The 144,179-nt window shown below is 38.4% G+C and overlaps 3 protein-coding genes across 5 annotated transcripts in view; 1 reads left to right on the top strand and 2 right to left on the bottom strand.

Moving 5' to 3' along the window:
• Window positions 1–51,049: 51,049 nt before the first annotated feature.
• LOC306868115 (large ribosomal subunit protein uL23m-like) lies at window positions 51,050–73,752 on the bottom strand. Of its 2 annotated transcripts, XM_079414147.1 has the most exons (5): window positions 73,625–73,752; window positions 70,725–70,847; window positions 67,158–67,240; window positions 60,141–60,214; window positions 51,050–52,000 (listed from the first exon to the last, which is right to left on the bottom strand). In XM_079414147.1, the coding sequence occupies exons 1-5, from the start codon at window positions 73,639–73,641 to the stop codon at window positions 51,836–51,838; spliced, it is 462 nt and encodes a 153-aa protein (XP_079270273.1). In that variant the 5' UTR covers window positions 73,642–73,752; the 3' UTR covers window positions 51,050–51,835. The 2 variants fall into 2 exon arrangements, with proteins under 2 accessions (XP_079270273.1, XP_079270274.1); XM_079414148.1 differs by lacking the exon at window positions 70,725–70,847 and having other exon boundaries at window positions 51,271–52,000; window positions 73,625–73,709.
• Window positions 73,753–88,003: 14,251 nt separating this feature from the next.
• On the top strand, window positions 88,004–124,061 carry LOC306868204 (SITS-binding protein-like). Its single transcript, XM_079414285.1, has 10 exons — window positions 88,004–88,987; window positions 89,712–89,883; window positions 101,965–102,172; window positions 104,960–105,110; window positions 111,981–112,175; window positions 112,971–113,239; window positions 114,451–114,587; window positions 115,616–115,737; window positions 118,510–118,689; window positions 119,930–124,061. The coding sequence occupies exons 1-10, from the start codon at window positions 88,517–88,519 to the stop codon at window positions 120,104–120,106; spliced, it is 2,082 nt and encodes a 693-aa protein (XP_079270411.1). The 5' UTR covers window positions 88,004–88,516; the 3' UTR covers window positions 120,107–124,061.
• A 9,579-nt stretch (window positions 124,062–133,640) lies between these two features.
• Window positions 133,641–144,179, bottom strand: part of LOC306868511 (carnitine O-palmitoyltransferase 1, liver isoform-like) — a 34,480-nt gene continuing 23,941 nt past the window's right edge. The window contains exons 13-20 of one of the 2 annotated variants that reach the window (XM_079414714.1): window positions 141,073–141,189; window positions 140,821–140,985; window positions 140,610–140,744; window positions 140,387–140,539; window positions 140,196–140,309; window positions 134,958–135,050; window positions 134,722–134,740; window positions 133,641–134,342 (exon numbers count right to left, since the gene is read on the bottom strand). In XM_079414714.1, coding sequence (XP_079270840.1) covers window positions 134,293–134,342; window positions 134,722–134,740; window positions 134,958–135,050; window positions 140,196–140,309; window positions 140,387–140,539; window positions 140,610–140,744; window positions 140,821–140,985; window positions 141,073–141,189 — 846 coding nt within the window. In that variant the 3' untranslated portion in view covers window positions 133,641–134,292. Of the gene's footprint in view, window positions 134,741–134,957; window positions 135,051–140,195; window positions 140,310–140,386; window positions 140,540–140,609; window positions 140,745–140,820; window positions 140,986–141,072; window positions 141,190–144,179 lie in introns of both variants that reach the window. The other variant, XM_079414713.1, reaches the window with a different exon arrangement.

The following is a 144,179-nucleotide window of genomic DNA, read 5'->3' as shown; positions in this document are numbered from 1 at the left end:
AGCGTGCGGGAAAATTCCAACGGTGCTCCCAGAAGTAAACAAAGACAGGAGTAAAATGCAGCAGACAGCACACTGCTATTTTGAGGCTCCGCACCTCCTCACAAACCCAAGTTTGTCCGCGACCTGCCATGCTAAACTGCAAACTGTCAACAAACACTTCCTCATCCTATAATGCACACCGCAGCTGACTACGGCAGCTGGTTTAGTCCAAAAATGTGCAGTTCTTTTTGCGGTTGGGTCTGTTTAAGGTCGGATCGCGTTCTCACCACAAACGAACTGCTCCAGGGTTCGTTTGAAAGCGTACCGAGACCACCTCTTCAAGGAGGTCTCGGTACGCTTGTTTGGTCCGCTTTTGGTGCGCACCCGAGTGCAATTGCTGCTTTCTCACCTGCCCAATCGAACCGCACCAAGAGGGAAAACGAACTCTAGTGCGATTCAACCGAACTAAATGAGGCAGGTGAGAAAGCACCCTAAGACTCCTAGTTAGAAATTTTTAAGCTAAATTAGGAGCTCTCTAAAAGGATTCTTAGAATCTTTAGGAATACGGGCCCAGACCCTTCCACCAATCAGCGATCCCAATCACCGGAGTTCTGATCACACGCACCTGACTGTCATTCACTAATCACCAGCACCACAGTATAAGAGCACACAGTTCACACCAACACATTGTCTGGTCTCCATTGTGGAAAAGGACTCAACTCTTATGTCAAGCTACTTACCTGAATTCCTGCTTCAAGTTTCCTGATCTCATTTGTCTGCTCCTTATGTTCCTGTGTCTTTGCTACAATTACCTACCTGCATCCGATTCCCGATACCAGCTCCTGGAAACACACGCCGTCATTCCACGATCTCTCAAACCTGGTAACCAAGAATATCTCCATCATTATCATCTCCATTCAAGTAAAATAATCTATATCTGCCATTACTCACCTGCTTCCGCTTTTCATCTACATCATTACAATAAACCTGTCTGTTTGATTCTAACCTGTCTGTGTCCTGAGTCTGACTACACGTTACATCATGAATCAGACAGACTTGGACCCATTTCAGGAGCTGGTGGATTCACTTCGCCGTGTACTCACTCCTGTCACACCACCACACCAGCACCTGAACCTGTTTCTTCACCAGTCACCCCCTCCTCCTGGACTGCTCTATTCTGCCAGTCCCATGGTCAATCCAGCGCCCTACTCTGGTTTGGTGGACGATTGCAACGGATTTCTCCTGCAGTGCTCGCTCATCCTAATGAGACGCAAATGCATCGGTTCCCCACTGAGAGAGCTAAAATTTAACTTATTCTGTCCTTGCTAACAGGTTGAGCGCTCCATTGGGCAGAGTCAGTGGCAGCAGAATGGACCAGTCAGGCAATCCTTGAATGCCTTCACTACTTCCTTCCATGAAGTCTTCGTTTGGCCAGTAGGAGATGCTTCAGTCGGTGAGCAATTATATCATCTCAAACAAGGCAAAACCACCATGCAAGATTATGCTCTCCGTTTCCACACTCTAGCAGCCTCAAGTGGTTGGAATGAGGGCTCCCTGTTAACCACCTGCTGTCAAGGACTTGAACCCTCTCAGCGGTTGCATCTCTTTGACTATAATGACACCATGGGGCTCGAGCGCTTTAACCAGCTCTCCCTCCCGGTGGCAAATCAGATTCAAGGCTGTATGGAGGAAATCGATGCCAAAATCCACCCAATTCCATCTGCCAATCAGAGTTTCCCAGCCCTCCAGAACCACAGTGCGAACCTATGCAAGTCGACAACAGCCGGCTGTCCTCAGCTGAACGCCTACGTCAGCTGACCCAGTGATTGTTTATACTGTGGCCAAATTGGACATGTAATACAGACATGTCCCGTCCGTCCCCAACAACCTGTGGTGAGTGTGGTTTTCTCCTCCGTTAATGTACATCCACTGACTACAATAGTGCTACTCCTCTCCACTGTATTTCAGTCCATGCCCTCCTCGACTCTGGGTCAGCCGGCAATTTCATCTCCGCAGACTTATGCCATCAACTCCAGCTCAAGAAAAGACTCCACGACATCCGTATAAGATCCAATAACTGGAACTCCCCTAGGCCGAGGACAGGTCCGACAACGTGTGGGTCCCATTCAGCTGCAGGTCGGTCGGTTACACATGGAAAACATTTGTCTGTTGGTTCTGGAGGAATCCACTGCTGGGATCGTCCTAGGGTGCCCCTGGCTCGTTTCCTGCAATCCCTCCATCATGTTCAACTGGAAGAGTCCTGAAGTGAGGCAATTAATGTTTCCCAACCTTCCATGACCCATCTCATTGGTTCTAACGATTCCAGTCAACTCCACGTCCATAGAGGGTCCCCTTGAGAACCGTTCAATCGACATTCCGAAGGAATATGCCCCCTTCAGTGACCGTTTTCTGCCCGAAACAGGCCTCCAAGTTACCACCTCACAGACCCTGGGACTGTGCCATTGATCTCCTACCCAGTGAACCAGTGACCAGAGGTAAAATATACTCCCTTTCCATCCCCGAACAGAAGGCCATGGGAGGAGTACATCGAGGCGTTCCAGCAAGGCTACATCTGTCCATCTACTTCCCCTGCTGCTTCTAGCTGCTTCTTCGCGGCCAAGAAGGAAGGAGGCTTGCGGCTTTGCATAGATTACCGGGCTTTAAACCAGATCACCGTCAAATACAGGTATCCCCTTCCCCTCGTCCGATAGGCACTAGAACAGCTACGCAAGAGCCAGGATCTTCACGAAGCTGGACCTCAGGAGTGCATATACCCTCATCCGGATACGTGAGGGGGACGAGTGGAAGACTTTGACTCCTATTGGCCATTATGAATATCTTGTCATGCCGTACGGATTAGTAAATGGCCCCTTCGTATTCCAGGGTTATATTAATGATGTTTTCCGGGAGTACCTACATCACTTCGTGCTGGTCTACATTGATGACATCCTGGTGTACTCCAGGAATGAGGCCGAACATCACCTGCACATCTCTGAGGTCCTCCAACGGCTCAGAGAATACCAGCTGTATCTAAAAGCTGAAAAGTGCATATTTCACCAGGCTTCAATCCAGTTCCTCGGGTATCAGATCAGCTCCCAAGGCATCAAGATGGATGAGGGGAAGATTAAAGCCATGAAGATGTGGCCCAAACCCACGACTATCAAAGAACTCCAGCCTTCTCCCGGAAATTATCCTCGGCGGAGCAGAACTATGATATTGGGAAGAGAACTTCTTGTCATCAAGCTTACCCTTGAGGAATGGAGACACTGGCTGGAGGGGGCCCGTCAACCATTTGTGGTATACACTGACCAACAAAATCTTGAGTATCTTTACGATTCCCTCTTCTTTACGATTCCATTTCACCATATCCTATCGTCCAGGGATCAAAAATGCCAAAGCGTGTACTCCCCAAGACTCCATGCTCCAGATGACCTATCAGAAAGCCCTGAGCCTATCCTCCCATCCAATCTGACTAGGAGTCAATTTTGTCTCTGACTTGCCAGCATCAGATGGTAATACCTGCAGCCTAGTCACCGTGGATGGATTTTTCAATGCTTGTCATTTGGTACCCTTGAAAGGAATTCCAACTGCCATGGAAACTGCAGAGGGACTGTTTAATCACGTCTTTAGAAACATTGGAATCCCGAAGACATGGTATCCGGTAAAGGTCCTCAGTTTATTTCATGGGTTTGGTGGTTTGTTGTGTGTTTTTTTTTTTTTTTCCTTCCTAGGTGTGACCATTAACCTATCTTCTGGATACCACCCACAGAGTAACGGTCAAATGGAGAGGAAGATCCAGGAGATCTACCTCCGTACCTTCTGCCATAGCCACCAGAACTCTACAGATCTCACCCCCTTCCAGTGCATACTCTGCTACCAGCCACCTCTGTTCCCCTAGTCTGGAGAACCTTCGGACATACCATTAGTCACTCACTGGTTCCAGAAGAGTGAGAGGGTCTGGGCACATCAACCTCTCCAGCTTGCAGTACGACGTCACGAGCATCATGTGGATGTCCGGAGAGCCACCACTCCAACCTTCCACCCAGGACAGAAGGTATGGCTCTCCACAAGGGACATCCGACTAAGACTTCCCTGCAAAAAGTCCCAGATTCATTCGTCCCTTGCCCATTATCCATCAAGTCAATCCGGTCACATATGAACTCAAGTTCCCTTCACAATATAGAATACACCCTACCTTCCCAGTCTCTCTGCTCAAGCCCTATCACCCATCAGTTTCTCCTGTTTCCACAGAGCCTGGTCTCATAGACAAACCCCCTCTCCCGATAGTGCTGGAGGACAGAAAGGTCTACTCTGTAAAGGAGATCCTGAGTTCCCGACGTCGTGGGGTAAATTGGAATATCTGGTGGACTGGGAAGGGTATGGCCCTGAGATAAGATCATGGGTCCCAAGAGATGACATACTCTATCCCAATCTCCTGGCAGAGTTCCACGCTTCTCATCCTCAAGATCCAGCGCCACGTGGTTGAGGTCTTCCCCCACGACATCGGGGTTTTCGGCCCTCAGGAGCGGGCCGTGGAGTGGGGGGTTCTGTCACAGAAACACCAGGCTCTTCCACCAATCGGCGATCCCCAAACACTGGCGTTCTGATCACACGCACCTGACCATCATTCACTAATCACCAGTACCACAGTATAAGAGCATACAAGCATAATGTTCACACAAGCACACTGTCTGGTCTCCATTGTGGAAAAGGACTCAACTCTTATGTCAAGCTACTTACCTGAATTCCTGCTTCAAGTTTCCTGATCTCCTTCGTCTGCTCCTTGTGTTCCTGTGTGTTTGCTACAATTACCTATCTGCATGCGATACCCGCTGCTGCAAACACACTCTGTCATTCCACGATCTCTCAAACCTGGTAACCAAGAATATCTCCATCCGTATCATCTCCATTCAAGTAAACGAATCTATATCTGCCATTACTCACCTGCTTCCGCTGTTCATCTACATCATTACAATAAACCCATCTGTTTGAATCTAACCTGTCTGTGTCCTGAGTCTGACTACACGTTACGCAATTATTGTAACAACCATTATTAATAAAACTCAAAAACAAATATCAAAAGTTGTTCAAGGTATTAATTTTCATCAGATCATGTGAAACATTTGCCATACTTATTGCAAAACTTCCTTTGTGAAAGAATAATTTCAGACATGCCACTTCAATGAAATGGTAAAACCGGTCTAAATTGTATATTCAAAAATGGGACTGAATCATTCTTGACTTGACTGAATCATTCGGAGTAGGTTTTGAGTCAATTTACTGACTCATTCAAACAAGAATCAGATATTTTGAATCGTTTTTCTTTAAGATGTTACTAATAGCTATGAATAAAAAATCAATTATATTTATGAATTAGCTGAATAAAAAAATGAAACATTTGAATTTAATACGTTTTTTTTTATAATAATTACCATAAACACCTACATTATTGTAAATATTTTTTTAATTTCTAAATTACTTTGTTTTAAAATTATGGCTGCACATGAAATTATAACAAGCACTATTATCAATAAAACTTCCAAATAATATAATTGGATATATAATATAAACAGTTTATAATTGGCAAGCACATTGCACTTAATGTATTCATTTTTATCAGTTTATGCATTTTCTGGGAATCAAACCTGTGACCTTGAGGTTACTGGTGCGACAATCTACTATTTTAACAGCAAAAATACTAATAATTGCCTTTGCAGCTTTAAGTTAATGTATCAGAGCATGTAATATCCCACAATGTCAGTGACCACATGGTGAATGAAAGAACCACTGAACTTTTCTGAAGAACTGATTTGTGGCAATGAGTTGGATTTCCCATCACAACCTCATCCTTCATTTTATCTCTAATATATTTAGCTACAATACATGCACCTATAGAATAGTATGTCTCGTCTATTTCCTCCGCTTCATTTTACTTTCCCTTCGGGTCACACAGGGGTAACCGCCACAACTGCCGGCACGCCTCACACTGCGTAAACATCACAACGTAACTCACAATCATACGAGACATTTATATGTTTTCTTTTTCCGCCTCTTCTTTGCATTTTGGAGCTGATATCAACGGTCTATCTAAAAGCCACATGGCTCATCAATGGGCCCCTGCGTTTGGCTGAGGACACAGATGAACAAACCCTTTATCCCCCTTTGCTCTGTTTATGGAGTTTCTTCCAATCTTTGATACGGTTGAGACTATGAGATAAAAGCGATGGAGAGGATGCCAAGTCCATGTGTCTGTGATGTGCGCTTAAGCTCAGTCTCCTGCAGATTGGTTATTCTTTGAAAAGAGTTTTTAATTTCCCTGATAAGACAATGAATCACTGGAATTTGTCAGAGATAATTAAGTGCTGTTCTGGTATGCTCCTTGCTGGAGTTAATCTCTCCCTCAAATCTTTAGCAGGTGTTGAATCGCTATTATAAAAGCTGTCTAAGTGTGTCTTCTCGAATGCTTCATGGTTTGGTGGAATAACTCAATTGCTTTAAATGTGTGCAACATTTTAGTGTGGATTCAGATGAGGTTTATGGTTGATCTGGAATTTGAACTCTGGCATTTGACACGATCGCAAAACATGATATGCGGGCCTCCTTAGAATTGCTTGTTTAATTAAAAATGAGGTCTGTCATGCAACAGTGAGGTTATTAATTTCATTAAGCGGGTGCATATCATACATTTTTATCATTATTATTAATACTTAAAGTTTTTTAAGTATTAATAACATTAGGTAAACCAATGGCGACCAATAACAGGAAACAGATTTAGAAAAATGTATCTATTAAGATGTTTCATTGTTCATGTATTTTATTTTCAAAACCATTTAATGTGAAACATTTCCGTTGTTGCGGATAATATATATATATATATATATATATACTGTATATATATATATATACTGTATATATATATATATATATATATATATATATATATATATATATATATATATATATATATATATAGAGATATATATTGATACGATGATGTCTCAAATTTAGCCAATGAGGACACTCTCCCTGTTTGAGAGACAGACTGTGATACATACATACAGTACATACATACAGAGAACTGAAATTGCGTTACTCTCAGACCCTTGGTGCATACAGTTAACATTTAAGACACTGACAGTAGACGTTCAAATACAGATAAATACAGTTTAAACATATGTACATACAACTATACAGATATACAAATGAGGACATTTGTAGAAAAATAAAAAAAAGAGATAAAGTGGCATAAGGCACATGGCAGAATAGATAGAGTACAAACCAGTTTAATAAAACAAAACTGTGCAGATATATGTGTAGTGCAAGAAGACGTTAAACAACTCGTTATTATCTTTTTTTACCACATGGTGTTATGGAAAAGAACCATGTGACAGAAATTAAAAGCAATAATTTGAGACCAGAAAAGCATCACATAACTGTAAGAGTAAATAATACTAATAATTGTAATAATAATAATAATGACAATGCACCCGTTTGTAAGGAAGGTTGTAAATTTAACTAATTTCTCTGTTCAAAACTGTCACGTCACGTGACAAAAGAACGAACGACTCAAACCCGAGACTCGATAGACGAACTAATCAATTCTCTTTCCGGCTCAGGCTGCATTGGATAAGCGTATGGGGCTGTCACGTGATGAATGAACGACTCAAACCCGAGAATGCTGTGCAATGCGCATGCGCGACTGAACGAAGACGAGACGACTCGTTCTTCCCGAGTTGAACAAAATGAACGAATCGTTCAAGAACGACCCATCACTAGAATGCGCAGCAAAGGAAAGAAAAGGAGAGCGAGGAGAATCGTGACGCAGCTGTGTTTGCACGCAAGATGGACGATATCTGGAAATATTCTGATAAGTTCAGTTAGCAAGTGCAGAACAAGTATAACTGTTAAATAGTAAATGCTTGTAGTTGCGTCTGGCGTTTTAGTCGTTTTGGTTTAAATTCAGATGGCTGAAGTGACCGTTGTGGAACCGCAGGCCTGGAAAGTTCGGGACATGGCTGCCACGTGAAACCAGACAGTCAACAGCAGAGATCCCTTTCTCATTCTCTCCGTCGGTAATCTGCGACCTTCGACAACTCTTAATGCCTTCACGGATGACATCGCGGCAAGGAAGGATTCTGCCGGGGAAATCAGTGTTGCTGAGTGAGATTAACACGGATTCATGAGTAATGCAGTTGAATCGGAATACACCTTATTGTTGCTGAACTGATGCTATATCAAACATGCACCAACAAGAAAGGGCCCCAACGACTAAAAATACCCGGGTATTACCATATTTGTGACTTTTCTGTTTGACTTGACTATACCGTGGTTGATTTGAGACTCATTGACTACTGATTCAGTTCATTTCCACGTCTACACTGACTCGTTTTAAGGAATCAAACAGAGTGATTAATTTAATAGTATTCAATTGCTGTGATACAGAAAATCCTACCCTTGTCTGAGACTGATTGTTGAAATTTGATTTATCCCATTGTTTGTTTATACCTTTAAACACCGTTAATTTGGGTTTAAAAGAGACTCAAGACCACAAACTAATTTGAGAATTGTTTTATTTCTTAATGTGAGGTACAGTTAAAAGGTCTTCTTTATTTCATTGTGATTATCGTATCTTTCTTTACATTGGTTACATGTAATAAATAATTTATGTTAATCTAAGTTAAACGTTCTGGGATTTATGGAGGATTTTCTGGCTAACTGTACATTTTTGCAGGCACTGCCATATATATTTTACCTCTCTTGAGGTATACGTTAGTAATAGAAACCATAGGTGATTTCCCAGCCTAATTCTCAATCTATCAGCTGGGAAATCAGGCTCCTGTGCACCAACTGAATACACATACCAATAGGAGGGTTAAATTTTTGGAGGCACCACTGGGATCATTTTCCCTGTAGGGTTGTCTATTTTAAAGTTGTTTGTCTATTGCAGTGTTGGTGAGAATTTTGTGCATCATGGATCTTTCTCAGGCAGCTGAGTGGAGTCGTCAGGTCCAGGTTAGTCCTGCTAAATGTGCCATACTTAGTGGTGTTCCCTTAGATGTGAAAGACGAGACCATTACCGAGGTGTTAAACACTGTGAAAGCATTTGGATGTACCCAAATTCGGGGACGATGAGGAAATACTACAGAAATGAACTTGTTCCTGCTGATTGAAACTAGCATTGATATTGACCCTAACATTTTACCTCCTGAAGTAGGCATTTCTGGAGTAGTGGGGTGTTCATATCCTTGAAACTGTAGATCCAGTTGCTCCTGAAGCCACGTTTAAGGAGAAGTTGATGTTTCTGATGCAACAGGAAGGGAAGTCACTGAGTGATGTGACGTCACTTCTTGAACCAGAACCATCTCCTAATGTTGATGTAAACCTGAACTTAGTGAATGCCATTGACCGTCTGGTTGATAAGTGTACACAGGGGCCAGGTGATACCGTTACTTACAGGAAACTGAGAGTGTTTTCAGGTGTGAAACCTGTTCCGCCTGGTGAAGAGGATTATGAACCCTGGATGGAACAAGCAGCTCAGATGATTGGTGAGTGGCAATGTGCTGAGACTGTCAAGAGAGCGCATTGTGGAAAGTTCGAGAGGGCCTGCCGCTGACATATGTAACAGACGTAGGCAAGTAAGTGCTGGCGCGTGTAAACCTCACTCCCCTGATCTCAAAAAGAGGCGCTCTGGCGACTGACGCTAGAGGCCGTGGCCTTTAGCCTCCTCGTTAGAGCGCCCACCTCCCGCGCCGGAGACCGCGGTTCGAATCCCGCTCGGAGCGAGGCGAAGTAGAACCGGTTACACATAGTCAGATTTTTGAAGGTGAGCAGTCCAACTTCAACTGCTGCTGAGGGGCTCTTAGGGCTCTTGACACAGCATATGGCAGTACAGAGAGTGAGTCAGACCTGATGGTGAAGTTTGGTAGCACTTACCAAGAGCCAGGCGAGAAACTTTCTGCTTTTCTGTACAGACTTGAAAAGATTCTTCACCATATCTTTCTGAAAGGTTGTGTTAAATTGGAAGACTTGAACAGAAGACGGATGGAGCAGATTATTAAAGGAGCTCTTATGACTGACATGGTAGCGATGAGGCTAAGAGTGACTTACAGCTTACGTGATCCTCCAAATTTTTCAGACCTGCTTAGAGAGGTAGGGGAGGAAGAAAACTGTATTAATGCCAGAGATGGGGCCAAAGTCATGGTGGCTACTACCACTGCTGTGCCTCGGGTAACGGCTTCAGAGAAGGAGGTAGATAGCTTGAAACGTGATGTGAAAGAATTGTCAGCTCAAGTGAGTAAATTGATGAAACTTCAGTTCCAGAGTCCTCTTCACAGAAAAATCTTCCAGTGATGAGTGCTGATGCCAAGGCCATGGATGCTGTTCCAAACAAAGACTTTGCAGTGCCTTTTAAGCCAGGTATTACAAGTGTGGCGAAGATGGACATACTAGAAGAGACTGCAAAGGTGAGGAAAACCTGAGGAAGGTTAACCAGAAGCTTATTAAACAGAGCCGCTTGCCGGGAAAATTCAGAGGGGTTCTGTGAAGGAACGGCACCAGGCTCCTCTGGAAATGCGTTCCAACTCTTTTCTTTCTGAACATAAACATTCTTCAGATCTTCCTTCTGGATTAGTAGGTCCAACTTCTGAAGTACCTGTGCAAATAGAAGGAGTCTATGCGAAAGCACTATTAGATAGTGGTTCACAGGTTACAATCTTGTACAGAAATTTCTGCCATACTCACTTGAAGCACTTACCTTTAAAGCCAGTGGAGAATCTGGAGATCTGGGGATTGAGTTCTCATAAGTATTCTTATGATGGTTACTTGCCCATTCGCCTTGAATTTACAGAAGCGGTGGCTGGAGTACCTCAAACAGTGGATACGCTTGCTTTAGTTTGCCTTGATCCCAAGCCGGAGCAACCGATAGCTATCTTGGTTGGGACAAATACTTCTTTGGTCCAACAGTTGTTTGATGCTTGCAAGGAGAAGGCAGGATAAAACTTCATGAATGTCTTGACTGTTCATCCAGTGGTAAAAGCAGCTTATGAGACTATTCAGACTTCAATTGGGGTGACTTCTTATCCTGATAAACCTGGGGTTGTGTGGTTTATTCAGCACAAACCAATTACTTTTAAGGCTGGGGAAGTTTGTCAGATTCATGGAAAGCCGACGTTTTCTAGTGAGTTGTTTGAGAAGCATGTTCTGATTGATCAGGCGACTGACACCATTGCTCCTGAAGAATTGTTAGTGATGCCTGAATTACAGCCTGCTTCAGTGGTGTCAAACCTCATGGTTACTGTGACGGTGAAGAACATGTCCAGTAAGGAAGTACTCTTGAAGCGTGGTACTCCTATTGCTCACATCTTTCCTGTAGATGTTGTACCTCAGTTGACTCCCCAGAGTAACGTGTCAGTTCCAAATACGTCTTTGTCTCCTGATTCCTTTGACTTTGGTAACTCTCCACTTCCAGAAGAAGCGAAACAACATTTGATTGAAAAACTGTGGGATGTGGGATGTTCCAAGAGTACTGTTCATGAAATAAGATTATCGGATTCCACTCCTTTTCGGGAAAGATCACGTCGGCTAGCTCCTAAAGATTTGGAAGATATTACGAAAGCATTTACTTGAACTTCAAAAGTGTGGTATAATCACAGAATCCAAGAGTCCGTATGCATCACCGATTGTGGTGGTACGCAAGAAATATGGAAGTGTGAGGATGTGAGTAGATTATCGGACTTTGAATCAGCGAACAATACCTGATCAGTATACGGTGCCAAGGATTGAGGATGCCTTGCACTGTTTGTCTGGTAGCAAATGGTTTTCTGTGCTCGACCTGAGAAGCGGATACTACCAAATTCCCATGAACAAAGATGACCAGAAGAAAACCGCATTAATTTGTCCGTTAGGGCTCTTTGAATTTCAAAGAATGCCTCAAGGGATTTCTAGAGCGCCTGCTACGTTTCAGAGGATCTTGGAACGAACCATTGGTGACATGAATTTCCTCGAAGTACTGGTGTATCTTGATGACCTGATAATTTTTTGGCAGAACCATAGAAGAACGAAGAACGGTTGCTCAAGGTTCTGGACAGGTTAAGTGAGGAAGGTCTGAAGCTATCCCTTGACAAATTTCAGTTCTGCAGAACCTCTGTTACCTATGTTGGTCACGTAGTGTCTCAGGAGGGAATTGCAACTGATCCATCAAAGGTGGAAGCTGTGATCACCTGGCCAAGACTTAGAACTGTTACAGAGTTAAGATCTTTCTTAGGCTTCTGCGGTTATTACCTGCGTTTAGTAAAGGGTTATTCAAGATTAGGCCATCCTTTGAATTAACTGCTTAAAGGTTATCCACCACATTCAAGTCGGAAGGGGAAGACAGCAAATCCATCCGCTGTGGAGTACTTCAAGCCAACTGATCCTTTTGGGGAGAGGTGGGATGACAAATGCGAGAAAGCATTTGAGGTGTTGAAACTCTGCTTGACAAAAGCCCCCGTCTTGGCTTTTGCCGATCCACAATTGCCTTACGTACTTCATGTAGATGCTAGCCAAGATGGGCTAGGTGGTGTTTTATACCAACAACATCCAGAGGGCTTACATCCTGTTGCCTTCATTAGCCGTAGTCTTTCACCATCAGAGGAGAATTACCCAGCACATAAGCTGGAATTTCTTGCTCTCAAATGGGCTGTGGTTGATAAATTGCATGACTACCTTTATGGTGTCAATTTTGAAGTGAGAACAGACAACAATCCTTTGCCATATATCTTGACCTCTGCAAAATTGGATGCTACAGGCCACAGATGATTGTCTGCATTGTCAACATACAGCTTTAGTCTGAAATACAGGCCTGGCAAGAAAAGCGTGGATGCAGATTCTCTGTCCAAACGTCCACATTTTATTGTAGCACCTGATGATGAGTGGGAGGAGATTTCAGCTCCTGGAGTTCGTGCACTGTGTCAGTCTGTCATATCATGTGAGAAACAGGAAAGTCCTCATGATTGGGGGGTACGTACTTCTAATTCTTCTGACGACCATGTGTCAAAGGCATTAGGTAATGTTATTTCCTTTTCTCAGAATGAGCAGAGGAATTCGGACTCTGATGAGTTGAGGGAGGCTGAGGGACTTGATCCTTGTCTGAGAAAAGTGAGGCTAGCCATTAGTCAGAAGCAACTTCCCAGTAGAGTAAATATTGACCATCCAGATCTGAAGTTCTGGAAGAAAGAGTGGGGAAATTTAGTTGTGGAAAAGGGAGTGTTGTACAGAGTGCTTCCTTCGGCAGACAATAGGGTAAGACGACAACTTGTGCTACCTACTTCTTTTCGTAATTCGGTATTGACATCTCTTCATGATGAGAGTGGACATTTTGGTTTTGATAAGACCTATGCTCTCATTAGAGACAGATATTTCTGGCCAGGTATGAAAGCTGAGGTGAAAAATACTGTAAAACTTGTGAACGTTGTAGAGTAAGAAAGACCTTGCCAAAAAAGACTGCTCCCATGTTGCATTTACAAAGTTCTAGTCCTTTAGACTTGGTATGTTTTGACTTTCTGACAATCGAACCTGACAGTCGCAATGTGCGTAATGTACTTGTGGTTACTGACCATTTTACCCGCTATGCACAAGCATACACCACTAAGGACCAAAAAGCTTTGACTGTAGCAAAGACTCTGTGTGCATCCGAACAGAATCCATTCAGATCAAGTCAGAGATTTCGAAAGTAAACTGATCAAAGAGATGTTGAATGTGTTGGGTATAAAAAAATCTCGGACATCTCCGTACCATCCAGAGGGAGATCCCCAACCAGAAAGATTTAATCAAACTCTGTTGAACATGTTGGGTACCTTGAATCCCAGTCAGAAGTCTAAATGGAGTCAGTATATTCCACAGCTGGTACATGCATATAATTCTACTCAGAATGAGTCATCGGGCTATTTTCTTATTTTCTTATGTTTGGTAGGGAGCCCAAACTGCCTATGGATGTTGAAATATGTTGAAAACCTGAAAAAGGGTCTGAAAACTGCTTACGAGTTAGCAGCTGCATCTGCTGGTAAAGCGAACCAGAATAACAAAAGGAGATATGATGAAAAGGTTCATCAATGCGAATTAAGTCCTGGCGATAGGGTTTTTATCCAAACCCTTGGATTGAAAGGGAAGCAGAAACTTGCTGACCGCTGGAGTTCTATTACCTACGTAGTAGAAAAGCAGTTACAAAACTTACCAGTGTACCAGTTGGTTCCGGAAAGTGGCGAGGGTCAAAGGAAAGTTTTACACCGTAACCATATTCTGCCTTTGAGATTTCAGGTTAGAATAAATCAAGACAGTGAAGAACTTCCTAAAAGAAATGGCAGAGCTCTGAGAAAATGTTTGAGACAGAAAGAAAAGACATCAAATGGGACTGTAACTGTTCTGGAAGTACCACAGGATGATTTTTCCTCTGATTCAGAGTCTGAATATGGCTATTGGCCATGCTTAATTAGGGACTCTATACCTAGTGAGATGGGTAGGCCTAAGGTTCAGGATTCCACTGTTGTGAAGAAGATTTTTCCTGAACCAGTGGATGAGACTGACATTGTTCCCTGTGAGGTTGATAACAATGACTTTGTTGACCAGGACGGTAATGCACAAACTGGTGTCCCATCTGAGTGTGTTCCTGAGATTTGCTCAGAAACAATATCTGAGACTCGTTTAAGGAGATCAGAAAGAAACAGAAAACCTCCAAACAGGTTTACTTACCCCCAGTTGGGAACACCCAGTAAGTAAACTGTAGTAATTTCCAAACATGGTGACGTGTATTTTCCTAAGGAAAAGGGTACTTGCCAAGTGTGGTGGTGTAATCCACATGCTCTGTGTAAGAAGTGTATGAAGAACAAGACTTTGCCTTGTGTAGTTCCAAGGGTTTGAACTATCAGAGTATACTGCTCGCCCTTAAGTACTTTGCATGGGGACATGCTATTTTTCAGTGATGGGAGGATGTAACATACTCAAGATTTAGAAAAATGTATCTATTAAGATGTTTAATTGTTCATGTATTTTATTTTCAAAACCATTTAATGTGAAACATTTCTGATGTTGCGGATAATATATATATATATATATATATATATATATATATATACAGTTGGGCAAAAAAGTATTTAGTCAGCCACCAATTGTCCAAGTTCTCCCCACTTAAAAAGATGAGAGAGGCCTGTAATTTTCATCATAGGTACACTTCAACTATGAGAGACAGAATGGGGGGAAAGAATACAGGAAATCACATTGTAGGATTTCTAATGAATTAATTGGAAAATTCCTCTGTAAAATAAGTATTTGGTCACCTACAAACAAGCAATATTTCTGGCTCTCACAGACCTGTAACTTCTTCTTTAAGAGGCTCCTTTGTTCTCAACTCGTTACCTGTATTAATGGCACCTGTTTGAACTCATTATCAGTATAAAAGACACCTGTCCACAACCTCAAACAGTCACACTCCAAACTCCGCTATGGCCAAGACCAAAGAACTGTCGAAGGACACCAGAAACAAAATTGTAGACCTGCACCAGGCTGGGAAGACTGAATCTGCAATAGACAAGCAGCTTGGTGTGAAGAAATCAACTGTGGGAGCAATTATTAGAAAATGGAAGACATACAAGACCACTGATAATCTCCCTCGATCTGGGGCTCCATGCAAGATCTCACCCCGTGGGATCAAAATGATCACAAGAACGGTGAGCAAAAATCCCAGAACCACACGGGGGGACCTAGTGAATGACCTGCAGAGAGCTGGGACCAAAGTAACAAAGGCTACCATCAGTAACACACTACGCCGCCAGGGACTCAAATCCTGCAGTGCCAGACGTGTCCCCCTGCTTAAGCCAGTACACGTTCGGGCCCGTCTGAAGTTTGGGATTGGGAGAATGTCATATGGTCAGATGAAACCAAAATATAACTTTTTGGTAAAAACTCAACTCGTCGTGTTTGGAGGAAAAAGAATGCTGAGTTGCACCCAAAGAACACCATACCTACTGTGAAGCATGGGGGTGGAAACATCATGCTTTGGGGCTGTTTTTCTGCAAAGGGACCAGGACGACTGATCCGTGTAAAGGAAAGAATGAATGGGGCCATGTATCGTGAGATTTTGAGTGAAAACCTCCTTCCATCAGCAAGGGCATTGAAGATTAAACGTGCAACGAAGGAGTGGCTTCGTAAGAAGCATTTCAAGGTCCTGGAGTGGCCTAGCCAGTCTCCAGATCTCAACCCCATAGAAAATCTTTGGAGGGAGTTGAAAGTCCATGTTGCCCAGCGACAGCCCCAAAACATCACTGCTCTAGAGGAGATCTGCATGGAGGAATGGGCCAAAATACCAGCAACAGTGTGTGAAAACCTTGTGAAGACTTACAGAAAACGTTTGACCTCTGTCATTGCCAACAAAGGGTATATAACAAAGTATTGAGATGAACTTTTGTTATTGACCAAATACTTATTTTCCACCATAATTTGCAAATAAATTCTTTAAAAATCAGACAATGTGATTTCCTGGATTCTTTCCCCCCATTCTGTCTCTCATAGTTGAAGTGTACCTATGATGAAAATTACAGGCCTCTCTCATCTTTTTAAGTGGGAGAACTTGCACAATTGGTGGCTGACCAAATACTTTTTTGCCCAACTGTATATATATTAATGCGATAATGTCTCAAATTTAGCCAATGAGGACACTCTCCCTGTTTGAGAGACAGACTGTGATCGTCCAATCAGGTTTCAGACAGGTAGAAGTGGGCTGAATCCAGAACGCGCAGCAAAGGAAAAAAAAAAGGAGAGCAAGGAGAATCGTGACGCAACTGTGTTTGCACACAAGATGGACGATATCTGGAAATATTCCGATAAGTTCAGTTAGCAAGTGCAGAACAGTTAAATGGTAAATGCTTGTAGTTGCATCTGGCATTTTAGTCGTTTTGGTTTAAATTCAGATGGCTGAAGTGACCGTTGTGCAATCGCAGGCCTGGATAGTTTGGGACATGGCTGCCACGTGAAACCAGACAGTCAACAGCAGAGATCCCTTTCTCATTCTCTCCGTCAGTAAGCTGCGACCTTCGACAACTCTTAATGCCTTCATCGGGGATGACATCGTGGCAAGGAAGGATTCTGCCGGGGGAAATCAGTGTTGCTGAGTGAGATTAACAGGGATTCATGAGTAATGCAGTTGAATCGGAATACACCTTATTGTTGCTGAACTGATGCTATATCAAATGTGTACCAACAAGAAAGGGCCCCAACGACTAAACATACCTGGGTATTTCCATATTTGTGACTTTTCTATTTGACTTGACTATACCGTCGTTGATTTGAGACTCATTGACTACTGATTCAGTTCATTTCCACGTCTACACTGACTCGTTCAAAGAAATCAAACAGAGTGATTAATTTAATAGTATTCAATTGCTGTGATACAGAAAATCCTACCCTTTGAAAACCATAGTTTTTTCAGGCTTTTTTGATAAATTGTAAATCTGTTCAAAAAACAGCATTTATTTCAAACAAATCTTTTGTAACATTATAAATGTCTTTACTGTCATTTTTTGATGTGTGTAATGTATAAATATATATGTGTATATAATTCCATTGCATGATTCTTGATTAGTCACACAATAGCCGTTAATTGATGTGTAAACGTAGATGGTCATTGGTGTATTTGTATGACGTCAAGAAGCTGCAGAAGTTCAAAACAAGTGGTTTTGGGAGCCTATTAGATGCTCTTTTTGGACTTGGAAGGGAGTTTTATGTTCCGAGAGTTACCGTGTATTTTCCTACACCAGGCTTTTTTCACCGAAAAGATCAAGGAAGATTTGTTTCCTCATGAGGTGACCTCATAAGTCATTGTTTCTCTTTTGTTAATCATACAGTTGTTCATAGGGAAACCCTCCAAAGACCCAGCAATCTCTCCGGACCAACATCACAAAGACATCTTGCTCCCAGACCCCGCCAGCTGTTTCTTTTTTCTTCCGCAACACAACCTTTATTCATTCCGTCTATGTATCCAATTTGTTTGCAATATAATCTAAAAGGAAGAAAACTCCTGAGGAAGTGGTGTGAGAGCTAGCTACTTTCCCTCAAGAGGGGCTATTATTCTTTAACAGTGTTTAGAGTGTAAGGCCTCTTGTTTTTCATTACGAAAGGAATCACCTTGGCTTTGCCAAGGATCTTGATCAAAACCAGCCGCTTATGACTTTTAATTGAAGCAAGCTGGACCTCCGTGTAGAGCTCAATACACATAATATGACAAGTTAGCCCGTCTCTTTAACAGCATTTCTTGAAAACAAAGCAGAAAGAAAAACACACCGGATAGCTTTTCTATTAAGGCAATCTGTATTTGTCATAATTCAGCGTATAGATTAGAATCAAGGAAACATGAATCCAGTTTGGCATTTGCCACATCAGGGGCAGCTTTTTGCACTTTTTTTTTGTTTCGTTATTGACGTGTTGCGATTTTATTTTTATTTTTTGGGTGCTCCCTCAGGTCAGCTCTAGCTACAATGAATTTGAGCGCAGTCTAGTTATGAAGGCCGGCAAGTTATGAAATCACAATTACTCTGTTATTTCTCCCACACATTCTCCTGATTCTCAGATGTTTCTCCTTTGAAAATCACACCAGTAATCTCAAACATTTTCATGAGATTCATCAATGTACCAATTATATGAGACATTCTATTAGCTTTCATTAAAAATACTTAACTTTGTCTCAGTTTGTTCTGTTGTCATTTTTAAGAGAAATATATCAGACAGCGTTGATTGACAGATGTTTTCTTATTCATGACCTGAGAAATTACTTGAATTTCCTCATTTTATCCTAGCTGTTGTGGCCCCTTGACAGATCATTACAACTAGTGTGGTATCCAGCACCCATGACCATAACCTTTGACCCCATATATTTTTCAAGATTTAGGAGTTTGTGAATTATTCAGTCACAGCGTTCTACAGAACTGTATATATGTATAGATTATTTTTTGGCATGCAAACTGTTTGCCTTGTGCAAATTGTTGTTTGCCAAATCTGAAGATTTTTCAAACAAAACATCTACAATCACAAGCCACCTTATTAGATACACCTTACTAGTACCAGTTGGACCTCTTTTGCCTTGAACTGCCTTGATTCTTCATGGCATAAATTCAACAAGGTGCTAGAAAAATTTCTCTGAGACTTCATTCCATATTGACATGATAGCGTCACAAAGCCGCTGCAGATTTGTCATCTGCGAATCTCCCATTCCACCACATCCCAAAGGTGCTCTATTGGACTGAGATCTGGAGGTCATCTGAGTTTAGTGAACTCATTCAAGGAGTTCAAGAAACCAGTTGGAGATGATTTGAACTTTGTGACATGGCGTGTTATTTTTCTGGAAGTAGCCATCAGAAGATGGGCACATTGTGGTCATAAAACGATGGACATGGTCAGCAACAATAGACTGTGGCATTTAAACAATTCTTAGTAGGTACTAAGGGGCCCAAAGTGTGAAATATCCCCCACACCATTACTCCACCACTAGCAGCCTGAACCAATGATACAAGGATGGATGGATCCATGCTTTCATGTTATGCAGAATTCTGACCCTACCATCTGAATGTCAGAGCAGAAGTCAAGACTCATCAGACCAGGCAACCTTTTTCCAATCTTCCGCTGTCCAATTTTGATGATCTGTGCAAATTGTAGCGTCAGTTTTCTGTTCTTAGCTTACAGGAGTAGTACAGGTCTGCTGCTATAGCCTATTAGCTTCAAGGTTTGACATGTTATGTGTTCAGAGATGCTCTTCTGCATACTTCGGTTGCTAAACAAGTGGCTATTTGAGTTACTGTTGTCTTTCTGTCAGTTCAGTGACCATTTTCCTCTGACCTCTGGCATCAACAAGGCATTTTCGCCCACAGAACTGCCGCTCACTGGATATTTTCGCTTTTTCAGACCATTCTCTGTAAACCCTAGAGATGGTTGTGCATGAAAATCTCAGTAGATCAGAAGCTTCTGGAATACTGAAGGGATGTTTACACAACACCATTTTTAACTTTAAAAAAAAATCTTCTGCGTTTTGGCTGTTCGTTTACATGACAATTGTATTTTAGGGGTCTGAAAATGCAAGCTTTTGAAAATGGATTTCAAAGTGCGATTTTTAAGATGACACTGTTAACATCTCCATTTAAATAAACAAAAAAAAAAGATAATTTTGGAAAACATTGACATCATGCACATTTTTTAACAAAGTGACATGACCAACTACTGGCCTGACATGCATAGGCTAATACAGAGTTTTAAGTCATTAAGTTCTGTCATTCATGCGAATGCAAATAATTTTGACAACATTTTTGTCTGTACGTGAAAAACGTGAATATGTGGAATGAGAGCTTTGGGTTACCTAAACTTGAGCCTGGATCTTGATTTCATCCCTTATATCCAATTGTTTTTCATCTCTCTTTTGATAGTCCAATTGAAATAAAGACAGAAATGCCAAATATTTTACTTCAATGGCAGCAGTGCCATTGAAGAGCTTGAGATGAAATATGAGATGTGATGTAGAAACAAAGCAAATGAATATCACTTGATTGGGATATTTTAATCATAAGTCCTTTTCAATCAAAATGCAATATTGTCAATAAAATATGCAAAAAGTTTACAAAAAAATAGAGATAATTGTGTATTTATGTATAAATAAAACAACTGAAATTTGACATATTTTGTTCCAAACATATTGGATATATAATTTCCGCAACTGTCTGCAACAGAATGAATGAGTGAATTTGAGATGTGGTGGAGTGACATTGTTCAAGGGCAATGACGGACTGCTCCTTTGTCCATTGTTGGACATTGTTATTTGACAGATTTAATAAGCGAGAGTGTCATTTTAAGAGAGTTGAGCACGGTTTCATGAAAATGCGTATCAATAGGACAATTTTCACTTTCGATTCGACATGCTATTTATATGCAGAAATTGACTTTGCTGTGCATATGATATGCATGGGTTTGGCCTGCATATAATATGCAGTTTTCGCGTGCATATGATAAGCAACGTCTTAGCATGCATATGATACCCAGTTTTGGCATACATAAAACATGCACCTACCCCACACCCCTAATCCTAACCATTGCGTATCATATGCACGCCAAAGTCAATTTCTGTGTATAAATAGTACGCCAAATAGAAATAGAAACTCGTGGTATTTATACACACTTTCATGAGATCAGGTTGGACCATTTAAGTACTTTTAAGACCCCCAGGCTTTTACTTTGACTTGGAATTCAAGGAAGTTCAAACCAGGGTTATCACTAACTAAAGCTAAATCTATTAAACTTACTTGAAATTAAGCTGAAATAGGTAGTAATATATATATAAAAAAAAAAAATAGAAATGACAATCACATAAAAAAATTATTAAAAATTTAAATAAATTTAAAATAAAAACGTAAAATGAAAACTTAAAATATTATTATAAAATGGATAGTTCCAGTCCTTGATTCTGATTGGTTGAGCCGCGTTTTAATCTGTTGTAAATTACTCTACAAACATGCACCTTTGTTTACATCTGTGTGTTGCTCGGCAACCACTGTTGCAACCACAACAGTTTCTGAGGAACTACATTGTTTGGCGGAAGAATAATGTTTTTACTAATATCATTACATTTTATTTGCTTTGTTTTATTTTGTGAAACCTTACTACATATATGGAATAACCGTTTTATAAAAGCAATAAGCCCCGTGAAGCCGTGGTTTACAATGAATTTAATAACAGCTATGGGGTGTTTTTAGACACGAATGCAAAGATTATTGCTTTATTAACTTAGCTCTGGTTTTCACCCTTTTTGTCATTTCAGAATAAGCAGTGAAGGGACTAGAGCATCATTCACCTTCATCTGTTATTCCTGCCATCCTTTTACTTTTTTTGGTAATTCACTCCATCCCATTTTGCATTTCTGCTTTCACTACTCATCCATCAGAAAACTTGACATCTTCCAGAATGCTCTTTGAGTCGAAAACCTCTCCCAGGAAGGTCTTTTTGATGTGCGCTCACTCGCGTTGCACTCAGCTTCGAGCTGCGCCGAAGAACAGCCGAATGTGGGAGGCAGATGAGCGGCGAACGGTCTTGGCACGTGATCAGTGGAATACACAGAGGGATTCAATATGTCTGCTGGCATTCGCCGTGGATGACTGAGCTGAAGCAGGACGATCAGACACAGAGGACACACAATGCTCGGCTTCTCTCAGAGATGTTCGAGTTTCATCACCCTCTAGAAAAGGAAATGATTCATAACGGTTAAACAGGAATAATTAGCGCAAACCAAAAAAGAAAGCCACGAGGCATCTGTAACCCCTGAGCCAATATTATCTTTCATTTCAAGGTCACTCGCTCGCTATATCTCAATAGCCGATCATAAATCTTAACGTGGAAGTGGCCCCTCCGGCACCAAAAGGAAAGACGGCCCGGCTCGGGAGGTTTACTCGAAAGCACCGTCAGGGGGAACACAACTGAGAATCACATCCAGGAAGGCCTTGGCAAAGCTTCAGGCTAAAAAACAAACACAATGTCCCGACGCCCAGTGGATTCGCCAAAGGTTAAAACAATATCGCCTGTGCGATTAATTCAGCCAATCAGCTTTATCATCAGCTTGGCTTCGCGGCCATGCTTCTTGTCTCTTTTACGTGTCACCGACATAGACCATCACGTCGTTGTTTTCCGGCGACCGCTGTGTTTATTTCGGGCAAAATATTTAGCGACTCGGCCTAATGAGAATCAGTCGCGCAGTCAGCGGCGCTCAAGGGAAGAGTTTGAAGTGGGACTCCTCTGAAGAAAGGAAATGATAACACACAGCTGGAGACGCGGCCATAAAGAAACCCCCAGACACTCATCACGGACATTTACCATTCATCACAACAGAAATTTTGCTTTATACATTAGAGCAGTCATAACAACCACAAGTAGACTGAGTAATATCATCATTCATTCCCTTCTACGCTCTTTCGGTTAGTCTTTGTTCAACTTTTCCACATTCTGCTATTTGTATCTATTAGATGTAACTGTAAACTGCACAAAAGGGAAAAAGCTCAACAAAAGCTTAGCGTTCTACAAAATGGGCTATTTGTACGGTTGTTAATGTTTTGACAGGCAAACTATTGTTGTGTAGCAACGAAGCCATTTACATAATTTAGCAATAACGTAAGAACTTACATAACAACTCATTCATTTCAATTCAACTACAGCTCCCAGCTTGGCCCCATGATTCGCAGGCGCACCGCGGCCAGCTGAAACGCCTCTCTGAACTTGTTCTACCGCATTTACAAACTGCTCGGCACAGCAGGGATCCTAACAGGCCGCTTTAGACCTTTTGGCCTCCTCACCTATTGTGACTTTCTCCCAGTGTGGGCTCATTGAAAACAATAATAGTGAATGTCTGGTAGACATTAACTAGTAGATGACACTTCCATGAACAGGATACACTTTGGTGCCCCATGACATTTTTTTAAAGCATTAGAGGTACAAATCCTGTTTGGTATGTTAGAAAAACTATTATCGTGCATAAGATTAATGTAGCATGAAGAGTAACTATTTTTAAATGCATTAAATGTCCAGTAAAGTTTATTGCATAGTAACAAAATAACCATTTTAAATGATCTCACATTTCGACAGAATATATATAAAATTAAACCGCTAATAGGTTTGAACTCATTCAATTTATTATTCTGGAAGATTAAGCATCTCCTTTCACTGAAAATTTGCTGTTATTTATTTATTTATTTCTGTTTAACCAGTAGTGTTTCTCAAAGGAGGGTGAAACAATTTAGATGGATTTAATTATTTTTAATAAATAAAAATGTATTTACTCATTTATTTGAATTGTTATTTTGATCTGAATTGAAAATAAATATTACTAAAATATTTTACTAAAATAATAATGAATAAATAATTTAAAATAACGTGTTTATTTTGATTATTTTTCATCTGAATGTATATAGCAAATGAGTAAATATTACACAAAGTTTAAAAATATTAAATATGTTAAATAAATAAATAAATCCATTAATTTCCAAATCAAAACATTTATATAAACGATAACGCTGCATTTTCTGTACATATACAAGATGAAACTAAAACTGTGCAACAACATAATTATTGTGAGTTGACTTTCTTGGCTTCTGCATTCAAATGCATATCATACTCTCAGATTAGACACTGTTATCTTCTTTAAATAGTTTTAACATGCCAGTAAAGGTTGGATACGTACACAGAAACACTCATATGTGGTGTAGACACATTTGCAATGCTGAGTCACTGCTCTCCCACCCAATGGCTGCTTATGGACACTCGTATGTATCCATGCAGCCACAGTCCGATGCTTGAAATAGATCAAGAAAAGGGCAAATAACTAAAAGGTACATTAGTCAAGTCAGGTTATAATAAAAGAAAATAGCAGTGTTCTATAAAGAGTTCTATAAAGAGTAATTTATGAGCACTTCAAAATGATTATAAAAGAAAAATGCGCTGAAGGAAATGAAAATAGACCTCTCTTGTCTTCCAAATGACAACAAAAAGAAAAATATCCAGAAAATTTACTAGCTTTAGTGCACTACAATTCATTCTTTGGTACAAGCAGTTCAAACATACACGAACACTGCAATATTTCGGTGAGAATTATTACAACTAGATTTAGTTGCATAATACTGAGAGTACATAGCAAATGTATAAATTCTGAAATGTAAAAAAGCAGCACGAAGGGTCTTGGGAAAGCTCTGGAACAGACCTCCCTTTGCAGATGGGCTCTGAAAAACGCCAAGTTTTTGTAGTTTGTAGTTTTGTTTGTAGTTTTACTGGCCATTGAGATCCAGCTAATTGTAGAAAATAATATTTATTTGATGTTTAGACATCATATATACACAGCACAAGGACGTTCCTCGATTCCAAACATCACGTCATGCTTATGACGTCTGTAACCTGCGCTCTGGTAAACAGACAGATGCATGTGTAAGAAAAAACGAAATAAAAGTCAACAATGAGCTAGTCATCTGGGGGATGCATTTCATAGCAGTTTAAAAGGGAAAACGTCTCTAGCGGTTTGATGTGGGGAAGCCCTGTTGGTTAATTGAGAGAACGAAAAAGAAAAAAAAACTCCAAATGTGTAGCTGGAAAATCCATGACATCATTCCAAAGGAGAGACACCGAGCGGGGGAGAGTGAATTGAGAAGCAAAAACAGCAAAGGGTCAAAATTGGGCCTGATTAGCAATGGTTTCCAGTGAGGCACGCCGCGGGTTTCCCAAATGAAGGGAAACAGTGGTGTGTTTTTGCGTGGGTCTCATTTTCACCCTCTTGTCCCCCTGCTGTGTTCCAGAGGCGAGCAGGTTTGTGTCTGAGGTTCATTGTGGTGGCAGCGTGAGCGCTGTGTGATCTCGCCTCACTCTGAGAAGTCTGTGCATGTTTGTGTGTCTCTGACAGGAGCAGAGGTCACGCTAAGGTTCCGATGAAGTCAGAATGTAATCATGCCTCAATGAACAAAAGGGGAAAGTAATACAAAACAGCTGGATGACTCAAGACATATAGATAGGGGTATGAATAGCTCTCTCCCTCTCTCTCCGTGTCTTTAGCCGCTAGTGAAAAACAGATTGTTATGATGTTAGATGTTTCTTTTTTTATGGTGGTGTCTCCTTTATTTAATAACGTAAAGATGCTCTCAAGTTTCGCGTCGTTGCATTCCGAAATGTGGACCGCAATTCATAGCAAGAAGCAAAGAAATGTCACATTCTCAGTACTGTGACAAGCATTGGTATAAACTCCCTTCTTCTACTTTTCTATTTTAATAATGGAGCAACAGCTTGAAGAAAATCTTGTTAATCAGTTAAAGTCAGCTTTTTCCGCCATCTTTTTCCTTGTACTTTTTCCTTTACATACATCATTCGATTCAAAGTGCGAACTTAATTCAAAGTCTTTTTTAACTTATGCTGTAAAGTGATATTACAGGGATAATACAGTATATAAAAATAATACAGGAAACCCTGTTAATATAAATACATTTAAACCACTTAATGAGTCTTATTGGGATGTGAAGAGACTTGTTTTTAACCAACCCTGATATTAAACGTATATGTCAATTTGATGTGTTCATTTACATCTGGAAGACATATTTGCTCATCTGCAATACGTGGAGTATTTCCTGCCAGACTATTTAACAATAGACAATGCTATTTAACTATACACATTTCAAAAATGTCTTTAAACTGTTTATGATTTAGAATTTATGTTAAACTGACATCTCAAAGACGTTTATCAGATGTTTGTTCACAGCAGATGCTTTCCAGATCAAAGGGCTTTGCTTTCCGAAGCGCTCTTTAACAGATATCTCACAAACGTATGTGTGCTATCTAGGAAATCACAGCCCAATCTCACCGCTATTCGTGCATATTTTACGAGGTGGTTAATTTGTACGAATTCGTACGACCTCACTCGTACAAATTCATATCATTTTTGCCAAATTGTATGTATTTTACGAGTTGCACAATTCGTATGAATTTGTATGAATGACCTACACCTAACCCCGCCCCTAAACCTCCCCGTCACTGGGGTTTAGACAAATCGTACAAAATCATACGAGTGAGGTCATACGAATTTATACGAATTAGCCACCTCGTAAAATACGTACAAATTGGTCGTGAGATAGCGTTGGAAATCACCTACCCTGACTTGTTTAAATTTTTATTCAAACATATATAAAGTATTGAAGAAAATGTAAACTTAAGTAAACATAATGAATGAGTAATATATATAGGCCCGGTTTCACAGACAGGGCTTAGACTAAACCAGGATTAGGCTATAGTTCAATTAAGACATTTAAGCAATTTTTATTAACTTGCCTTATAAAAATCATTACTGGTATGCATCTTGAGACAAAACAAAGGCACTGACATGTTTTAAGATCAGTCAGTGCAAGTTTATTTAAATTGAAACAGCTCAGAATTACATTTTAGTCTGGGACTAGTCTTAAGCCTTGTCTGTGAAACCGGGGGATAGTGAAGTTAACTAGAGTTTTAGAGTTAGTTTTTATAGCTGGCTATGGTCGAGTCTATGGTCGTTATGCCCATTGCCAGGGTAAGACTTACGGTGCATTTCCACTACAGCTTCAAATCTGTGCTCAGTGCCGCTGGCAACGCTACAACCTCACTGCTTTGGGGCGTGTCAAATTTAGGGCAGAACACGCCTCTGACAACAATGTTTACACCCTGTTTGCATTTCATCTTCTTCTTTTAACGGCAGTTTACAAGCTAAACACTTTATTGGCGCCATCTAGGTGCAAACAAAAATTCTAAATGATGAAACATAGCCTATAGAGATGGCCCTAAATAAAATATATGACACTTTTAATGACAAATGATTATAGCTCACCAGTACAGCAAACACTTGGAAGCACACGTCAAAATCTTGCCTTGCCTAATTTTCACAGCGGCATTTTTAGCTCAATATTTGCATAAAGTTGAGGAATGCCAAAACTTTTTGACTTTCTCCATGCCACTTTCAGTCCCATAATGCAACTTCCATAGGAATTAATTGAAAACTCTCGCTCCGCTGCGCTCGCTACATGGCAGTGGAAATGCACCATTAAGCTTAGGGTTACTGAGGTCCGGACCTCAGTAATTTTTTCGTGTCCATAAATAGATTTTGTTCTTTGAATGACTAGTTTGCCGTTTAAAACTCCTCATGTCTGCATGTATAATTCAGTTTAGAGAGTTTACAAGAATGTTTAGCGTTCACAGTATGATAACGATCACTGGGAGATACTGAGTGAATGTGGATTCAGGGGTATATGAGTGAAGGCGCGGGCTCAGCCCCAGGTGTGTTGCCAGATCCAGCTATTTTAAGCATCTTTGGTCTTGTCTTTTCCACATAATTCGACACTTTAGAAAGTTAGTAAAAGTGAGAAGTCGTAGTTTAAGGTCAGCGATATCATTATATTATCTTATTTGCAAAAGATTTTAAATGATTTTGGTTTATTTTTTAGTTTTAATTTGTTTTTATAGCAATGTCTCACAACACTGCATCGCCGGCAAACTGACCGTAATCAACAAAGGCTATGGGCAGGTTATTGCTGACAGGATACCACATTGCACATTCGGTAAGGCAAACACAAAAAATATCATAATATTATCTGGAATGTTATCAATGTTATCAAAAACTTGTCTCAGCCTCAGACGTCACGCACACGGAACGTTGGCTAAACGTCTGATGCATATGGCACACTTTTCTGGAAAAACTTCAGGAATGTCGAAGTCGTCATCTGACTGGTTGAATTAAACCGGATTTCCGGGAGACGCGAGCGTCACATTTATTTTTGGTCCACCGGGAAACAAAGATGCTGTGGTGCCAAACCCCCTCATGAAAGAAGAAAGCCATCGTGTTTACAAATGTGACGATGAACGCTATCAGGGTCAACTAAACGCTGGATATTCAAAAGTATGTGAGATATTTAAAGTTTGCGGCATAAAATCTTTAAAATACATCCAAGATTTTTACACACCGGTGGACATTTCCACGCGCGAAACGTGACGCTAAATGAAACGAACTATGATTGGTTGTTTGACATGTCGGTCAGACGGCCTCATGGCCGGGCCTTGGCCAATGAAAGTGGACATCTATTCCAAACATTCAGCCGTCAGTCTGAAGGTCTGGCTACGCGAGACTATCAAAAACAGTAACAATTAACACTAGCACACAGATCTGTAAAACAAGTAGGTTACATAATGAAATGAAATATGCAAACATAATCACAATCATATCACACAATCATAAACATAATCAATCATATACTTCCCATGAGGAAGTATATGCTATTTCAGTTAAATTTTCAAAAAAAAAAAATGTTTACTGAATTTTTTCATAAAAAAATAAACACAGCTGATAAAATTGTCCACCGCAGTATTTTGATGCAAAATAATATATAATAATATATAATTTAACAGTATTCAGTTTTCAAATAATATAATTTAACAGTATACATCCCTCCAAACAGAGAAAACATCTTTCACAAACATCTACATCTCTGTCTCTTTTAAAGTGTTTAGTGTATATGAGTTGTGTTTGTAGGAGTTATTATAGCTTAACCCCACAAAAAAAAGCTGAGATTTTGTTTCATATTAAAAGTAACATTGCGCTTATTGTGTGTATTGAGGCACGTTAAGTTTTATTCCCATATCACTTAAAAACAGTATAGACTAAAATATTGATTATTGTGATTAAAAAATATATATTTTAAATAAGAATCAATTAAAATTGAGAGATCTATATTTTAAGCCCAGTCCCTGTTTTAGACAGAAACAACTTCTGGTTTAAAAATTCGCAGTAAAACATTTTATATTGAATGAATGTTTATGAGACTGTGCACTCACAGAGATTTACTGCAACTATCCATTTCATGTGAAAAACATATTTCAAACCTCTGCTTGTTACCACTACAGCATAGACAGTGAATAAATTTAACAGGACAGGGGCTGAATACCAGGTGGTTTTACTCAGGTGATCTTACATCTGCCTAAAAAAAAAAAGAGTTTGGGTTTTAAAATGAAGAGGGCAAAACTACATCACTTTCCAAGAAAGCCCACTCATCATCATCTCCCAATCTGTCTCTTTCAGACATGTTTTCCAGCCCCTGACATCCACAGATACCGTATCCACCAACAGTAGCAGAGCAGAAGGTTGTGGGAAACCGCACAGGGAGTGCCGGGCCGTGGAGGGATGGAGAACAGAGTGATATGGATAAGCGGTTAGTGAGAGGGGGGAAGGCACAGTGCACCATTTGTTCCAGATAAAGGGGTCCAGTTACCCACATATCAGGAAATATGGAGAATAAAAAACATATTGCACAGAGTATGATCAAACAGCACACTCGGAAGGACAACAGTCATTCCGAACCCCTACTTTGAAAATGGTTTAAAAAAAAAAGAGGATAAATCATCCAAATACTTTGGGAACATTTGTAGGCCTACTTAGGCGTGTACAAAGAAGGAAACAAATGTTTTTTTTTTTTTTTCAGTGAGTACAGGGTGTTTTTTTTTTTATTATTATTTATAAATGATCTATAATGAATGGTAGAAATCATGAATAAAATGCACTTATTAAAGGAACACTCCACTTTTTTGGAAATATGCTCATTTTACAACTCCCCTAGAGTTAAAAAGTTGACTTTTACTGTTTTTGAATCCATTCAGCCGATCTCCGGGTCTGGTGGTAGCACTTTTAGCTTAGCTTAGCATAGATCATTGAATCTGATTAGACCATTAGCATCTCGCTCAAAAATGAAGGGTTTCGATAATTTTCCTATTTAAAACTTGACTCTTCTGTAGTAAGACCGACGGAAAATTAAAAGTTGCGATTTTCTAGCCATATCAGCCTAGAAAATCACAAATTTTAATTTTCCGTCTGTCTTAGAACACGATGTAACTACAGAAGAGTCAAGCTTTAAATAGGAAAATTATCGAAACTCTTTGATCATTTTTGATGACCAAATGCTAATGGTCTAATCCGATTCAATGATCTAAGCTAAGCTAAAAGTGCTACCGCCAGACGCGGAGATCGGCTGAATGGATTCAAAAACAGTAAAAGTCAACTGTTTAACTCTTGGGGAGTTGTAACATGAACCTATTTCCAAAAAAAAGTGGAGTGTTCCTTTAAATATCAGATTCTCTCTCGCTCTCTCTCTCTCTGAAAAATAACGCATGGTTTTATTTTGATCTATCTATGAAGAAAGTGGAACATTTTGAGGACATTTGGAGTGTAGAAAACTTGCTGTGTTGGGTTGATAATTATCTCTTGATCAGTCTTTTACTGAGATTATGGGATAATGAGGTGTTTGTAATGTTTTTTTAGAGTTTTGCATTTAATAAAGGAGTTATACAATGTAATCTCTCTCTATATATATTTTTTAAGGTGTTTTTTTAATATTTTTTTTAGTATTAATTGAAACTGATAATTATTAGGTTTGCCATGTTTTTGTCAGTCCTTGTCTTGTGTTTCCCCTCCTCTCGTGTCTCTATTTGGCCATCCTCGTTCCTGTTGATTAGTTAATTAGTAGTTCATGTGTCCCCAGCCCTGCGTTTGATTAGCCCTCACCTGTTTCTGTTCTTCCTCGTTAATTTCCCTGTGTTTATAAGCCCTGTGTTTCCTAGCCCCTGTGTTCCGGTCGTAACGTCATTGATGTTTGTCTCTCCCCAAGCTCCTCGTCTCATTGTGTGTTCAATAAACGGATTATTGATACTTCCTACGTCTCCTCGCTCCTTGTATCCCGAGAGGGAACGTGACAGAAGACCGGACCCAAACAACTTAAGTAAGCGGCGCTTCTCCTCCCTCGTGTTTTTTTTTCCGTTTTTTAACGTTTTTTTGTTTGCTCCTTTTTTCCCGCTCCCTCCACGGCGATGGAGATTACCGCCCGCCTCGGCGCCCTCGTTTTGCGGGACCTCCCCTTTGTGGAGTACGCGGAAGAGTTCTGCGGGCTGGCCAGGAAGGCGGAGCTACACGACGCCGTCATCCTCCAGCTCTTCCGGCTCGGGGCCTGTCACCACCGCCCCATGAACCTCCCAGACGTCTGGGCCCGAGCCAGTGTCAGCCCGTCCTCGTCAGCGGCTCCTCCGAGCCCGCCGCCGCTCGCGCTTCCAGAGCGCCCTCCTGTGCCTGCTCCTCGCAGGTGGACTCCTGTGTCTCCGCTGGTCCCGCCCAGCTCTCCTGCGTCTCCGCTGGTCCCGTCCAGCTCGGCTCCTCCCGAGCGCCCCCAAGTGTCCGCGCTTCCCGAGCGCCCCCAAATGCCGGATCCTCGCACGTGCCCTCCCGTGCCGGCTCCTGGCACGTGCCCTCCCGTGCCGGCTCCTCGCACGTGCCCTCCCGTGCCGGCTCCACGCACGTGCCCTCCTGAGTTCCCGTTGGTTCCGTCCAGCCCTCCTGAGTTCCCGCTGGTTCCGTCCAGCTCCGCGCTGCAAGAGCGCCCGACAGAGTCCGCGCTGCAAGAGCGCCCGACAGAGTCCGCGCTGCAAGAGCGCCCGACAGAGTCCGCGCTGCAAGAGCGCCCGACAGAGTCCGCGCTGCAAGAGCGCCCGACAGAGCCCGCTCCTCTGTGGCTCCCAGGGGGGAGCTTCCCCAAGAAAATTTTTTGGGGGGGTAAGAGGGTCACAGCCTGTGTGGCCGGGCCAAGGGCCAAGGCCACAGAATTCCTCGGGCCCGAAAAAAATAGGCCCTGGCCTCCCGAGTCCCCTGACCCGCCCTGGCCTCCCGAGTCCCCTGACCCGCCATGGCCCCCGGAACGGGCACCGTAACGTCATTTGTGTTCGTCTCTCCCCATGCTCCTCGTCTCATCAATAAAAGGATTATTGGTACTGCTACGTCTCCTCGCTCCTTGTATCCCGAGAGGGAACGTGACCGTTTTAAAGCATGACTGTTGGTCACACCGAAATTTTGTGAACTTTTTTTCCCAAATATTTATCAGTGAAGTAGGTTTTTTTTCCTTAAAAAAAAAAATTTAATTCTTTTAATAGTCTTTTTTTCTTCATTATGATACCAGGACAGTTGTATCACCTTGAATCTGAATACAGATTTTTAAACCGTGCACCATATAAGACATGAATTCACTTCAATTTACGTATAAACAACATTTTTATGTATTTTTGACCCATTACTTCTCTGTTGAAGAAGACCTTAAACCGTAACCGAATGATGCAAGATCAAGGCTGCTGAAACAATAACTAAGAGTTTCATGCCAGAACATGGTGACCCAGGAACTGGATGATCCTATACTGTTATCATTATAAATGTGGAATGTGGTACAATGTCTCTCCCTGCAGTGAGTTCATTGTACTCCAGAGTTAGTACACGAATGCCTCACGAACATCTTATATGCACTTTTGTTCTTTAACACACTCTCCCAATGTCATAATGGGTACATTCAAAATTGATTGCTGGCCTGCTCCACCTGAGTTTCAAAAAGCTAGTTTTGTTTGTGTTCAAACAGAAGTCAATTATGCTTCCACTGTATAATTATGGTAAAACTCGGGACACCTACCCTCAGCCAAACAGGGCATGGAAATCTTTAGAAAACCTTTAATTCATGCCTGAGACGAAGACACATTATACACAATGCTGAAATCAAGGTTTTGGAAAGGTACTTCAAACACGCTGAAGCATTGTAATGTCAGAAAAATAATTCTGTGGTTATTTTTAATTCGGAGGATTTTTGACTGAAGTTAGCAGACGTGTCCTGTGTGCTGACGTTACTTTAATGTGGCATGAATTTGGAAAACCATGAAACTCCTCTTATCAAATATTAAGAGAGAGGGATAAAGTTTTTGATATATTTTGTCTATTAATTTATACAATCACTCAAATATTCAATATATTGATGTAATAATATTTGAAATAATAATGCTGTCAATTTAACAAGCTATTTATGTAAAATTATTTAAATGTAATTTGGCATATTTTCTCTGCAAATACTGATTTATGTGATTCATTGCAATTATTTAATTGGCATTTAATTTTATTACACATTTTTTAAACAATCGAGAGCACTGTAAAATAGAAAAAAGTCAAAATCATCCCAATCGACTCTTTTCGACTTCACAGAATGGAAGGCTCTAAATCCCACCAGCTGCTGCCTTGCTGTAAACTTCCAACAATGTATTTGTAAAGACGGATCCATATAAGGTCATCAGTGTAGTTGCTCTGTTTTGTGTCCCAATGGCAACTATCCAAACATAGAGCTCAATCCTTGACAAACATTCCACCATGAGACAATAAGTATCAGCATGTATAAACTGAATCTGGGGTATTTTATTAATATCGCTGTAAAAATAGACACCTTACATACTATTGGGTTTACGGAACACTCAATCTTGGAATTTTTATAATAGAACCAAAGGAAGAATTTCACAGACCCTGCACCGTATTCTTCCAATTTATTTTAATCTATTTTTTTTTAAAGGAAGTTCCAGTCATTCTAATTCAGTTCCAAAGTTCTTTAAATTGAATGTGTCACTTCTCTCAAGCCATTTGTAGGTTGGTTTCCCTGAAAAAGTTTAAAAACTGATGCCAGACACAGCAACAGTGGCTTTACCAATGGTTAAATTTTGGCAGTGTGGCGGTCTGGTTTTCCGATCAATCGTAGAGCAGAGAGTGTATGGGAAACAGTTGCTTTTACATTTTGAATTTTTTTTTGTCATTTCTATCTAATGTGCCTCTCAGTTATGTAGTCACATATATTTTAGAGTAGGAATTGTCTGAAGTCTGAAAGCTTGGTCACAATGCATCATTCAACCTTTTGGGTTTGGTTTGACCTATTTTTATTTCGTGATTTCAGTGCCTGGCAGTGACTCTAGAAAGCAAAAGCAACATGTTGGATATCCTCATCGTGTGACCTTAAACTTTGGCAGATTATCTCTGATCTTCAGAGCTTTTGGGATTTCTTAACATTATGTCAAACATCAGCAGGATGAAGAACTTGATAGATGACATTTCTCTGTTTTCTCATAAAGCTGCAAAGCCAGGGTGAGTTGCGTCTGTGAGGTCAACAATCTGTTTAGCTTCTGCCAAAAACAAAGATGTCTGACTGAAGCTGTGAGCGTGGGTTTGTTTGAAGAAAGACAGCCTTGAGGGTTTTTTTCTAGGAATTCCAGAGGGGATTTCTAGGAATTCTGGTTGTGGTAAATGTGCCGTCCGTTGGAGGGAGTTTGACGACTTTATGTCATTAAATGTAAAAAGACATATATTTCCGTGGTTTTTGCCAGAATACATATATCACACTAACCTCAAAAAAAAAACCAAAGGGAATGCTGGTTAAAACAGACAGTTTAGTGTAAAATAACGGGGTTTTAAAATCAATATGGAAAAAGGCCATTTAAAGGTAAAGTCTTGTAAGATTTGTACGATCAGCCCATTTGTAAGATTGCATGGAAAAATCCTTTTGTGAAATGATCCTTTTGTGTTCCACAGAAGAAAGAAAGTTAAACCGGTTTGTACTTTTAATTTTTGGGTATAACGAAATTCCCCACGTATTTTGAACATATTAATGCAGTGCCTTCTGAGTTAGAAAATGCTGTTTTATGACTGTCAACCCTTTAAAAAGTTAAATTGCTCTCTGCAGAGCTCCTTTACATCAGTTTTTCCTCAGCTTGATACAAAAAAGGCTTGTTGCCAGTAAACAGCACACATGAATCATTTACTTCTATTTGTAATGCACGATCTGGAAGCTACGGCAGGAGATGCTGGTAGAAATTTGTACAAGTGATTTTTATATTCACAGTAAAGTTATGGTCCACGTGGAGAAAAGTAAACCCATTTGCCAATTCACAATTACATGACTTCACATTTAATGGTGTGCAAAACATTGCCGTGCAGGAAGTACTATTTTACATTGTTTTTGCTCCCATTAAATGTTTTACGTTCTTGTAAAAGTAGGGGGAGAGGGGTTTAAAAGCACTTTTCAATCTGCTTACAAGGGAAAGCTGAATCATCTGAGTCCAACCTGAGTCCACATATGACACGTACATTCAGCACGAGTGTAAAATGTGACACGTGAACAGAAAAGATGACTGCAAGCCTACAAACTGACAGTCAGAGACCTAGTTAAATGCCTTGCTGTCTGCAATCTATATAGACAGCTGTCTTCTAAAGATGCATCACGTTTACACGTTTACTGTTGTTTGGCACAGAGAAATTTGCATCAACAAATTTTCTGCATTGACCAATAGAAAGCTGGTTGGTGAGGGACAAAAATTTCCCCACTTAGATTTCGCATTGCGTTCAAGTTGTTTACTCAAATTTGTCATGTTGACAAAGTTGCTTGGTTTGAAAGTCACTTCTTTTTGAGCTGTGCTTCATATATCACTGCAATATTGACAATGGAAATTTTTGCCATTTCTAACATTTTTATAATATCTCTCTCACACACACACAAACAAAACAAAACAAACAAACAAAAAAGTTTACAAATTTCTACCAGTTATCTCCAGCTGTAGATTCCAGATTATCAATTTACTGTTGTTTGTGAAATTTTGTGGACAAAATCTGGTCATTTAAATAGGAACAACCCGATCTCATGATGTGTATAAATAGTACGCCAAATAAAAATGAAAACTCATGGTATTGATATGCAAAAATGGACGTTTGGCTTGTATATGCTACACAATGGGTAGGATTAGGGTTGTGGGGTAGATGCATATGTACGCGAAAACTGCATACCATATGCACGCCAACAAATTTGGTATCATATGCACAGGAAAACTGCATTTTATACGCCAAACACATTCGTATCGTATATACGCCAAAGTCCATTTTTGGCATATCAATACCATGAGTTTTCATTTTTATTTGGCGTACTATTTATATGCATTTTCATGAGAATGGAATAGGAATCCAAGCGATCTGGAAATCTGCAGGAGGGACGAAAGATTTCTCCATGTACATTTAGCAACAGGTCAAAGTTGTTCATGCAAAGTTATATTATAACTGAAATGGCTCATAAGTGAAATGGCTCATAACTCATAAGTGACTGGCTGGGAACATTGTAGACAGTTAGAAACACACTATGCTACACAAATAGCATGTGAAGGTTGTGGCTCGCTAATAATCTTAGTAAAATTTGGGCTTGGTGTTAATGTTGCCAAGCCAATTATAAGCATAAAAATACAGAGCAGATACAAATCGAGTAGTCCTTTTAAATCTTTTTTTTTTAGATTAATTTTTTGTATGTGTGTGTGCTTTGCCTTTTACTATGACAGGACAGTAGTTAGACAGGAAGCAGGAAGTGGGAGAGAGGTGGTGGGGGGGGGGGATGGGTTGGGGTAAGGGCTACAAACTGGGACTCAAACTCGGAACGCCTGAAGCGCAACAGCGTCATATGTCGGCACTCTGCCCATGAGGCTGATGTTCATCAGCACTGATGTTCTTTTAAATCTAAATAAATAACCATTTTTTAATTACAATGAACTATTTTAATGAATATTTTAAAGTACTGAAAAATGGTTGTTGCAATGCATAATGGGAAAACCTTATCACGTTTTAGTGCAGTGTAGAGACTAAGGAGTTGTCAGAAGTTGGGAAATGGTCAGGAAATACATACTCAAAACCTAAGATGGATGGATGAAATAAAAAAGTGTTATCGTTGTAAGTGAAATATTATTTGTATGATAAAGTCATCATACATCATGTTTACATTTACATGTAGTCATTTAGCAGACACTTTTATCCAAAGGGACTTACAAATGAGGACAATGGAAGCAATCAAAATCAACAAAAGAGCAATGATACGTAAGTGCTATAACAAGTCTCAATTAGCTTAACAGTACTAGTAGCAAGGTTTTTTTTTTTAATTATATAATAAAAAAGAAAACAGATAGAATAGAAAAAGAATAGCTATTGTGTTAGAGGCCTTTTTGCTTTTGTTAACAGTATAATAATTAAAAATAAAACAACATTTTTCGAAGAAGAAAACAAGCAGTAAATGAATAGAGTGCAAGACTTTTTTTAAAGAATAGAATTAGAATAGAGAGTGCTCGAGTTAGAGGGTCAAATAAAGATGGAAGAGATGTGTTTTAGCCGTTTCTTGAAGATGGCTAAGGATTCAGCTGCTCAGATTGAGTTGGGCAGGTCATTCCACCAGGAGGGAACAGTTAATGTAAAAGTCAGTGAAAGTGATTTTGTGCCTCTTTGGGATGGCACAATAAAGCAACGTTCACTTGCAAAACGCAAGCTTCTAGAATGCACATAATTTAGGTATAAAGGGGTGCAGGGCCAGTGGTGGTTTTGTAGTCAAACATCAATGCCTTGAATTTTATGCAAGCAGCTACTGGTAGCCAGTGCAAAATGATAAACAGAAGTGTGACGTGCGTTCTTTTTGGCTCATTAAAAATTAATCTTCTGGATTAATTGGAAAGGTTTGATAGAACTGGCTGAAAGACCTGCCAAGACAGCATTGCAATAGTCCAGCCTGGGCAAAAAAAAGAGCTTGAACAAGGAGTTGTGAAGCATGTTCTGAAAGAAAGGGCCTGATCTTCTTGATGTTGAATAAAGCAAATCTGCAGGAGCGGGTAGTTTAAGCAATGTGGTCTGAGAAAGTCAGCTGATCATCAATCATAACTTCAAGGTTTCTGGCTGTTTTTGAAGGAGCTATGGTTGATGTGCCTGGATGGTGAAATTGGATGGTGAAATTGTGATGAAAATTTGAGTTTGATGGAGCGACAAGCAGTTCTGTCTGACTTCCTGTCTACTTCTTTCTTGATTACCACTGTAATGCAGATCATTCCCAACCTCCACGTATCAACTGAGGTGAAGGTAAATAGTTTCAGAGGCTAGTCAGGAAAACAACTTTCAGTCAAAACAGATGGACTTGATGTCTGAATGAAGACATCATGAGGACGAAAAAGAAAAACATTTTAATTACAAATAGATTGGCTGCTATGATGTTGTTGTGTGGTCTTTTTGTAAACACTAAAGATTTGCTTTGAGACTAGATGGAGCTGTTCCCTTTGTCTGCCCTCCAAAAAACAGAATTACACAGGGCCAGGCCAATGTTTGTACAGAACACCAAACTAAGGACACCCCCAGGGGCAGAAAATGTTTGGTCACATGCCTTGTTCTGGCCTCAGATTAGCGTAGCTAACGTTGTTTTTCCTTTTCTTGTTACTAAGCCCAAAAGTCAAGGATACACTTACAATAACATTAAATAATAGGCCGCTGTTTTTGATCTCACTGACTTCACCAAAAAAAAAATCTCATTGTCTCACAATAACAGCATGAAGCTCATTTACAGAATGGGAAGAAGGCCAGCTGAAATTTTATCTGCATAAGAACTTTGAAAGATTACAATCTTCTTTCTAAATGCATAAAATGCCATAACATTTTGATGATCTCTTGTGTACTTTTTTATCATTCGATTGTGGTGTAGCTCATCATCTTGACATTTCAACCCCTGGAAAGCCTCAAAATAAACATCCTCTCTGTTTATCCCCTGCTGTTGGTGTTTTTACATTTTCACATTTAAGCTGAAAAATAGGATATTGGTTGTTTGGAGAGTATTTACTCTTAAAAAATTAAATACAGACATCATATTGCAACCAGATTAACTGCTAAAATAAACAAACTTGCTTAATCGCATATAATTATTCTAAAATGCCAAAGAGTAATAACAAATTCACAATTGAGGTTGCACAATTGTTACATTTGTATGCATTAAAAGGATAGTTCTCCAAACATACTCAATAGATTTCAATGGACACCAACACATTTGCAAACTTATTTTGTGTTCTTTAACAAAGAAAATGATTGCATTACATGATGGCATTTTTGTGTAAACTGATCAAATCGGAGCACATTTTTTAAGATACTGTTGAGATCCTCTCAAACTTGTGATTCAGACACACATAAGATTTAGTTGGTGGTTTATTCTCAGGAAAACTTAGTGTATAAGCATGAGCTTAATAAAAATTCTTGTTATTCTTCTTTTCTATGGGTTTCTGATAAATTTGTGGATAATGAAATGGGTTGTAAATTTGTTTTTACATACATTTCTTCAATGCTATTACATTATTTCACCTTTCCGAGTTTATTATGGCTCCCATAGGCCTAGCAGACCATCTGCCTGAAGGTGCCGAGCTAGAAAGATGAGTCCTCAGTGTGTCGTCCAAGCCTGACTTCTCACTTTGCGTGTGGAGAGGACAATAAATGCGATGGTTTCCATGGAAAGTGAGACGGTTCTACAAACCAGAAGCCTATTCACTCCAATGACAACAGAACTGATGCTAAGTCCCGGGAACCGTTCATCTACAGCAGGGACTGCATGGCTTCTTACACAACAAAATGCCAGCTGAACTAACATAACCTGGATTCAATTCTTCTCCAACCATTTCCCATCCAGTATCCACCGTGCACAATTAGTACTGAGCCGTTTCGCCCTGGCCAAGAATTGTGATTTTTTTTTTTTTCCTTTATTTTTTTAACCATACCAAACCCTGCAGCTGCCAAAAAAACAGTCCAATTATAAGGAACAATTCATCAAGTTGCAAGCACAAGTCTTGGAACGGCGACAGCTACAGAAAAACAAAAAATGTGCTTCTAACAGTAAGGGAAAATCTGTCTTTACAATCCCTAGGCTTCTCACTGCCAATTTTGTGCTGGCTGTTGGGTGAGCGGAAATGAAAGCGTGCTAGATTCTACCCCCCAGAGAATAACTCTAACCCTGCAAAGCGCAAATCAAACATACAATCGACGTCACAGGAAACCATTTTGAAGCCTAAAACCTCCCAATGGAAGATCCATTTGAGTGCCGCGGGTATGTGCGAGCCACTACGCCTCCCTCTTTCAAGGCTTCAGCCGCAAAATAACCCAAACCATACCACACCGCCAGTGCTCTGAGGACAGGACGCCTTTCTCTTTCCCTTGCTCTCTCCCTATCGCAGTTGTTCTTTCTCGCAATCCCATCTCTCATTCTTGTACTCACTTCATCCAACACATGCAAAACTCTTCTTCTCCCACTCTCTTTTGTCTGCTGCTTATCAACAAACACACGATTGTTTTGAACAAAAAGGCAATTGTGGATCAAGTTTATGCATACTAGAGATTGAGGAATGGCAGCTCTTGATTAGACGCACCAATTTGAATCAAGAGGTCTTTTTTCGAGACTCCCCTGCCCACAAACCAGGAGTTCTGGAGTCAGTAATGATCTGTATTGTATTGTTTAATTATCCAGGATCTGTGTGAGGTCTGGTGCCAAACCCTTGAGCTTTCGCCTTAGAGGACCACATGACCCCCCACGCCTCCCCTTCCAGGCTGCTTGACATTTGAAAGATAGGTTGAAAGGTCAGAGCCCAAGCAATCAAAGAAGTTTGCTTTGGCATTCCTCCCCCCCCCCACCCTACTGGCTGGGGAAAGGCCTTGCCATCACCTTGCATGTCTCCTTGAGAAACAAATATGTCCTTAAAAATCATGGTGGGTTAAGGCCACACATTTGGATCGATGCAGGGTAGGCACCAATCTTCACTGCTGAGATAAAGGAAGTGGACGCAAATGAGAACCAGGACACATCACAAGGTTTCCCTCTGAGCTTGGCTGAGGTTTCCAAAAATGTATAATTCATACACCGTCCCTACAAAAACATGAAATTCTCTTGAGGAGGTTTGCATTCCAATCACCTATTGGTCTCACTTGAATGAGATCAGATGATGTGTGTGTGTGTGTGTGTGTGTGTGTGTTCTTTCAGTGATTAACAATGCAGTGCTGCCTAAACTATTCCCAGCAATCTGTTTGAGTAAGGCCAAGGGGGGCGTCACATAACCATTAAATAAAAAAACCACAGCATTCTCAGACGTTTCAGAATCCCTAAAAGAAGATAGTTGTCAGATAGTTGTCCTGCAGTTTAGGTGGGATGTTGAGGTTCCTGGTTTAAAACCCAGAAAAATCAAGCTCGCATTTGGCATAACCTTGCATTAGGAGAACCTACAGTAGTACAGCCAATCATTGGAAGAAGAATGAACATTGTCTAAATGATTGTCAACTGTATGATTATGTATTTAAAGGTGTAGATTGGGTGACCACATACTGTCAAGACTAAAACCCTAGTCTAAAACCCTTTTCTGTTACATTCAGAGCATCAAAACAGCCCCCACCTCCTGTTCTTTGGATTTTATTATGATTATTAGCTTGTTTAAAATGCAAATGTGTTTCTTGAACAGCTGCTTTGGACAAAGACCACCCAGTGGGTATAAGGCATTGTTGATTGCAGATAAGCAGTAATGGGGTGCCGGGGGAACTTATTTACCCCTCTAAGGCACACCACTATACAGGAGACTTGCAAACAAATCACTGGTAAAAGAATAAAATAGTGTCCCTATTTGGGTGTAATAACGTGTGTCAAGATGAAACCGATCTGAGGTAAGAAATGTGAGCGTGCTGGATCAGACATTTTTTTTGTGTGTTGAAATGTGCAACAAATACACAACAGTTCTGAGATTTGACTGATTAGTTGATGTTTGGGATCTGCTAGCTCTGGTTGGAAGGCTTTTTCCAAGAAATAAATCAATGCAGGATGTCTCAAATCAACTGGCCACGTACGCACTGCCACTTAATTATCACTGCATTATTATACTGTTTATTCAAGACTTCTGTTTTTTACTGAAGGGACAGCCATACTGTGCAACCAAATTTAAATTAAACTTAAATATAGAGCCAGACTGAACAAGATACTGTCACCATTTACTCACCCTAACGTCATTCAAAACCTACTGTAGAATACAAATAACAAATGTACTAGTCATTCGTTTTCATGCAGTTACAATGAATGGGCGTCAGCACAGGTAAGCTTTAAAAACACAAAAGCACCATAAAAGTACCATAATCAAGTCAAGTTAAGTCAAGTTGAGCTTTATTGTCATTCTGCTACATGTGTGGACATATAGTGGAACGAAATGTCGTGTCTCGCAGGACCACGGTGCTACACACTAGTTAAACATAAGATAAACATACAACAATGCAAGTATAAGAAAAAAAACAAACAAAAAAAACAATAGAGCATCTGACTCTAGACAAAAGTAGACCATCTGACTATACATATACTATAAACACTATACCTAGTTGCCTAGACATACGCAAATTGAGACTGTACAAGAACTTTACATATATACTGTACATGAAATTGTGCAAAAAAAAAATAAAAATGTATATATATTTCGTACATTAAATTGTGCAGATTAAAGAGAGATTTTGTGGGAAGCAGCGCATAGTGCAAAAAGATTTGTAGTGCAATGCTCAGGTAAACATTATTTTGTAGTGCAATGTTCAAGTAAACATTTTCTTATGGAGTCTTTGTAGCAGGGAGTGTTCATAGAAAGTGTCTAGTGTGTATATAGTGGGATGAGTGCGTTACTACAGGTGGTTTGTATAGCCCACTCACCTGTGTTTAGCACACTCAGAATTGCACTTAGGAAAAGTTGTCAACTCTATTAATGAGTTGGGTGGGTGGGGGGTCAGAGGGGGACAGGGAGATTGGAGTTAAGAGCTCTCAAAGCCTGGGGAAAAAAGCTGTTGAGCAATCTGACAGAGCGAGCTTTGATACTCCGGTACCTTCTACCTGATGGTAGGAGCTGGAAGAGGTTGTGGGAGGGGTGGGTGGGGTCTTTCACGATGCTGGAGGCCTTGCTGGAGCATCGTGCAAGGAAAATGTCCAGGATGGAGGGGAGAGGGGCACCGATGATCTTTGCGGCAGTGTTCACTATCCGTTGTGGGGTCTTGCGGTCAGCAGCACTGCAGTTCCCATACCAGAGAGTGATGCAGGTGGTCAGCACACTCTCAATGGTGCCCCTGTAGAAAGTGGTGAGGATGGGTGGCGGGAGACTTGTCCTTTTCAGTCGGCGGAGAAAGTGGAGGCGCTGTTGTCCCTTCTTGTTGAGTGACGTGACGTTGGTGGTCCAGGTGAGATCCTCTGAGATGTGCACCCCCAGGAATTTAGTGCTGCCGACTCTCTCCACGGTTGAGCCATCGATGGTCAGTGGGGGGTGATCAACAGAGTTTCTCCTGAAGTCCATCACATGGAGTTGTCTTACTCACATTGAGGGACAGGTTGTTAGCACCACACCATTTCGCCAGCTGTGCCACATCCTCTCTGTAGAGCGTTTCATCATTGTTGCTGATGAGGCCTACCACAGTTGTGTCATCAGCAAACTTGATGATGTGGTTGGTGCTGGAGTGCAGTCGTGAGTCAGCACCGTGAAGAGCAGCGGGCTGAGCACACAGCCTTGTGGGGCACCTGTGCTCAGTGTGGTAGTGCTGGAGGAGTTGCGGCCGACACGGACTGACTGAGGTCTTGCAGTTAAAAAGTCCAGGATCAAATTACAGAGTTGTTAAGTTGTTAAGGCCCAGCAAGTTTAGTTTGTGGATGAGCTGTTGTGGGATTATAGTGTTGAATGCTGAGCTGAAGTCGATGAACAGCATTCTTACATAAGAGTCTTTCTGTTCCAGGTGAGTAAGAGCTAGTTGGAGAGTGGTGGATATTGCATCGTCCGTGGAACGGTTTGGAGGCTATGCAAACTGGAATGGGTCCAGTGTGTTTGGGAGACTGGATTTGATGTGATGCATGACTACCCTCTCAAAGCACTTCATCATGATTGGGGTCAGTGCTATGGGACGATAGTCATTCAGACAGGACATGGGTGAGTTCTTTGGTACTGGAATTATGGAGGTGGATTTGAGACACGTGGGGACGACTGCCTGGCTCAGCGAGGTGTTGAAGATGAAAACAACAACTCTCTAGCCACCGGTGAGAGTTGTTGTTTGTATGCGTTGCCGATATCCAAAAGACTTTGGCGATCATAGATGAGTTTTGGAGTGATTTCCTTATGAATTAGCGGTAAACTGACACAATTTGGAGATGAACAGACGACATTAAAAGACATAAAAGCACCGTCTTTGGGACCCGGAGTAGCCGCTGCGTCTGACCACGCTGCCATCTGGGATCTATCTAATATAACGTATGCATTACATTTCAAGTCATTCCATAGCTTTGTGCCATTATACACTGATTATTAATTTAAGAACTACTACAAGTAGATAATTTAAAGTTGATTTGAATGAATTAATCATTTTGTGAACCTGATCAACCAATTCGTTGAAAAGAGTTGACGTTACTACGCAGGAAATTATTAAAGTATATGTGGCAAAATGGGAAGTTCACATGCTCTGACGTAGCATCTGGCTTCATGTGCTGGTGAAATTGAATCCTGATTGTTTCCTCTCCTTTGTTAATGTAAAAAACAGCATCATCTTTAGGTTTGGATAAATGGAGAGCAGGTGCTGAAAGAGCATACACATCTGGTTGTTGTCACAAATCTTAAGCTCCTTTAGTTTACGGTTAGTGTTGGGTTTGTTTCTTATTTTGATTCTTAAAAACATTGCACCCACTCTTATTCTACAGCACCAAAAACTGTTATTGCTAACTGCTAGTGATGTCTGTCTTACATGACAGTTGTTTACATTAGATACTCTTCATAAGAGGGAAGTTCCTTTAGTATTTTTATTTGTAAACTACGGAATATTACTGCACATCTCGTTTAAATACAGCTGTGCATATGGGCTTCCTGCTGGGCTAAAGACACTGCTGTTTGTGCACTAGGCCAAGACAGAAAATGTGAGGTGACAGAGTGCATTGGCTGAGCTCAAATGAACCAACAGCAACCTGGGGGTGTCAGGAATGTCTATGGCTCCTGTCCAACTCTCCCACTCACTATGGGCCTGCTCTGGTTGTCTTAGAGAACATCTTTCAGAGACACTAAAATGCACAGTGCGTAAAGTTTTTTCACACGATTTGTTTTGCAGCTATTTATAGAAAGAGTGCTTATCGGACCATACTTTGCTGGAGGTGGCACCATGTCCTGGAATTAAAGGAGCATCAATATATTTGCTGGAGTTCCTAAAGCTTGCCAAAATCGAACACTTGCCCGTTCATGATCAACACTCAATTGAATGTTGTCAGCAAGAAATTCTACTAGGTTTTAAGCTGTGGAGAGATTGTTTACTTTAAAGACCCAGATGTGCCTCTCCAAGGCCTGAGTATCACTGGAAAAACAGCCACATCCATGAGTCCAGAATGACAACATATTAAACTATCAGGGGACAGAGCCCCCATTACTGTATGAAACAGAAGACCACACAGGATGATTGCAAAAGCTCACATTTATTAAACGGACAATAACTGTGATATATTCATATTGTTGAAAAGGTTAGTTTATCTTTCTTGATAGATCTTATAAATTCTACTTTTTAGAGAAACAAGCTACAGTTTATAATAGGTCATCTGAATAGTGCGTATTTGGAGAATGCTAACAAAGATATTCCCTGCCAGTAGACGCTTTGCAGGTATGCACTTACGTGAAGCCAACAATTTGGTTTAAAATTGGCCTGTTGCACAATTTTAAGGAGGAAGGAAAACTACATTATCAAACAGATTAATTCACTGAGGGATTCTGTATGTTGGTACAACATTTTGTGGATTTAACAGTTAATCAGAATAAAGCATTGACAATATCATTTTAAGGGTTAGGGTTAAAATGGGTCATTGACATCTGGAAAAGCTGCCAACATCAGTGACAATCTGATGTAGGCAAGTGATGGAAGTCAATCTCATGTTACAGATGGGAGGGTGCAGAGTTTCAATTACGTCATCTTCTATCTTAAGCCGATGATGTCATGTCAGTTTCAAACTTGGCATAAAAATAGGGTCATGCCCACTTTTCTTACAAGAGCCTGAATGAGAGGCAAAGAGAGTCTGTGTTAAATATTCAACCCTCTTCCATTAGGACGAACTGGGAACATGGCTCACAGTCAATTTCATAAGACATTAAAGAACGAAGAAGGTTAGAAAGGAGAAAAAAAAACTATATATAAATCTCAAAGTAATCTAACAATCTATCATAATTAAAGGAAACAAAGAAATCAATTACAAAAAAGGAGAAAAATCCAATTCTCTATTTAAACCTGGAAATTGTGTTGCTTTCAAAGTGTAAATCCAAAAAGACTCTCTGTTGTAAACTTTTTATCCAATCTCTTCTTCTTATTGACCTCGGAATATGTTCTATACCCACTATTTTCAATGTACTGGGGGTTACCGTGATTTTTATCTCTATAATGTAAGGCGATGGGATATTGAGGATTACAGATTCGTATAGCATTCTTATGTTCTGCTAATCTCAGCTTTAATTTCCTTTTAGTCATCCCTATATATAAACAACCACATGGACACTCCAACCTACAAAAAATGAAGTATTGCAATTAATAAATGAATTTACCTTAAACTTACGTCCTGATGTTACATCTATAAATATATTTAACCATATTCTCACAATGATTGCAATTACCACATCTGTAATTTCCCACATTTGAACATAACCAGGTGATTGGTTTTATAGGGGACAGATGACTTCTCACCAGTTTATCTTTAATAGTTGGAGCTCTTTTAAACACAATGGAAGGAGATTCTGGTAAAACTTCTCTAAGGTGAGGATCACTCAAGATTTCCCAATTAGTTTTTAAAATGTTCTTGGTTTTATTTGTCTCTGTACTATTGTGTAACAAAATAAACTGAATTTTCTGAATGACTTGATTTTTGTCTCTGTACCAATAACTTATCTCTACTTATGTTTTTAACTTTATTGTATGCATTCTCAATCACACTATTTTTATATCCCCATTCTTTAAATCTCTGAATCATATCTTGGGCCTTGATGTCAAAATCCTCCTCCTTATCACAAATTATATTTAACCTCTGAAATTGTCCAAAAGGGATGTTATTAGTCAACCATGAGGGATGAAAACTGTCTGCTCTTAGAATAGTATTCCTGCCCGTTTCTTTTCTAAAAATAGTTGTATGCGATTTTCCATCATTATCCTTAAATATTTTTAAATCCCAAAATGTTGAGTAAATTAAAAATCCAAACTAAACTTCAAATGTATATTAGTGGTGTTCTAATATGAATGAAAAGCCAACAGATCTATCTCAGAGCCAGACCATATCAAAATGACATCATCTATAAATCTTCCCCACTACACAGTATTCTTCAAATATGGATTAGAATCTGAAAATACAAACCTGTTTTCCCAAAGTCCTAGAAATAAATTTTCATAATTAGGGGTAAAACAAGCGCCCATTGTTGTACCCCTAAGTTGTTTATATAGCTGATCTTGAAACAAAAAAAACCCACATCATTTTTCAATGCCCATTCTGCAAGTTGTAAAATAAAACTAGCCAGTGGTTTCTCTAAATGTGATCTCATTTCTAAATAATGTGATAATGCCTCAAGACCTTCTTCATGATCTATTTTTGTATATAGTGATTCCACATCCATAGTAGCCAATATAGAGGTTTCTGTATTTTTCAAATTCTTAATGATATTTAATACATGAGTGGTATCTTGGATATAGGAAGGAAGTTCACCAACCATTTGTTTTATAAAATACTCCACAAATTTTGAAGTTGGTTCTGTAATAGACCCATTCCCACTAATTATGGGTCTCCCTGGTGGAGTTTCTAAATGTTTATGTATTTTAGGCAACATATAAAAAGTAGGAATTCATTCTGTGAAATCCATCCCTCAGTCTTTGCATGTGTCAATATTTCAGTCAATTCAACTCGAATCTTCTCAGTCGGATCAGATTTCAGGGGCTGATACTCACAATTCCGTAGTTGTCGCAAGGCCTCTTCGATGTATTGATCTCTGCCCCATACCACAACAGCGCCTCCCTTGTCCGCTCTTTTTATTACTAAATCATCATTATTAGAAAGCCAATCCAAAGCTTCAGCGTCTTCTTTCGAAAGATTATATTGTTTTCTTCTTTTAGATTAAACATCTTGTCAGTTTCGTACGTTTTTATAGAACGAATTCAGCGTTGAATTTGGAAACACAAGGGACAAATGTGGACTTGGGCTTAAAAATTGTTCTCTTATCATAAGTACGTATCGTTGCTTCCGTTGTATGATACCAAACTTTTAGTTGGAGGTTCCAATGAAACTTAAATAAGTCCACTTTAGTCTGAAACTATTTAGCTGTGTTTATAGGGGCATAAGTATAAGGCCTTTTGATAAAACAGAAAAGCAGCTTGTCGGTAGAGTGATTTTAGGAATGTTTATCACTTCATATCCCTTGTTTGACACCTGGTGTATCTGCCTTGAATCTGAGGTCTTGATCGATCTATTCCTCCCCCGTCTCGTTTTTCGTTTTCTGGTCTTCTGAATCTCTGATATTTCTTGACTTGTTTTCTAAAAACTAATTGGGAAATCTTGATGACTGATCCTCACCTTAAGCCCGGCTCACACTGTGCGATTTTGGCCACGATTTGTTCGTCTGAGACAAATTTTGAAAATCCTAAAATCCTAAAAGATTCCTATAATCCTAGGCTAAAATCGGTTGTCTAGATCGCTGGTTTGACATGTTCACCGACAGCCGATTAATGGCCGTTGCGATCATTTTTTCCCTCCGATTAAATTCTGGCAGTGTCAGAAGATTTCAGACACTTTCCTGCAGTGTGACATCTCCTACGACGACCGTCAAACCAAGAACCAATAGGAGCACTGAACTTGATGATGCAATTAGCGCGACAACTTCAAACCATTCATTATTTGTAAAAACAATACATGTACAAGGTAAAGTTTACTTAAAGTTTATTTATTAAGGGGCAGGATGTTTAAACTCGAATAACAAAATTACCTCAAGTTCGCTCTGTAGAACTGGAAGTCCATAAAGTCCTCTTTTGCCCAGCCATGACTTGCTCCACACACGTCGTCTTTTTCGTTTTTTTTTAACATCAAGGCATGTAATTAATAAAACTAACGCTACACGTTGCTGTTGTTTGCTAGCTACCATTATAGCGAGAGAACGCGGGTCACGTATTGATGACGTAAAACTCCGGACAAGTCTTCTTGAGTACGTCCGTTTTTGTCGCGTCTTGACTGTCGTACAGTCTGACATTAAGACAACTGAGATCCTACAGTCTGACATGGGGATCATGTTCGTACAGTGTGACAAGCAACAATCGCAAAAGACTATTAAAAATCGCACAGTGTGAGCCCAGCTTTAGAGAAGTTTTACCAGAATCTCCTTCCATTGTGTTTAAAAGAGCTCCAACTATTAAAGATAAACTGGTGAGAAGTCATCTGTCCCCTATAAAACCAATCACCTGGTTATGTTCAAATGTGGGGAATTACAGATTTGGTAATTGCAATCATTGTTAGAATATGGTTAAGACAAATATATTTATAGATGTAACATCAGGACGTAAGTTTAAGGTAAATTCATTTATTAATTGCAATACTTCATTTTTTGTGTATAGGTTGGAGTGTCCATGTGGTTGTTTTTATACAGGGATGACTAAAAGGAAATTAAAGATGAGATTATCAGAACATAAGAGTGCGATACGAATCTGTAATCTTCAATATCCCATGGCCTTACATTATAGAGATAAAAATCATGGTAACCCCAGTACATTGAAAATAGTGGGTATAGAACATATTCCGAGGTCAATAAGAAGAGGAGATTGGATAAAAAGTTTACAACAGAGAGAGTCTTTCTCCTTTTTTATAATTGATTTCTTTGTTTCCTTTAATTATGATAGATTTTTAGATTACTTTGAGATTTATAATGTTTTTTTCCACTTCAATATTTGTTAGTGTTTTGAATTGATTTGAATTTATTGATTATGATTACGATAAGTAATTCTCTCGTTGTTGCTTCGATACCTGTTCCAGTGACTACGTCATGTGATGAACTGATTGCTTGAACTCTGTGTGTTTGTAAATTGACACCCCGATGAAGGCGAGTTAGCCGCAATGCATCGGTGCACAAATGTGTTTTTAAATTTTAAAGCCATGTGAATAAAGGCTATTTAATTTTTTCACACTACTCGAGTGCCTTGGATTTAGGAGTTTTTTTGATGATACGAAAGAATCCCGCATCCAAAGAGCACCGATTAATGGATTGTTTACACCCCAGCAGCACTTTTTTTGCATAACTGTGAATATGAGGATAGGAGAAAGGAGATTAGATGGGAGAAGAGAATGTGCGCTTCGGACGGATGGTGCATCTAGTTTTTAGTAATTCCTCAGTTCTGTATTCTTTTCCCTTACCTCCTAAAAATTCTGAGGTCACATTTTGTTTCTATCACCAGTAGGGGAGCATCCTTTTAAAACAAAGCAATAATCCTGGAAAGCAACCATATAACTCCTATTACTTCTGGTCTGAGATCAAGGATCCAAGGCTTCCCAGATCCAGAACATTATGGTCAATATCATTGTGTTGGGAACATTATGTTAACAAATCAGGAAATCTGTGCCAGCTGTGTGTGTGAAGCTCAGTTAAATGCATTGTGTTTCAAGGTTTTTATAAAGTTTGGGCAAGAGAAGGGGAGTTGATTAGGTTGTTGAGGGGAGGGATGAAGGGGGCCAACCTTGGCAACCACAACGAGACTTCCCGAATATAACGTAGATTCTCCTCATTCATTCAAACAATGAGGATACTGGACAAAAATTCAGGGTTCGTTCTTTGTTGTCCAGCTGGTCCCTTACAAGGCATTTTTTTTGTCTTAAATCAAATCGCTTTATTGCAATGTAGGGGGTACTCGAGTACAAGGACAAAACAGTGGGCAAATGTTATCGATATTGACATTCTCCCTGGCAAACACTAGGTTGGCTGGGTGAAGTAAGCCACTCTGGTATGAGAGCTGGCAAGCGGTTATCCAACACATCTGTGGGGAATAGCTAACTCTAGAGCCAACAAAGTTGAAGGAAACACAAAAACAAGTCATGCTGTACTGCTTTATTGGAATTGAAGTATGCAGTTTTTTAAAAGAGCTTTCAGGAACAATATTAAGAGTATGATTTTGCACGAAGAACTGGAGAGTCACTTCATTAGATTGACCATTTTACCACAAGTAGTTCATGAACTTGAAGATCAGCGAGGGCAAAAGGAAAACATTTTGGAGGAACTTTAAAGAAAAGGAAACATGTACGCTCAAGAACTTCGCAAGGAAGACCTTTGCTTGAGCAAGTTTCTGAGACTTGTGGGAGGAGAACATAACCTGAAAGACTTATGAAATGGCAGATGCTCAGGAGTGATCATATGCTATGTAGACATCAGTGTTCTTTGAGAGAGCACGATTCTAATGAAGTAATGGATTTCCAAGCCTTCTCTCAGGCAATCTGTCTTTCCATCAAGTCAGATCAGATCACTGCAAACGGCCCTCTATGGATACTGGTCAGATCACTGTAAATGGCTCTTCCTGCACAAATACATAATCTACAATACACAACATTCTTCATTCAGCTGTTGCCTCTCTGAAGTCATTCTTCATTCAACACTTGTCCGTCTAGAGGCCAAACCATTCAGTAACTCCTCCTCTTCTGGGATCTGATTTCTGCCTCTGACGCTCGTCCTCCATGAACTTCTCCTGCATCTCCTCAACAGAGCCCTCCTCGTGCTTCTTATCCTTCTCAGGAAAGATATCTGGGAACTGGAAGGTTTGCTGCTGAGCCTGTAAGAAAAGCAGAAATTGTTAAAGGATTGAAGATTGTGTTTGTCATCAACTTTTGCCATCCTTATGTTGTACCATTTCGTTTTTGTGGAACAGTAGTTTTGAAGAATGCTTTATGCTTCCTCCTAAAAGTAATACATATCTACACTTGTAAAATCTTTACTGCTTAATGTTACTGACAGAAATTGTTAATAAATTTCACTTCACTGGACAGAACACAGTGCCCTTTTCCGGAGCTCTGCTCTCCAACGCTGCCCCTGAAAAACTTGCAGAAATAAATAAAATCACCATATCTCAGGGGCCTGGCCCTTCTAAAGCAATGTCAATTTTTTTTGACAGACAGGAAGGGGGAATAGGCCTTGTGCATGCAGAGCAACAATGTGCTAGTGCTGCTGGTCCGTCTCCATACCAGAGACCATCAATATTGTTCCAAAGATAAAACAAGATGTGGCAACAGCAGGAGGAAACAGGGACTGCAGTGAGTTAACAGCTAATGAAAAGCAGTGCCTTTCTGAAACAAATGCTTCTACTGGGATGATCTATTATTTTGACCTGTCCTTTGTAACAAATGCAGTAAGTTTTAAGTGAGCAAAATGACCAAAGAATAGTGGAATAAAAAAGGAGGGGAAAAAAACAACTGAAACACTTAAAATCAACAGCTTGGCCTCCAAGGTTCAGCAGCGGCGTTCCAACCCTACCATCTAGGAATGCGAAACCCCACACTATAAACACAGAGTCCAGCCAAGTGAAAGTACAAGAACCAAACCTATTAAAAACAGGACCTTAGTAACGGAGTACTAAAATGGATGCCAAAAAATGCCTGTTCCTTCACCTGTAGTAAACTCTCCTTTAAAAAAAATAACCCACTATGACTAAAGACCGGCAGGGGGACCCGGTCGCATGACAATCCAAGAGTGGAGTTGAAAGGTTTGGAAGCCCTGACAGAAAAGCTGATTAACAAAAACAAGTCACCACATGACTGTCCACCAAAACATTAATGTACCTTAAACAAGTGCCTTATTGTTGGCAAGCACTAATGTTTATACATAATGTGTACAAAGTCTTGTCTCAGGCTATGGTAAACACTTCCACAGTTTGATTTAACAGAACAGTATTAATATTACTATTTCAAATGTAAATGCAGCACTGCATATTCATGTTTATTATGTAATAAAAGTAGTCGTTAGGAATAGCATGCAATACATTATCCAGAAAGTGCTGGATGCATCAATTACGCATTGACATGTCTCATTTGACAAGTCCCCCCTCACCCCTGTGCGTAAAATTATCGAAAATAAAAAAGGAAGACTAAAGCATGGAACAAAAATGTTGTTGTTGGGTTCAACCCAACATCTGTCCCTGGTAGACTAACCGACTCTCCCCCTCCTCCACCCCTCTATAATTCAGGCCCTGAACTTATACCATAAACTGTACATTCAGTGGCTTTACATCAGGGATAGACATGCATTCTGAGCCCTTGTGAGCAAGAGAAGTTTCTAAATATATTAGGAGTTAATGGCTGAAAAAAAGTAAATGTCAAAAACGCAAAAGAAACAATGCATTTATGTGTTATTGCTTTTGGTCTCAAGATATTTCATAAAGGGGTCACATACTTGTTACAGGAGAAACTTGAGTCATATCTAGCAACCAACATATATAAACTTGGGGGTGGGCTTGGGCCCGTAAGTAACCACCTAGTAATGCCCAGCAATTACTCAGAACACCATAGCAACTATTAAGCAATATCCAAACAATCATCCTGACATTAGGAACCACTCGGGACACCTATTAGGAAATGGAAGGTTGTCATAGTTTGTCAGCCAACATTGTGGTGGCAAATTTTATACGGCAAGGACCACTCAGAATTGAAAAAATAATATATATATATATTTATTAGTCACCCCAGATCAGTAACCGCCCTAACACTAGCACTCTTGGTGAACGTTAGTGACTCACATCCCACAATCACTTCCATGATCAGTCAAATGGGAACAGCTGGCATGACTTGGGCCAGTCTGAAAGGATTAGTAGTAGATGGGGTTTCCGTACATAAAGCACCACCCTCTACCCTTTAGTCGCTGCCTTATCTCCACTGTTTGCTCTATGACGATGGCTAAACTATATTAGACAGAAGCAGAAGCTCCAATTTGAATGTGTTCGATGCTCTTTATATTCCCATAGATGAGGGGAACAGAGAATTAACATGTTATCTCTTCAGAAAAAAAAACCCTGCAAGTACCAGAAGAAAACAGAATGAATTGGTTTGGGAGTATGGATTAAAAGGTTGTACTATTTAAATGTACTAGCAAGTTAACTAGCAAAACCCTCCAGTGGGAGTGGGATCAAGACCTGGGTGTTTGCCGATATCTCCTCAGAGACATTCATTTTTCTTCTCATGCTTATCTCTATTGGCCAATCACTGCTGCAAGAATGGAACTATGACAATTTTGATTTATTTTGCACCAAGTTAAAGCCAAACAAAATGTATAAATCTGAGACATTCTTTGTATGTGACAACATTTTCAGGACTTTTAATGATGAGGGCATGTTTGCGTAATGTTGGAAGTCTATTAACAAGTTCATTACCAGACAGGAGAGCAGGAAATGCAGGGAAATGCTTGTAAACAGCTCCCTCTGCCAGTCTCACTGGGTGGGCCACACTGCTACTTCCTCTGAGTCCACAGTCTTAACTGACAACCGATACTCACTCACCACAGATATTTGGCTGCCCTGAGACACCTCATATCTCTTGGTCTTGACACACTCCATACCAAAAAATTAGCCTGAATTGAGCCAAAAGTCACAACGATGGTGGGATAGTGGGGACAGGCTCCTGATGAAGAGATGATTTGTAGCTTTAATGGTTCTTGCAAATCAAAGTGGTAATTCAGAGCAGCTCTATGGCTCGACAGGAATTCCAAGGCTAGTCTCAGTAGCGAGGACCCAGGTTGGGACAAACAAATGGAAAACTCCCAGACTTGACCAGAAGGGAGGAGCCGGATGTTCTCAATGAGTGCATGAACTGTACTCCGTATCTCACTCGCAGATTTGGTGTGACCTTTAAACCACAGTGATCAACAAAATGCTATATGGATGGCTTTGTTTATATAAAAGTTGTGTTTAAGTGGAATGCAGCCCATTTACAATCCAAAATGTGTAAAAACAATATAGACAATGGGACTATTGTAGCATTTCATGTTTGATCTCAAGAAACAATAACAATCATGGGTTTGATTCCCAGGGAACCCATGAAGCGAAAAAATGTTTACTTTCCATCTGCCAAATTCGTAAATGTAACAATAAGTGCACAATAAAGGTGGCTACTACAACAGGTATGGAATGGCACGAATGAGGCAAGTTTACTACACCAAAAGCACTGGTCAGTCTTTGTGTCTGAATTTGTTGCACCCTCTGTGAAAACCAGCACAGACCAATAGTGCTAATGTAAAGCGTTTCAGAGAGAACCAAAGCTCTGGCCCAGCTGAGGCCTATCTGGGCCTGTGCCAGGCTGTCTGTCTGCTCTGCTTCACTCTGACGCCTTGACTGCCTCCCAGAAGAGGACCAGCGTTTGTGCATAAACACTTCCTTCAGGCATGGGTATAGTGGCCCAGCTGTCAAAACCTGACTGGTCACAGCAGTAGAGAACATGATTCATGCAATGCATTCCCCATGCCAAGACACAGCTGCCTTGCCAAACATGTGTGGGGGTCCAGAGCCTTTGTTCCCAAAACCACTCTAATGAATCCTCAACGCCAGGGAAAAGTGTGCAGAGGGAAAAATTAAACAAAACATATTATATTTCCTCAATGAGGACAGCCATAAGCCAGACGTTTTTGTACCCATTAGTGTAAAACAGAAGCAGGTTTCCACTGCAACTGGGGAACTGTTTCTCGTACACACGGGCGTAGACAATCGGCTGGCACACAGTCTGGCTTGTTAAATCATTACGGTCAAGCCAAGCGGTCAGTCTAAAGGAAGGGGTGGCAAAGTCTCCATTCAGAGCAGTATCAGCCCTCATGTCATTTTAAGCCACTGAGTCACTAGTTCCATGTTTGCAGTGATGACAGTTGTGACCGGTCGACTTGTTCAGACTTGCCCAAGTCCTGGCTATTTTTTGGTTCCCCAGGATATTGGACCCCGTCAACAGCAATCAAAGATAACCCTTACTTTCGCATGCAGGGTCCTCAACCTCTCCCTCAATCTTGTGTACAAAACACACACAAAAAAGAGAGGGGGCAAGGAATAGAGAAAGATAGAGACAGGAGCAGGAAAATTGAGGAGGTGGTACCATAACAGGAAAAGCATTGCTAGTTTCTGAGTAATTTATTTTGAAAATGATACCGAAATAATGCTGGGTGATGCCTAGACATCGAGAGACTGATAAAACCGTAATGGGATGGAAAAAGAATGGTGTTTCATGACAATGAGTGTCTGTAGTAATACTAAATGAGAGTGACTTGCAAGAAATACACAGCTCATAAACGACGTGGAGTGGAGGTGGAGGCAGGGCTTCAATATCATCTCCTTTGCTCGCGTCTCCTGGCACTCACAGAGGCTGTCTCATAGTGGACGTACACTGGGGAGCTGAGTGAGTGTGTGTGCTTGCTTCAAACAGGATGCCAGAGACCCCGCTGGCCTTTCCATTATTCATGCTGTGCTTCTTTCATTCGAACACAGCCTTACGAAAGTCCTTGTGGTGGATGAAATACTGTACATTTGCAATTAAAAATAGTAAAAAAAAATTCTGCCTAAAAATGCCATATCACATGCACAACCAAATCTGATAAACAGTGTCAACGTTTTATACCTAGTCCACCATAAAAAAAAAAAAATGCAGACAAACATCTTATCTTAATTCTACAATGTCAAATGTATAACTCGTACTTTTTTTTATGTACAATTTTAAGTGTACACTGTATCTTTTCTATAATAACAAACCTAGTTGCTTTTATTGAATAATGACAAATGTACCTTTTCTAGAATACAAAGACAAATTTATCTCATACATTTGCTACAATGATAAACCCACCTTGTACCTTTTCAATTTGACAAAATTACCTCATAACGTTTTGTTTCTACAGAGCAATGATACATGAGTCTCGTACTTTTTCTAATTGATGAACTTGCCTCATAACTTTTCTGTTCTACAAAATTCAATTATAAACATGCCTCACACCTTTTCTTAATTACAAACTTACCTCGTACTTTTTCTAAATGACAAATTCACAATATCATTTCTAAAAGACAAACTTACCTTTTACCTTTGCTATTCTCCAGTATGATAAACTTACCTTGTACCTTTTCTAAATTACAAACTTACCTTGTACCTTCTCTGTTCTACAGTGCAACGATAAACCTAACTTGTGCCTTTAAATTATAAACTTAGCCAGTTGTTTTTTCTAAATGACAAACTTACCACATACCTTTTCTATTTTACAATTCTAAACTTAACTCTCTCATTGCTTGTGAAAACAATATTTTGAAACGTGTTCGAAGGCATGCAACACGTGAATTTCTCAGACATGTCAGTTTTCTTTCATTACTTTGGCTTACAGTACTCTGAACTGCAAGGAATACATGACAGCAATGTTGTAGGGCCCTACATTCATTCAGCACAATTGAAGCCAAACGTTGCCATCTAGTGTTGATAAGATCACAATGTGAACTTTCATGAGCCATCAACTTAAAACAGCAAAAATTGAAAGGGTGTTAATTTGTGCATGGCAATCAGTGGGGGAGATGTGTGTAATAGGAAGGAACCCATTTGAATAGAACAATAATAGTATGCCTTAGCATGGTTGAGTTTCACTCGGTTTTGTTGAGTGGTAATTGAGCAGAGTGAGCTCACAAGTTCAGGTGGAACATTGCGATCCGATCTGAAAGGTAGCCTGGCTACCAGCTGATCCAGACCGAAACACGGCCCCAAAAAACAACGACTCAGCAACAAGCTCTAAACCAACAAGAAACATCCATTAACACCAACAACAGTTGCCTTGTCTTGCCAAATACTGATGCTTGCAACAAGACCCTTGTGGAAAAAGCAGGGGGGGTTCACAATAAACAGTTATTGTGGACAAGCGGGCAAGCTGTAGAGTTCCCGCAAAATCTTGGCTTTGTGGGGCAGTGTTTCAATGAGGTATATAGTTAAGCAAAATGCAAATTATACAACATTACAGATCAGTGAAATTCAGTGTAGTGGGTAAGTGATTCTGATAGGGAGCGTCTATAAAATAACATGTGCTATGTGCATTACGCCAGCCAGCCCAGGAAACTACAGACGCAACATCAACAAACAGAACCTTTATACCGGGACCGAACAGGTCACGGCCTTGCAAAGGGAAGCACAGGATATAATTTCATTTAACTAGAGCATTACATGCAAAGCGGTCGTACATACAGCCTTGATATTGTCTCAAGATTTTATGTTGCTTAAGATTTCCCTGACCCCCGTCTGGACCTCCATGTTCTGGCACGGCTCCATGGTGCCCTCGCTCACCTCGCTTCATGTGTCGACTCCATCCGTAACCCCCTCCTCCTCCTTGATGAACTCTCTCTCCTCCCGCACTCCTCCCCACCATGGGGAGGTCTGATGAGAGAGCGGCCGTCAAGGAACCGTACTAACACACGGCTTTTTCAACGAACCTGGAGTTTGTAAAATCTGGGGGGGGGTTGTGTTAGTTTGTGTGCGTGTGTGCGTGCGTGTTCCTCAATACGGTGAGGAACGATTGTAGAGAACGTTCCTCACCGTATTGCCTCTGGAATATTAGCTGATGTAGTGTGTTGGGGGGGGGGGAGGTCTGGCAGGGGGGGAACCGTTGAGGGTATCCAGCCACAGAACACTCCCCCACATGTGGTGTCAATTAGGAACAATCTTGTTTTTACCCACCACTGAAAAGAAAGAAGGGCTTTTCTTGGGCAGTGTTTTTTTGTAGATTTGCTGGAGGAGAAGAAAGGGGCCGGAAATTTGGTTTCATATCAGTGTTTTTCGCCGCTGTCTGAGATTTTTTAGCTTGCATGTTATTCACACATAAATAAGCATGACTTTCTGAAAGACTGGGCAACAAGGAAGTAGTTCTCTCCAGAAATGTTTAAGCAAATATGGCACTGTATTTGAAAGAAGACAAAATGTTAGAAACAGGATGCAGTAATTCTCTGGATCCAAGTCCCTAACTGGGTTTATGAGAAGGTTAAATTGACGGCCCAAAGCCACACAGGAAGTCATTCAACTCTAGTCAAGAGGAAGTTCACCTTTAAATATTAATTTGTGTTTTGCTGGTGTATCCCATTACAAGCTGTTCTGTTTTGACAAGTTGAATTATTTATCCCTGCCTTGATTGATGGCTGAAAAAAAAGAGAGCAAACAATCCAATGCTTCTCTTAAAAACTAAAAACCGTAAAGAAACAAAAGCAGCTTTCCCAAATGAATCAAAGGAGATCAGATTAAGCTATTTTCACACCGCCATACTTCAAACACGGTTGGTATCAACAGCCCAGGGCTCTGCCCAAAAGCAGGTGTGAACCCAGCAGTGCGGTTCGCCACTGGATCACAACCAATGGTAACGTTCTGATGCCCCAAGAAACAACTCTCCCATCCGCCCATGATAATAACCATAGCTCTCTGAGAACTTTGTTCTATAATTCCTGCACAAAGTCTGGCATGCAACCAAAGACGACCTCTTGCCTTCTTGGCCAAAGCCAGAACCCAAACTGCCGCCTTTCTCAGGAGGGCAGGTTCGAATATGTGGGAGAGACAGAAACTAAACAAGCAGCGATGGGACTCAGGGAGTCGAACACAATAAGGTGAGGGTTTTGCATCAAAGAGTACCTGTGCCTTGGGGTTTTTTAAGGGAACATAAGCTGTCATGGGCCCTGAAAACAAAGAAGAAACAAAAATGCAGGGCTTAAATGCCCAAGCATCCCATTTCAAGGGGGTCTTGTTTTGTTTAATAACTTCTACTAAAACAATCCATCTGACCCAAGCACCCATAATCAATAAAGTCTTAAAAAGGGACTTTAAATGGTCCTGTGCTAATGATGGGGGCACTTTCTGAAAATCAGAAGAGACCACAGTTACACACATGGACTTTAACAATGCAAGTCAGGCCCTTTCAAATCCAGGCCCCAACAGAATAACACTCACCAGTTGAACGTATGCCACTTTGTAATCTGGCCTCTTCACTCGCTGGTTTAAGTGGTTTCGTTTCTTGTTTGTACCTTAATAGAAGAAAAAAAGAAGGTGATGAATATTTAGTTAAAATATTGTTAGGTCACACTTTATATTAGGTGGCCTTAACTACTATGTACTTACAATATGACCACAATAAGTATTTTTTTTATGTATTTCAAAACACTTTTGCTTCTATTGATGTGGGATGTGGTTAAGGTTAGTGACAGGTTTGGTGGTATGGGTTCAGGGGTGGGTTATGTGTAAGGGTGTAATTATAAATGTAATTGCAGAAATTAATTACAGATGTAATTACATAGGTATTTTTTTTTTAATATACGTACAATGTAAAAAAATTTATCAAATGATTAATTTCAAAGTACATAGTAGTAGTTAAGGCCACCTAATATAAAGTGGGACCTTATTATTAATTTACAATTGCTCATTCTCATTGGTGGCACTAGAGGAGGCACAAATTGCAGATATACAGTTAATGAAAACTACTTGTTTCTACTTAAAGCATACTGCAACAAAGCAAATACTATCAATGTGTTTAACAACTAATAAATCAACCAGTAATATCTGATTCATGCTGTCTAGTAAAACATCAGGTGATATAAAAATAACCTCTCCAACTGTGTTGCAGCTGGGTATATTTACATTGACAGAATTACACCTTCAAAGAAGATTGTTATGCTTTGCAGAATAGCTTAGATACCCAATATGCATTTTAGGGTAACGGGGAATTGGGTTTATATGTTAAGAAGCAGGTCTTCAGTCATGTTAACTGTGGAATACATGTTAACCTTTTCCCAGCTGGCCATGATGTAACTGCACAAAGCCTGCTGGGTAATATTCACAAGAACCCAGAGAAAGAAGTCAAAAAGTACATCTGAACCAAATTACTTCCAAAAAACAAAACAGTACAAGCAGAGTAAAAAGATTAAATCATTAAAAAAACATATGACAGAACACACTCGGTGGATAACAGCATTGTTTTACATAAAATATATCATATCATTTGATAAAATATATCATTTGGTTCATACAGTCAGAAAGTTTAAAGGTATAGTTTGTCATACTACAAGTTCATAGTGACCATGTCTACTTAGCTCCAAAAAAGACCAATAAATACACCAAAATTCAATTTAACTGTGGTCCATATAATGTGTGCAACATTTCAGGTCTTCCAAAGCCATACAATACAGGCCACAGTATAAGAATTTATTGATTTGCTGACAGTCAGTTTTGGAGCTTAATAGCGGTACTGTCACAAGGAACTGTTGTTATACAAAGAAGACTTTTCTTCAGATTCCTGTTCCACTGAAGAAAGTTCTGCAATGATATAAAGGTTTGAAATTATATGAGAGTGATATAGTAATGTCAAGATTTTGCAGTGAAATCTCTCCTTAAAACCTGCTAAACTGAAAAGTTTAAATGATGACCTGTGTGAGGAGTTTTCTTAAAGGGGTCATATGATGCGATTTCAAGTTTTCCTTTCTCTTTGGATTGTTACAAGCTGTTTGTGCATAGATACGATCCCTGAAGTTGCAAAGACTAAAATCTCAAAACCAAAGAGATATTCTTTATAAAATTTAAGACTCGACCACGCCACCCTAAAACGGCTCATTTAAACACGCCCTACGTCACTGTGTCGGAAGATTTGCAAAACACCGCCCAAACGTATACGCAATGAAAGGCGGCAGAACTATTATTCTGGCTGTATCACATCGTGGAGACGCGCCGTTTCATTGTGAAAGCGAAAAAACTTTGTTTGGCCTTCCAAAAGAGGACACAACTAGAAATCAGTGGTTTATTTGTATTTACAACACTGTTCCAGAACAGTTCTACCCTGAACCTGGGAGTAGCTTGCCAGCTGTGCACAAAGGCTGTTTCTATAAAGGGAGGCAATTCCAACTTTGCAAGGACAGTCTGGCGCTTCTGACTCACAGCCTGCAAGTACGTTTTCTTATTTAAAGAATTTGCCACTGACGATTCAAACGCGAGTTTTGAGCAGTGTAGAGTAGTCCTTGTTGTTTGTCGTTTCTCCGATCACAAATGCAGACATGGTAATGTTTATGCGGCGCAATGCAACATGACGCATAAAAAGATAGTATAAGTCATTATAATCAGTAATTATGTCCCCACTGGATGCAACAAACGCCTAGTTTATAATGGGTTTTATTGATTTTGTGTGGTCGCGCCAGGACACGGCATCACAATACAGTAAGGGGCGTAACATTTCCATCCCACGCTTGAGGTATTCAGCCAATCACAATGCACTGGATAGCTGGCCAATCAGAGCACGCCTCGCTTATCAGAACGATGAGTTTTGTAAAAAAATCGACGCGTTTCAGAAAGGCGGAGCATATAGGAGCAACAATAATGTACAGTATGTGGAAAATAATGTGTTTTTTAACCTTAAACCGCATAAACACATTGAATTACACCAAATAATGTTTTTTTAGCAACGTCATATGGCCACTTTAAACAGGATTGGCAGTCTTCCTTTACTAGTACAAGGAAACACTAAACACACAAACACTCCCTCCATTTAGGGTCAAATGAACGGTCAACCCACAAAACAGGTGAGAAGCGCTTTTGTTCATGTATGTGAACCCTGTTTCCATTCCCGTACTCCCACCCAACATTATATAGAATAAATAAATATTAAATCAAGCTCTCTTTTGAGGTTGTGTGTTGGCTGGCTACTATTATGTTACAAATCCCAGGCCTGAGCGGTAGTTATAGAAACCCCTTCCAAAATACTCTGTAGGAAAAAGAATAGACGCCTTGAGCCCGGGGGTTCCACTCGCGCCCCCTTTTCTCCACATCCTTTAAACCATCAGTGGAGTGGAGCCCATGACACAGAGCGGGACACCTTCTCTGACGTGGTTTATTTCACCTAATGGGTGTTCCGCATTTTTTTCTGCCTTTACGTTGTGGCTGTAAAAATGTCCACTTTGCTTATTGGCCCTCTCCAGTGTTGGTGTGGAAACCACACGGAAAAATCCCAGTGGCGTAAACCCAACTGGCAGCTCGTAAAAGTGGTTCCCTCTGCATTAACCAGACGGTAAAGCCTGTAATAACCCCAACATTATTTACTTACCCTTAGGCATTGTTGTTTATGTTATATTGACATAGCCTTAAAAGGAAATAACCTTAAAGGAATAGTTCAATTTTTTTAATTATGTAATTTAGTCACCCTCATGTTGTTCCAATCCCATATGACCTTTTTTATATGGAAAACTACATAAAAAAAAATAAATAATAACTATGCAAATATTTCCATACCATGACACCTCAAAGTGGCCACAGCTGTTAAGCTCAAATAAATAAAATAAAATTCCTAAAAGCACCAATATAAGTAGATACAACTTAAGCACTAAATTTGATATTTTTTAAATATTTTTGTGAAGAACAGACCTAAATTCTATTCACTGATAATCTTCCCCACAGTAAGCTGTTAACTTGTGAACTGCGAACAGATCACTGAGTCACTGAGTTCAGAAATCAGATTTGTGAATGAATTGTTTGTCTGGTTTGCCAACCAGATCAACCAGTTCACTGAATAGAAACAGCTCAAAACTGATTGTGCCTAATAAATCTATGTGCAATGTCAAGTCGCATTGAAACTGAATTAGCGACTTGCTATCCATTGGTTGTTGGTTGGATGGATGGAGGCAGATCTTAATGCAAGCTTGCAGTCTATATAGCACAATACTAAAACGCTATTCATTTTCTCCATAGGGAAACTGATTTTTAACAGTAACTGCTGAAGCCATCAGTTTGCATTATTAGAGCCCGAGCACCTGTGGTGCGAGGACCCTATTGGAATTGCTCAGTTTCTTCTTCTTCAAAAAGAACTGCATTTTAGAGGTCCTAAACATGCTTGAAAACTCATGAAACTTTGCAAACGCACCAGAAGTGGCGAAAATTTACATCTGATATGGGTTTCAGAAGTTGGTGTGGCAAATTGGCTCAATAGCGCCACCTATAAAATTTCATTGAAGTACCCCTCGAGCTATGTTTTACATACACGTTCACCAGATACATGTAACACACCAATACCTGCCAAAAAGTACCCTGGTACGAAGTCCGAGACCCAATGGGAAGTCTGTTATTTTGAATTTTCTCAGCAAGTTGAGAGCCGTTTTTGCCATTTTCAGGAATTGCATTTAAAAGTTGTCTTTAAACTCCCCCTAAGGATTTAAACAGATCAACACCAAGCTTGGTCAGTGTAATCTAAAGCGCTTCGTGACATTAAATTAGGAAGATCTTGAGTTTTTATTGAAGGGCCTGTCTGTGGCGGCCTGACAAACTTGTTTCTCCATGAAAAAGGAAGTTGACTTCAGGCAGACAAGATCCAATCTGCTTCACATGTTTGACAAGAGTCCTGTCCTGAACACATGCCCATACTCATATTCGGTTATAGCCATAGCGCCACCTGCTGGCAACCGGAAGTGACATGTTTTACACTGTAACAAACTCCTCCTAGAGATTTAATTACATCAACATTAAATGTGGTCAGTCCGATCTAAAGGCCTTTATGATGTTAAATTGCAAACATCTTGAGTTTTCGTTAAAGGGCGTGTCTGTGGCGGCATGACAAAGTGTGATGTTTCGCCATGGGAATAGAAATTTTAATTCAGCCATACAATGTCCGATCTGCCCCAAACTTCACACATTTGATAAGTGTCTGAAGACAGCTAAACACCAATATTCAGTTATAATCATAGCACCACCTGTTGGCAACAGGATATGTCATGCTTTACACTAACTCAAACGTACAATCTTCAATCTGCATCAGATTTCATCACATGTTGATAAAAGTCCTGGCCTGAAGGCATCTGCATGCCAATATTCAGTTATAGTCGGTGCCACCAGCTGGCAGCAGGAAGTTTGGCACATACAAATGACTTTGACATATTCCTCCTATATTGACCACTTTAAAAGTATGCCCACCATTTGCTGTTTTCTTAAAGCCAATGGGCAGCGGTGAGCCCGGTTATGAGGGCCCTTTCAATGCTGCTTGCAGCTTTAATTTCAACTTATGTTTAAGGGTGTATTCACAACTGTCTTGTTTGGTTCAAATGAAACGAACTCAAGTTCGTTCGAATTTTTATTTTTTGGCACCTTACAGATGTGATTCATTAGGAACTGTCATTGTATGAAAAAGAACTGTGTGAAAATGTAAAAAGAAAAATCTCCTTTTGTGCTGAGCCTTCAGGTTTGTAATGGCATGATAGTAAATAACAATGCCAAAAGTTTATGGCTTGGGTGAATTACTCCTATAATAATGGCGATAAAAAAAACAAATAAAAAACGAAACAAAACAGTGGTAACACTTTATAATAACTGCACACCATGAATCATTATTTAAGCATAAGTAAATAGTCAATTCATCCTTTACAAAGCATTTTCCCAACATTAATAGTCATTAGTAAGCAGTTATATATAAATACAGCTATAAATGTTTTGTTCTTGAGCATATCTATAATGTTTAATAATTGTATTTTCATACATTAATAATGATCAATTTATCATTTCTAAATTACGTTATTTACAAACCAGTTATTTAGTTGTCGTCATTGGTTCATAAGATCATTTAGAAAGTGTAAGTTAATGAACTAATAAACTATTTGAATGTACATTTATAAATATTATTTAGACTCATAACAGTTGCTCAGTGTGTTAATAAATGCTTTATTAACACATATTCCTGCTGTAATTCATGATTAAGTCAGGTTTATAAAACATTTAGTAGTTGCCAGCCATCTATTTTTGTGAGCTCATCTAAAGTGAGGACTATTCATACCTTGTAAAGCATTTATAAAGGAGATTTAAAGACTCATTTATCTTCCAAACAAACACAACACAGAGGGATACAGAACACAGAAATATTTTTTCAAAATGACCTTTTGAAGTTTAATCCAGCCATATCGCCATTATTGTCTTTCCGTCCTCAACAATTGTAATTAAGACATTTAAATGTTAAATGGTATAAGAAAACTTTTTATGGCCTTAAGTTTGATGCAACTAAGTTGAAGAGTTTTTAAGGACCTGCGGGAGCCCTGTATTTTAAGGTAGCCCGTCGGGCAGGGCAGTGATACATTTTGGTAGCCCGACTGGAAAACACAATAGCCCTGGGACCTCGGGTTAGCGATTTTGCGAGCCCCGATAAGCAGCTGTGAGTGGAATAACGCAAACAACTTCTTTCACTTCCCCCTCTGGGTGTCTCCCACTTGATTCGAATTCCGCAAAACACAGTTCCCTGAATTAGCCATATGTTTATACATATAATTCAAACTCCTGCTCGGCTGTCAAGTATCTCCAAAACATCTTGTCAGTATTGATCATTCTCATTGATTAACACTCATAATCACCCCTATCTAGGTGACCGACCACCCCAGGAGTGCAAAAACAAGTGATAAACATAGAACATTGGCGAGTTGTTGTATAAGGGCTTCAAAAAGTTCAGGCCTGTTGATGGAACCATCACTGCTGCTGTCAGTTGAGTTTGGCTTGCGTTGTTAGGCGAGTCGACAACAAAACAGAGTGAGTAGAGGTGCAAAAGAGTCTCTGGCCGGAATGTACTGGAATGGACCAGAATGGAGAGGTCTTGACACTAAGTTTTATTTTTAATCAAGCATCTTAAAAATGCAACAATTATGGCACAAGACACTAAAAAGATCTGACACTTGATGCAACTGGAAGTTTAACAACGTAACGTTTCTTTTTCAAATAAAGCCGTGTTGTTTAAATTGGTATAACCAAATAGAACCGCAAATATAATTTAATACAAAAATCACAAACAACTTCCAGTTTATTAAACAAAATCAGAAATCACAGATACAGTGTCACACTTTTCAAAACATCAGCTGAGAAATGCCATACTTGTAACTGTTTGCATACAAATAAGATAAAATATATTTTTTAATTTTGGTCTTGTAATAAAATGGTTTAAAAACAAACTGCAAAAATCTTACTCACAGTATTGGATCCTTGTGCGTACAGCTGCAACAGGAACGCTGTAGATCTTCTCTAGATAATTTCTGACATCAAACTTGGTCATTCTTGAAGAAAATTGAAACGGATAGAGGTTCAGAGTTGCCATGGAGTAAGAGAACAAAATATGAGAATCTATGGCGTATTGAAGTAAGACCTTAAGATTCATGTCATATGGAAGCATTTAATACAGAGATTCCCAAACTTTTTTTGGTCCACAATCCATCTTTTGAGTTCCAAAATTCGTGTGACCCCACAACCCCACCCACTTACATTAAAATAAATTTAAGATTTTAGGATCTCACAGGTGGCAAATTACATTCATCTGCATCTCTGGAGACCCCAAGGCTGAGAGCCCCACGTTTAAATTCTGTTTTTCGAGGATTGAAATGACGTAAAAATGCCTTTTGTGACATGATTTCATGAACAAACAAAACAAAACTGTATCATTATGTTTTCAGTTACTGAAAACCCAACGAGAACCATTCAGAAAATATGACGCCGAAGCTAACGGGAAGAACATAATGAACTGCTTTGAAAAACAAGGATGTTTGTTCACAAGTCAATCCATGTAATTTTTTTTTTCGTTTGTAAAGGAGAAGGTTTCCAAGAAACCCAACAAACAGATGCTCCTTCGGAAAGAGTATTGTACGCACATCTTTCCGAGTCAGCACCAGAGTGTGATGCCCAGATTTCAATGAAGTGGAGTGGAGTTTTGGCCGCGTAATTTATGTGAGAGAGGAGATGCGTACAAGCGCGCGTTTGTCTGTGTGAAAGTGACAAAGTGAGTCGATTCCTAGAGAGCAGAGCACTCGAGCCACAGCGAGACGGATATTTAGCAGACCTAAGTGTTTTCTGAGATCTTGGAGTGGAGAAGGCGAGCTCTTTTTCAGTTCCGGCCCCCTGTGACCTCGACAGCTCTGCCAACAGGAAGGAGCTTTGCTTCCCCATCCACGTCTAGCGCTGTATAGAGCTGGAGCATCTGATGGTAATGTAGGAGTTAAATAACAAGACTGAATATTCGATCAGTCTCTTTTTAGGCTTTTTATGGAGGATTGGGAATGGAATCGACCCCAAATGAGCAGCACAGCTCATTGTGTCTGGAAAATGCATTAAAACCACTAGGCCACATTCTTGAGACTTCATCTAGTAAAGCAGAAAAACCATCACATTGAGCCTTGGTGCTCACATGGGAAATGCTGGTTTGAGTTTGACCTGCAACATATTCCAATCCTATTTTCTTTCTTTCCTTGACAATTTATTGACATTTTCCACTTCATCTGTCAAATATAAACAAAATAATGCAAAAATTAAAGGGTATTCCAAACGTGGGTTCACAAACCCCTGGGGGTATGTCAGTTGATGAATCATTAAATTGTATAATTAGATCATATTAAAAATGAAAATGATCAGGATGAAACACCTTCTAAAAAATATTTAATAATTTAATATGCATCTGGAAAATGCATTCAAATCACTGGAAAGGCAAAAAAAACAAAAGTGTTAGAGTTTTAAACTGCTATTTAATGGGAAATCGAGGTCTGAGTTTGGCCTATGACGTATTCCTCTCATATTTACTTTCTTTCGATGATAATGTTGTGTAATTTTCCACTTCATCTATCATATAGAGCAAGGTTTCCTAAACTAGGGTTCGCAAACCCTTGTGGGTTAATGAGAGAACTGCATGGGGGTTGTAATAAATGATTAAATCATAATATCGTTTTTATTTTCAAATTTAAATCAATATAGTGTTGTTGAATTATTGAAATATTAAGTTAAAATCAAAAATACTTTAGGTCAGAGAGGTTTGGCCCAAAAACAAAACAAAAACAAATGGGAATCCCATACATGAAGACATAACAGTGAAGACTGACAAGCCATTTAATTGCAATTTCAATAATCACTTAAATGTTTTTTATCAGTTTGGACGATGCTTCTCAGTTCCACTCCATAGAATCAATTAAATGAAGCACTGGGCAACACGGTCATGACCTTCAGCAGATGTAAACAGTGCCTTGTGCCTGTGTGGCTTATCTTTTGTAAGCGCTGACGTCTTATAAAGATAGAGACCTCCTTGTCGTTCAATCCTCTCTACTGCGCCCCACCCTTCACACATAAACAGTCCACGCTCATCTCTAAACATGTGCACACACACTGCCCATTTCAAAGGCTTTCCAAGTAGGTGACTCAGAAGCAAAGGGACAAAACACTCCAAATTTTGAGGAAATCCAAAAAAAGGGGGATCTTTTGTTAGCCGGTGACCTCTAGGTTACATTCACACCATTGGGACTATAAAGGCGGAAAGAGCGTGGACAAATAGCGTCAATGAACTAAAAGATCATTAAAATGAAATTATTCAAAAAAAGAAAGTAAATAAAAAGATGAAAGATCAAATGTTGACAATGGATCAAATACTTAAAAGGCCCATAGGATGGTAAATAAACGAGGTTAAACAAATCCTGCAAGTACAAACACTTTGTAAAGAGGCCCTCTTTCACAAAAACAAGTGCTTTGAAATTCTTTGGCTCTGATAATCACTATGCAAACCAGGTTGGTTTCAAGCAAAACAACTCCTTGCCAAAGTGGAGGGTATCTTTGAAAAGTAGAAAGTGAAGAGGGGGATGTCTTTAATGTTTTAATGATACCTCTGTTGCTTTGTCTACTTTCATACTGTTTGCGATGGGACTGTGTCAAACGCAGCTCCGGAGGAGACAAAACAGTTCTTGATGTCCAATGAGGCGGCAGTGGTTCCAAAACAAGAAAAAAAAAACCCTCTTCCTTTGATTACACAGGCATGAAATGTTTAGATTCAGGTGACAAGGATGCCTGGTGCAGATTAAGACACTTAAGATCACAAAACATTCTGTAAAAACAAAGGAGTAAAAGCAGGTAAAAAAAAAAAAAAGCTTCCCCTGAGCATTTGCGCAAGTGATAACATATAGCCCAATTACAAACGTGTGCGGTTTGGAGCACATACTGGCGGAATAATAACTGAGGAACAAGGCTCCACCGTCACTGCTTTAGATGTACGCCCTGAGGTTCTCCAGAAAACAAAGCAGACTTTGTCCTCTTTTCTTGTGTGGACTCCGATTAGACCCGTTATTAACAGTCTGACTGCCTGTTTCGTATTACACCGCAGCAATGCAATAATTACGGCTGTATTTTTAAGTGACGTTTAACAAACGTCATCAATAAAGGAACGAAATGTCGGATTTTAAGTAGGTGAAAGAGCTGTAAACAAATCTGAGGGAGCTGCGAGGCATCATCGGCCATGCAACCGCACACGGAAACGTCATCCTGGGTTTTGTTACGAAATGCTGTTGCATCTAACAGGCCTGCAATTATAGTTAAGCATCACTTAAGATGCTTTAATTCTTTGTGATCATCATGCTCAATAAGATTGCCACTCTGCAATTTACAATGCCAAGACGAAATAGATTTGTGGGATTTGTCTGTCACCTAGTGGAAAATAATGCAACTACATTATTGTACATTTTCAACCTAATAGTAACACAATTGATTTTACTGATGTAAATAACATTACATACTTACTCCATAGGAATGCGAAACTGTACTGTATCAGCTGGCTGTTCTTTACCGGGTCTGACCAGGGTCAGATTGAAGGCGGGCCGGAATAGTCTCAGCTGTGGGTTACCAAGCTGGTATAAAGGATATCTGCACAAATATGGAAATTACATAAAATTACATGAAAGGAAATTACCATTCATTCATATTCCAAGGTATTATCATAGAACTTGTTTAAATATATATCAGGGCTCGCAAAAATCGCTAGCCTGACGTCCTGGGGCTATTGCGTCTTCCAGTCGGGCTACCAAAATATATCACTGCCCTGCCCGACGGGCTACCTTAAATACAGGGTTCCCACACAATGTTCCCTCTAAGCTGAGCGCGCGCGCGCGCGCGACCGCGCAGAAGAAATAACACACAAAAATGAGTTGGGAAGCCATTTCATTGAATGCCGCTAGTAAAAGGAAAATAATAGCAATGCTCGGGCACACCGCTATAGAGCTGATGTCACGAGTTAGAACCGGTTTCATAGAAAGAGAACGATGTGCACCAAATGAGTCGCTGTAGAAACTCAATACTTCAATGGTTGAACTGCGCTCAACACGAGAGACAACACAAACGCAATGACAAGTGAAATAAAACGTCCTCATGTATTAAAGAAGAGTGGCTTGATTAAGTGCTGGAAATAGAGGAGGATGGGTAACAAAACTCTGAAACATGTTCAGTCACACACAAGAGTATTGTACAAACTATACTTCATAACGATGTTTAGACGGCTATAGAAGAATTCATATGTTCGTGTTTTTTAATATTTAACTTACAGATCTCAGCTTAAGTTTTGCTTCAATTTGTATTCTATTCTATTCTATCAGTTGAAATAGTTTGTTTTGATAATATATGTTAGGCCTATATTATAGACTCAAAAACAATGTCAATTATTTATCAGGTTTTTGACTTTGAGTCTCTTGCTCATCAAGGCTGTATTCATTTAAAAAATACAGAAAAAACAGTGATAGTGAAATATTATTGCAATTTCTAATATCGGTTTCCTATTTTAATACCTATACTATAAAATAGCATTTATTTCTGTGATCAAAGCTGGATTTTCAGCATCATTACGCCAGTCTTCAGTGTCCCATGATCCTTCAGAAATCATTCTAATATACTGATTTATTATCAGCGTTGAAACTGTACTGCTGCTTATTATTTATTTGGAACCTGTTTCTTTTTTCTTTGATTCAATAAAAAGTTTAAAAGAACAGCATTTATTCAAAATATAAATATTTTCTAACAACAGAAGTCTTCACTATCCATTTTATCCATTTAACACATCCTTGCTGAATAAAGTTTATTGAACGTTCTTTAAACTTTTTTAAAGTATCTTTAAAAAAGAAATTAAAACAATTCTGACCCCAAAATTTTGAATAGTTTATATTGCAACAAAAAAAAATCTATTTAACTTTATTTTTTAAAAATATCACAGGTCCCAAAAAATACAGTATAAATAAAATAAAAAAGCAGTACAACTGTTTCCAACATTGATTAAAAATCAGCATATTAGAATGATTTCTAAAGGATCACGTGACGCTGAAAATACTGCTTTGCTTCACAGGAATTAATTACATTTTAAAGTATATTAAAATAGAAAATATTTATTTTAAATTGCAATTATTATTTTGTGAAATAATATTCAGTATTTTTATCAACTAGATACAGCCGTGATGAGCATAAGAAACTTCTTTAAAAAACTTTATTGATCCAAACTTTTGAACTGCAGTGTATTGTACAGTAAACATGTTTTCTCAGGTAACCTGAAATATACATCATTTAGTTACATCAAGGGTCAAGTCAAATATAAATAGCACATTAAAGTTAAAAGTTACACACTTTTTTGTGTGCGTGCTGTACAGGTCTGGTATAAAGCATGCTTTTGCTCAAATGTCCGCCCAATAGAGAAAAGTTTTGCTCAGCAAGAAAAAAAAATAGAGGGAACATTGCTCCCACGGGTCCTTAAATTTGATACAATAAACTGACGAGTTTTTAAGGTTTTTAAATATGTTAAATGGTATAAGAAATAATTTTTCAAATTGCCTTACATAGATTTTTAAGAATTCTGCAAATACCTTGTAAATAGTAAAATAAAACGCTTTCCTTGATATTTGTGTATTAAAAATGTTTTTGATTGACATTTATGGTCTTTATTTTATTTGGGCTAGTTAAATTAATTTTCTGGCTACCAAAATCTGAAGAGTACCTGCCCAAAGGGCTACCAGGGATTTAGAAATTTTGCGAGCCCTGTATATATGAGTCATGCAATTCAAAGTTTAATACATAATAATTTAATTAAATGCTTCAATCACTTACAAAATTGTGGAAGAACCATGGTACAGTTTTGCATATTTATTTACCATAACACTAAATGATTAGCATATTCATATACCAAGATTTTTACATGATACTCATGAGCTTCAAAGAATAACCCTTTACCATCAAGTGTATTTATTATAGTATTATCTAAAAATAAGTGTAGCATAACCATCCCTGCTGGTTTTAGCTGGTCTTTCAGTCTAGTCATAGCTGGTTTTTGAGCACTTCTGTTCAGACTGGTCTAACCAGCTAAAACCAGCTGAACATCAGCTTGACCAGACTGTGAGACCAACTTGATATTACAGTGGTATCACGTCAAAACAAAAACATGCTATTACCAGGATACCACATGCAAAATATGATATTACTATGATACCAACCTCAAAACATGCTAACACCGTGGCACTTTTTGAAGGAGTAACTTACTACAGCTGTATACTGTAAATCTACACAGGTAATGTTACACCTTCTCGGAAGGACAAACTAACAATAATGTAATCTTCACTATTTATATACAATACATCGGCTCATATCTACATAATCACAAAAAAACTCACATTATCCGGTTCGCCATGTCCTGTAAACGTTCTGAACTTCTACAATCACATGTGCTGTTTTTATTTTATTTCATGTGCTCAAGGTCCTAGAAACCTGACTGCTGTGAAAACTGAGCTTCCGGAAATATTCAAAATAAAAGTCTTGATTTCAACACCGTTGTCGTTTGGATTGCACAGTGCAGTTAAATGTGGAGTATTGTAATAGATCGGATAATTAAATAAATATATGTTTAGTATTTACTTTAAACTATGGGGTTTGTTTATGAAAATGGGGATATTTATATATATTTCAAAAACTGTTGGAACTTTTATTTTGATGGAAACATAACGTCACCTGACGTCGTTCTCTGCTAATTTCCTAATAATGCCACATTTTGGTTAACCTTGTTGTGAGATTTATTTTTAAAGTTGTCGGAATGGGGGACAAAATGTCACATTTGATTTAACCCATAAGAACCCGGACCAATTTCTCCCTATAGGAAAATTATAGGGCATATACAACAAACCAAATGGACCATTTATAGCATGTTTCTGCAGTTGTTTGTGAAATACAGCCCCTCTTTGTGAAAGATCTGTAATGTTACATATATGACACATTGAAAAAAAATACATTATATATATAAATATACAATGTATCTAAATATACAAAGTATATTTATTAGATACATAATTGTATGTATTTTATGTTTAAATTTGAAAGTTCAAACCCGATTCCAAAAAAGTTGGGACACTGTACAAATTACGAATAAAAAAGGAATGCAATAATTTACAAATCTCATAAACGTATATTTTATTCACAATAGAATATAGATAACATATCAAATGTTGAAAGGGAGACATTTTGAAATGTCATGCCAAATATTGGCTCATTTTGGATTTCATGAGAGCTACACATTCCAAAAAAGTTAGGACAGGTAGCAATAAGAGGCCGGAAAAGTTAAATGTACATATAAGTTGCAACTTATTAGGTCAATTGGCAACATGATTGGGTATAAAAAGAGCCTCTCAGAGTGGCAGTGTCTCTCAGAAGTCAAGATGTAAAGAGGATCACCAATTCCCCCAATGCTGCGGAGAAAAATAGTGGAGCAATATCAGAAAGGAGTTTCTCAGAGAAAAATTGCAAAGAGTTTGAAGTTATCATCATCTACAGTGCATAATATCATCCAAAGATTCAGAGAATCTGGAACAATCTCTGTGCGTAAGGGTCAAGGCCGGAAAACCATACTGGATGCTTGTGATCTTCGGGCCCTTAGACGGCACTGAGCATCCAAGAGCCATCCAAGAGCAGCTCCTATTACTTTGAATGGGGAAACATCAAATTCTCCGTTCACTAAGCTTACAATTAAATTTCATATTTGAAATCACCAATGAAATCGGACAACAACTATGTCATAAATGTTGTTTCTTTTGCTCAAACAGCGTTATAAAAAGCTTATTTCTCAGGCTAGATCAGCAACCGGGACTTCTAACTGCAGCTACAGTGACGCGCTGACTTTACCGATTAGCGATTGGGTCACAATTAATAAATTTCCTAATTTTAAGAGGAAACACCCACATTTCTAAGAATTTTCTTAGAATTTTGTTACTAGGAGCAACTCTTAGCACTAAGATTTTTCATGAATACGGGCCCAGGGGTTCAACTGTAATTTTATGAAGCTATGAGAATACTTTTGGAAGTTATTCGAAAGTTTCGGAAGCAGTGTGTAAATGTGATTGAATCAACATGAGGTCGTATTTATTTTTTAACGTGCAAAACTTTCGGATGAGAATTAAGGACTCAAGGTGCAATAAAATGGTGACTTTTTTCACGATCATGACAGAAAATTAAAATACTGCCCTAAACTCAATAGCAGAACAGCAGCGTATGGTGGAAGGTGGATAAACAAAGCAGTTTCCCAGAAATCAACTACAGCTTCACATTCTCTAAAGGGATGGTGCAAATCCAGTTACAAACTTAAAATAACATTTGAAAAGTTAATTTTGTAATTCCTGTATACAGTAGCCTATACAGTAGTGTGATTTCTGGTGAATTGTATTAAAACCAGTTAAAACCGCAAACATCATAAAAATTAGTAATATTTTTAATATGTGGGGAATGTGCAACAATTAAAAAAACCTTCGATTTAATGATTGATATTTAATGATATTTTAGTCAATAAACTAGGAAATATGCCATTTGTTTTCATTTGAAACCTGGTCACCTTATGTTAAAATGCAACAATTTTGTCCATTAAAAGTTAGTAATATTTACATTATCACAACAGGCATTACAGCTGAAGACATCCTATGAACCAGAAACCGATCGAGCTCAGCCATCTTGTAGGACATCTCAATTCTCTAACTGCACCACAAGGAGGCGAGGATCGAGGAGCGAGGAGGCTTCCTGAGGAGTCACTCATGAGTGAGGATACACAGGTGTATCCCATGTGGAAGTCTTTTTTGGTGAAAAAACTAACGTAATAATTTACATTTATATTTTACCTTTGCAGTTTAAGTAAACCATACATGTCATATATTTCAACAGGGCATCTTGCTTTATTGATATTTATTATGAATGCTTTAAATAACTAACTTTAACAACATAAGGACAGATCCCTTCGGTGAAGCTGATGATGCTTTATGTGATGCTTAAATGGTCAAGAATATTACAATGTTCATCCTTTGGATTTCTGCGTCCTCATTTCCTTTCCTAAGGGGGTGGAGCTAAGATGTGAGGAAAGGAAACTAGGATGCACAAATAAGAAATGAGAAGCACCCATTGTAAACAGAGTAGCTCTTTGAGTGTCAGTGTTGTAAAGCTCTTTCCCAACAGAAGAGGGAAACATTGTCCACTGATCCGCAAACCTAAACCAACATTGACTCGCATTTTAAGGGTGTTAAAATAACCATCTCCTAACAAGGACAAGCCTAAAATTCTTCACTGTTGTTACTGCAGGGCCTGTAATTTCAGCTCTGCATCTTTTATTCATAGTAAATGCATGGGACTTTTGCGATATTTGCCACTGCCAAAAAACATGTCAGAATTGATTTGGAAATGAGTGTCCAGATCGATTCTTTCGTATATTTTATGTCACGTCAGTTAATCAAAAAATCTTGCAATAATTATTTTCAGCAGAGACGAACGGTACCTGGTCATGAGTGCAATTGTTTATCAGGGAGCTGAGTCAGATTAGAAAGAGTTCTTGGGTTTGGACAGTTGGCCGAGGCACTTGTAATTGAATCACAGTGTGAGAGCTCCTTGTCTAGGTGCCAATGCTTAGCAATGGGTGGGTTCGGATTGGTTAGAGGAGACGCACTCATGCAACTCGACTCCTCTCAACCTTCAAGCAAAGGTCTGTTCACACACTGTTTTCCAATGCTGCCATTTATAGATTGGCCCATGCAGTTTGTTTGTGACTGAAACTGATGCCTGTTCTGCTGTGGGGTAAAATATAAAATGATCAATATTACTTCTCACCAAATATTAATTAGCTTTAGTATTCATGCATTTTCAGATTAGTAGAAACCATAGTGCTTATAACGTTAGTCTGCTCTGAGTGTTAAGTAATTCATTAATGTATTTGTTTTATATTTACATTATAATGTATTTTCCTTTTTGAGAGTAATAATTAATAAAAAGTGTAAAACTTTAATCAATTAATTAATAATTACATAAATAATGTTAAGTTCTTCTACAATTGCACTGCTACCATCACCCGATTCTATTTAAAAATTATTTTATTTGCATGGTAAATCAGTCAGCAGGGCAATCAGGATGAAAATTTGTTTAACTAGATGAAATATGTGCACCAGAAAAATAAATTAAAAAATAAAGATTGGGGTTAACTGCGGCGGATGACGCCAGGAGTGCAGGCGCGAGAAAAGCCATGGAAACTTTCCCAGCTCGGGTTATATTAAATATCCAAAGGGAAGGGGACATTGTAAATTGAAGATCCAGACAGGAAGATGGAAAAGTCTTTTTGCTTGAAGTGAATACTTAAGGTCTGCAGGGGTTTTTTTCTTTTAAACTTTTGTCAAACAGCATTTCATATTTCCTTGAGGGACTGCCATGCCACTCATATTTTCCATTATTGCATTGACTGGGATATTATGTTACATGAATGTACATGAAAAAGATCTACAACTGTAAAAATCAAGGTGGTCCAAAACATTCCAGAAGCCTTGCTCCATGAGAATAGAAGAGATGGATGCATGTGCAGATGCAAAGTACATCTAAATTCGGTGATCAATTTGAAAATAGTCTCTCAATCTTTATTATATAATATATATACTGTATGTATATATATATATATATAATGGATTTATTTAAACGGTTTTATTTGTTTAAGTGCAAAACTGGGTTATAAATAAAAACAATTATGAAATAAAATAATTTTACTGCTGATAATATAATTTCAAATAAAAAATGTTGTATCATTTGCAATGACAAATGTTGTTTTATTTCTATTTTATTTAAGAGCAACAGATGGAAATAAATAACAAATAAACATGACAAATTCGATGTATTATTTATTTAAATTGTTTTATATGTTTAAGTGCAAAGATGGGAAATAAATAAATGTAAAAAAAATAATAATAATTACTGCTAATAATTGTCATGAAACAGATAACCGAGATCACAGGTAAGTGAGTACAGCAGGTTTATTGAAGCCGGGATCAGAACAGGAAATCAGGTAAGTTCGGAATTCAACATCATAACTTAACGAAGGAACTGGGAAAGTAAACAGTCTTTCTTTATCCACAGGTAGTTTAAACTAAAGGAGGCTTTGTGGACATCAGCCATAAACTGAACAGAAATTCTTTTAGGATAGATCGTTGGCCTGATCTCATAATAACTTTATCCCTTTCCAGCTTCGAGGGCTCTGACACCGGACAGACGGAGGATTCACTGGAAAGTGGATTGGGACACAATGATTCAGGTGAGTAGTGGAACTTCTCAGCAATGGGAAGGGTACTCTTGGTCATGACAAGGGTGCTGAATCGATTAGCGGAAGGAACGACATCCTGACCTGTTGAGGGAGCTGAACTGATCCACGTAGAGAATTGTTTTCCTGGTCATGACAAAGGGGTTGAAGCTCTCAGTGAGGGGAATGGCGTTTCTGACTGTGATGAGAGAGCTGACTCTATCAGCGGAGGGAACGGCAATGCTGGCCGTAATGGGGAAACTTAATCCAGCCGTGGAGGAAACAGCTCTCCTGTCCATAACTAGGGAAAGTAATCCAACTGAAGAGTGCACAGCAATCCTGGCCATGATGGTTAAACTTAATCCAGCGTGGAGTGAACAGCACTCCTAGCCGTGACAAGGGAAAGTAATCTGGCTGAAGAGGGAATGGCTTTCCTGGCTGTGACGTGGTAGCTCATTCTGAAAACTGTGGGGACAGCTCTCCTGGCCGTGACTAAGGAGCTGAATCTATCAGAATCTATGGCACTCCTTGCTGTGACAAGGGAGCTGGATTTCACAGCATAGCCCTCTTGAACATGACGAGAGATCTGGGTTCCATAGTACAAGGGACTGCACTCCTGGCCGTATCAAGAAAATGTAATTTCTCAATGAGAGGTACGGCACTCCTGGCCGTGATAGAGTAGCTGATTCTTACAGTGATGGGGACAGCACTCCTGGCCGTGACTAGGACATTTAATCCGACCGAAGAAGGAACAGTACTCCTGGTCATGATAACAGACTTAAACTTCTTTGAGAGGGGAACTAAAGTTAGTCCTTCTCCCTGACTATTCACTGCCATGTGTCTAGGACATAGACAGGAGCCTTTACTGGACTCTGGTCTGGCGCTGAAGCCAGCATTAAACCTAGGTCTGGGGCAGAAGCCAACGCTGGAATCTGATCGAGGGATGAAATGTGCCCTGGACTCTGATCGGGGGCTTGAATACGTTTGACCGGAATGTGAACTGGGATGATAGCGGTTGGCCAACTTTGATGGTGTAGGTCCTGGACCATACTCTAGGAATGGACTGGGTTCTATAACTGACACGGGAACTGGACAGGGCTTTGGAGTGACCACAGGGACTGGAGGAGGTTCAGGACCATACACAATAACTGGGGTGAGAACTGGACTGAGTATAGGAACTGGACAGGGCTTTGGAGAAACTATAGGGACTGGATGAGACTTCCAATTAGAGTCTAGAAGGGTGGCCATCTGAAATTTTGATTCGGAACTGGTGGCCATTACATGTAATGATTCAGTGACGGCAGCCATAATGGGTGATGACTGACTATCGGCAACCATGATGGGTGAGGAATGGAGCTCGGCAGCCATGTGCTGATCTAGGACTGGCGGCCATGGAATTCTTGTTCGGACTTTAGGACTAAAGGTAAACTTAGAAGGGACTCACTACAGAACTCTGAGACTGGAGCGGACACATTGTGGAACTCTGGGACTGGAGCGGATTCAGGGGTTGGTTCAGGGATCAGAATAGACAGCGGGTGGTAGTTAGAGGCGGGACTTGCAGAGGGCCGTCTCTTCTTCCTGTGCCTCCTCCTTTGGGCAGAGATGAAAAGAAGTGCTGAGGTTTTAATAGTCTCTGAGCTTGTCCCAAGCTTTGGTGCAGGCTCATGGGTGTGAACAGATTCTGGAACAGGAATGGACTTATAACTGATCTTCAATGCTGAGACAGATTTGATGACTGGCATGAACGCTGGGGCAGGTGATTCAAGGATGTAGAGGATTTGTCTATGGCCCAATCCCAATTCTATTTTATACCCCTTCACCTACCCCTAAGCCTACCCCTTCTCCTTGTCCCTTGAAGCAGAGTGTCAAGAGGTAGGGGTGAAAATATTCCCCTAAGAAATGGGACATCACTACTATATCGTTACACGTTATCATACGTCTTCTAACTCCTAAAATACACACACCTATACTGGTGTGCTGGTGTGCATTATAGCCTTTAATTACCGTTCTATGTTAATGCACTGACACATACACTAGGGATGCGCGGTATACCGGTACTGGAAAAATATTGGTATGAATTATATTTCAAATGGTACGATATTATAATTGTGCTCTATTCGGTACTTCATACGCTGCTGTTGCAAAGCGCACCTGTAGACGTAAGTGCTTCCCAAATTGCTGCGCAACCGGTAAATGTTACAACAGAACACGATGGATCAAACAGATGAAACTCTATCAACGCACCCAAAATTAATAAATAAAGAGAACAGTAGCTTGCTCATCCTGATCTTTTCAGATAATTAAGAGATCGACAGGTGAGAGCATTATTCATAAATTTAGATTTAATTTTAACTTATTTACAACTGATCAAAGCACATGCAGATGTGATACAGCTCAAATGTTCATGTGTGACATGCTAGAACCAGTGAAGTTTTGGTCACGTAATGCACTTGCATTTCATACAATCGAATATTAATTGAATTTGAATTAAGCAAGAGTTTTGCTATATCAATTTTAGTATCAATAATATCAAGGGAATGTTTCTGCCATGCTGCCGACTGCTAATATGAAGCAGCCGAGAGAGCGAGATTTATATTTAATGTTTTTTCTTTGGCTATCTGAGTCTGAAATCTGAAAACAATCTGAGAGAGAGAGAGAAATAATAATGTGATTTTGAATATTACTTTGACTGTTAGAATAACATTTTACAATGAAGCAACATTTGAAGAGTTTGGTTCCAAAACGCTATAAATCAGTTTTCATTAATTTGAGCAAAAAATGTGTTTTCTTTACCAAGAAAGTGGCAAGATGAAAACTACTATTTTCTGTTTCAAACTTTCACATAGCATCTTTAGGTTATAATAACATTAAAAATTCAAATCCAGATTTTGATTTTCAAAGGTTTATTATAAAAACTCCCCAAAATGCAATAAATCCATGACATTATTTTATTTTTTTTCATATTGAAAATATTGAAAATACTCAACAAAGTAAGTTGATCCACATATGACAGCCTCTGAACTTGGTCAATACTAATCTTATATACAGGCACTGGACTAAAAATACATTCAATCGGTCTTTGCCATGTTATATTCATTTAGTTGACTAGTGCTATGCACTATATCACTCACACTGACAAGCTACGCGATTTTGCGTTCATAATCGAATAATGCAGCCTAATTTTTGTTTGTTTGTTGATCACAAAGTAGCCAACAAAGTAGATGAGGGAAACTAGGGTGCCGGTTGTATTCAAAGTGCCGCCATTAACGGTACTGTTTACAGTGCATGGAATGGTGCGCTGTGATTGGCTGAGCGGATTTATCGCATTCTGCAGAGAACGAAAAAAAGGGAGAACACGTGACAGAATAACACGAAAAATATTGCGTTTTGGCGGCCAGATAAGATACTGATTTTGGTGGAAACTTTTTTTTTTTTTAATGGCGTTTATCGCGTTTTGGAACCAAACTCCTCATTTGTTGCATTAATTGCGTTACTTCAGTTGTATTTTAATTTTTTCTTCAAACTCAGTCAAAATGTAACCTAAGTTACTGGTAGGTTTTTTTGTTACATTTTGACACATTTTGTTTGCACTGAAAAGATAAGAAGATTTGAATATATTTTATTGTATTGTTTAAGTTATATATATATATTTTTTTTTTTTCCTCCAACATCAAAATGTAACTTATGTTCCCTGTAGGTTGTTTGTTACAGTTTGATACAAATGTATTAAGATATGAATCTGTTTTTATTATTATTATTTGAATCAAATTGTTTTCAATTCACTTATCTTTTGAGGCAGGGTATTTGTCACCTATGGTATCGATTTAGTATCAATACCAAGGTATTATATTCTGGTATCATACTGAAGCCAAAATTATGGTATCGAGCCATCACACATACAGGAGCAAAGACACTTGTCAACGCTGCCCCACGACTTTTATTAATACCAGTTTAAATACTGAATCGCTACATTATATAACGAGAGGATAAAAATCACTGTTTTTGAAGTGAACTCACTCATTGGCTGCGTCCGAAACCGCCTACTCAATGAGTAGATACTTATTTTCAAGAAGTAGCCTACTTACTTGACGAGCGCTAAAATAGTACGTACTCTACAGCCAAATCTCGTTGAGTATGAATGAGATCCGCCATGTTTACGTTATCATGTGATCTATGACGTTATAACAAGTGCAAAAACAAAAGATATGAGCGACAGGTTTAATTCATCTATCTGTAAATATTTTGATGCTGATGAAATTTGCTCATTTTTGGTCTTGTTGAAGAAACAGCTGCCCTTATGATTGTAGTATAACCAACAAATTTGGGGTTGATTTAAGTTTTTATATTTTTAACTCAACTAATATAACCCTACAGTTTAATCCTTAAATTATTTTTTATTACGGAAAACCAAAATCATTCATCCACATGCAAAACTGGCTTAAATCTCCTTTGTTTTCCTATTTTTCTTGTTGAATGTCCCTCTCGTTTCATCCCTGAGGCTTATACTGTAAATAACAAAAACAAATGCAATTTTAATGCATTATGATTATATTAATTTTATGATTATTCAAAGATATTTAATCTTTTTGTTCCTGTGTATATAATCTCATACTATGATGTACGCAAACTAATTAGTTGTTTTCTTTTTCTTTGTGTCATTATGATTGTTCATTGTTATAGCTACTACCATCTTTCCCTGAGCTTGTATATTCTGCAGTAATAATAATACAAATAAAATAAGAGCGACAGGCGCACAAACATCTCAAAGAATCGATAAATCCACAACCCTACCTAGTATGTTTTCCTCCATGTTTGTAATTTCTGCACAAAAGAGCTGTCCATCAGCTGCTCAAAGATCTTACCTTTGGAGAGGATTGTTGATTTTACTCCAAAAATGTAAGTATTACTACTTAGAAATTAAGATTCCTTCAGAATGCATTGGTTGCCCAACACTTATGGACAATAATAATGATAAATGCTGACCAATAATTAATTATATTTTTTAGTGAAACAAGCTAAATGTAATTTTCTTTTTCATATGCCATAGCTATGCATGACTGTACACTAGACAAATGCAGCCAAGGTGAATACATCTCAATTTTCAGTCAAGTAATGAATTAATGCATATGTTAATGAAACAATTATATTTTATTGACTGACAACAGGAAACATGAACAAATGAGTAAAATGTAAATAAAAGTAACCATGACAATAAATAAACAAGTCAACAACACATGAAAAAGCTTTATTCAAACAACATTGTTCTAACAATCCTGTATTTACAGGCAGTGAACCACATCTACTGCATCTCAACAAAGCTGAGCCAGTTCTTTTCATTGAAATCTTTATTAATGCCAAAAATACATTTACATGTACAAACACATTACATTTATGTGTACATTTTGAAGTGTTGTCCCCAAAAAAATCTTTGTGTGAAGGGTTACCCGGCCCCTTCCCCTTCCCCTTCCCCTTCCCCTTCCCCTTCCCCTTCCCCCAAAAGAGAATCGAAACACCACTACCCTTCATGTGAACATGCAAAATGGAGGGGTATGGGTAAGGGTTAGAAATGGGATTGGGCCTACAGATTCGGGAATTTCACTCAACGGAACAGATTTAGGAACACTACTCATTGGAGCGGACTTGGGAAGTGCTTCCTCTACAACAGGGGTGCCCAACCCTGTTCCTGACGATCAGCTGTCCTGCAAAGTTTAGCTCCAACTCTAATCAAACACACTTGCCTTTAATTTTCACGCGATCCTGAAGACCTTAATTAGTTGCTTGATTAGAGTTGGAGCCAAACTTTGCAGGACAGTCGATCGCCAGAAACAGGGTTGGGCACCCCTGCTCTACAATATACGATGATCCACACATCCATATAATATAATCAATATATTTTTGCAAAGAATATTGGTTGCTCCCGCTGGAACTTAAAGGAGATAAAGGTAATCATCCAAGCTGCACCAGAAAACGGCCTTTAGTGTCTCATCGTTCCAGGGCACTTGATGTGAGAGGTCGACAAATTCCTCTACGTAGTCCTCAATTGGCTGGCCATCTTGAAAGCGTGTGAGAAGCAGGTCTTCTGGGTCTTGAGGGTTGAGGAGAATGCCCATGTTGTAAGGCAAATTTTGTGGTTTGGTCTTCTGTCATGAAACAGATAACACAGGTAAGTGAGGTCAGCAAGTTTGTTGAAGCTGGGATCCAGAAATCAGGTAGGTTCAGAATTCAACATAACATCATAACTTAAGAAACTGGGAAAGTAAAGAATCTTTCTTTATCCACATGTAGCTTAAACTAAAGGAGGCTTCGTAGACATCAGGCACAAACTCAGGTGAACAGAAAGTCTTTTAGGATAGATGGTTGGACTTATGTCATAATAACTTGGTACTATTTTCCCTTTCCAGGTTCGAGGGCTCTGAGAGCAGACAGATGGAGGATTCACTGTAAGGTAGATTGGGACATGATGATGATGATGATGATGATGATGATGATGATTGATGATGATGATGATGATGATGATGATGATGATGATGATTCAGGTGAATAGCGCTGGTAAGGACCGTGTACCTCATGATGTGTAGAAAATACCATCAAGGAGACCAGACGATAAGGGAGCGAAAGGTGACTGCTTTTATATCGTAGTTAATGAGGTGAATGGTGGCAGGTGTGTTGACTGGAGATCAGGTGCAGGCGGGATGCTGGGAAATGGAGTCCTTAATGTGGTTTAGTGACTGAGCTATGACAATAATAATAATAATTATTATATTTATTATAATTTATTTTATTGTTTTTGAAGTGCAATAGATGGAAATAAATAACAATTAAACTTTATTAATTTATTAATAAAGTATTAATTTTATTTAATTGTGTATTTATATTCAGTTGCAAAAAAAGGAAATAAATACACAAATAAAAATGAAATAAAATAATTGTACCGCTGATAATATAGTTTAAAATGAAAAAAAATGTATTTTTATATCAAGTTTAATTTGTATTTGTTAAAGTACAAAATAGGTAAATAAATGAAGGCAGAAATAAAATAAAATAATTGTACTGCTGATAATCTCATTTAAAATGGTAAGTCTTGTTTATTTATTTATTTGTTTATTTAGGTGCAACAGATGGAAATAAATAAATAATATAAAATAAAATAATTATTCTGCTGGTAATATGAGAAATAGAAGCATTTTTGTTGCTGGTCTCTGTCCTTTGAGCCCCACTGAACGGATATACCAGTTACATATGCAAAAAAAAACAATATCAACGTTTGCTGTCATCCGCTGATTTTTTTCACTATATATACTACCATTTGTTTTTCACGCTGCATGCTCACAGTCACAGTCCATGGAAAGCAGAGCCAGCCACCTATCATTCAAGCTGTTATTTATAGCACTTCTCAACGGAGTCGTATAGTTGATGTGTAAATTGAGACTGTTCCTTTGGACATGGCCCCAAAGCACGCTCAACTCTGACCCTGAGCCAAGGCCACTGTAAAGTTTAACTTGGCTTAGTCACACACACATAACCCACACACACACCTTCGCAGACAAGTGCAGAAGATGCAACTTGCAACCTTAGCTACCACTCTGGAACAGTTTTCTATGTCCAAATCTGAACATTAATCAAAATTAAAGCAGGAAATTGGGGGCAGTCAGTAGTCAGCTGATAGGTGAAGCCGTCTAGTGGTTACGTGATTATTGGAGATGAGTGAACAGCCAAGGTGAGGTTCCCACAGCCTTATCCAATGACCACAGCCCTGCCAGCAGAATCCTGAGATGCAAAAGGGCTGACTTACAGAATCTGAGCCAGTCGCAACTAATCTTCAAGGCATTTGGGCTATCGGCCGCTTCAACACGTCAGTGCTTCACTATCAGAAGCCCTTTTTCAGGAGTTTTCTGAGATAGCTGGGAACAGATGGATGGATAGATAGATGATAGATAGATAAACAGACAGACAGAAAGGTGCAGCACATGGCAAGCCCAACACAATGGCTGTTGACAGGTGAAATTCCATAGGTGGCATCTCCAGTCATCCATGTTGTCATGTCATTAATCATGTCTTAAGTCATGGGGGGGGGATTCCTGCTTCATATCTGCTGCTCCAAAGAATCATGCCTTGACACATTCTCCATGTTTAGTGTCAAATATATATGTGTGTGTGTGTGTGTGTACGGACTACTGAAGTTATGTGTCTTGTGATGTTAAACATTTCTACATAAAGATTTTTGTTAAAATTCTCAGTTCATGTACTTTTTAGCAATATTTTGAGTAGATAGTGAAGACGTAACTGATTACATTTAATCTGGATTATGTAATCAGATTCCAAAAATTAAGTACACCTAATTGGATTATATTACATTTTAAAATGCTCATAATCAGATTACTGTTACTTTTATGGATTATGATTACATATTATTCTTAAAATACAGTGAATTAGTCATCATTTATTGATTCACCTATTTTCTAAAAAATCTTTTCTAAAGTTTCCTTCACAACAATCTTACTGTGTCATACAATTTAGCTTTGACTATATTCACAAATGTTGTGTATATAAATTTGCCAACCATGCTATGCTATTAGACTGTGTATGAAACAATTCTTATACACATCACTAAACACGGGAGATGTATAGCTGTGAAACACTATTTCTCAAATCCAGCAACCTTCCATAAAGAATCTGGAAGTCAGGACAAAAATATTTCAGACCTGGAAGACTTTGGGCATGTAATGTTATTGTTAATTTCATGTTTATTAATGTTTGTTCATGCAGACATTTCCAGTGTGTGCATGTTTATGTGGTTTATGAGGACACAAATTTGTATAATGACATGGGTATGACAGAGGTATTACAATATGAAGGTGGTTTATGAGGACACTGCCTATGTCCCCGTAATTCAAAAGGCTTAAAAAACATACTAAATGGTGTTTTTTTGAAAATCTAAAAATGCACAAAGTCTCCTGTGAGGGCTAAGTTTAGGTGTAGGGTTGATGTAGGGCAATAGCACACACAGTTTGTTCAGTAGAAAAACCATTACGATACACAAACGACGCAGTGCACAAGTATGATGCGCCATGATTTAGGCTATTAGATCGAAATGAGATCAAAATGTAGTTTGCAAATAACACTCTTTAAAAATAAGGTTTCCAAAAGGGTGTTTTTGCAGCGATGCCATAGAAGAGCCAAAAACCTTTCAGTGAACAGTTCCTAAAAGAATCATCTTGAAGAACATTTAAAAAATCTAAAGAAACCTTTTCTACTTTAAAGAACCTTTTTTTTTACATTTGAAAGGTTCCATGGATGTTTAGGTTCTTCATAGAACCATCGATCCCAATAAAGAACCCTTATTTCTAAGGGTGAAGGATTCTCACGCCTGCTTAAACAGTTACAGGACGCTGAAACACTTGCTCGGGGTTGATGCATGTATGCTAGTCGATCGCTCTGCACGCGCGTCTCCAAATGCCAAGCGCGTGCACTCAGTGAGAATGGGTGATTCGCCGTACTCTGCGCATTGTCCGGCTCCTGACCGGGAGCCCCGGTAACCGCAAAGCTCGCCTAATCACTTTCTCTCGTACCTTTCTGAAGAAGCAGTATGGAGTTACGTCACAGCAGCGCGCAAAAGTGCAGGCCAAGCAAATAAGCCGCTGAGGAGCTATTTGTAGGCATTGCTGCCAAACCCGGGTAAGGCTGCTCACTCTTCTGCGATCAATGCTTTAAACCTGCTATAGCACTGGAAGCAGCATGCATTATTTTTTCGATTTATTCTGGAATGATTGTGTTTGGAGAACTTGACCTGGATCCGTTGATGACCGGCGGCCGGTGCGCGCAACAACGCAATTAGATCCAATTCAAAACTTCACGTTCACAGACAATCCAAAGCGTGAAGGAGCGCGACATGATGACGATTCTGCATGTCAGCAACAGAGAGGTTGTTACTTTTTATCATCACTTTTGATTAGATCTTTTTAGTCGTCGTCTTCTTTGTGAAATCATCATGCCGCACACTCGCAACAGGAACCCAAGTCCAATCCCAGAGGTGACATGGGACACGGGGTTGAAAGAGATGAACGAGACCTGGAAGGGGGCTATTGCTTGCTTGGGAGTTGCTGTCTTTTTTGTCATGACAATTGGGATCATTTATTGGCAAGTTGTGGATCAGCCCAACAAGAACTGGATCCTGAAGGGGAGCTTTAGTGGGCTTATTTGGGAGAGACGGACGCAAACTCTTGTCATACAGACACTGACTGAGGACAAGACTTTCGCGGAGATAGACGTGGAGAACGTGGGGAACACCGATATTGAGGTTCCGTTCGTGAGGAACATGTGCTGGCTTAACAAAACCGAATTCTGCTACACTTGGGATTCGGTCGCAGAGGTGAAGATATCTTTGGAATCAGAGGAGGACTCAGATACCGAGTGTTACAGTGTAACCTGGACTCCAATTCACTGTCACGTGGACCTGAAGGTAAAATGTCATTAGAACTTAACATATATGCTTCATATTTTTGCTTTGACTTCCTTTGGGGCCTTCACGTCCTAATTAAAATGCTTATTTAACTGTTTCTTGTTTCAGAAAATATCCTTAAGGATAAACAATTTAACATCTGAATGGCTCTTTGCTTGCATTTATCTTTAACATTTTGTTTCATTATGTAATTAGTGGCTTTTATTTGTCTTCAAATAGTCGTATTTTATGTGGTCATATTGTTATTCGTAAAAACGGATTTACTTTGCAATTGTACCTGCCAAAAAAGTTTTTAAAGCAGGGTTTAAAGATCACCAGACTAAAAAAGCCACACAGATACATTTGACAGATTTCCGATAAGACAAGGCCTTCTTTGTTCAGCAAGCACCTAATGCGGTTCAGAAGTTTTCGAGTTTAATCCATTAATTTCCCACATTTCCTTCCTCAGTAATGCTCTGTCGTGTGTTATTTTAGATTTAAGCCTAAAAACCCTTTGTTCAGTCCAATCCTTTGACTTATAGGTATTCTGCACCTGTTTTCATGTGTTATGAGAGCCAAAAGCTTCTTAGCTGGTTGTCTGGATTTGGACACTAATGAAAACTTTATACAATCTATATGAAGAAACTAAATCAATGACTGTATAATTAGCAATAAATGATCTACCTATGGTATAGATGGACCAAAACAATACAGTTTGCGGATAGTCACCCTCTTTCTCTCTCAGGACTGTTTCTCCATGATGAATATTTCGTGGTACGGAGGTGCCAGTTTTCATGCGCCCAACTGGCCAATAAATGATGCCAACATTTCCATGCAGCCCTTCACAGTCAGTGATCTTAGGGACAACCCTTCTGGCTTTGGATCAGTTTTAGAACGATACTTCCTGGGATCCTCAGGTAAGCAAAAAGGAACTCCATGTCACTAACTGTTACCCCCTTAGCCAAATTTGGCCACCCTGCCCTTTCACACTTTGTTGACCAGTCCAAACTGCTGCTCAGATCTAGAAACGCTCTTCATTAACTGCAAGCCGTTCTATTCGCCGCGGGAGTTCTGCTCGTTCATTCTCGTGAGTGTTTACATTCCACCGCAAGCGCACGTGAGCACAGCTCTACAGAAACTCGCTGATCTGATCACAGAGAGTGAACAACAACACCCGGACTCTGTTTTAATCATTCTCGGGGACTTTAATAAAGCAAATCTCTCCCGTGAACTGCCAAAATACAGACAGCATGTTACATGTCCCACCAGAGACAGTAATATATTGGATCACTGTTACACAACAATAAAGGACGCATATCACTCGGTTCCACGAGCAGCTTTAGGACTCTCTGATCACTGTTTGGTTCATCTTATTCCATCCTACAGGCAGAAACTTAAGTCTGCGAAGCCTGTATTAAGATCTGTTAAAAGATGGACTAACGAAACAGAGCGGGATTTACAAGCCTGTTTCGACCTGACTGATTGGTCTGTTTTTGAAGCTGCAGCAAATGATCTGGACGAGCTCACAGAGACTGTAACATCATATATCAGTTTCTGTGAGGACATGTGCATTCCTACCAGGACTCATCTATTCTACAACAATGACAAACCATGGTTCACTGCCAAACTCAGACAGCTCCGTCAGGCCAAAGAAGATGCTCACAGAAAGGGGGATAAAGTCTTGTACAAACAGGCCAAATACACACTGGAAAAGGAGATCAGAGTGGCAAAGAGGAATTATTCTGACAAGCTCAGGAACAAATTCTCTTCCAGCGATCCGGCTTCAGTGTGGCTTGGATTAAAGGACATCACCAGCTACAAAACACCACCCCCCAGCACTCTGGAGAATCAACACCTGGCAGACGACTTAAACGAGTTCTTTTGTCGTTTTGAACGATCACCCCACAGCCGCCCAGAACACCCCTCCACACAACCATTCACACCTCCAGCAACCCCTCTCTCCCCCACACCTACAATTCAAATCAGCGAAGACGATGTGTGCCAGGTCTTCAGGAAAAACAAAAGAAGGAAAGCACCTGGTCCAGATGGTGTGTCACCAGCCTGCCTAAAAATCTGTGCTGAGCAGCTGGCCCCCATCTTCACACAGATCTTCAATAGATCACTGGAGCTGTGTGAAGTCCCCTCATGCTTCAAACGCTCCACCATCATCCCCGTCCCAAAGAAACACAAAATTACTGGACTAAATGACTACAGACCTGTGGCACTAACGTCTGTAGCCATGAAATCATTCGAAAGACTGGTTCTGGCTCATCTGAAGGACATCACTGGACCCTTACTGGACCCCCTGCAGTTTGCCTACAGAGCAAACAGGTCTGTGGATGATGCAGTCAACATGGGACTGCACTTCATCCTGCAGCATCTGGACAGACCAGGGACTTATGTGAGGATCCTGTTTGTGGACTTCAGCTCTGCTTTTAACACCATTATCCCGGAAACCCTTCAAAATAAACTAACTCAGCTCTCCGTCCCCACCTCCGTCTGCCAGTGGATCAACAGCTTCCTGACAGACAGACAGCAGTTAGTAAAGCTTGGCAAATTCTCATCCAGCACTCGAACCATCAGCACTGGAGCTCCTCAGGGCTGCGTACTCTCCCCACTGCTCTTCTCCCTCTACACCAACGACTGCACATCTAAAGACCCCTCTGTCAAGCTCCTGAAGTTTGCAGACGACACCACACTGATCGGCCTCATCCAGGACGGTGACGAGTCTGCTTACAGACAGGAGGTTAAGGAGCTGGCTGTCTGGTGCAGTCTCAACAACCTGGAGCTTAACACGCTCAAAACTGTGGAGATGATCGTGGACTTCAGGAGAAACCCCCCTGCTCTCCCCCCACTTACCATCATGAACAGCACCGTGACTGCAGTGGAGTCATTCAGATTCTTGGGCACCACCATCTCTCAGGACCTAAAGTGGGATATTCACATTGACTCCATTGTCAGGAAGGCCCAGCAGAGGCTGTACTTTCTTCGCCAGCTGAGGAAGTTCAACCTGCCACAGGACTTACTGAAACAGTTCTACTCTGCCATCATTGAATCCATCCTCTGCACCTCAATAACTGTCTGGTTCAGCTCAGCTACCAAATCTGACCTCAGAAGACTACGGAGGGTAGTCCGGACTGCTGAGCGAATCATTGGTACAACCCTCCCCACTCTCCAAGAACTGTACTTATCCAGAGTGAGCAAAAGGGCTGGTAAAATCACTCTGGACCCCTCACATCCAGCACACAACCTCTTTGAACTGTTACCATCTGGTCGACGCTACAGAGCTCTGAGCACCAGAACGACCAGACACAGGAACAGTTTCTTCCCTCAGTCAATACATCTCATGAACACTCAATAAATAAACGTAGAACACACAACTAATACATTATCCATTCACCACACTCACTTATTTTATTTTCTCATTTCTAATTTGCACATACTTCACCTGTACATACATAGTCGCCTATATTATATATTATATATTGTGTATTTTTATTTTTTTTTGCTGCTTTGTACATTGGTTATTGGCTATTTCCTGTTATTTTGTTTCATTACCTGTGTCCTGTCCTGTTACTGTCTTTCTGTTGCACTGTGGAGCTTCTGTCACTACAACAAATTCCTTGTATATGTAAACATACTTGGCCAATAAAGCTCATTCTGATTCTGATTCTGATTCTGAACATGCATTCACTTGTGACTATGTACACAATTCTAAACTGCCTCGGGCCGGAGATCACGGGGCTCTACTGTACATAGAGAGCGTAACACAATACGGATGGTTACTTCTGCTTGCTGAAAGATTGCAAAACAAAGGACATCGGACTTGAACCCATTGGTATTTGTCAGCAGATGCCTGATGTTTATATCGAGAGTTAATTAAGAAAACAATCTCAGGCAGATTTAAATAACCATTGTGTTTATGTCTGGCTGTTAGTTTGATTCGAGGCACGGTGGGAGATGTTTACAGACAGATGCGTAGTGGATTCAAACATTATCCAAACCACTCCAAATGTTCAACAGTTTAGACTTGTAGACTTATTTCACAATAGCTACTGCAACATGAAAATGTGTGCAATCAAATTTTATTTTCCCCCCAGATTTAATCATTTTCGAGATCCTTATTTGGCAAATTTACCGAGCATGTTTTTAACCTTGAAATGTGTAGCATATTTTGAGTATTTATGTGACATATTTAAGTATTTAATGAAACTTAAAGCAGTGGTTATTGATATGTAAATTTACTTCCAGACATACGATTCAACCACACAGCAGAAACCAGAACCGCCTTCAACCTCCAGTATAGCAATGTGTCAATCCCTTTAGCTGGAAAAAGCTATAAAATTCAAGCTTCCCAGATGCATGCATCATTATTGACATGTGAAGGAAGTTTGAAACCACCGAGACTCTTCCTAGAACTGACCATCTGGCTAAATGTGGTATTCTAAGAATCTGAAAGGTCAGGGAGGTGACGAAGAGCTCCTCAGAAGACCTTCAGATTACCTGTGTAAAGATGGGAGGTCCTGTCAAAATCCATCACTACAGCACTTCATCAATCACTTTCAAACGAGTTCACAAACTGTGGTCCGTGAAGTGCTTTGGTCCAGGAGTTGAACAAAAAACTAAATCTAACAATTCTAATTGACAAAGAATATCAACAGTGAGTTGATTAATTAACCAGCTTTGAACAATGAATTATATGTTTCACTCATTTAGGTTCATTAGCCAAAAGTAACAATATCTACTTCATTTCAATGAAACAAGCAGCAGTCTAACCATATTATGGATCTGTAGCTCAAGACCGGATTGGTGAAATGGATGTCAAATGGGACCACCAAATGAGATTTAGAGTGATTGGTGATCTGTAATTTTTTAATGTTTAAAAATAACTCAAATGTGCTGTGTTTAGAGCATGCACTCTGACAGGTTGCATTGAGGTGCTTATGTGGGCAATGCAAATTTAAATCTCATGTCATTTAAAGTGGCCTCTTTTTGTCCTATCACATCATAATTTACCAGTAAAAAAGCAGATATATTTAATAAATGGCATAAATTTATTTATTTTTTACATGCATGTCATACTAGAGCATTTGGCGTATTTTTAAATTGCACAAGCATTGTACAAGGTGTTGTATTATGTGTAAGCAAATTCCTGATAAACTGCCACCGAATATCACTAAGTAAAAGGTAATTTTCTGCAGTAGAATAATCCACGGTGGAACTTTTTCGTATATGAGAAATGATTTTCACCTCAGGGCACGCAGATGAAATGTAACAACAAACTCATTCATGTTATCTTGCTTTTGGAGGCTGATGCCTGCTGTTTGGGAATGCAGTCATGCTAGACAGTTCTGCGAGGTAATTATACCCAACCACTTTGACAACAGAATTTGGCTCAGGTATTTCATAATGACCAAAACATTTCAGATGATGTGCAACAAGATTGGTCCACTGGTTAGTCCAGTTATGCTGTCCCATTATCAGTCAAGTGACTTTCTTTGATGCACATCAAGGAATGTATTTGGTAAATGTGTTTCCAACATAGTTTTTGCATGTTTTCATATCAAATAAAAAAATATATCCACCTCAATTGAGTGCATAAGTTTTAGTAATAGTACTTTGTAGTGGTTCGTGTCTGGAGCTTGCAGATAACTGCTGCTAAAAACAAAACATGAAACAAAACAAAACAGTATTTTCAGTGGAATTAGGTACATATTAGCACAAATTTGTAATGTATTACTTTTAGTAGCCAAATTTCCCAACAATAGTGGCAGTAATAGTGCAAACATAGCACTTTTTGGGCCCCAAAAGCATGTCAGCTTCGACATTTTATACTGTATGTTCAGGAAATTGTTAATATATGTTCACTAAAATGAGTAATAACATTGTTTCTTAACACATTTGACAGTAAGCTGCCACACTCAAAGTGCAAACATACTGCTTTTTGCGGCCATAAAGCATGTCGGACCGGGTTTGACATTTTATGTGTTCAGTAAATGGTTAATATATGCTCACCAAAATGAGTAGCACAACACTGTAACACATACTTAAGTTTCTTAACACATTTGACAATAAGCTGCTACTAGTACTCGCACTCAAAGTGCAAATGCAGCACTTTTTAGGCCTCAAAATCAGGTCGGTTTTGACATTTTATATTTTCAGTATATATGTTTAATAAAATGAGTAACACAACATTGTAACAGTTTCTTAACACATTTGACAATAAGCTGCCACACTCAAAGTGCAAACATAGCACTTTTTGGGCCCATAAAGCATTTCGGACCAACATTTTATGTGTTCAGTAAATGACTAATATATGTTCACTAAAATGAGTAACACAACATTGTAACACATTACTTTTAGTAATGAATTTCTTAACACAGTTGGCAATAAGCTGCCACTAGTACTCACAAGTGCAAACGTAGCATGTGTTTGGGCCCCAAAAGTGTGTTGGACCAGCTTTGACATTTTATATGTTCAGTAAATGGTTAATATGCTCACCAAAGGGACGTTGTGATGACCCCTCGTGCTTCGGACCAGCAGGCGTGCCATGCGAAGCTTGTGTGGGTGGGCAGCTGGTCTCTAAACATGGTTACCGCTCCGAGACACTCTCACACTCTTACAGCACCTCGTCACCCACGCTCAATCCAGCAATTAATAACCCTATTTACTCAACACAGTCACACTGCTTTTTTCATACCACTGCATTATTTGCACCCACATTGGTGTCTTCCAAGTTTGCGTGTGAGCTTTCAGCAGCTGAAAGGTGAAAGCGGTAATCTGCGTCCCAGACATCTGAACAGAATTAGATTAAAACGAAAGGGCATGCCATCAGCTAAGGACATAATATTCGTCATGTGACATAAACAAAGGGCTTTTATGATTTCCTAGATCATTGTTTGACCCACTGAGTGTTATGTAACTCCGTGAGCAGTTTAACCGAAACAATCGCATGATTTTAATCCCTTTTCCACCTCGCTAAAGGATGGCCTTGATTTTGTAGAGACCTCTCAAACCCGTCTTTAATTGGCTCATTTTAAGACAGAAATGTTGAGCTTCCTGCCAGTGCAGCTGTCCCAGGTTGCCAAGTAACCGCAGACACATCGTGGTATATAATGCTCAGTGGCATAACAACGACAATCATGTTGGCTCAGATTCGTAAGGCGACCCAGCAGCTGCCTGTGGCCGGGGCTCTTGGCTGCTATTGGTCGGCGGTGTGTTGATAATGGACATAATCGTTTTTCGTGAGTCACCGCTGTGCAACCAAATGGCGTGTTATTGCGCAGACCTGTAAAACGAGTCCCCAGTGACCCGGGGCAAACCCAAAGGTAAACTTTTCAGCACTGTATATTTACATTTAGGCCTTGAAATCGGATAGTGGTTTTAAACAAGTTGGTGATGTGGAGCTTCAGTCATGCGACGTCTGTCAAATAGCTTTGTCCACTTTGTTGATGAGAGACATTATTGAAGTGTCCAGGCAAGTTGTGTCCTTTACTGGGTTCACTGACAGTTGTGTCTGGTCCAACATGATGACCGAAAGAGAGTCTGAGACATATTTAGATTTTGATGGTTTCCAAGTAATGATGTCTATGTTAACTGTATGCACCAACGACAGCAACAAAAACCAATTAAAGTTTTCATTTAGCAAAATAAATAATGTTTATTTAATAATGAATTCATTAATCAAATGTATTTAATTACAAAAGTTGTAAATAGACACTGACACCACCAAAGCATCAAATAATTTCAATTTCATTCTGTCTGTCAATTATTTTGGCTTTCCAAAATGAATTTTTGACGTAATAAATTTGGTTGTTCGAATTTTGTGTGCACACACATACCAAAATATAATGAAAAAACATGATCCTGTTCACAGGAGTGTGAACCCAAAAAGTGTGAATGAATTAGCAACGGGTCGGAAACTGTGTGTTTTTGTGGGTGTCGTGGAGTCATGAAGTAATTCTTTTGCTAGTTGAATGGAATTTACGCTTCTGGTAAATTTTTTAGAAAAAAACTATCCACCTAAACTAATGCCAAAATATTAAAATCACTGATGCCAAATTACAGAAAAATCTTTTTTTAAAGTCCATGCAAACAAATTTTACCAATAATACCAAAATTAAGATTGATAGATCGACAGTTCTAGTACATCTATTTTGTAATAATACATTTTTAATGCAATTCTCAATGTAAGCATTCTGTATAGTACACAGTGAACCAACTCATATGTTTACATTTTGTACGATGGTGCATTGTTGCCACCTAAACATATTTTCCCGCACAATAATGTCATAATAATGAGATATGTCGTTAAAACAATATATTTTCTTCTAATGACATATTATGTCTTAAATATGTTTTACCCATTACAATGGCATACTATATCTTTAAAATCATAGCTATATAGCAACATTATGTGAATGAGGTGATTATCTGTCATTTTGGAATTTGTATTTGGCAAATCAAAATCAGACATTTGCAAATGATACAATAAAACAGTTTGAACTTAAAACTTGGCCTGCCTCAGTGTATAAATCTTCACCACACTGCTCAATAAAATAACACTGAGTCTATCATTACAAAAAAAAAGCATGCAACAGTTATTTTTAGTTTGAAAATGGAACAAAATAGGGCTGAATCTCAAGCTGGAGTTTTGTGGGTGGTTGCTATACTGTAGACCGTAAGACAACAGTTCAAGTCTTTAGATATTGCTCAACTTTCTCTTTAACGTAAGTCAATGGGAATTTTAATCTCATTTATTTTCTGCCAAGCCAATGCCGTACACTAATCAAGCAATAGTAATAGTGATGCATGACCTGGAAAACACCACTAATGAACAGCTGTGTGACACATGAGCCTGAAGTCATGTAGATTGGCAATCAAAGTTCATTATTTGTATCCGTCCATTGTCGGACGCTTTGAGTTTTACTCTTCAAATGCTTCGAGGCCCCATTCTTAAGGTGTGTATAACATGGCTTCTGCACAGTGGCAAATAAATAACTGTCATTTGCTGACGTTTAAGAGATTTCGACTTGAGTTATGAGCAAGGTGAGCTCTACAGAAGCTGAAAAAGAGGGGGAGCCGTCTTTTATTTTTAGAATAATTCCCCACGGTAACTACTACCAGCTTTCCTGGAATATTTTCCACTCTGTCTTTAAAGCAAAGATGAATAACAGCATCCCATCTCACTTTTTTTCATCTAATATGGACTGGATGAGAGCAGAGAGTGGAACAATTTTCAAACAATAAATGAATGATTTGCAGAAATGCTTAGTGCTATTCCATATAAATAATAATAGAGTACCGTATAACTTGATATGAGGAAAAATACACAAAGAAGAAAACAATTGAACATTACTTGGCTAGTCAGAGTTGTGAATTCTCTCATATTTGTGCATTCGAATACAGTTTTTGTATGCTTGGATGGGATTAGTTAAAGTGATACTCTTATTTTTTTAACTTAAAGTGATAATCATGATAATTCTGTTATCATTACTCACCCTCATGTCATTCCAAACTACATCTTTTTTGTTTAGTTTAGTTTTTTTGTTGATTCAATGAAAGTCAATGGGGTCCAAATCAGCACTGAATTTTTTGAATTTTTTATTAATTTGTGTTCCACAGAAGAAAGATAGTCGTACAGCTTTGGAACACCCTGACAGAATTTTTATTTTTGGCATGAACTGACCCTTTAAGAAACACATGCATAATCTTATGGTTAACAGTTTGGCTTGTTTCCTTCACTTGGCAGAGTCTACAGCAGGTGCGATAGTTAGTAGATGTTATACCCTTACATGCTATTATTTATAAAAGCTAGCCACGACAGCAGCCTTTATTTCTCTCTAAGTCTAATCTGCAGTGATAAATCGAGGGAACTGGTGAAGTTTGCCAAAGAATCTACATTATTTAAGAGACGTTTCTCAAAATAAAAGGGAAAAGGAAACTAACGAGACAACGTCAACAACATTTCATTGTTTTGTCTACTGCATTCATCAAGTCATCATATTTTTTTATTTTCCTTCATTTTTGGTGAATATAAGTTTACCGACATCTACAAACTTCCATTAATTCCCAAACTAGGTTCCCTGTACTGAGTGACAGCTAATTTTGGCAAGCCTAAAATCTATTCTAGCATTTTTTTCTTTTTAAGAAACTGTGACTATTTAATTTTAGTTCATATAGGCCCGGTTTCACAGACGGATCTCAAGGTCACTGCATACCGAGTCCGAAATTTTCGCACGTTATACAATAAATACGACCTCACGTTGTGTCAATCACGTTTTTTTGTATATTGTCTCCGAAACTTTCGACCATAAAAAAAAAAATCGGATCAGGTTGGATTTTCTGCGTTTTCACATCCATAGCATGCATTTTGATAGGAAAGGATGGGGAATACGAAAAAAATGGGAAAACGCATACGAAAAGTTTGGATTCAGTGTGCAATGACCTTTAGACTAAGCCAGGATTAGGCCATAGTTCAATTAGGACATTTAAATAATTTGTATAAATGTGCCTTAGAGAAAACATTACTGGTGTGCATCTTGAAACAAAACAAAGGCACTGATAAGATCAGTCAGTGCAAGTTTCTTTCAGTTGAAACAGCTCAGATTTCCATTTTAGTCTAGGATTAGGTTTAAGCCTTGTCTATGAAACCGGGGGATAATGTTTATTGTTAGATAATTTAATATTTTGGCATGTGTGTGTGGGGTGGTATGTTAGATAAGGGTTAGTTATGCCCAGTCTGGGACAGCAGAAGGTTTACAGGTTGTCAGGGTCTGTTCACAATAAGTCCACAGCAAAAACATCTTTTTCTAATGTTTAAATCTAGTGTATTTGTATGATAGCACTAACTGTAAAGTTACTGTAATGGGGTAATCAAAACAGCCTTTTTACTCAATTAGTCTGTGCTATTTTTGTTTACTTTCATTTTTAGTTTAGTAAATTTAACTTCTGCTTTAAAAGCATTGTTTTTGTTTTTAGATTACAATGTTAGAATGTAATATGATTTTAATCCCTTTTTTGCATATAATATTTGCCTACATGCTTACATTCACTTTATTTGTTTAATCCAAATACAAAATACTGAGATATATACCGTATACCGCAAATCAGCCAAAAAATACAGAGATATGAATTCATGCTCGTATCGCCCAGCCCTAATATGAGCCATAAAAGCCTGTTGTATCAAATATGATAAACGAAGGTCTTACGGATTTGGAACAACATGAGGGTGAGTAATTAATGACAGAATTTTCATTTTTGGGTGAACTATCCCTTTAATGTCATCATTGCTGGTGCTGTTCAACAGAACCACGAAACAGTGCCAATTATCATTGCACCTGAGTTTAAAGACAGCTGAAAAAAGGCGAATATCAGTAAAAATTACAAAATCAAACTGATCATCAGCCTGAACTACATCACATCTGAATAATAATAAAAAAAATACCTAACTTCTAAAATGATGCACTACATCTTTGGAAATATTTTCCAGCAATGAGCATTGTTTCATTTTAAAATCTCATTTTTAAAGTCGTTGTGTGAGCTTGGGTGAGGTGAGGGGCAGTCAGATAGACAGTGCTGTGTGCGTTTACACTGGGGTACATTGACATGGTGGTGAAATCCAAGAAGCAGGAGGAATTCCAGGGAGGGCAGCTACATCTGCGCACACCATTATCTACTTCACATAATCTCAAATTTTCAGGTGCAGAAAGACATCAGAAGCGGCCCTCATATACCACCCACCTTCTGAAGAAGCTTGGAAAATATAAAGATTCAATTATAAATCCCAGTGTTTCCTGTTCCAAACGTCTCAGTCTTGGAATTTCCATGATGCGTCAGGCTGTAAAGGCTGCTTTACTGGGGCAGGTCGAAAGATGGTATTTGGTTTCGTTCATGCTGTGTCTGCCATTCATACAGAGTTACAAATGCAGGAGTTATCGTGTGATCTGAAATCACCTGACGGCTCAGCAGTGTCCAAGACTTGCATGTCAGCATCATTGACTGAACTGTTCACCATGTTATTTCCGATTACAGCTATTTCATATTTCCTTTTGAAACAGGAAGACATGCGCTACCATTTTTTTTTTTTTCCTTTTTAAATGAAATGAATACTCTTATTGAGCAAGGCTGAATTAAATTGATCAAAAGTGACATTAAAGACATTTAGGGCCAGACTTACGATAGAGTGCTTTAAGACATGCTTTTTTGGGGTGTTAAATAATGCTGCAAATACCAGTGAATTGATGAGTGCAAATCTTAGTAAATCGCGTTGCGTGATTCAATTAAATACTCCCCTCCCATAAATTTACCAATCGAAAGGGAAACTCCTACAAATGCGTATTGAGTAAGGTGAGTCACAAAAATAATCTGATTGTAAATGGATGCTGTTCTTATGAACTTTCTATTCATAAAATAACCATAAAAGCAAATGAGCATATTAGAATGATTTCCGAAGGATCGTGTGACATCGAAGACTGGCGTAATAATGCTGAAATTTCAGCTTTGAATCAATAAATATATTACAAAAAATAAAATTTGAACTAGGGGTGTAACGGTACACATATTCGTACCATTATAAAAGCATTAAAAATGCTGTCATTATAAAGCTTGGAAGAACCAAGACAATTTTTAAAACTACGATTGTATTTGTCTGAAAGAAGAAAGTCAAGGATGGGTTGAGGGTGAGTGAGGTTGATGGGATAATTATCATTTCTGTGTGAGCTGTCCCCTTAATTGGATGAATTAATTGTGAGTGGAACATCTGCAGAACTTTCCACTCCCATTTATGCTTTTATGGGATTGTGCTCTCACGCTAATTTGGCCCTATATCTGCTAAAAGTTATTTTTGTCAACTTTTAGATGTACACTAGCATATAAACGACCTCACAGTTAGCAGACATGGACTAAAAGTCACAAAACTTCAGTCTTGATTTATCTGCGGATTTAAAATGTGCAAAGCTGACCATTAGTAACCCAGTGTTGTTGTGTTTTTTTCAAAGGTGTGTCAGTTCTAGTGGCCCCTAACATCCCGCTTCATGTAGGAATGGAGAGCAGACAGCAGTTCTGTTTGCAGATGCCGCCCAGTATGGAGCGCATGCCGCTGCAGTACACCGTGTGTGTTGGACACAACATTCGAGCCGTCCATCAGGAGTCAATGCAGCAGCTCTCCACAGCCAGACGAGAGCTGCCAAACATGGATGTCTTACGGTACTACAACTTTACAAACCCTTTTACCTTTTACATTATCTTTCTCTGATATCTTTAACTTTGCATTAATCGGGATGCATATCATCATCAAGTGTCAAAAGACTTAAAAGGGTTAGCTAACCCCAAAATTTTAATTAGCCTGTGATTTACTCACCCCCGAGGCATCCTAGGTGTATACTTTCTTCTTTCAGACAAATCCAATCGAAGTTACATTAAAGGGATCATCAGATGCGACATTTCTTACAAGTTGTTTGAACTGAAATGTGTCTTGGCAGTGTGTGTACACAACCACCCTATAGTGAAAAAGATCCACCTAGTGTTTTTTTTTTATCGTTTCCCCTTTCTCAGATCTCAGATGCCTGTCTGTGTGGCGTCGCACAGACCCAGGCCCCTCCCACGATTGCTGATTGACACTAGCGTTTTACCTTAGACCCACCCCTGAATGAGCTGTCATCAATCCGCCAATGTTTCGATGCTGGAGCGGTTGTATATAAGAATGTCTCCTAAGCGATTGAGGTGTTTTGTTGTTGAATGTAATAATGAAAATAGCAGTCGTCATTTACTCCTAACATCTGAGGCGCTGAAGACACAGTGCATTACCTTTGTTTTTGAAGGAAATGCGCCCCCGATCTGCCTAAATGCATTTATGTTCACGGAAATCATTCGTGATCCAGCCTCACCTAAAGAACAAGGGAGTATAAGGTTTTTTTATGAATCTTTGCAAATCACCTTTCCTAATAACGTGCTTCCGCGGCTACAATAAACAGTCTCATGAGAACGGCTCGTCACCCCACGGAAGAGAGGGGCGGGGTCAGCAGAGCTCATTATCATTTAAAGGAACATGGACTAAAACGGCTTGTTGTAAACCACTTATTTTGACGAGGTAAAAAGGGTGTTGTTTCACACTACCATTGAGAAATTTTAACCAAAGTATGTTATAGACTTTTCATTAAATCATTTTTCATTAAATAAACATTTACTTTTCAAAATTGTCTTGGCTCTTCTAAGCTCTATCATTGCAGTGGGTGAGTGTTTCTGTTGCAACAGTCCACAAGACGTCAAATAAAGCGCGCGCATCCTTAATAAAACATGCCTCACACAGCTCCGGGGGGGGGGGATAAAGGCCTCCTGTAGCGAATCCATGCGTTTTTGTAAGAAAAATATCCATATTTCAAACGTAATGTTTTACCAATACAGTACTGTTTTCAAAAGTTAGCATTTTCAGGCCCCCAAAACGCTGTTATCTTGTAACTGAATGGCCAACACGCATTAAAAAGTAACCATTTTTAGTTGAAAACAGCGTTGTGTAAATGCCAACTGAAATAATGTTTTTTTTTTTTTATAGAAATAAATTAACTAATAAATAAAAATTAATTAATGAATAAATAAGTTATAGAATTTAGAATGTTATAGTTATAGAATTTTAATACTGCTATAGAGTGAGAGAGAGATTTTTAATATTTACTATTGCATGGTGCAATGTTATTTTAGTATCAGTGATAGGCTCTTATAGTTTTTGTTAATATTTTGAATTAGATTTTAGTTTTATATTTTAAAATATAAAATTAATATAAAAATTAATTTGAGTAATTTCATTGTTTTTTTTGTCATTGTTCGTCCATATAGTTAGTATAGCTATTATATATGTGACCCTGGACCATGAAACCAGTCATAAGGGTCAATTTTTCGAAATTGAGATTTGCACTTCATCTGAAAGTTGAATAAATAAGTGTTCCATTGATGTATGGTTTCTTAGGATAGGACAAAGTTTGGCCGAGATACAACTATTTGAAAATCTGGAATCTGAGGGTGCAAAAAAAAAATCGAAATATTAAGAATATCGCCTTTAAAGTTGTTCAAATGATGTTCTTAGCAATGCATATTACCAATCAAAAATTAAGTTTTGATATATTTACAGTAGGAAATTTACAAAATATCTTCATGGAACATGATCTTTACTTAATATCCTTATGATTTTTGGCATAAAAGAAAAATGGGTAATTTTGACCCATGCAATATATTTTTGGCTATTGCTACAAATATACCCCAGCGACTTAAGACTGGTTTTGTGGTTCAGGGTCACATATTAGTTTTTAGGGTTATGCTTTATTTTAAGGTTGCAATTATACATTTAAGTACTGAGTAATATTGATTAGCTACATATACTTACAGTTCTATATGGGTAGGATTAGGGTTTGGTTTATGGTTACTTGCATGTAATTATGCATCATTTATTTTTATTTTTGGTAACACTTTATTTCGATAGTCCACTTTAGACATTCTACTAACAGTAAGTAACTTTGCAACTACATGTCAACTAGCAATCATTAGAGTATTAGTAGACTGTCTGCTTAATATCTTCTAACACTTTATTTTGATGGGTCCACAACATACAACACACTGACTATCAGAAAATTTGCAAGTATATGTCAACTTACTCTACTAACCCTAAACCTAGCCTACTGAGAGTTAGTAGACATGTAGTTGCAAATGAATCAGAATTAGTTGACATGTAGTTACAAAGTTACTTATAGTTAGTAGAATGTCTAAAGTGGACTATCGAAATAAAGTGTAACCTTATTTTTAACAAGGACACCTTCAAATAAAGTGTTACCGTGTTTAGTTTTAGTTATTTTGGTACTTAATAAAATTAGAAATATTTTCTCGGCGACTAGCTGAGATACAATGAATTCAATATTATTAATATTTTATTTTATTTGGTCCCTGATGTGTTGGTGTACATTAATTTGAAGACTCTACTCTAACAAATACAATATTTCTCTGAAGGCTGCCTTTCTGGAAGCTTCTAGCAAACGTGGACTCAGGGGCCAAGCTAGAGCGCGAGCTGAGAACCTTCTCAAACCGGCTGAAGCGACATCACCTGGGGGAGGGACTCATCAGCCTCGACGAACATTCCACTGCTGTCCTCGCCAACATGGTGGGTCACGCACTCTAAATCACCCTCTTCCTGCAACACAGTAACATCTGACTGTTCTCAACTGGAGGTTCTTGATAGATATGTGCTTTTAAAAGAAGTCTTTTGATGCGCATCAAGGCTGCATTTATTTAAAAATAAATACACAAAAACTGATATCGTAAAATATTATCACATTTCAAATTGAATATATGTTCAAATGTAATTTATTCCTTTGATGCAAAGCTGAAATTTTTTGGCATCATTTCTCTATTACTCCAATAATAATAATAACAACAATGATATAAAAGCATCAAATCAAGTAGCTTGTTGTTTTATAAATAATAATGAAAACAATGAACAATGAACCCCATGTAATAAATAGGTTGTGAGAAAGAGTGGCTGAGTATATTCCCCGTCTCTGACCTTCAGTGTGCTGTTTAATCTTCAGCCGTCAGCGGCTCGGCCTCTGCATCTGTTGTAGCTCCGGGCCTTCAAGCCTTCATTTTCCGCCTCAACACCCCACCGGCTCGCACAGCCCACAGAGCCAACTGGACTTGATTCTTCTGCATGTACATGTTGAAAATGATCATTTATCACTTATTTTTTATGGTTTATGTTTATATTTATGTATGGCTGTGTACAAATAAGTGCAAATAAGGGTTATTATGGTTAACTATAACCATTAAAAAAACATGAGCGTTGATTAAAATAAAATAAACGTACTGAAATAAAATGCAAAAAAAAAAAAAAATGCAGATAGTCGACAAGGCAACATTTCTCATCAAGCTGAAGTACTAAAATAACTAAATAAACTAAAACGAACAAATAAAAATTAATAAATACTATAGACATAATAAAACAAATATTAAAAGATCCAAAAAAATAGCATCACGCAGGGTTATCATCAACTAAAACTTCATGGTTTTAATATTAGTCAACCCTGTGTGATGCTTCTTTTTCCAAATCTTGTAATTTATATAAAAAAAAAAAAAATACATTATTTAAAATAAAATAAAATATAAAAAAAGAAGAGAAAAGAACATTTTATTTCTGATAGCTGCCAAGCCAACATTTCTAATTTTTGTTCGTTGAAGTACAAACATGAGTAAATCTAAATGAATTAAAACTTCAAAAAAAACTATAGAAAATACAGAAAATATATAAATAAAAATTTGAAAAATTGTCTAATTTAAAATGTCAACAAAAAATATAATCGTTTATAAATTATACTAAAATAATCAGCTATGTATCAAAAGTGTCAAATGTAATCTGTGCACATTAAAAATGTATAAAGAACTATATGAAGAGACTTCTTTTTGTTTTTAACAGAAAAATACCAGAGTGGATATTTGGTTTAAATAAATGACAATGACAGTGATTGTTTTTCTAAAGAAATGAATATGAATAAGAGGCTAAAATCAATGTTAAATTTTACAATTCACCTCAGCATTGAAGCAGCATCGGTGTCAGCTAATGTGCACAACCATGAGTAATTATATAAAGTATATTCAAAACTGATGTAGATCCTTCTTAGGCACTGTGCATATGTAACATTTTGTACTAAAAAGTCTAATCAGATTGTGAACTGTAATTAGCCTTCATCCGAATTATAAAACATAATTCGCCAAACTATTTTGATCCATACTCTTGGTGGAAAACCTAGTTTAAACGAACAGTTCACCCAAAAAAAGTAAACCATTGTTTCAGTCGTCAGTTACTCACCCTCGTTTTGTACCAAACCTGTATGACTTTCAAAATAAACTAGTGACCACTAGTGGTGCATAAATGACAGACTTCGCTGTTAATTTTCATGCGGTTGATGGTGAGGTTTCTGAAGGACTCATTATAATCACGAACACAGGCCAGGGTCTGGCAGAACGCGTTTCGTTTCAATACGGAGGTACATAGCAGGCAGAGTTACTGTGGGAACACTGTGTTCAAGTAGAAACGTCTCCCGTTAAAAGCCACCAGCTGGCCTGTTAAGTTCATTCTGACAGAACAAAACAGTCCGGGCTGCTCAGTGGACATGAAAGGCTTAATTTTTCTAAGCGGATCTGCAGCCGGTGAGGAGAGGTCAGGATCTGATCCCCTGAGAGAAAGACACGCATCTCTGGTTCACTGAAATGCCTGCAGGGAACTGGTTTACAATTAGGTGATACTTGCTGTGTTAAGGAGACTGATATGCTTTACCAGTGTGGGCCATATGTGTTATGTTAGCTTTGTCTTTTTACCACTTTTTTATGCATTTCTCAGTGCTTTTATCCAAGGTTTATAATGCATTCAAGGTGCATATTTGATCAGAATGCATATGTAGGTTGTGTTTTAGCAGCTGAACTATGAACAGACTGAAAGCCTAGGCTTGTACCTGAATTCCCCACATGAGCACCACAGCTTAACATCTCTGGAGCATTTGCTGTAACCACTAAACCATGACCCCAACAACACTTCTTTATTCTTGGGTAATATCACTATATAGTTGGGTCAGGGTCAAATAAGAGTGCTAATGCTGGTTTTGTAAAACTTGTATACCTCGTTCAACATAAGTTTCATTTTAATCTAAAAATGTCATGTGGTGTACCCATCAAATAAAAAGTAATACAATTTTCCTTACACCCTGAATATATCTTTATATTCAAGAATAATTTAAAATATATCTTTAATGTATTTATTTATTTGTTTGTTTTACAAATAAAATATAGTATTAATTCATAAATATTACTTGTTTTTTGGAGTGTGGCACCACATGACATTTTACAACCTGAGATTTATTGATATGATGCTAAAGGCATGTATCGCAATGTCAAATTTATGTTTATATGGTTTCACATGGTTTTGAAAAACTTTAATATCTCCTTAATATTCAAAAGCTCATGTGGTGTAACCATGAAATAAAAAAGTAATAACATATTATCCTTACGCCCTGAGTACATTTTTATTTTCCATTTTGTTTTCAAGGTATTTAAAAAAATAATTTAGTAATTCATAAATATCATTAGTTTTTGGTATATATGTGTATATATATATATATTCAGTCCCCTCCATAAGTATTGGAACAGTAAAGACACAATTGCTCTGTTGGCTGTGGAGACATTTGCAAATATGATTAAAAGATGAATATGAGACAAAACTACAGAATGTCACATTTTATTATTAGCCGTTTCAACACATACATGTTTTACCAAATAAAAAGAACAGCACTTGAAGAGTTCATCCCACTCATTGATGTGAGCATAAGTATTGGGACAGTTGAACATAAGGCAGATATAAAAGATTAAAAGCTATTATTTAGTTGCAGATCCCTTGCACACAATCACAGCAGTGAGTCTGTGACCCATAGACATCACCAGACTCTTGGTCTCATCCTTTGAAATGATTTTCCCAGCCTTTAATGCAGCCAATCCCAATTGTTGCTTGTTTTGGGGAGTTTCTGCCTTTACTCTCCTCTCCAGCTGGTGAAATTCATGTTCAATCGGATTTAAATCTGGAGATTGACTTGGGCAATCTAAGACTTTCCATTTCTTATAAACTCATTGACTGAACTGGCAGGGTGTTTTGGGTCATTGTCCTGATGCAATATGAAGCACTTCCCAATGAATCTGGTGGCATTTTCTTGAATATTGGTAGGCAAGATGGTTTTGTACCCTTCCAAATTCATTCTGCTACTGTCATCATACATTAAGTCATCAGTAAAGTTGAGAGGGCCTGTTCCAGAGACAGCCATACATGCCCATGCCATGACCCCACCTCCACCATGCTTTACAGATGAGGCTGTATGCTTGGGATCATTGCAGTTCCCTTTTTTTCTCAACATTTTTGCTTTCCCATCACTTAGATAAAGGTTCATCTTTGTCTCATCGGTCCATAAACACAGTTCCAAAACTCTTCTGGCTCACCTTTGTGCTTTTTTTACAAACTCTAATCTTGTCTTTCTATTTTTGGTGCTGGTCAGAGCTTTGCATCTTGCTGTGTAGCATCTGTAATTCTGTGTCAACGTCTCCTGAGGACAGTAGATTGTCAGAGCATCACGCCAGCTTTCTGGAAATTGTTGCTGATTTTACAGACATGTCTTTTAGGGTTCATATTCACAGCTTTTATGAATTGTCTGTCATCAACTATTGTTGTTTTCTCAGCCGATCATGTAATTGTTGGTGTTGCTGGTCCATGCCCTTTGTTTTTGCTATAGCTCTACTTAACTTACTCTTTTCTTTTAGCATCCAAATTATTTTAGCTTCTCTCTCAGAGTCAGCTCCCTCATCTTCATCCTGGTTTGTGTGTGTCCTCATCGAAAGCACGATTCAGAATACAGAAGTAATGGATATAACTGAAACGACACATTTCCTGCTTTTAATATCTGAAGAATTAATGCAACAGGACACAGCTGATCACTTAGAAAGACCTGTGAGGCAACTGCTCCAATACTTCTGTTCTGTTCTTAGGCATGCATGCTTGATTGATTTCAAAGCAGTATAAATAACACTGAGCGGTTTGTTTCACAGCTGAATTCCTCTAAAAAGATCAGAGGCAGGTGAAAGAGGAAAAAAGAGCAAACTTTCTGCCAAGAAAAGAATGTTCTCTATGTCTAAAATACTTAAAAGGCTTATCAGAACATTAACGTCAATGTAATACTGACTACAGCCCTCTTATTACAATAACTCATGACTTTGATTTCACTCTTTTGATTTATTTTATTTTTTTCATATTTGTTCCTTTTTCCATACAATACATTTTCCCTTCCATTGCACTTACATTTTGCTATATTGAAATAGCTATATGTGTTGAAAAATAGGCTATAGGCTCAAATAAAAAAATGTAAATGTTTGATTATAACCTAAAATAACAAAAACTGGGGCATTTATAACACAAATATCAGATCACCCACCATGAAGCATAATTCTGTGTGCTATCTGATACCTGCACCACACGTCATAGCACTAAACTGCAGTGGAAATCCTTCTCTTCTTTGCTAGTTTCCATTTTAGCTTGAAAAAACCAACAGCTTGACTTGGAATGAATTTGGTTATAAAAACACTTGCCAATATTCGCTATTTATTGCACAGATTCCTCATAAGCACAGCATTTGGCATGCCTGTACAATATGATTAATATTAATGACATTATTGTTATATTTTCTCAGACGTCGTGGCTCCGTTAGTGACTGTCATGGTAAAAACATTAATAGGGGCTGAGGTATTATTTTCAGTGATGGTAAAACAATAATATTTTCCATACTGTTAAAATAGTCAACAATTCTGAGACGTTAACGCTGACGGCTGCCTGTAATATCTGACTGTGTGTGTTAAAATAGTGAGACATTATGAGTGTGTTAAAGGAATAGTTCACCCCCCAAAAATGAAAATTTGCTCAATGGATCCTCTGCAGTGATTGGGTGCCGTCAGAATGAGAGTCCAAACAGCTGATAAAATAATAATCCACAAGTAATCCAGACCACTCCAGTCCATTATTAAAATGTTTTAACTTCAAACCATTGCTTTCAGCTAAAATATGACTCCTCCATGCATAATATTGCTTTCTCCAGTGAAAAAGTCATCTCGTCCAAAGCACAGATCAAGCACTGTTTACAAGCAAAAACCACAAAAACCGCTCTAAACAAATATGTTGGTGGATTGTGATGTGAGAGACAACAGGAGATGGGCTTTTTTACTGGAGAAATAGTTATGGATTATGGCCTTGTATTCTGACCAGAAGTGATGGTTTAAAGTTTAAACGTCTTCATATTGCATTTATTGTATTTCATTCTGACGGCACCAATTCACTGCAGAGGATCCATTGGTGAGCAAGAGATGCTAAATTTCTCCAAATCTGTCCTCTATATCTCAGATGGCCTTTAAATAACATTTTTAGTCTTTTCTTCCAGTGATGTGACCGCCAAAACGAGAGATTTTACAGTTTTTCATGTCACCAAAATACCGATAGTAAAGAGAGATTTTATGCATAATGCACAACTTTGAATTGTAAACCATCCAAAAATACAACAGGACTCTGATTTTGAAATGTATATGCTTTACTACTTTCAGCTGCGCATTACAAAGGTGAGGGACATAACATATGCACTCACACAATCACCTATAACATATTACAATATAAATACAATTAAGTAAACATTACCATAATTTGTCAAGAGTAGATCACAAGAAATCATACACATGCAGTATTCATTGATTGTGAACTGCCGCGTTTTGACTTCGAAATGCATAGCGCGCACATTTATTTAATGAAATCGTAACCTTTTGAGCTTTATTATCATATTAGTCTGTTTTTCTTTCTTCAAATTTAAGACTTCTCAAATTGATAATAAAGACTTTTGTTATGCCACTTGTCTCATTTTTAAGGACCACAGATCTAATAAAAACCTGTTTTATATGTCATGTGGTTCATTTGTTAAGTGTGATTTAGAAACACTGCTGAATTAAATTATAAACCTTATAAAAGATTTGAGAAAACATTTCTTCATTAAGATATTTTTATACAGAAAATGTATATTATTATTATTTTTTAAATATACAGCTGCATTCATTCATATTTCATATCTGGGTGTCATTGGTATATATATATAAAAAAAAAATCCTGACTTAAAGAATATGTTGCAATATAAAAAATATTTGCTTATATTCCAAAATATTATTTTATTTGATTAAATTAGCCTAAACTTGGTTATACCAATGAAAGTTCTTAAAATTGTTCATTGTTACAGCATCGAGTTTTTCTTTTCCTGTGTAGGTCAGAAGTGTGTTTTTGAACAGTAACAAGCTTGATTTGTGAGGTTAAATGTATAATTTCTGCACCAAAATGTATGACACTTTTTACACAGGTGCCATTAGACAGACAAACAGACTGATTGTTATCTTTGCTAATTATTTTTTGTCTTTCTAGGACCACAGCTACCTCAATAGCAAGAAAAGAACGTCTAAGAGACAGACGAGGGACCTCCCTTTTGTAAAGCTTCTAAACATTTCCATCACCCTGTCCCCATACCTGAGTTTGGACTCACAGCAGTTCCAGACCTCCATTCAAGAAGGCACTGAAGACTACTGGCTGAGTCTGCCCTCAGGACCACAGGGCCGACCGGTAACACTGACTGATTGCTTCTCACTGCGTCTGTCTAATGTTAAGGTTCTATTTTTTTTATTTATTTAAGTGTCTATATAGTTTTAATTAATTTTATTTATTACTTTTAATTTGCTTAGTTTTAGTTATTTTAGTACTTCAAGGGAACATTTCAATTTTAGGTTTTATTTTATTTTATGTCACTTAATATATTTATTTTTATGGTTTTAGTTTTAGTTTTACTTAACAATAATAATCCTGCTTGATGCCATTTTTTGTCTGGACCTATTAATTTATTCCAAAAAAACAAAACAAAAAAGCAATACAGACATACAGTGGCTTGAAGTGTCCTATGAATATGTTTAACGTTTCTTAATGTAAATTAAAAATTAAAAGAATGAAATCATATTATCAGGTTATATGTCATGTGGTGCAACCCCCCAAAAACTTTGTTTTATTTTTTTTATTAGGATTTAAATTCATGGTATCTGTCACAAAATTATTTATTACCTTAAAAAGTTTATATATGAAAATATGAAAGATGTGTACACTCATATATATTAAAGGTGTAAGGAAAGTACTGTTATTACTTGGTAGTTACAGTACATAACTTTTATCTAAACTTTTCTTGAAAATTGTATAAAAGTTTCTTTAAAGCCATATGAAACCAACATGATCTTTTTAAAGAATTTTCACGTTTTTAAGTAAAGATTTTTCCTATTATTTTTCATTGATGCTCTTTGTTCTTGATCCATATGCTTACCTGTGCATTATTATTGTTTCATTTGAATTTTTAAATGATTTCTCTTTCATAAGGTGCCTCTGTTGACTCAGTGGAAAGGAAAGTACAGTGTGAAACTCAACATCTCCAACCCAGAAGCCACAAGTTGGTTTCTGGACAAAGTGGACAGCTTACATAGCCATTTGGGCATGGAGTATGTCATCCTGGAAGGTGGTGAGGGAAACCCTTTCGAGGAACAGGCCCTGCGCCCCCCTCTGGCATGGGTTGGGGATGAATACATCAGACTCCTGGCTGACCTGGCAGATAGGATAGGGGAAAATACCATTGTGACCTCAGGAACAAGGTATTTGGTTGAATGATTTAAATAATCCCATGGATCAACATCCTTGTGAGGTTTTTAGGTTAGAGTGAGGGCTGGGATTGGGATTTTCAGGTAGTTTGGTTAAGTTTGTTTGAGTGAAATGCTGTTCAAGGATCAACTTGGATCAACAATCAAGATGACAATCCAAGAATTTGCCCCATTTGGCAAAATCATGACCACTAACTGAAACCTACAACTTTGTGAACAATTGACAGACTTTGTTCAGACAGGGAACCAAAATCCAAAATCCATTCTTGGCGTGTCCGACTCAAATCTGTTGTCTGAACCTCCAAAAAAATGCACCAAATCTGATTTTTTACAAGTCTGATCCAAACCACATGCATACATGTGATTTAAAATCTATTTAACTCTTTCCCCGCCATTTGCGGGATTTTCCATCTTTCCGTGTTTTGTGGTAGGAGGCGCTATTACACATCGTCTGATGAGTACTGACATCTGAATCAAAACACGGTGAAAAAGATGCAGAAACAATCTATTACATATGTAAACAGATGCATATGTAAAATAACATGATCATCAAGCATTAAAACGCATATAAATAAAAAATATAGACCCAGGAAGTGGTTTAGGATTGTGAAGTTTTGGGGATGTTTATGGAAGTGATCAACTCCATCTATGCTTTGATCATCGATTTGAATCCAGTCCGTACATAGACACGATTTTCTCAGCTTTTTGTTCAAAATCTTGCTTTTTTTAATGAAACTTGCTCACATTCAAGCGTGTCTTAAAAGAAGAATGCATGAAGCTAGAATAAAAGCAGATTCTCTGTTATTTCTTTGGACATTTTGCGAGGTCTGGGGGCCATAAAAGTTTTGTAAAAATAATCAAAAATGTTGGTGGTTGCTGGCAACTTTTTAAAAAATGCTGGTGGGGAAAGACTTCAAATGGATTTTATGAATGATTTATCATGTTATCAGCACTGTGGATATACCGTGTGTAGCAAAAGGCACAATTCCCATTTTCCCATCTTCTCTTTCCACAATGATAAGTTACTTCTTGTTGTTGTAGAAGACTCTTTGCATTGTTCTGACTTATACAGTTATACAGTTAGATCCAAAATGTCAAGTAGACAGTCACTCGTTTGAAAAACAAACTTTCCCATAAGAAAAAAAATATTGGATTTGGAAAACAAATTGTGTTGAAGGTGATTTGAATTGTATTTGTCTGCACAGGTCTAGCCACAAAGCGCTCTTCATCCGTATGAGTGCACTGCAGTCAGACTGGAGTTACTCCGGCCTGAAGGGCATCATTCCATCTCTGCTGCATCACAGTCTTCTGGGATATCATTTCTTCATTCCTGATGCAGTAGGTAATACCTGCCCACACATACATAAATACACATGTACTTCTTGTCAAAATGCATACCATAGATAAAGAATAAAATTTCATCAACTGTCTTCTTTAATCCTTTACAAAAACAAAAGAGTACTGGCACACAGTTGTACAGTACACAGTATGATAAATATCATAAAATATGTCTAGAATTTTCCCAGGTCAAATTTGACCAGTTAATCAAAAGGAGGGATATTGTTACATTTTGCATCAAGAAAATTAAGGCTGTTTATAGGTCTATTAGATTTGTTACTTTGTTGCATTGTAACTTTGACAGTCAGGCACATTTTCCTCACATATTCTCAAAGTACTGTAATAATACATCATATTTTACATGAAATATTTTGTATTAAATATGTTGACTTGGGTTTTAAAAATGAATTACAGACACATTTTTCAAAAATCTTTCTGAAGCTGCACAGTTTATTGATCATTAGTTTATTGATAAATCTGGCTTTTATGGCTCTTATAGTAAGAATGAGAAAATATGGAGCTCCTATTTATTCAGAGGCCCAAACTGAGCAAAAATATGAAATTTGGTGAAGATGCTGATCTATGGCCAAAACATAAGATGAAATAAAAATATATATATAACAGACTACTTACATAAAATGTAAAAAACCTAAGTTGCTTCAATCCAGTAAGTGTTCATCTTGAAATATTGCTAAAAATATAAAAGCTATTCTTACATTTACTTTATAAAAATCAGTAAATACTGATTAACACATACCATGAATTGATGTACAGTATTTACAATTACAGGAAAAACCCTTTTACTTAATAAAAAAGTATAAACAATCAATCTGATGACAGAAGGCATGTAGTAGATTGTGTACAACAGGTTTTTCAGCCAGTTTTGATCACGCTTTAGAGGCCTCTATAGGGTTAAGTACATTTTGCTTCCAAATTCTAATAAAAATATCACAATGCTAGAAAATCGTGATTGTCCACAAAAAAATGCAATTTCTTGACATGTGAATGCATTTGTGGGACTGTTAATCGCAGGAGGCTCTCTCTCTGCCGAACTGGTTGCCGATGACGAACTCTTCGTTCGCTGGCTGGGAATCGCAGCCTTTCTTCCTGTCATTAGCTTCCAGACACCTCCATGGGTCTTTGAGAAGGAATGGGTGAGTGCCACAAGGGCGGGTCCTCGGCCCCATCCGGGTTTTAGCTTTCACTTCAGTTCCTTTCCAGTTGTGGTCAGAAAAAAGGAATGATATGGAGCCAAGTGGGTCATACAATAAGAAAGACTGAGTTTTCAAGAAGCAAAACTGGGCGCAATATGTTGGCCATTGAGAGTTAAATGACTCAGAATTAAAGACGGTTTCTTTTACACTCCTAACATAACACTGGAAACATAATACTCATTCACTCCATGGTATACCATGAGAATGTCCTCCTCAAAATACTACCTAAATACACGCCAGAATATCCAGTCCCAAGCAATGATATGTTTGAGCCCTAAGAGCCCAGTTTGAGTTTAGGACCGGAACAGAGCATCCTCCAGGTGGCCGTTTTTCTTGCATTTCATGGTTTAATTACTTGGCCTTTCCCCAACATCACCTGTGGTTAAGGTCTGCATTAGCGTCTCTTTCAAATTTATGACTCTCAATCTCAACTGTAATGAGAGCCGTTGCACCAGGAATTAAAATGAATCGCTGGATAAGAGGAAAAGAAAATTTCCAGAGACAATTACAGGTTTCATTAGTGATTTGACTTTACAGACTAGAATAAGAGCGGTTATTGTTTTTTTGTTTTGTTTTTTTCTCTAATCCCTGGTAGGAGTAGATCTTTCCATGGATTCCATTGCTAGAAATGGTCAAATAGCAGGACGTAGAGGGACAGTTGACTTAAAATGAAAATTCTGAAAATGTATTACTCACCCTCTCCTTCCGTTGAATGCAAAGGTCATGTACAAACTGTGAAGATTCAGGTGGGACAACCTCACTTAAATGTAGGAGTGGATCCCCTGAATTACAGTTTTGTGTGTGTATAAAACAGAACTCACTCTCGAAAACTATGATGCATTTGGTATCTACTGTTTTTAACTGAAATAATATTACAGTAACCAAAGACTCATTAAATTTGATGATTTTAACTAAACCACCGCCAACAGAGCCATCATGTTTTATTTATGTTTGGAAGCCTACTTTGCAGTGTGCGATCTTGAAGGGTTGCCATGATAATTTAATATAAATTATGCTTTTTAAGCATCTTTGGGCTTGTTGATTGGGCACGGCACATGAAGCAATCCATTAAAATAGGCAGTTGAAAAAAAACTTCACGTCCTTAAATTATTTAAAGTGCTCTATTTTCACACACTAATTTTGTACTTAATATACTAAAAATTATTCTTCCGTACTACTTAAGATGATCTTAAGAATATCTAAGTGTACTCAACTGTGGTATTTTGGGACGCCATGAATCCATGAATTGGGACGGTTCGTCTGTTTTAAAAAAAAATATATTATTTAGAGACCACTTGAAGTACACTTGAACCCACTAGTGTATGAAAGATGAGTACACTTAGATGTTCTTAAGATTATCTGAGTATATCAAGTACAAATTTTTGTGTGAAAATAGAGCACTTTAAATACTTTAAGGAAGTTCACTTTTTTTTCTCCTGGGAGGTCGCAATGTTTTCATATGTGGCTTATTTCCAAGATAACGTGTTTGGATTTGAGTTTATTGTGGGCTTGTTCTTATCTGTCTGTTTGTTAGCAAGATCTGGCAGCACTAATGAGTCAGGCATTCCCTGTGATTTCTTGCACTGCACATACAGAAAAGACAGAACTCTGATACACATTTAAACAGCTGTTAAATAGCTAGCTGCTCAGTTCGTTTCCATACACACTGCATAGAATTTATGTAAGTGCGGTTACCACAACCTGATTTTTTCAGGAGTCAATTCGTTTGTAGAATATGATTATCACTCCCATAAATTCTGAACTGTGTGCGTACAGAACAGAATTAAGAACTGTAATGTAATCTGTAATCTGTACAACTGAAATTTATGTTGTTATTCTCCAAAAAAAACCTTGACATCCCTCCGACTGCCTATGGGATGTTCATGAGGGAAGTAGTGTTGCCCGATTAAAGAAAGAATCATTCTCTTGAGTCGTATCTTTCAACTGAATCAGTTGATCAGGTCCAAAAAAATCATCTAAATGATTGGTTCTCGAATCAGACTGACTCTGCATGGAAAAAAGTTCTCATTTTGTGTTGTGAGGAAAAAAGTCTGATGGATTTGGAACGACATGGTGAATAAATGATGATAGAATTGTTGGGTGAATTATCCCTTTAATAACTCTAGGACGTCTATTTGAACAGTGAGAAAATGGTATTGGAACATTCATTGGTTTTGATCTTGGCTCATGGATATCATCTGGACAGTCTTAACCCTCTTAAATCATAGTTCATTAGTATTAATATTAAATGTGTTGATCATACTGAAAGGATTTACTTGCCATTATTTTCCATTCTTTTTGGATTATTGCCTTCTGCAGGCTGTGTGTGTGTGTGCATGTACTAGCTTTTGTGCGATTACCCAACACCCACTAGAGACCCAATGACTATGTTGGGTCTAAATAGGAGGAAAAAGGGAAAGGAAGCCGCAGGCCTGTTTTCTCCATTTAAAATTAGGCCGAACTCAGGCAGTTATTCAAAATTCATCTCATGAAACTTTTTTTCATCTGAAGAATACTTTTTTATGAACGTGGTTTTGCTTTGTTTCCGTCACCAGAGGCTGGCTAGGATGTTAACTGAAGGATATGACCTCTCAAGGAATGTTAGAAACGAACCACAGCAGAACTAGACGGCAGCGGTGTTGAACAAAAACTCACATCCTCTTTCATATAAGTTTTATTAAGTGTTCACTGACAGTTTCAACTTCTTCCTAGGTCCTAAACCTCACCAGATTCTACATAGCCAAGCACCATGACTTAGTCGTTCCTTTGATACTGAAATTCGCTGAGGAATGGCAAGATACCGGAAACCCCATCTACAGGCCGCTGTGGTGGCTCAGTCCAAATGACCCGATCACGTTTACCATTGATGATGAGTTCCTCATTGGAAATGAGGTAAGCTGCTTATAGAAAGGGAACATGTGCAAGTCACGTTTTTACTAATTGGCCCATTTAGGAGTAACCTGAGCTTAAGTGCTCTGCTAGAAGACGTGGTGACTGTGATTTTACCAAGTAGGACATATTCTTGAATCATTTGTTGGTTTTGGAACAATATAGCCCAAACCTCCAGCCCTAACCTGAAATCAGTAGATTATATGTTTTCAGTGTTGATTTCGACAATTAAAGTTCTGACGAGATGTTAGTTAATGAAGGGTTTTCAAAGCCAGAATTTCAGCGCACATAATTTTACTCTTTCCCGCAAACTCTGTGCTTATAATGAGGAGCTTCCCACAAACATTCACTCACTATAGCAATGTGGTTCAATGAATTGAAATCTGTCTCAGGCTGTTTGTTTCTTATGCTATTGTGTGTACGGTAAGCTATTGTGCTATTAAAATGACTCCATAGCACCACCTAGCATCTAAAGCCCAAAGTATACTTCGTTTTTTTTTACTTTTTTTTTTTTTTGATAACTAATTTCCCCTGGAACGCAATTGAGCTGGTTTGAGCTGGCGTATACATACAGTTGACGTGTAGCCATTGATGGTATATTTCACTTGATTGCACAAACGCAGGCAGTCAATACATGCACTATAGAAAATGTCAGAAGTTATGACCGAAAATATATCTTTGTACTCTTCTAAACTAAAGTTGCAACTCTCTCATAACCCCCTCACTCAAGCGTTTGTCAATGCAGGAGTCTGTTGGTGTTGCAGTCTCCGCTATTTTGTTCTTGTTGTTCCATTTCTTTAGTTTCATACTTTCCTGTGAAATAACAGCCCATCTTGTGAAACTACTGATTAGTCCAAAACAAATTCAATGCAAATGTGTGACCTGAGCATGCAAAGTACTCGAGTGGTGCACGTAGTATGCATGTACTATTCTGGTAACAAAATTTTCATCAGACATTTTTGCAGGTATCAGAATAAATGTGATTAAGCACCTCATGTAATACATTTCTGTTGCCTTGTAGTTACTGAAACCAAATTCTCATTCCAACCTTCAAGAATCAACAAAGATGCCGATGAAGTCCTATTTGGCGAAATTGTGATCACCAAATGGCACAATAATGATAGTTAAAAGATCATCCCTGTGGGTTCGATTTCCTTTCTAGCTAGGCTACATATTCGAAACTAGGCTTTCAAGGTGATCCCTGTTATTGTATACTTGAATTTTTTTTCTTCTGCTTTTGTAGGTCCTTGTTGCACCGGTTACTGAAAAAGGAGCTTTACAAAGAGACATATACCTCCCGGAGAGTGACTTTCAGTGGCAGGACACTAACAATGCTCAAGTGTTTGATGGAGGGACGTTTCTGGAAAGTTACCCGGTCAGCCTTGGGGAAGTGGCGGTTTTTGTACGATGGCGTTCCTGAGGCTTATTCACCACTTTTTTCTATTTTTAAAATTTTCACTTGTGCTGATCTCAAATTGCACTTTCCATAAAGACCATTATCTGCGTCTCAACTTGAGATTAGGTAGAAGGTAATTTGCACTTTAAAAATCAAAGTGGTTTATATTTTCTCATGATTTTTAGATCCCTCTTGTTTTCTCCGCTACTTGTTTTGTTAATTCATACAATTTTTTGGACTTTTTTTCTTCAGAACGCAGTTTACATTTGATAGATTCTTCCAGCCTCTTAAATTGTTATCATGATATGGAGCTAGAAATCAAACACTTTGCTTAAGAACAATCAATGGAATTTTATGAAGACCAAACAATTGAAAAAAATTGAGAACGACTCTACAAGGAAAAACCAATGCGCTAAATGGATGAAGATGAAAATACGCTAAACATCACTCATCTCATCTCATCTCAGCGGGGTTTTTACTTGAACTTTGCTGAACATTTGCTGTAGTTTTGTAATGTTTTACCTGTACCTCAAGTTTTCATGGTGTTTTTGACATATATTTTTCGACATGAACTGTGAGAGAAGCACTTACTGATAGAGAAAACTGAAATTAAGGGCTTTTAGAGTGAATAGCACAATTATTTTTGTTTACAAAACAAGAATATTGAAGATCAATCATTAGTAGTAGAATATGAGCCTATGACAAACAACATTTTCATAGCTATACAGTCTTAGTTGAAATGCAACACACAGCAAAGGACAAACCGTTATTTCATAATAGTTGTTTTTGAGAGATTTTGATATTATGCTGATTTTAATAATTATTTGTTTAGCTTCTTACAAATGACCAGATTAACCAATATGGTATTTCTAGATCTTAAGTAATTCATAGGCCATTATTCAAGGTAGAATTAGAGTTTTGTATTTATATCAATTCAGACTAAACTTGATCATTCTTAACTTTGGAAATACTTTGATGACTGTAGTGGCATTTGTACATTTTGTCCCATTAAATGTAGTTTTTAATTGTTATAAAGCTGAATTCTGCCATTACAAATGATTTGGGATAACGGATGTAGATTTTCCACAGTCCAAGGGCAACAATTGTCCTGTAGAATGGTGGTTTAATGAGTCTGGGCAAAGTACAGATGCATTTTATAATAATTTGCTAGTGGTGATGTATGGCAAGCTGTATTAACTTTAATCTAAAACATATTTGTCTACTTTCATGCTACAAGTGCTTATTTTTTTAGCTGCTAGTATCTATTCCATTTGGTACTAATATGTACTTTTTGGCTTCTATAGTGCTTGTTCTTTAGGGACTAGTGCCTTATTAAAAGATACTAGTACTTATTCATTAGATTCTAGTTTCAATTAAAATAAGAGTTTAAGAGTAGTCAAAATTTTATTTTACTAGTAACATTTTTAATTGAACTCTACAGTGGCCATTCTGACTAGTCATAACATATATAATGAGTAAAAAAAGCATTTGTGACTAGTATAAGATTTGTTACTAGTAACAATTACAAAAGATACTAGTGTCTAATAAATAAGTAGTACCTAATGACTAACTACTAGTATCTATTAAATAATATGTAATAAGTACTAGTATCTAATAAATTCTTACTAGTAAAATGTAAAAAGAAACTAGTCACTATTAGAATACATACTACTCAGAACTGAATAGTTGATATCTGAATGACAGATTGGTACAATTTTGAAATGTTTTTCTAGTAACTGTTGAATAGTAACTAGTTACTACTGAAATACATACTAGTATCTAATGAATAAGAACTAGTATCTTTAAAAAGTTACTACTACCTAATAAGCACTAGTCAATGGTAAAAATTTTAGGTAACACTTTACAATAGGGAACATTTATTCACTATTAACTATGACTTTTCCCTCAATAAATTCCTAATTTTCTGCTTATTAATAGTTAGTAAAGTAGTTGTTAAGTTTAGGTATTGGGTAGGATTAGGGATGTAGAATAAGGTCATGTAGAATGAGGCATTAATATGTGCTTAATTACTACTAATAAATGGCTAATATTCTAGTAATATGCATGCTAATAAACAACTAGTTAAGAGACCATAAAATAAAGTGTTACCAAATTTTAATTGTGTTACTAGTAACGGTAGAATACATGCTAGTTACGACTGAAATAAGAGCTAGTATCTATTAACTAGTGTCTTTAAAAAGTTACTACCTAAATAAGTACTGATCTAATGATAAATAAGAACTAGTATCTTTAAAAAGTTACTAGTACCAAACGAATAAGCACTAGTAACAGTAGAATACCTACTAGTTACAAGTGAATGCTAGTATCTAATGAATAAGAACTAGTAATAAGAAAAGATACTAGTGTCTAAGTCAATGGTAAAAATGTAAGGGCATTACTAGCAACAGTAGAATAGTTACTAGTAATGATTAAAATAAGTACTAGTATCTAATGAATGAGAAATAGTATCTTTAAAAAGTTACTAGTACCTAAAGAATAAGTACTAGTTACTAATGAATAAGAACTAGTATCTTTAAAAAGTTACTAGTACTAAACGAATAAGCACTAGTCATTGTAAAAAATTTTAAATGCATTACTAGTAACAGTAGAATAGTTACTAGTTACGACTGAAATAAGTACTAGTATCTAATGAATACGAACTAGTATGTTTAAAAGGTTACTAGCACCTAAGGAATAAGTACTATTAACTAATGAATAGCACTAGCAGCTAATGAATAAGCACTAGTAACTAATGAATAAACACTAGTTGCTAATGTATAAGCACTAGCAACTAAATAAGCACTAGTAGCTGAAAAATAAGTACTAGTAACTTAAGAAAAAGCACTAGTAGCTAATGAATAAGTACTAGTAGCTGAAAAATAAGTACTAGTAACCTAAGAAAAAGCACTAGTAGCTAATGAATAAGTACTAGTAGCTGAAAAATAAGTACTAGTAACTTAAGAAAAAGCACTAGTAGCTAATGAATAAGTACTAGTAGCTGAAAAATAAGTACTAGTAACTTAAGAAAAAGCACTAGTAGCTAATGAATAAGTACCAGTAGCTGAAAAATAAGTACTAGTAACTTAAGAAAAAGCACTAGTAGCTAATGAATAAGTACTAGTAGCTGAAAAATAAGTACTAGTAACCTAAGAAAAAGCACTAGTAGCTAATGAATAAGTACCAGTAGCTGAAAAATAAGTACTAGTAACTTAAGAAAAAGCACTAGTAGCTAATGAATAAGTACTAGTAGCTGAAAAATAAGTACTAGTAACCTAAGAAAAAGCACTAGTAGCTAATGAATAAGTACTAGTACTTAATTAAATAGATACTAGTAGCTAAAAAAAACAAGTACTAGTAGCATTAAAATAGATGTGTTTAAGGGGTTAAATGTTAAGATGGCTTGCCCTAGGTGCTGCTACTTTCACTCTCACGCCTTGACAAGACCCAAACTTGGAGCATTGGTCCCCGTGCTAAAACACTAAATCACAATCACCGCCGTGTGAATCTACAGTGCAGAGAGAGAATGAGAACTTGATCAGTATCACCTGATACGTGTGGCCTACTGGGAATGTCCTCTTAATCCTCACTGTGATTTTGAATGTTTACTGTATCTACAGGTTTCTCAGGTCAAAGATATCAAATCCAAGAGAAAGAAAATGTCTTACGCCCCAGCACACTGTTGATGTCTTAATCTCTTGATGCTCTTTTCATGTGAGCATTTACAGAGAGGCTAATTGTGATGATCTTATGTAGAGTGGTGTTTCGGGAGCCCTTTTTGCTTGTATTTTATATTAAAATGCTGCGCTATGAAAACAATATGCTGAAATGTTCCCTGCTGAGCAATCTTCGACTTTTTTGTAGGAATCAAGTGCCACAAGCCAATCAGCAATATGCATTTATCATATAACTGTGCCATTTTCTGTCTTCTGTCAATCTGAAGAATAGAGATGTCAATCTTCAATAAAGTTTACATTTTGTTACTGTAGGAACCCATTGTTTGAAATCTTGCTTGCAGACTAAAATTACAAATTAAAAGAAGGAAATAAGAAGGCATAAAGGAATTTAAACCAATTTTAGGACCGGATTTGGAGAAAAAAAAAAAAAAACTTATGTTGTTAAATTCTTGTTTATTTAAATAAGGGAAGGACAGATGCTATAAATTTGGGAGGGGGAATTAAAATTTTATGAAAAATATTACATTTGATTGAAGAAAAAAATAACTACATTTTTATCAAATTATTAAAAATTATATACAAAATTTTTTTACACATAGAATCATGGGAATTTATAACATTTAGATGAATTATGGTACTGATAATGAGCTTAAATGTTCTGAAAATTTCACAATACAGCCCTAAGATGTTGAATCAAATATAATTTCTTAATTTCTTCCTTTGATTTTGGGCTCAAAAGTAACTTAAATCTCACATACGTTCTTACTGTTTGCAAATACTTTCTTACTGTTTGCATAATAGCCTATAGGCATACAGTATGTGTAGTACTGCATGGAAATAGAAATACATTAATCTATAGATGTGAGCTGTTTTACAGGGTGTTAGAATTCCCATCTTTGCCATTGTAGAAGTAGCCACCATCTAAGACCCTTCAATAAAGTGTAAGCCTATACAGTTTCATTGCTTGTGAGCACAGGGATATGTAAGCAAGCGTCCATGCTCTCACAGTATCAGTGGCTCTGCTGACGATGAAAACCTGCACTAATTCCACTTAAACCCAATAAGAATTATTTATAGTAGCAGAAAGCATGTAAATGGAATCATATGGAAAACACATTCAGGGGCCCCAACCCTACCTTGCATTGCCCTTATTCCATTACAGGCTTTTCTGGAACCATGCAGCCACACACACACAACACAAAAAAAGGTTGTACTAATTATTTATTTTATAATAGAATATAATTATATATATTTTTTGATTATAGTATTGAATGCAATTATGTCCTTAATTTTTTATTTAAAAAATAAAGATGGATATTGGCCTCATTCAGTTGCACAAAGAAAATAAATGTCTGCGTAAATTGTTTGTAATAAAAAGAAATCTGGCTTCTCAAATGCTTTGCCATAGAGTGCAACAGGCAGGTTCCAGAAGAAAAGAGAAGTTTTCTCCATGAGGAAATTGATTTTTGCTTTTGTTGAAAGCATTTGTTTGCATTATTTCAACTTATTTGTTTATTTTTTTAATTATTGTGTTTAATAGCGGAATTCGTGGTAAAAAACTACATTACCCATGATGCTGTAGAAAAATCCACCAATCAGAGAGTCACAGTGAGTGAAGCTTTCCAAAACAGATCTTTTGCTCCCACCATTCCCATGAAACACCCCTATGCTCTCAAACTTAAATATTTGAATATTTAGCAATCAACTGTTTGTGTTTATAGATACAACTTCAAATGGATTTTTTTTTTCTTTGTATTTCTCCATCGCAGTGCTTAATGGGATTATAGTTCTTTCCCAAATTAAAGCATTAAAGGAGTCGGGCCGAGTACCAAAACAAACTTGTAGCCAATCAGCAGTAAGGGGCGTGTCTACTCATGATGTGAGGAGAGCGAGCTCATCAGTGCACATGATGGACATTAACCGAGCCGAGCGACAACAGAAAGATAGAGATGGAGGATAAAAAGCGACAGTTGAAAATCATTTTAAATTTGTGTCAGTATGTCATAAATAGAACGCGGTAGCAGTTTACTGTCGGGGATTTGTCGTGTTGCGGCGCGGCATCCAGTGTAGACAGCATCACTGATTATAATGAGTTCTATAGTATTTTGTCGCACTGCACCGCTCGCGTCTGGTGTAGACACGGTGTTACGATAAGGCAAGAAGTAGGACCCGTGTAAATATCGGATCAGCTTCCCAGCGCTGGAGGGAAGTCAAGGAGTGGGAAGGCCTGCGATCGAACACAGAGGTTGCTTTGTTTCTTCTCGATAGGTGAGTAATATTGGTTTTGCTTTGTTTCACAGAACTAATCGTTGCCTGGGTTGAGTACTATGTGTGGGGTGGAGCTATCAAAATAGGGGTGAGACCCTTTTGGGGTAGGGGTGTGTTTTTTGGGTGATTTCAAATGTCAACATTGGCTACCAGAAATGGCTTACCCCACCTTTAAGTACACAGTCTTTTCATGTTCTGATTGAGCTCATAGCTGGTTGACTTGGTTCATGTTCACAGTTCATTTAAAATCATTTTTGAAAAACACTATAGGAAAAATAAATGGGAAAAATACCTCTGGAACCAGTGGCACCAAAAAAAGTGGGCGAGAACTAATGCACTCTATTGGTCAGTAAACCAGGTAGCCCTGTCCCCAAACTCACACCATTGGGAGATCAATCAACCTATGAATGGCTTATAGTTATTACAGGAAAAACTATTTTAACATACAAATTTCACCTTTAACCCCTTAAATACCCCCCACCCCCATTAAATTGCTATAATTCATGAACGCTTTGGAATGCAGACCTACATTTGGACTCTTTTTATAATTGCAATTTTTAATTGCAGATTATTGCACAAGTGGAATCATTTCAAAATATGAAAGTATCAAAAAGTTATAGAAGTTTAAATTTACTGCAAAGAAAATGCACTGTACCAGTTTTTGTATTTTATATATAAAAAAAAATATTTTTACAAAATATTTCTGAATCCAAAATTGCTGTAAAATTAAAGCCTTGTGTCTAAATAAGTTATGTTCCAAATTTGAAGTTGATAAAAAAAAAAATTAGGTTCCTGTGAAATTTTATTTAGGGTGTTATACCACAAACAGCCACCGGGTGCCATCCAAACTCCATTGATTTTATTAATGCATTTGTTTGTGTCACAAATGTCAAAATTTTTCGGTCATATTACTTATATCACAAAATAACCACCAAATATGGAATCCTGAGACTCTTTCCAACGATATGTATTTTGTCAAGAATATAAAGTTTTTTTTTTTTTCTAAAAGACTGTAATGCAATTTGTAAAATGACACTTGACTCCACCGACTAATAAGGGGAAGAAACCCCTAAAACATTTAAAGTACCATTTCCATGGTAATGCAATGTCCGATTTCAAAATGGTTTTCACAGGATGAATTGTTGAGGTTTTAAGCTTTCAAATGATATATAAATTATGAAGATTACTAAAATATGTGATAGAGAAAAAAAGACAATGAAAAAAAAAGAGTGCCAAGTGGCCTACAGGTGGGCCGGTGACACTTATGGGGTTAAGTAATGGTTGACGAACAACACCCAAATTCAATCAGCTGATGAACTCATTGAGCTTCACGTGAAAATCTAAGTCAGATTCATATACTGCCAACTCAATACAAATGTCTTTGGACTTCTCAGCTTCACACAAACCACACGAGTTCTGAAATTGGGGGTTCAGGCTAATTTTAGAAAGGTTTAAAGTGTCTGTTAGAGTGAAAAGTTTTAGTGTGGAAGTGGTATCTGATAATAATCCAGATGTGGTTTGGAATAACTTTGGTTGTGTTTTGAAAAGCAGCGTGCAATAGACCAAAGACTATTCGAGGTAACAGTACTACTCACATTAAGAGTGTTAACTCAGCTGCATGGATACTAGTATCAGAGATTGGTCAACACTTACCTATCCAAAAAAAGAAGTAACTTGGACGTCACTACGATGGATTTTCTCTATCATCACAAACCCCCATTCATTTTTGGTTTAACTATCCAATGAATGATAGGCTACAGATAATAATATATCTAATAACAGACAGTTTGTCGTTTGCCACACTTTCAATTTTTAAGATATTTAAAGAAGGATGGATTCTGATTGGCTCTCAATGTTTTAACTGTTCAACAGCTGAAGCATTGTTCTTTGAGCGAACAGGCCTGTCCCAATGACTGCAGCTGTTTTTATGTGAAAAATAAGGTGGATAGAAAACTGTTATCTTCATTTCATGACTCTTCACAAAACACTATTTATTTCTTAATGTGTCATACTTTTTAAATGTGTGTGTGTGTGTGAGGGGGGGGTGTAGGTGTAATGTAGGTGTAGGGTTGGAGTGGGCGATAGAATATACTATGGTTTGTACAGTATAAAAAACATTTTACCTATGGTGTCTGCGTGTGTGGGTGTGTGAATATATACATGTGGAATATCCCCATCTCCAAGCTAAAAGTGTTGATGGAGGTCTTGGCAGACAAGAACGCAATCTCCGAAATACAAGATGCAGTGGAAATGAGTTAGTGAATCCATGTCTTCATTGGGAATACCACTGTAAAGAACATGTGTCCGCTTCCTGTTTTGCCCTTCTGAGATATTTGTCACCTTGCAATGGGTTTAAGAGTCTGCCTGATATATCTGAGGACCAAACAGAATCACTCCCTCTGGGGGTTGTGTAACTCACTATGCCTTAGGATGTTGTTCACTATTGGCCTTTTCTAAAGTTCCAAATGTTTATTGACAAATGACAATAGTCAAAGTTAATAGTCAAAGTTTGAGTTTAAATGTAATGTAATGTGTGAAAAATAAAACTATCAAGATATTACCACCTACTAACTTTATAGTCATAAAATGGGCATTTAGGAGAGTAGAAAGGGATTTGTGGGTTTCTGTTGGCAAATAGAGTTAAATATGGTGCATTGCAGCAATTAAAAAAAAAAAAAAAAACGTAAAAACATAATTTAGTATGATAGAGAGGAGACTGACACCAACAAACTCTCCACAATAAAACCCCTGACTGCAATCAAATATGAACATATTACATATTAAATAGATGCCCTCTACTGGAGGAATCCACAATGTGCTGAAACTAACAGCTACAATAAATACATTTTGTATCTACATTTTGAGTGGTTACCACTCAATTTAAATTAGATTTTTTTTTTTTTTTTTTTAATATAGACAAAAACATCAACTCCTGTTAAAAATAAAATGTACAATACAATATTTTTTTTTTTTTTTTTTGTGTAATGTGATTACACTAAGTTTGCAATACTGGGGAAATGTGTTAATCAGTTAGGGGAACTTAATGATTCTTAAGTCTGTAACGCCTTTTCCCTTGACCCTCAACCATATTTTTATGTCCCCTAAAATTCTTTATATCATCAGTACCATCTCATACAATATCAAAAATCCAAATCAGCACATATTATACAAGATCATATATATATATATAGATGATTATATATTAATTCCAGGACATGTTAAACACATTACTTTATACCTCTATATGCACTAATGTTAAAACCATAAATTCAATATAGTCTATTAGTTCAAATAGTCATTAAAACTAATAATTATGTGAAGTTTAAGATTAAACATGTCACGTCACAAAACACTGCTCTCACTGTTTGAAATGTAATTTTATTTAATCTATTAATAGTCTACATCTTCGGCCACTACATTGTTAGTCATCAGCTGGGCAAAGGTGGTTTTAGCGTGGTCTGTGAAGGGGGACATCAGAAGGATGGCATTAAAGGGAGTAAAAATAAATTAAACCTGATCTAGATGGAAAATGTTTGCCCTTATCCTCATCCTTGTGATATCCCTTTAGAACCAAATTTACATGGCAAAGGTGGCACAGAGGTCTTTACACAAACTGTTTAATGCTGCTCAGAGGTGGTATAAATGCATTTTCACATCAAATACTTTGATATTAGGAGCTGAGGTGGGTCAGAGCTGGCTTAATTTATTCTGGCTTTTATGAGGCATTACAGTGGTGAAAATAACTATTTCATACACTGCCGATTTTTCAAGTTTTCCCACTTACAAAGAATGGAGAGATCTGTAATTTTCATCTTAGGTTCACCTCAACTGTGAGAGACAGAATATAAAAAAAAATAAAAAATTCAGAAAAATCACATTATATGATTAATTTCCATTTTATTGCATGAAATAAGTATTTGATACAATAGAAAAATAGAACTTAATATTTGGTACACAAACCTTTGTTTACAATGACAGAGGTCAGACGTTTCCTGTAGTTCTTGAGCAGGTTTGCACACACTGCAGCAGGGATTTTGGCCCACTCCTCCATACAGGTCTTCTACAGATCTTTCAGGTTTTGGGGCTGTCGCTGGGCAACATGGAGTTTCAGCTCCCTCCATAGATTTTCTATTGGGTTCAGGTCTGGAGACTGGCTAGGCCACTCCAGGATCTTGAAATGCTTCTTACGGAGCCACTCCTTAGTTGCCCTTGCTGTGTGTTTGGGGTCATTGTCATGCTGGAAGACCCAGCCATGACCCATCTTCAATGCTCTTACTGAGGGAAGGAGGCTGTTGCCCAAAATCTCACAATACATGGCCCCATCCATCCTCCCCTCAATACGGTGCAGTTGTCCTGTCCCCTTTGTAGAAAAGCACCCCCAAAGCATGATGTTTCCTCCCCCATGCTTCACGGTTGGGATGGTGTTCTTGGGATCGTACTCATCCTTCTTCCTCCAAACACGGCGAGTGGAGTTTATACCAAAAAGTTCTATTTTGGTCTTATCTGATCACATGACCTTCTCCCATGCCTCCTCTGGATCATCCAGATGGTCTTTGGCAAATTTCAGACGGGCCTGGACATGTGCTGGCTTGAGCAGGGGGACCTTGCGCGCGCTGCAGGATTTTAATCCATGACGGTGTAGTGTGTTACTAAGGGTAACCGTTGAGACTGTGGTCCCAGCTCTCTTCAGGTCATTGACGAGGTCCTCCCGTGTAGTTCTAGGCTGATCCCTCACCTTTCTCAGGATCATTGATACTCCACGAGGCGAGATCTTGCATGGAGCCCCCGTCCGAGGGAGATTGACAGTCATCTTGAATTTCTTCCATTTTCTAATAATTGCGCCAACAATTGTTGCCTTCTCACCAAGCTGTTTGCCTATTGTCCTGTAGCCCATCCCAGCCTTGTGCAGGTGCAATTTTGTCCCTAGTGTCCTTAGACAGCTCTTTGGTCTTGCCCATAGTGGAGAGGTTGGAGTCTGATTGATTGAGTGTGTGAACAGGTGTCTTTTATGCAGGTAATGAGTTCAAACAGGTGCAATTAATACAGGTAATGAGTAGAGGATAGGAGGGCTTCTGAAAGACAAACTAACAGGTCTGTGAGAGACAGAATTCTTGCTGGTTGGTAGGTGATCAAATACTTATTTCATGCAATAAAATGGAAGTTAATTATTTAAAAATCATACAATGTGATTTTCTGGATTTTTTTTTAGATTCTGTCTCTCACAGTTGAGTTGTACCTACGATGAAAATTACAGATCTCTCCTGTAAGTGAAGAACAAAGAAGTAAGTGGGAAAACTTGAAAAATCGGCAGTGTATCAAATACTTATTTGCCCCACTGTATGTCTTTACAGACAATCTTGAGCAGGCACAGAGCAGCCTTAGCTGTGCAAAGATGTCTTTAGCATAGTTACTCTCAGTGTTCCTCAGATCACAGATTCAATTAAGTTAACTAAACTAAAATGGCTTAAGTAAATAGGACTCAAAATAAGTAAGGAACGCGACAAGATTGTGCATGCTGCGCATCCTCAGTTGAGTGCTCCAATGTGACATCAAACTGGACACTTTTTTGATTTTCTACAAAATGAGGTCATTCAAAACCTTTATAAAGTCCTCCTTCCTCTGTAAACTATCTTCTAACGGCTGACACAAACACATGCAGGTAAGAGCTGTTCAGAACACCATAGGCCCAGCGGACAACTTGTCTGTATGCTGTCATTATTGATTGTGTTATACCAATGGCATCAAAAACTGTTACTTCTAGGTAGTCGTCGTGACGTATTGTCAAGTATGGTGACCCATACTCGAAATTGGTGCTCTGCGTTTAACCCATCCAAGTGCACACACACAGCAGTGAGTAGTGAACAAATGCACACACACACACACACACACACCGTGAACACACACCCGGAGCAGTGGGCAGCCATTTATGCTGCGGCGCCCGGTGAGCAATTGGGGGTTCGGTGGCTTGCTCAAGGGCACCTCAGTCGTGGTATTGAGGGTGGAGAGAGCGCTGGACATTCACTCCCCCCACATACAATGTATATCTGTTCGAGTCCCTGCCGGCCAGGGACTCGAACCCGCAACCTTTCGATTACGAGTCCGACTCTCTAACCATTAGGCCACGACTTCCCCACATTTGTTGGTAGTCATGACCTAAATAGAGTTAACTTGTAATTGAGAATCAAAATTATGTTTTAATATTAAAATCTTTAACTATGTATGTATACAAGTATTTAGCTTAGAGTAATAAATTATTTCTGCCCTAAAACATGTCTGCTGGCCTGGAGAGGTCTATGCTCCTGTCTGAAGTGCATATAGGCTATCTGTAGCACACCTGGGTTCAGACAGCAAGCCTCAAAGCCTGGGTGTAGAGTCAGACACTGCACATCAAGTGTGGGGGTCACATTCTCCACTAAGACCCAGTATGTAACGTATCTAACTCCCTGCAGCACTGACTTTCCTCAGCTGTGACCATGGCCTTGCATTTCCCACACAAGCACCTATGAATCAAAAATGTGTTTATCTCTCTCTCCTGCGGTGATAAGAAACCACTATCACGTAACGTTAGTGTCAGATATTAACGAGTGTGACACGCCTGATCAACGCTTATTAGTTTCTATTACTGGTAGTATCAATACTAGCATTGCTATTGCCTGATTACATTAGCTAGTGTGTGTATATCTGTAAGCTAACACTGATCTCTCACCAAACACCTGCCCTGTTCTCCTCACATCAACTCAATTTGTCTTCTCTGACCGTTGTTCTGTCTAATCCTGCTCTCTTGTCTGCATAGCAGGCTCATCATTTTATCTGTGGTTCGTCAAACGAGTATAATTAGACATTTAAAATTTAAAGCGTCCGAACTGTCATTGCGATCCATTGTTTTCCTGTGGTCTAAATGGACCGCTCTCCCTTTTGATGCATCACTTCCGGGGTTGGCACGTTTCAGATGCGGAAGTAAAATTCTCTCACAAAAACGACTCCAGAAGCCTTAATAGCGTATTTTAAAGAAAATCTAGTTCCTACAGTATTTTTCTATACATCGACTCACTGGAGTCTCTAACCTGCAATATGCCCTTTAATATCAGTAGTATATATCGCCATCTACTGGTGGCATAAAAGATTAAGCTTAAGTTAGTAAAGGAGTGTCTCCAGGCAGCTCCAAACACTTTTCTGGAAGTTTCCAATAATCCAGGGGCCTGTTTCATAAAACAAGTCTACCAAATAAGCCGGGCTTATTTTAGTTAGTCTGACTTATTTTGGACTAAATCAGCTGACCATAAGTCAGACTGAAATAAAACTGGCTTACTAGGTAAACTTGTTTTATAAACCAGGCCCCAGAAGTCCTTGATTAGCTGGATAAGGTTTGTTTAATTAGGTTTGGAACTAACCTCTGCAGGAGAGTGGCCCTCCAGGAGATGATTGAGTATTTGTAATATTACTTAAATAGTGATATATTCATATGAACTTGCTTTATTTCATGACTATACTTTCTTACAATGTAAAAAACTAAATTTCAGTGAAACAATAAAAAAACAACCTTGAAATATAGTTAAATAATGTACTTTCAGTGCCCATTTTACATAAACAGAAAATGTGAAGTATACAGATCAGATCAATCTTAAAAGTGAACTTTTATTGTGTTGCAATGTGTTTTGAATTACAGTAACAATGCCAAATGCCAATGCACAGTTCCTATAGCACACCTTTGCTGCAAAAATGAGGAGCAAAGCTCTCATTTTCCTCTACTGTGGAAAATATGATACAAATATATTTGATACATTGCACAACAGTTAAGTCACACTTTCCCTTTAAATTGTATTTCATTTGCAATAATTATTATTCATTAAATTCAATATTCAGAAATATTGGATGAAGAACCGATAAATAAATAGCACACCTTTCGGTCACTGAGAAACAACATGAATCTTTTTGTCCCTTATAACTGTGAATGATATCCCAGTTTCTTCTATTTTTGGTTTTGTTGTTAGTGTACTCCAAATGAGGAAAAGTCCTAGTATGAACATACAGCTAAATTATTACATTATTTGGAGTGTTGTTTGAGTGTTGGTGAGTCATTAAATAAATTAAAATAACGACATTTATGATATGTTGACACACTGCTGGAATTCTTTGATCATGCTTAAATACAAAAACACAAGTGAAAAAAATATGCATCATTGCCCTATGTGTTTGAAATATTTGGCTGGTCTTCCCTGTATAGATTCCCTGTAACCTGCCATAATGTTACTTCAGAAACAATTCAAGTCACAATAAAGTGAATATATTAGCTGAAAACCTGAGTCTGAGATATTCATCTGAAAAAAAAAAAAAAAAAAAGTCAGTTCAATGTTTAAACACAAAAGCAGAAAAAGTGAAAGTCTGAATGTACAGCAGCACAAAAAGGCAATGGGTTTTCCTGGATCTTCTGAAGAACATTTCTAGCCCACTCACATCCGTTCTGAAGATTAAGGCCACAGTGCATGAATACATCCCAGAACAAACAAAAACAAATCTCTGTGATATACAGTATGTGATATAATTACCAATTAACAATTACTCAGTACATGCCTAAGGAAGATCAGTCCTCTGTTTAAAATATTTTAAAATGAAAACAAGAGAAAGATCACTTGTTGTTAGTTTTGTTGTCAAGGTGGTAAAGATCCAGGATATCAAGCATTGCCTCTCTAATCTTACTTCCATAGCGGTGAGAGTCCTGTAAATCACAAGAAAAAGGGAACATTTTTATAGAATTAATACATCATTTTATTTGTATATTATATTAATAATATTAATTTAATGTTATATTAATTTCTTTAAAACATCTTAAAAACGACTTTATATACACAATTAATTGTATAAAAATAATAACTATAATTATTATTATGCATCATATTTTAGATTACATTTTAGATGTAATAAAGTGAACTCACGGTCTCTGGGCTGGAGTGTTTGCTGGATATGTGGAAGTTGATGAGATCTTCTCCAAGAATAATATATGATACACCATAACCATCATCAGCAACCTAAACAATACACACATTGGTCGTATATTGGCAAACAAAACAAATAATTCTCTCTCTCTCATAATATATATATATATATATATATATATATATATATATATATATATATATATATATATATATACACACACATATACACACTTTCTTTTTGGGGTGCGTATTTTTGTTTGACAGCACTAATACACACACATACAGCATATATTTTCTTAAATATATACATGCATGTGTGTGTATTTATATATTCATAAATATACACAGTACACACACATATTGTAAACAAACTTTTATTTTGGATGCGATTAATCACGATTAATCATTTGACAGCACTAAAATATAATGTGTGTGTGTGTGTATATATATATATATATATATATATATATATATATATATATATATATATATATATATATATACACACACACACACACACACAGTTGGGCAAAAAAGTATTTAGTCAGCCACCAATTGTGCAAGTTCTCCCACTTAAAAAGATGAGAGAGGCCTGTAATGTTCATCATAGGTATACCTCAACTATGAGAGACAGAATGGGGGAAAGAATCCAGGAAATCACATTGTAGGATTTTTAATGAATTAATTGGTAAATTCCTCGGTAAAATAAGTATTTGGTCACCTACAAACAAGCAAGATTTCAGGCTCTCACAGACCTGTAACTTCTTCTTTAAGAGGCTCCTCTGTCCTCCACTTGTTACCTGTATTAATGGCACCTGTTTGAACTCATTATCAGTATAAAAGACACCTGTCCACAACCTCAAACAGTCACACTCCAAACTCCACTATGGCCAAGACCAAAGAGCTGTCGAAGGACACCAGAAACAAAATTGTAGACCTGCACCAGGCTGAGAAGACTGAATCTGCAATAGGCAAGCAGCTTGGTGTGAAGAAATCAACTGTGGGAGCAATTATTAGAAAATGGAAGACATACAAGACCACTGATAATCTTCCTCGATCTGGGGCTCCACGTAAGATCTCCCCCCGTGGGGTCAAAATAGGGTGACCAGACGTTCCGAAAAATTCGGGACAGTCCCGAAATCTAAGCTGCTGTCCCGAATCCCGCTCTAATTGTCCCGAAAATTATACTGAAGCAAAATCTTAAATAGTTATTGTCTGATAAAACATAAAAAAACTGTCCGTGGAGCGAGGTTGAGTCATCCTGCAGCCTGGCAACCAGCCCCCGCCGGCTGCTCATTGGCTGCAGCATCTTGTTTTTTTTTTTTTTAGATATACCGTAGGCACGCATTAAGATATGCACTGATAAGCATTCATGAAATTGACATGGCTGGTGTACCGGAACCCCAACATGCTGCAAAAAAGCTAAAACGTCTCTGCAGGTACCGGGAGGAGTGGGTGGGCAGGTATCCATGGATTGCAAAAGCCCTACATGATGAAAGTAAAGCGTTCTGCAAAGTGTGTAGGAAAGAGTTTGGTGTCTCTACACTGTACCAACACCGCGACAGTACAGACCAACAAGTTGGTCTCGTCCTTCTTTAAGAAGCAGGATGATTCCATGTATAATAAAATAGCTGCTGCTGAGCTGACCTCCGTGTTCCACTGTGTGACCCACCAACAATCATACAGATCGCTTGACTGTGCGATGAAGTTAACACCAAAACTGTACTCGGATTCGGGCATAGCTAAACTCGTTAGCTGCGGTCGCACAAAAGCTGAAGCACTGGTCACAAACGTCCTGGCACCCCTCGCATCTGACTTCTCCCAATGCCTCGAGTCAAAAGATATATTCTTTTCCATTTCAACCGATGCCTCTAATAAAGGCAATGTGAAAACATTCCCGATCTCTGTGAGATTCTGGACTCCTGAGCAGGGCATCCAGAACAGAGTTCTTGATTTCTTTGAACAAGCAGCCGAGAGCGCAGATGCCGTCACTGACACTTTACTGAATAAATTAAAGGAACACAAACTCAGCATCAATAACATCTCGGCTTACTCGGCTGACAATGCGGCAGTGAATTTCGGCAGAAAACACTCCATTTACCAAAATCTAAAAAAAATCAACAGCAAGATCCTTCCTGCAAACTGCCCAGCTCACATAATACACAATGCAGTAAAATGTGCCAGCAATGCACTGCAAATAGATGGAGACTATCGTCATAAAATCATTTAACCATTTCAGCTGTTCTGCAAAGAGAGTTTCCACCCTCAAAGAAATGTTTGAATTTGCTGACATGGAGTACCAAACACTGTTGCGTCACGTCCCGACACGCTGGTTGAGCCTGCACCCTGCAATTGACAGACTTGTCAACACCTGGCCAGCGGTGCGCAGCTACTTCTTGTCACTGGGACAGGAGGAGTGCCCCCGTGTCCTCTGGGATGCGCTCCAGGTTAACGAGCATGGAGAGGAAGATGAATGCAGCGAGCTGGAGGTCACACTCTTCTTCTTGCAAAACACTTTAAAGCTTTTTACTGGTGCTGTGCTGAGTCTTGAGAGTGACAGTCTCACCTCAGTTGAAGTATATGCACTTATGAGTGGCCTCCGAACCAAACTCCAGCAGCGCAAAAAAGATGCTTTTTTCGGAGCAAAAGTTGACCGCGTCCTCCTCTCCTCCGTTAATCTTAGGGTTGACAGGCTCAAGAGAGAATTCACAAATTTTTATGATATCGCGGAGCAATACCTTGAGAAATGGTTCAACTTCTCAGAATCCGGGCACCTGTTCAACATCCAGTGTTTCAATCTTAAGGAAAAGCAAGAAATCAGCTACAGGGAATTAACGGCCGCTGTATCCGCCCTTCAGATGCATGATGAACTCGACCTGGATGAGCTCTACAACGAGAGCTGTGTTCTGAAAGAGATATTGCCTCATCTGGAAATACACAGTCACCCTGTAGGTGCGCTTTGGGCCCAAGCACTCAGGAGCACGTCTGCGCTCCCACAGTATGCCAAGCTACTGTCTTTCATTTTGAGCATCCCCGTGAGCAATGCTTACTCGGAATGAGTGTTTTCAATAATGAAAGGTGCCTGGACCGATGTGAGAAACAGGTGCTCATTTAACCTGGTCCGCAGCGAAATCAAAGTAAAAATGAATTTAATGATGACTTGTGCAGAGTTCCATAAATACATCCTGGGAAAGACGGGAGTGCTGGCAGCAGTGAAAAGCTCTGCAAAATATGCTGATGTCGAGCCTCCACAACCTCGGTAGGCTATATAGCTCAAGTGTGAATTTAAAGTTATATTGTTTCTATTAATTTATCTAATTCATCTAGGCTATATGCACAAAGACAATACGACCTTTTTGTCCCCTTTTTGCTTTATAGAGTAGATGAAGAGAGCGCAAGTTGCAGCAGCCGTTAGGACAGTTGAAAGTGCAGGCAGAAGTCGCGTGAAGAAGTCAGACCGGTCGAGGGCGAGGCACCGTGTTCAAAATAATACTTCTATAGCCTACGTATTAGGCTATATCAATTTATATGCATATGTACTTGTTAATAAAAATATGATTGGTTCATTAACTTCAGTTTGAAGTATAAAAATAGCCTAACGTTACTTCTATATTATATAAAATTATATGTATATGTAGGCTACTTATATTAATAAAAACATGATTGGTTCAGTCACTTTCGTTTGAAATTCATTATCTTTATTATTCATTACCCCCCTCCCCGTCCCGAATTTCAACCAATCTCATCTGGTCACCCTAGGTCAAAATGATCACAAGAACGGTGAGCAAAAATCCCAGAACCACACGGGGGGACCTAGTGAATGACCTGCAGAGAGCTGGGACCAAAGTAACAAAGGCTACAATCAGTAACACACTACGCCGCCAGGGACTCAATTCCTGCAGTGCCAGACGTGTCCCCCTGCTTAAGCCAGTACATGTCCGGGCCCGTCTGAAGTTTGCTAGAGAACATTTGGATGATCCAGAAGAGGATTGGGGGAATGTCATATGGTCAGAGGAAACCAAAATAGAACTTTTTGGTAAAAACTCAACTCGTCGTGTTTGGAGGAGAAAGAATGCTGAGTTGCATCCAAAGAACACCATACCTACTGTGAAGCATGGGGGTGGAAACATCATGCTTTGGGGCTGTTTTTCTGCAAAGGGACCAGGACGACTGATCCGTGTAAAGGAAAGAATGAATGGGGCCATGTATCGTGAGATTTTGAGTGAAAACCTCCTTCCATCAGCAAGGGCATTGAAGATGAAACGTGGCTGGGTCTTTCAGCATGACAATGATCCCAAACATACCGCCCGGGCAACGAAGGAGTGGCTTCGTAAGAAGCATTTCAAGGTCCTGGAGTGGCCTAGCCAGTCTCCAGATCTCAACCCCATAGAAAATCTTTGGAGGGAGTTGAAAGTCCATGTTGCCCAGCGACAGCCCCAAAACGTCACTGCTCTAGAGGAGATCTGCATGGAGGAATGGGCCAAAATACCAGCAACAGTATGTGAAAACCTTGTGAAGACTTACAGAAAACGTTTGACCTCTGTCATTGCCAACAAAGGGTATATAACAAAGTATTGAGATGAACTTTCGTTATTGACCAAATACTTATTTTCCACCATAATTTGCAAATAAATTCTTTAAAACTCAGACAATGTGATTTCCTGTATTCTTTCCCCCCATTCTGTCTCTCATAGTTGAAGTGTACCTATGATGAAAATTACAGGCCTCTCTCATCTTTTTAAGTAGGAGAACTTGCACAATTGGTGGCTGACTAAATACTTTTTTTCCCAACTGTGTATATAAATATATACCACACTGTTCAAAAGTTTGAGGAAAGTGAGAAAGAAATTTAAAAAAAGTTTATAAAAAAAATCAACTGTTTTCAACATATAATCAGAAATGTTTCTTGAGTATTAAATCAGCATATTAGAATGATTTCTGAAGGATCATGTGACACTGAAGACTGGAGTAATGATGCTGAAAATTCAGCTTTACATCACAATATATTACAATAGAAAACAGTTCCTTTGATTTGTAATAATATTTAACAATATTACTGTTTTTACTGTATTTATGATCAAATAAATGCATCCTTGGTGAGCAGAAGAAGATACTTCTTTCAAAAACATTAAAAGAATCTTACCACCCCAAAGTTTTACAGCACTGTAAACCAAGAGTTGAGTTTTCACTGAATCATGAATGGACAGAGTGTTCGAAACAAAATGTTGAACTTACAGGACCAAATCCACCTCCGCTGGTAACGAATTCTGGATGCCTCTTTAAATCAAACAGATCGACCTGTTGGAGAGGAGTCTGACTGGTGGACAATCTCCAGGGCTCGGACAACACCTGCAACAAACCCAACCACTGTTTTTAGCGAGCGAAATCTATGAAATTTGAATTTTGGCTCATGCTGCATCTCTCACCTCTTTAAGGAAAGCCGAATCTTCCCCGAGGTACTTTGACACCAGGTAGAGGCAGAAAAGATGGCGGTCGATGCCATTTCCCGTCATGGCCTGTCTGTATAAATCCTGATGCTTTTCTGCCGCCACCTTCAACAGCTTCAACTTCTCTTCTCTCTAAGAAAAAAACTATTAGCAGGAATAAGCAAACACACTGAAACTAGCTAGCCATTAAACTAAGTCCCACCGTTGTTTTGTCATTCATCATGGCACGGACAAAATCACAGGTTTGTGTGGTGCAGGAGCGCACGGTCTCAGTGCGGCCCTCTCTGAACAGACGCGTCATGGAGGCTTCGTATGTCAGGCAGAACTTGCCTTTATCCTGCAGGAAGAAAATCTGAACATATAACACAGAACCTGGTTAAAAATCCAAAGAATCGCTGAAGAATCGCTCGTACCCTGAAGTGTGCCAGCTGGAGGGCGATCTGAATGAAGCCGTCGGGACTCGTCTTGCATTTCTTGATCAGGCCTTTGCCAAAGTCGTGGAAGGGGATGATGTGCATGTCCACGTCGTCCGCCAGAGCATTGGCCACTTTCAGAGAGCTGCTGATCACTGTCTGGCACTGTGAAGGAAAGAGGCTGCTCCTTGTTAAATTATGAATTGGATGAAAGCAAAGCATGTTTAAAATGGACAAAACATTTTAAGTGACCTCCTCTGGGATGTCCCACTGCAGTCTCTGGGGTCCTGGCATGTTGAGATGGGGGTTGCCTTTGCAGTGTCCGTCCTCTGTATAGCCCAGTCTCACTGGATCTGACGACAAGACATGCTGCCACAATACAAACAGAAACATTTATAAACGTCACATGATATATACTAACTTTTTTAAAACTTTTATTCAGCAAGGATGCATTAAATTGATAGTGACAGTGAAGGCATTTATAATGTTAAAAAATGCTGTTTTTCTGACGTTAAAATGTCATGAAGAAATGTATCATGGTTATTATTTGAAGCATCACAACTATTTTCAACACTGATAATAATAAATATGTCTTGAGCAGCAAATCTGCATATTAGTTTGATTTCTGAAGGATCATGTGACACTGAAGACTAGAGTAATGATGCTGAAAATTCAGCTTTACATCACAGGAATAAAATATATTTTAGAATATATTCAAAGAGAAAACTGTCATTTTAAACTATACAAAATATTTTATAATATTACTGTTTTTATTGTATTTTTGATAAAATAAATGCAGCCTCGGTGAGCATAAGAGACTTTTAAAAATATTCAAATTTCTTACTGACCCTGAACTTTTGAATGGTAGTGTAGATGTTTAAAATGTTTGAACACCATACATTTGTCTGATTTTCACACAAAGCTATAATACGACATGGGAAGATTTGAAATAGATAGCACAAAAGTCATATCAACCACTTTTACTGTGATTTTTAAAAAAATGTTTTGGTCATCCATCCCTTTAAAGGTATAGTTCACCCAAAAATGATCATTGTTTCATCAATTACTCACCCTTATGATTTTTCCAAACATGTGAGTTTGTTTCAACTGTTGAACACAAAAGAAAACGCACTGAAGAATGTTGGTAACCAAACAGTTGACGGTAGCCAGTAGCCTGGTTTCAATAACAGATTTGTGCAAAACTTTTGCCATATTTTGTAAATGTTGATAATAAATATTGTGAAATGACGGCATTTCCATTAACCGATGTTATGCAACGAAAATATTTTTTTTCCTCTCGCGATAAGTCGTACCGATGGATAAAGTCGTACCGATAGTCGTACCGTTGGTAGGTTTACGTATATCGCAGTCATTGTACTAGCCATAATTTTCAAGGTTACAGTATATCAAGGAATGATCATGTGACTTTTACGTACACCGGATGACCAGTAAATGTGAAAAAACTGTTTCCGTTGCAGTTTTGTGAAATATTCCTTTTTTTAATTGCCTGAAAAACCACCTCATGCGAGCGTAAAAACTTTTTTTTTTTTTTTTAAGATTTATTTAGAGTTTTTGCCTTTTATTTGATAGGACAGTAGTTAACCTGTTAACCTTCACCTCCATTTGTGGCCTCGCAGGTGAAAATAACCTACCTAAATTAAAATGGTAACAGTTTGTGACAAAGTGTGCTTACACAAACAAATTAGGTATCTTTGGAAAGAAGAGACTCTGGGCTTTACTATCTATCATCCAGAGTTGATAATGCTCAAAAAGATAAAAAGTTATAGGCACTGACGTGCCTTGAAAAATATTTTTCCACACTGAATGTTTTTTTATTTCATATACAAATACATGAAATAAGTCCTGGAGCAATCCAGAAAAGTAATGGATCGAAAGCCATGTGTCTCATAAGTTCATATTTCAAATTTGAAGAAGATACCATGAAAAATGAGATTCCTGCAATATTTTTTCTGAAACTATTTATAGTCCCCCCACCCCCCTGTTTGAGGAAAAATAACCACCAAATGGATTGCAGAATTATACAAGCTATTTTAGTCATTATACATGTTCCTGCATAGTTTTTCAATTATAAAATAATAGACAGATTTATTTGAGCACTAAAAAATACAAAAATAATTATTTGAGTAATAAAAAAGGAAAAAAAATAGAAAAAAAATGCTTTGTATATAGTATGTATACTGAAGTATTCTTCGTTATTCGTTATTACAATGATAAATATCACTGCCAGACGTGAAGTGATATTGCCAGACATGGTCATAGAGTCAGTAAACACACGCTGATGTGCTTCCATTCAGATTATAATCAAACAGATGGGCCATATAATCAATAATAGCTGATCAATGAATCACAATGATAGCCGTCATAGAGTCGCTAATAAACACGCTGATGTCCGTCCATACATATTATAATCATGCAGACACGGCCATATTCCCCACACAATACACACACACACATATAAAAAATGTAGAAGAAAAAAAAAACAGTTTTTTATGGATAAAGCAGATCGCTAAGTTACGCCCCGCTCAGATGACAGAAGCGTCATAGCCCGCGTCAGAGCTGGCAGGAGGGAGCGCCAAATTCAAATAATCTATATTCCGCTTTTCTGAGACTTTTTTTTCCGTAGACGGTCTCATTATTTTTGTAAAACCGTATGCTGCAACATCGTTTTGTTTTTTTACCACCAAGACGCTGTTTTTGAGCGTAATTTATTCCATAACGGACGCGAACAATAACTCTCTGAAGAAATGAAACGTAAACAAAGGAATATTCATCCTTATTACAGCGTTATTGTTTCGCTGGACTAAAAGTGCTCGCTGGGATGTTGTTCTGTGGACCCTTACCTCTCTAACTAAACTGGGATTTCAGCAGTGGACGCGTTTGTGGCTCGTTATTACAATGATAAAGGTACGTACTGCTTTTTTATTCTGCGTGTTTGGATGTGTACTGCTTACACAAATGTAGCAAATTTGTGCCACTCATTCCTTATAAGCTTTCCATCGAAAAACAGCGATCTGTCGTCGATGCTTAAGGCTTAGACCCTCAGAATGATATATAGTTTGACAAGATTAACTTTGTCCCGTTTCATTTATTCTATTAGAAAACAATGACACATGCAAACAAAGAGCGTTCAGTGCGAGGTCGCTCTGGTGAACGTTAACAGGATAAACAGGAAACAAAGTTGGAGAGAGAGAGAGAGAGAGAGGGGGGGGGGGATCGGGAAAGGTCCTCGAGCTGGGACTTGAACACGGTATGCCCGAAGCGCAACGGCGCTACTTGTCGACGCACTGCCCACAAGGCTATCGGCGCCGACACGTAAAACTTTGTTGGGAGTTTTTGCT

Source organism: Barbus barbus (genome assembly GCF_936440315.1).
Source record: "Barbus barbus genome assembly, chromosome: 50".
Classification (NCBI taxonomy): Eukaryota; Metazoa; Chordata; class Actinopteri; order Cypriniformes; family Cyprinidae; genus Barbus; species Barbus barbus.
Note: the sequence above shows the minus strand (reverse complement) of the source record. Positions and strands in the feature narration are given on the sequence as shown.

Coding starts and splice junctions, on each gene's coding strand:
- LOC306868204 (XM_079414285.1), top strand. CDS start 88,517: ATGCCGCACACTCGCAACAGGAACCCAAGTCCAATCCCAGAGGTGACA. Junction 88,988..89,711: donor ACTGTCACGTGGACCTGAAG/GTAAAATGTCAT, acceptor TTTCTCTCTCAG/GACTGTTTCTCCATGATGAA. Junction 115,738..118,509: donor GGGTCTTTGAGAAGGAATGG/GTGAGTGCCACA, acceptor ACTTCTTCCTAG/GTCCTAAACCTCACCAGATT.
- LOC306868115 (XM_079414147.1), bottom strand. Junction 67,241..70,724: donor CAGTTTCGCATTCCTATGGA/GTAAGTATGTAA, acceptor ATTTTCTTCAAG/AATGACCAAGTTTGATGTCA. Junction 60,215..67,157: donor ACGCACAAGGATCCAATACT/GTGAGTAAGATT, acceptor TCTTCTATTAAG/GTACAAACAAGAAACGAAAC.